At 52.8% G+C, this 144,179-nt stretch overlaps 1 protein-coding gene across 1 annotated transcript; it reads left to right on the top strand.

The window, feature by feature from the left end:
- Positions 1-33,693: 33,693 nt before the first annotated feature.
- SETBP1 (SET binding protein 1) lies at positions 33,694-116,694 on the top strand. Its single transcript, XM_078617140.1, has 6 exons — positions 33,694-34,401; positions 100,359-102,723; positions 102,761-103,239; positions 103,685-105,272; positions 113,150-113,653; positions 115,461-116,694. Exons 1-6 carry the CDS (start codon positions 34,027-34,029, stop codon positions 115,568-115,570), a joined length of 5,421 nt encoding a protein of 1,806 aa, XP_078473266.1. The 5' UTR covers positions 33,694-34,026; the 3' UTR covers positions 115,571-116,694.
- The last annotated feature ends 27,485 nt before the right edge of the window (positions 116,695-144,179 follow it).

The raw sequence follows: 144,179 nt of genomic DNA, 5'->3' as shown, positions 1-144,179 counted from the left end.
ACCCCATCTTCAGTCCATCCACACCCATCCCCCATCATTTCACCATGCACCACAGGATAACGAGACGCCGCCTGGTCAGTGGCCGGACTCAGCCACACAATGGAGGAAGCTGGCAAGGCGGGTGGTAGCGGCCACGTCAGGAACCTCGGTCCTGGTCGGTGAAATCGCGGGAGTGTCGGCACGTATCTTGGTCGATACGGGGGCATCAGCCACGATCATCTCGAGCACCATGCATGAGATGCTGCCGGATAAAATCCGACCTTTAGTCCCCGTCAAGACAACGTTCATTGCAGCAAATGGAGGCAGCATGGGCTTCCTGGGCCAGGTTGAAGCCCCGATACAGATTGGGCAGCTTTCGGTAGCAGGACCCATCCTTGTCTCCGCAACGTTGCCCGTACCCTGCCTGTTGGGGACGGACTTTCTGAGGCGGATGCCAATGAAAATCGATCTGGCCAATGGGCGGGTGGAAGTCCAGGGAACGCATCTCCATTTCCTAAAGGCGGAGGGGGCCAGCCGGGGTGTACCCTACGTGCAGGCTCTGGTCAGTAAGTCTGTCTCCATTCCCCCGGCAGCCCAGATGCTGGTTCCGCTGCAATATCGGTCCCCCCTCGTGACAGCCCGACCAGACTCACCCATCCTGGTGTCTCCGGCGTCAGCGGCCATGGATCGTCATGCGCTGGTGGGGGCCGAAACTATTGTACAGAGGAACCAGCATCTGTTCATTCAGGTGCTGAACACCTCCGATAGAACAGCGACGGTGCAGGAGGGAACAGTTCTGGCCCACGTTAGTCCCTTGTCACTAGGAGCCCCAGGGACAGAGCCCGAGCTTGTAGGCAGCATCAGCCAGTCCGAGGACAGAGGGGCCAAATCGTGGATGGACCAGCTGGCGGGGCCTGAGCCGGGATTGCCGCCCGACCAGAAACAGCAGCTGCACTCGTTATTGCAGGAGTTCTCGGACGTGTTCAGCCGGGGACCGTTCGACCTAGGGCGCACAAATCTGTCACAGCACCACATCAACACGGGAGATGCCGCACCCCTGCGCCAAAACACATATAGAATGAGCCCAATGGAAAAAGGGCACATTCAACAAGCGGTGCAGGAGATGCTGCGGGCCGACATAATTTCTCCATCCTCGAGTCCCTGGGGGGCACCGGTGGTCCTAGTCAAGAAGTCAGATGGGTCACTGAGATTCTGTGTGGACTTCCGACGCCTCAATGCCGTCACGCTGGCCGACGCATATCCCCTACCACGTATCGACGACTCATTGGATGCACTGGCGGGAGCAAAATTTTTCAGTACGCTGGATTTGTTGTCCGGGTTCTGGCAGGTCCCACTAGACGCGGACTCCCGGCCTAAAACAGCATTCCGGACACCACAGGGCCTGTTCGAGTTCAACTGCCTGCCTATGGGCCTCCAGACGGCGCCGGCAACGTTCCAACGCATAATGGAGTTGGCCTTGGCAGGCCTCCAATGGGAAACGTGCCTCATCTACCTGGACGACGTCATTGTTTTCAGCCGATCATTCGAGGAACACATTGACCGATTGCGTCAGGTGTTCCTGCGGTTCCGGAACGCGAACTTGAAGCTCAAGCCGTCGAAGTGCCACCTTATGCAGTCGTCGGTACGCTACTTGGGCCACGTCGTCAGTGAGTCGGGAGTGGCTACAGACCCGGAAAAGACGGCCTGCGTGAGGGCCTGGGCTGTTCCCACAACGGTTCCGGAGGTACGCCGGTTTGTGGGTTTCGTTTCTTACTACCGCCGGTTTGTGCCCAACTTCGCAACCATTGCCAAGCCCTTGCACGTGTTGACGGCGAAGAACCAGAGGTTTTATTGGGGCCCTCTGGAGGAAGAGGCATTCCAGCAGCTGCGCTCACGTCTGACAGATGCACCACCATTGGCCTTTCCGGATTTTGGCCTCCCCTTTATCCTGGACACGGACGCCAGCGATGTGGGCATCGGCAGTGTTTTGTCGCAAGTCCAGCAGGGTCGCGAGGTGGTTATCGCCTATGGTAGTCGCGTGCTTTCATCAGCGGAGCAGCGCTACTGCGTCACACGTAGGGAACTCCTGGCAGTCGTTCACTTTGTGCAGCAATTCCGACCCTACCTGTATGGTCGCAAATTTACGGTCCGCACTGACCACGCGGCCTTGCAGTATTCGCTCCGCATCGACCAGCCTTCGGGCCAGCTGGCCAGATGGATAGAACGCCTGCAGGAGTACAGGTACCAAGTAGTGCATCGCAAAGGGACCAGACATGCCAACGCAGACGCATTGTCCCGACTGGTGCCCCAGGGCCCTTGTGCATGCACCACAGGCGGGGCACGCTGCAAGGAGGCGAGGCCGGAGGGGACGGTCATCGCTCCCGTACGCACGGCGGAGGGCGCACAGGGTGAGGTCCAGCTGACCGACCACGACCTGGGGCTGACCTTGGACGATTGGAGACGGCTACAGCTGGAGGAAGCCCCACTGCGAACACTACGCGCCTCAGCAGAGGCAGGGGGGGAGGAGTACATCGTATGGGAGGATCTCCTCATGCGATGGGACCCGACAGGGCGCTGGCGATGCCTGGTAGTTCCGGAGTCGCTGCGTCAACAATTGGTTATGGACGTACACGGCCGCCAGCTGCTGCACCTGGCAGGGCGGAAGACACTGCACACATTACAGGGTCGGTACTTTTGGCCAGGTATGACCGCTGACGTGCATCGATGGGTCGCTACCTGCGTCGAATGTGCGCGGCGAAAGCCGCCACCCCGGGTAAGCCGGGCGCCCCTACAGCCCATCACGGTGACCAGGGTCAACGAATTGGTTGCGTTGGACATCTTGGGACCGCTGCCGGTCACGCCACGGGGAAATAAATACCTGTTGGTCGGAGTCGAGTACTGCACGAGGTGGCCGATGGCGTGGGCCCTCCCGGACCAAACGGCACAGACCATCGCCGATGCCTTCGTGGGAGGCTATGTCCTTGATAAGGGGGCACCGGAGCGGTTGCTCACGGATCAGGGCAGGAATTTCTCCTCACAGCTATTGAAGGACGTCTGCTCTATCCTGGGCACTAAAAAGGTCCGAACATCTCCATATCATCCCCAGACCGATGGGATGGTAGAGCGGCTTAACCGCACCATAGCGGCCATGCTGTCCCAAGTGGTGGACGAAAACCATTCCGACTGGGACCTCCACATTCCATCGGTCTTAGCGGCGTACAGGGTGGCCCCACACGCGGCGACGGGGTTCTCGCCGTTTTTCCTGATGTACGGACGGGATCCCGTTCCGCCTATTGAGGTGCAGCTGACGGACATTCCTGCAAGAGCCGACGCATGGCCGAAGGCACTAAAGACCTCCCTCATTTATTTGAGAGAGGCCCGCCAAGCAGCCGAGGCCGCATCGGCCGCGAGCCAAGAGAGTAATGTACGGATACGGGAGAGGACAGTGACAGCCAAGCCCTTTAAAGTCGGGGACCAGGCATGGCTACACTGTCCTCAGGTGCCGGTTGGCCTCTCACCAAAGCTGCACCGACCCTGGAAAGGGCCGGTCGAGGTCATCAAAGCACTCCGACCGCAGTGCGTCCAGGTCCAACTGGGTAAGCGACGATGGTTTGTACACCCCACCCGCCTTAAGCCATACATCTCTCCACCGTCATCTTCACCAACATCACCACCAACATCACTGCCAACATCATCATCATCCCTACCCAGGCCAAGGTCGCCGACCACCACGCGCCGACCGGCAGGGGGTTCGGTGCCCTGGGTTCCCTTGTCACCTACAGCACCCCATGTGAGGCCTGACGGAGCGGCGGCACGAGCGGGGGCCGGAGAGACAGCGGCGCCAGGCAAGGCGACACCGGCACCACCGAACCAGGGACCGCGACGAGAGGGCCTTCGAAGGAGGGGGCCGCCACGGTCATCTGCTGCCTGTGGATGTCCGGGCTGTTACGGGATGCTGGCTGGAGACCTGGGCAGGCCGCGCAATTGATTTGTTGTGTTATATTGCATTGTATGGTTGTGGGGGGGGGGGGTAAGGGCTGTCGTCACTGTCAGTGGTGGGAGGCATGGGGAGACTTAAATGGTCCATGGGGGAGGCAGAACCGAGGACGGTTATTTTTTCTCCGGGGGGGGGGGTGATGTAGGGGTGTCAGGGGAAGGATTCCCACCAATAGATGGGTTAGGGGGAGGGGTGATCGAGGTGATATAAGGAGAGAACGGGCGGGAAAGGGGGGCCTTTGGCGGGAACGGGATTGGGACGGCTGGCGACAGGTGTGAATGGAAGGAAAGGAATAAAGGACGAGACCCCTGCAATCTCGTGTCGGCTCCTCTCTACATAACCATGGAGTCAACATAGGGGGGACCAAATCTTCCAGGGGGTCTGGGGGTCCCCCCTCATAAAAAAAATCTAAATTTTCAAACGAACTTCCCGCCTAGAATATTTAAAAAAATCACTAACACATGGGATGGACTTTTTATTTATTTTTTACAATAATGTCTAATAGTGGAGTGTATTGTATTACATTGCTCAGTTTTTTCTTTTTTTACCTTTTCTTGTTTCATTGTATGTAATGGCAGAGATTAGGGATGTATAACGTACAACCATAACCACAATAATATAAACAAAAATCTATTTTATAGCAATATATTGGGGGGGGGGGGGGGGTGGCATTTTGAGCATATTTGAATATTAGGTGGGATGTGTGTCCCCCAGTATATATTATAATTACGGCCTTGTAATGATTGGATACATACTGTGAGAAACGTCCAGGGCGGGTCAATCTCTATCTCCTGTGCACTCGCCTTAGTCTGCCTCGTTGGGGGTAAGCGCTGCCTCTTCTTGAGTTTGATGGAACTCCAGCGAACGTTGCATCGTCATCCTTAGCAGAATCTTTCATGGTCTTTTTAATCCTGGAAACATGTGCGCAGTCCTCTCTCAGACAACTTAACACGTCCGTCAATAATACTGTGTGGCTTGGAAAGAACATATCATATACGACGTTTCAGGTAATGTCCCTTTTTCATAGCACAACAAAACAATCTGAAACGTATACACGACGTCTCGAGCGATGATCCTTCTTCAAAGCACAACACATCTGAAGGGGGGCCATTATCCGAAACGTCGCCTATTATTATATACATAAATATATGCTGTGAAGAAGGGCCATTGCTGGAAATGCCGCCTCTTACATATAAATATGTCAATCTTCGTTTAAAGTCACGGTGTTGTTGACGAATGTGTTCAGTTTCATTATATGTGCTTGTGGACCACTGCCAACACAGCAGCAGTATCACCACAGATGATATCATTATTTGTTGTAGAGACGGCGGAGCAGCGAACACGCGCACTGTAGACTGGGGGTATAGACCACACACAGAGATAGAGTGTGGTGAGAGAAATGTTGACAAATACTGCGGTGTAATAGGGTGAGAGAGGAGAGGTACAGGCTAGGTAGAGACGTCGCGAGATGAGACGGATGTCAACAGAACAGATCTGTCGCGAGATGAGACAGGCGGAGTGGAGTCAGAGAGATGTAGAAAGGAGACAGCGATGATGAGAGATGAGAGAAGAAAGCTGCAGAAGCGAGAGAAATGACAATGATTAAATATATATGTCGTTATATTCATTTACTTTTATTTCTATTAGCATCTGAATTTCATAAATCTAGGTCGCCTTCATCTGCTTCGGCCCCTCTAAGCGTTTGCTTAGTTTCCTTACACCGTATCAATACTGTACCCGAAGTAGACTTGCAATACTCGTTTTTCAACCATGTGGGTCACTGTTGGCCCTTTGAAATGTTCATTTCATGGCTTTAGGAGCGTTATGCCCTAAAGGACAAGATTAATCATGGTAAGGGGAAATAAAAAACGAAATGACAGTGGTGTCTTCCCGCTGATATATTTATGTGACAGCAACAGGAGTGCACATGAGTGCTTTTGGAATTGTGGTGCAGAGAAAAAAATATGTAATTGGCATGCCACTTAAATAAATAGTCCTTTTCGATTTAGGGCACTTAAAATGTGCCTTCTGCTGTGAGGGAGATGTTAAAGAGCTTGCAATACAAACGTCGGTAATTCTGTGGGAGTTTTCCAGTCCTAAAACTTAAATCTGAAAATTACCTGCAATCAGGTAACAGATAAAGGCATATTTTAGTATTGCTCTATTTCTTCACGTTCCAGGTGTTTCTTGCTCAGAGTGAAGTTACATTTCACTGGGCCCTCTCACTGTGATGTTTAATTTGACCAATTGGATCGGTGGCCAGTTGGCTCAGATGTCAGAGCGCTGAGCTGGCACCACTGGGCTGAAATCCAGGCAGCTTCTGGCTGTCGCCTGATGAAGCTGGTTGTAATTACTGGCGAAACGTCGTACTCGGATTGTAAATGTTGTGGCTTGGCTCTCCAACACACCGGTTAGTGCTGTACTAGTGACGAATTGGCCACGTTCTGTTTACGTGACAACCCTTACTAGTTGGCTGTGTCGGGTGGTGGCGGGTTTTAACAACACATGTATATATTTATGCGATCTAACCCAAACACCTCTATTATGAACTATATTAAAGGATGCCATTAAAGTTTAACCAATGGGGCGAACTTTTTAAAATGTAACACTTGGCTACTCTCACGTATCCCTCTCTTTATCCAATCAATACGAAGCACCTGTTTTAACACACACTGGCCGTCACTTAGCATTGCCTTTATGAAATGCAGGCTGTTGGTAAATGTTAGCAGGTGCCTACGCGAAAGCCTGCCAATACATTACTTTATTGGCAGGCGACGTTGGTCTGTACTCACTTCTATTGATTATTTATATATGACACGTTGAAAATGTAACGTCTCTTACTGTACTATGTTCCCGAGTGAAATGTGACACGGTATCAAAAGGAGATAAACATGTTCCATCTAAAACTGTTGTTGGCGTTCTGCCTTGTGTGTTTGAATTTTGTTGCCTTTTTTCAAATTAATTCCAACTTTGCTGTCGGCGCAACGTCGCGAGACGGAGTGTCCACGTGAGTTCTGCGTCGTGCCCCCCCACCCCGTGCGTCAGAGGATGGCTGCACAAGAGATTCTTGTTCACGATCCTCCTCTTTGGCTGAACCTCGATTGAGATGGAGGAGATCCTGGAGGCAGTGAGCTGCCCACACAACCGCCGGGGTCTTCGTGAACGCCATCACAACCTTCGCCGACGTCGGCGCCACGTCACGCCCGCGGTGGTGGTGGTGGCGGCCAACGCCAGCAAGCAAACGAATTCCATTGTAGCCTTTACACAGTAAGGGTCGCACTTCCCCATATACTCTGTTAGAAAATTGTCACATGGCAGTCAAACAGATATCTTGAATTTCTCATCGCTGGAATTTTGCCAAAGTGTTACATTTGGCTAAATTGGCGACTGGTCTAAGACCATTCAGCCGCTGCACTTGGGAACCTGGTGTAATCATTGGTGGCAGAACGAGATGGCAACCCAGAATCTCATCAGTGCTGGCTCAGTGCTCTGACCTCTGAGCTATCTGGCCACCTAGTCACTGGGCTATTCATTTATGCAAGTTTTGCTATATTTACAAATTGCATACAGGTACAATATGCATAGAACAGCATGGACGATGCTGTTCAATTTGTTCAACATACTCGGGAACAATTGTATAATTCTACTCTAATTTGTGAACATTAATACAGTATATATTATTACTATGTAGTCAGATAAGTGTGTGTGTGGCCATGGTGAACATACACTTTGTGTATCCTCATCATGCCGACCTGCCCATAGTGGACATCTGTGAAAAAGAGCTTCATAGCTCATCGGATTCCACCAGTCTAAATAAATATTCTGATTCTGATGATGGACATGGTATGAGTTTATCATGTTTCGGATTGACTAATACCTCCCCACGCCATGCTGCTTGACCATACTTCACAACGCTAGTCAGCGCGCATTGGTAAAGAGGGTGGTTGGTGCCCAGCACGGTTCAGGTATCACTCGCCACTGGTGTTAATCGTGGCCGAGAATCAAAGTCAGGCCGCTGGGTTCATGGTGCAGTGGGTGAATCTGGCCGTTCTTGTAAAAGAGCTGCTGAGCTCAGTCGGCCTTCCTAGCTGAAATAAAATCTGAGTCTGAGCCCATGCACTATGAACCCATGCACTATGAACCCATGCACTATGAACCCATGCACTATGAACCCATGCACTATGAACCCATGCACTATGAACCCATGCACTATGAGCCCATACACTATGAACCCATGCACTATGAACCCATGCACTATGAACCCATGCACTATGAACCCATGCACTATGAACCCATACACTATGAACCCATGCACTATGAACCCATACACTATGAACCCATGCACTATGAACCCATGCACTATGAACCCATGCACTATGAACCCATACACTATGAACCCATGCACTATGAACCCATGCACTATGAACCCATGCACTATGAACCCATGCACTATGAGCCCATACACTATGAACCCATGCACTATGAACCCATGCACTATGAACCCATGCACTATGAGCCCATACACTATGAATCCATGTAATATCTTGCAAATGAGACTCTCTCCAGGTCTCTGGAGTTCTCACCCGGATTAACAAAATCAACTCGAACCTAAACTATTATTAATTAGTGCCATATAAAATTTGCATCACATTTCTCACTGTGTAACTGCAGCACGCAGTCCTGTAAGTGACAAACAAGACATCATTGCGAAATGCATAGGAATTTATAATAGGTCCAATGGAGAACGTTGTACAATTTAATTCAAGAAAATGCTCTGTGTTTAGGAACACAACCTCAAGATGGTATTTTGCCAGAGAGAGCTTCTCACTGTGGCAATCAATTTCACCTGTGCATTTTTATCTTTCCTAAAAAAAAAATCAATTTGCGCCACGTGCGCGCGCAGCAGCGTATGGGCGACGTGACATTTCACTTGCGCCAAGTCAGCATCGTGCCTCTCGTTAGATTTCGCGTAACTCGTACGTCAGTGTCACAGGCGCGGCATTTGTGTGTTGCCTGCTCAGAATTCAAATGAAATGTTGGGAAAGAGGAAAATGTGGATGGGTGGGTGGATTGGAAGAAGGAGGAAAAGCATAAGAACGTGTGACATTTTTACTTTTTTACCACAACATTGACAGGAATATCCACCGGTGTAGATTGGTGCCAAGATGATGGATGCATGATCATGCTACTACTGTATATTCACTTGCATACAGATACTGCGCTCATGGAATTTTTTTTTGTATTTTTACTCAGCTTGTCTCGGATCGGCGCCCGCGCTCACGCGCTCTCTCTCTCTCTCTTCGCTGTGGCAAGCGTGGCTTAAATCTTTGCTCCTTTAAATCACGGTTGCTAAGCACAGGCCCAAAAGCCCAAGACACCAAACTGCCAGCAACAAACAGCACTGTTTGAGTAATCGTTCAGCAGACACGAGCGACGTCGTGCCTCTGAGCCGCTCCCTGGGAAACAAAAACGCAATCAATAAATCAATAAGCAAATGCGCTTTACGCTCAATTATTGACAGTAATTGGCATAGTGTTGCAACCCTGGGCATGAAAAACAAATAATGAGAATAAATGAGCTTGCATGTTTCCCCAGGCACGCGCTGTAGGTAGCTTGTGCGGGTGGGGCATTGTGTGAGCCGCAGTTCGAACATGCCCTGGTTGTTTTGTCAGCACCACAACGGTGGATGGTCACCAGCCCCCCTTGCATCGCTCTTGCATGTGCAGTGGCTCGCTCCTGATAAGGAAGCGGTGGCGTAGCTATTGGGTGTGCAGGCGGTGCAACTGCGCCGGAAGACTCACGCGCTGAAGGGGCCCCAGGAGCCGGGCTATGGGTAGAGGGGATTGGCCTAAGGAGAGGGCCCCAATTAATTCTCAGCACCAGCGTCCATGACCACCGTGCTCGACCACTAGGGTTGGGACCTCTTCCACAGTACGCCTAGATCTGTTGTCAACATGGTATAGTATCCCATCCTAAAGTCCCACACAATAACACGAGATTTTGGTACAAATCAAATCCTGGCATCAGGACACGCGTCAATAGGGTTGCTGGACAGATGGCAACCCTCTACATCACTGAGACCCATTGACTCGCCTCGTGACCCAGAGACTCAAATATAGTCTCACAGAGACGCATAGACTCACATGGACTCACATAGTAAACTCACATAGATATCCATAGACAAGCGTGGGTCCCATACAACGGCATGCAAGAGAGCCCATGGGCCAGAAGGGCCTCGGCACAAGGCTATGAAGAGGGTGGGGAGGGGGGTATTGGACAGGCGAGAGTGACGTTTCATCCCTTCACGTCAAGTGTATTTATATAAGCAGGTGAGAGATCAAGTGACCATAATACTCCTAATTTGCAAGAGTGACACGGGTCACTAAAATGGCGAGAGCACATGCCAACCATTGTTACTACTCTGCTGTAAATCGGCCACTGGGAATTAAAATTGTTGGTTAACTGGTCCTGCCCCCCTTCGAGGTCGACTCAGCCTTAACCGGCTACTTGGTGCCACGTGTAAACATTGCCAAGAGGGAGACAAAATGAGGCTCGGCGTGGTGCTGGCCACCCATCTCTTGGTGTGCTAACAGCACTTGCCCTAGCGGTCTGTTAAGGCTATATAGGGAATCTTTGTCTTTGAGTAAAGGTAGAGAAGCGTTGAGGAGGAGATGCTAAACAAAGTCATGAAGATCTAGTGTTGTGGTCAAACTGAAGCCCTATATTCCTGCTGTAATAATTTGCTCAACAAGAATGACAGCAAACAAAACATAACAATCAAAATACTGCGATAAATTAGAGATGTGTCAGGCAATGAAGCAGCCGAAGTGTTGGGCCCGCAATGCGGGGTTTTAAGGAACGGTAGGAAATCAAAACTCATAGATGTGTAAAACTGAAATTGCCATCTTAGTGATAGGAAAGCCGACTCGTCAGATCAAGTGCCGTGCCCGTGGAATCCATGGGCCCAGCATCTCGGTGCCATCTGAGGTGGCGCACATTTCGCGCTTCCATTTCCTTTACGTGACCACACACGGTGAACGATGCGATAGCGATAGCATACAACACGAGGGGGGTTATAACATAATTAACTCGTAGCAGCCGTCAAGATCAATCAGTACCACGAAAGTTGTGTGCTACATTAAGTGGGACCGATTTCTGCTCTGGCCCATGGAGTTCGTATTAATCTGAAAAAAATCCCTAAAAACTGGGCAGACGTACTTTTCCGAATTTTGTTTTAAGTATTGACCCAAACGAATGATATCACAGGAATTGACGTCACAATTTAATACACATTTTGATTGCTTTATTTAAATTATAATATTTAGTGCACAAACAATTTGTTTACATTCCATCAATTTGAATCCGAAAATACAAGCATACAGAATAAAAGCCAAAAATGGGTCGACAAATACAAAAATCTGATTTCCAAAAACATAACATCTGGAACTCATCATAAACGTCAAAACTCGTCAACACTTTACTTCCTTAAACGAATTCTGCTGGATAATATTGGTCTCGAATACCAATGTGCGATGGGCTTAAATGTTTATATATATGTATGGAGAACCGAACGGAGTTCTGCTTGCATATGCTATTATCTAGTCCAGCCATCCGCATCTCCACTCATCACGCCCACCCCCCCCACCAAAGCACATCTTTTTATGTAGGTCCATTCGTATGCAGGCCATGCATATCCTCATATGTCGCCCCGCTGATGCATTCGTTCATTCGCTCGTACAGTTCAACAATTCGGCGCGTTGCCGCTTTTTAATTGGCCGAGTAGCGGCGAGAAGAGAGGGCTCACGAGGGCCCGATGGCACGCGGCTGTGCTGACCCTTGACCTCACCCCGTGTTACAGGTGGGCGTGGCCATGCAGGGGCTCACGTCCCTTAAATGCTGGGTAGGCTCCTGGGCCACGCTTAATGGTGTTGCTTGGCTGTCTCTTAGCGGCACGAACTCCGCAGGGGGTGAACGTGGGGCGTGTGGCGCGGCGAGGCAAACGCATTCATCTCAAGCGCCGCACGTTCCCGCGGCAAACTGTGGGCGGCCAAAAAACATTGGCGGACCATAATAATAAGTATTAAATGTCGGTGCTGTCAAAGAGAGGGCTTCTGTTTCCCAAGGTACAAGTTTGCAATTAAAATACTTCATATTTCTATGAAATAAGAAGTGTTCACGGCCCTTTGTGAATCCACTGCTCAATGAGGGTCTCCCTTCGCCGTGTTGGTGATGGGATCTTGTTTTACCGCGGTGCCGTGATGTTCTTATCTTCCTCGCCTGGCATGCAGGAGGACGTGGGTTCGATCCCCAGCCTGTATATTTGGAGTTTGCGTGTCTCTCTCCCTGTGGCCACATGAAGTTTTCTACGGATCCTCCGGTTTTTCCCTCCACATTTAGAAACATGGGTTCAGAGTATTTGGCTGCGACAAATTTCCACGCGACAAGCCACTTCGTTGAGCGATCATTTGTGGCCAGGTCGCTTCTGAAAATGAGCTATATAGCTCAGTGGGCCTTACCTGGAAAAATAGATAGTTGAGCTTTAGACCATACCTCACCACGCTGGTCAGTGCGGGTTGCGATGGGGGACGGAACCCACGACCAGTTCAGATGTCACCCACTACTGACGTTAGCCGTGGCCAGGAATCGAACTCAGGTGGCTGGGTTCGTAGCGAAGTGCGCCCATCGGTAATGGAGGGCGCTATTACTCTCGCAAGGATGATCCAATATGAACAATGTTTTAGAATAAACTTGTGTTGCGCTCGGGGACTTACCCGGTAAAAAGCCGGCCAAAATGTATCAAATGGTTGCCCAAAAACTAGAAGACAAATTGGAGCAATAACAACGATTTGCAAGGATGCAAACGCATTATACTCTGACAAGTCACCCGTCGACTTCCATATTGCTAATTCAACACTTCTGAATACAAACGCATGCTGGAGAATGTTACATAACCCATACGTTGGCACAATTACCCCCCGACCTTTTTTTAAATCATACAAATTCTGAGGACTGAAGAAAAATAAAATAACCCAAAGTGTCGCCACAGAATTATTTCAAGGACCCGACTTGGCGTCGGTTATTTTATTTTTTTGGTGCAAACTACAGCGCCGTGCCAGCTCCCGCGACAAAGAACCGCCGTCCATTTTGAGCCAAGCGCGACTTATCCACAATGGCGAAGGCGCCGATATCATTTGCCTTTGTTTTATATGCACTTTTAACAATCGGGGCCAAGCGAATAGGTGAACAAAAAAAAGAATCCCCCCCCCCCACACACGAAATATTTAAATAATGTTGAATGTATGTGGCCTTAACAGAAACAAATGTAGTGCTTCTAACGGCAAGACTGAAAGGGATGACCTCTGACCTGTAGCCCCCTGACCCTGAATGCCAAAGTGACAGCTGGGGTGCAGTACCTTACTGCTGCAAGTCGCGAGGCCAGACAGATTCATGCTTCTCCATAAATCATCGGGGAAACGCCGCAATTGGCCAGATCCGGGGTGAAAACTGTTTAATTAACCCCAAAAAACTCCCGCACACTCAGTTGAACACACTTTCTCGATAGTGATAAATACAGATGTCCCGTTGCACTTTATGGAGGGATTAAATAGCACAAAGTCATCTGATCATCTGTCCCATCCATCAGCTCGTTAGCAAAGATGGGGCGGAACAAACGCTCACCATGGTTTTCGTTAGCCGCTGTCCCCGCTTCACTCTCTCTCTCAATCCCCTCTCTCTCTGAAATCTTTCCCTGCTGCCTCTGCCCACATGGCTGTCTGCTCTCCTCGTCATATTTCCTTCCCCCTTTCTTTCGCCAGGATTACAGGGTTTTTTTTCAATCTCAAACCTTTTTATCCTATATGTGGGTTGCAGGGTGTTCGCGCAGTGGTAACATTCGCACGTCGCAGAAAAAACGCCCTGGGTTCGATTCCCTGCTCGGACGCATTTCTGCTTGGAGTTTGTATGTTTCCCCGCTCTTGTGCAGCGTGTGTGAGTGAGTCTGTGTGATTGTGCGAGCGTTGGGAGACAAAGGCGGTCAGGCGTGGTGTTGGCCACCCACCACCACGTGTATCGTGCTGGTGTGCATAGGTGCTACTCGCTAAAAGCACTTTCCCTAATAGTCTCTAAAGGCTATACGGGGGATCTTTGTCTGTTTTGTTGTGTGTGTGTGTGTGTGAGTGGCGTTTGTATGTTCTCTCCCCCTGTTCTGCTTTGGATTTCTTCCCGGTTCTCCAGTTTCCCCCCATCGCTAAAATAAACACAATCCAAATTATCATGGCCAAACATCCCAATGCTGAAATATTAACTACAAACTACTCAATGGGATTTTATACACAGCAACATTGTCCCTACTGTGACAACTTGGCTAATTAAGTGGAATAATAATTATCATAATATTAATCTAAAAACATGGTTCTTTGTCCACCCTTACTCCTTTTCCTTCCACGTGTGTCTGTGGGATCCTGTGTGGGTTGATCCTCAACGTGTCTGAACCCCTGCAATTTCCCGTCCTTAACTTTGTCCGGTGAAGATGTTAACACTTAAAAGCATTTTCTTGTATCATTCAGTTTCGTGAATTAAAAGTCTTCTGAAGCAGACCTCTCCTTAGTGGGGGTGGCAAGGAGATGGAGAGTATTGCATCTATCCGTGCGGACCTCTGGGTGTTTGTCGTCCCTCGCGCGCGTGTGTGCTGGGTTTTCTCCGGGTACTCTAATTACCTCCCACACGAAGCCAAGCGCTTGTTCAAGGCGTTTTCCAAACATCGCATTGCAGAACCGTCCTTTAAAAACAGACGTCTTGACTCTCAGTGAAACGTTCATGGATATATAAAGACCATTATTATTATTTTTACGGGCTATTAGTTCACTAACCCACACTGACCAGCGTAGTAAATATCTCCCCTCCCTCCCCTCCCTCCCGCATGAAAATAAATCCATAGTTAGGATATTGCATCCAATGAGAAAAACGATCAACGTTTGGAATCAAAGATGTTTACGAGTGGTGTTGTTTTTTCTTGTCCCGTGATCACTAATTGTACCAATTATCGTTCGTGTGTTCCGAGGAAGGGTTATTTCCCGAAACGTCACCCGTTGTATATTTAACATTTTAAGGCCACACGGCGTTATTGACGAATGTGTTGACTTTTAGTTTTCTTCATTACTAATTGCGTGTGGCGATTTTGTCAGAAGTACAACAGCGCCACGCACACCGAATGCGTGAGCCGGCTTCATGTTTCACGTCAGCGCGATGCATGGACTCAGCACCGTGACACAGCCGACTTCGCCGCACTACTTCGAGGGTATTCGTTTTGATGTCTACAGCGACAGAAATTCCTGTGTGTGTTCATTAGGATCAGTGGCTCGGCTTAGGGGCGGGGGGGGGGGGCTTCACATGCTATGTTGATTAGTCTCAAACCGCCTAGGGGAGTGTGGGGGCCCAGCGGAGAGGCACTCTGTGGGATCTCCGCTTCTCTTGTCGCAGCGCTTTGGTCGGCCGGTCCGGAGGGAGGCAGGGGAGGCAGGGGAGGAGGAGGAGGAGGAGGGGGACTTTGCTCGAGGACCGTAGGGCAGAGAGCAACATCTGTGCCAATTGGCCCACTTCCTCGCTCGTTATCGAGTTGGGCAACGTCTCATTTGCTGTCGTGGTGCCACTGCGCTTCTGGGCACGGTCCCAGTTTGGTGGAGGAGGAGGTTTCCTCGGGATGATGATGATGATGATGCGTGCGTGCGCAAGGGGAACGCGCCGTTATTCAGCTTCCACCAGCCGGGTGCTACGAATTGGGGCATCGCAATCACCTTACCGCTTGTCTCCATCACGGTGGGGGAGGGGGGGTCACCGCAGGGAACGCGTCGCCCATCTTCGTCCACCCTCAGCCACGACCGCCCTCATCTAGATGTTGTCCACAGCTCTCCGATTCGTGTTTTCAGTGTGCGCCGCGTGCTGTTCGGCACTGCCGTCAGTTCACTGAGGAAGCTCCCAGTACGCGGAGCGAAAACGTCGGACATGAACCACGCGTGGGAGCTGTGCAGTAGAAACCGCGAACGCCAAAAGGCGGCAATGCTGCTGCTGCTGCTGCCCATTGTGCGCGGTGGTGTTTTCCAGAGACGTTGACATCTGCCAGGGCAGCTGAGGGGAAAGGATTGACATCTCCCATTAGGGAGGTGGGGGGGGGGTGCGTCGGCAACGATTTCTATCACGAGGACAGCTGTATCCCTAAGTTGGTTATTGCAGAGTTAACAACAACAACAACACAATAACTCACAGGGCAGAGCAGAAAGAGTGGAGGGTGACCGAGGGCGAGATGAGATATGAGCGGAGTGGACCACGCGAGGGAAGAGACGCAGAATGCAAGCACGTGGGCAGAGAACGTCTGCAATGGAACAAACAGTCGGTGATGCTGCTGCTGCTGAGTTGGCAATGGTGCACAAGCACAATCAACAACAACAAACTCAACACACTCGTCAACAACACTGTCTACACAGACAAAAACAAACAATCGAAGACGTTTCGGGTAATGGCCCTTCTTCATAGCACAAGTGCCATGTTGCTATCGACTTACGGTTTAGAAGCAGCAGCCGCTTTGCTAATTAACTGCTGGATGAAGGAATACCGCATGCCAGGTGGGTTCTGGAGGTTATATAACCATACTTCACCATGCTGGTCAACTCGGGTCGGTAGAAGTTGGTCTGGTTAGAATATCACTCGCCACTGCAGTGTAATCCACTGCGCCACCGCTCCCCCAAGCGTCTGCCTTGTGCTTTCTTAATTATATCATACGCACTCCTTCAATTCATTGTATGACAACAGACTATTTAATAACCTTTCAAAAAACCCTAATGGTCAGTCCATGCAAAGACAATACAATTGGAATGAAGATAATATAAATTTTAAGGCTAACACATATTTAGGTCTGTAAATATCACCCCCCCTCCACTCATATATATACAATTATACACGTAATGGCATTAATAACAAAGTGATGCATCCAAGAGGACGTCCAGCGTGGAGATAGAGCGACAAATTCAATTCCTGGTGCTGCGGTAAGATGGATGGGAGCAGCACTGTACTGTGGCGGGTGGCAACAGCGCGCTGTCCATGGCTGGTGATGATGCTGATGACGATGATATCAATAACATTGTGCACCACTTTTGGATTTGAACATAGATGTGGCTGTTCGATAAAAAAAATGTTTGGAATGAATGACATTAACTTTGCTGTCTCTCAGCAAACACATAATGCAGACAGCGTGAAGGACAGGCAGACAGACCAGGCCCTGTTGGTCTGATGCCCTTGGGTTGCCCGTAATTATAGCCCCGTGTCCTTGGCGCATGAAAAGTGGAGAAGCCACACGCGTGAGTCATCCCAGCGCCTGCAAGTGAGATACTTCACTGAGGTCACAGTCCACACACCCGAGCGATCGGTTGCTGAACTTGGTTGCATGCAACTGAATTGCTTACACGTGGACTTCTCTGCAACCGTTTGCGAGCAGTCGCGCAACCGGTTGATCGATTTGTTCGGCGATTTGCAGCGACGTATTTAATCACCGTGTGACATTTGCGCGACTGTGATTGGTTGTTGCAATCCTGAGTTATATGCGGTTTAATGTCTTTGTTGCGCAACTACTCGCTCAGATGTGTAAAAAGCAGCCGCAGGCGATAATTGAGCGTGCGCGATATCGAGAGCGATGTGACTGCACAACTGATCATTCGTTCAGGCGTGGCCGAACCCATAGCTCACGAGCTGCATGTGACTCTCCAGGACACTTTAATTGCGCTGAACACTTTCGTAAGTTACCATGTGGCCTTCAGACAATGGAATAGGCGACGTTTCAGCTACTCTTAGTTCTTTCGGTAAAGTATTTTTAATTTCATTTTTTTACCTACGTGACTTTACCGAAAGAACTAAGTGTATGAATCCTTGCAGTCACGAAAGCTTCAAATCTAGTTTCAGGCAATGGTCATTTTGTGCAGCACATAGAGTTCGAATGTGACTCTATTTTGACTCGACTGATTTGGCACTTTTTTTCGTGGATGTTGAAGGGATTGTGACCACTGCTGGCCTGCAGCCAAAGGTGGGATCACGAGGGAGGGTAGTAGGGTGGAGATGGAGCGATGAAGTCGGATCATGTGCAGGAGCCACATTCAATTGTTGCACCGCGGGACCGAGGAGGTGGCCACGGCTTGGGGGAGGTGGGGGCGGTGATCATTCATCCAGCAGTGGACAGATCAGGGCTCAACGATAGTGAACTGCCGGGGAATGAACCAGCGTCACTGCGATTCGGTGTGTTTACGGGTTCTGCCGCGCCTTGTTCGATATAATGTCCGACGTTTCGCTGCATGTGCTGGGAGGGGGGCAGCTCCTTCGGGAACTGAACGGCATCAACAGCGACAAGAAGTGGATCAACAACAAGAACAGAAAGGGAGACAGGTCGGGTTGTAGCTGCGTCACCACCACCACCACCACACGCGCGTCAGGTTAAGCGCCTTTTGCCGTCTCATCTCTCATGTTGGAGGCCTCTCAAGCGAACACAAATTAATTGATCACGCTCTGCGTGAGCCGTAATTATGGGTTCCGGCTGTGGGGCCCTATCTTCACCATCCGCTGCCCACACCTGCCCGCCGGGCATACGCGTTGTGAAGTCTTGTTAAATGAAGAACAGCGAGAAGACTTCTGCGAGCGAGCGAGCGATGCGGCATCTGCTATCAGTCAACAGCTCGCATCGGAGATTCCCTCCCTCCGTGGGGGGTTGGTGAGGATGTGTGGGGGCAGTGGGTGGGGGGGTGTCTGTGGTGGTAATGAGCATGCCCCTGGTACACACAACTCATTATGGACCGCGCTGCTGTCACCATCCTAGAATCTTCACCCAGATCCGGGAGAAGGCTGCCGCCGCCGCCGCCGCCGCCGCTGTCGCTGTGTGACGAGAGTGCAGAGTACAACTCTCATTGGGGACCCAACCTCCTCCTGGATTGTGTGTTTGTATGTTGAACTTCCTTCGCACCGTACGTAGTCGACCGTACCGCATCAGAACACCACCAACAGGCCGAATGGCAAGTGGAAGACGAAGCCACAGCGCTGCGATTGTGGCCATGCAACCCAAACTCCGGACCGCGTGGTGCACCGCTGTGTCCTGCGCTCTTTCGAGGAGAAGTGACAAACCTGCACGGACTCTCTCCTGAAACCCTCTCGTCGTGGCTAACACACCTCGACAGTGGGCGCCTGGCCCCTGAGCATACCGCACTGCCATACGCAAGTACAGAACAGGATGGATAATAAGAACAGGGCAGACTAAAGTGGTGCAAGGGCACCGCTCCGGAACATCTGTATTCGTTGTGTCTCCAGACACTTTGCAGGAGAGTCGAGCATTTCGGGACGTGTTTATCCAGTTCTATTTAAAACAACGTTGTGCCGAGTGGGATGCAGTCGGAGAAACCCCACTCAGAAAACAAAGAAAACAACACGTTCAGTGATCCGTACAGATGGGTTCAAGAACCCAATTGCTATGTAGCCCATCTCCTGGCCACAACCTCGCAGCAGCCTATGCAGCGAGGCTTGGTCGTTTCGAAAATCTCTACGTGATCCACCAACCCTTGAATCACAGCCACTCGCGCCACCACGGCCAGCTTTTCTTAAGGTAAAGGTGCAGCCCTGCAGTTACGCGCTCGCTCCACTGCTCGCGGAAGAAGCCTCCGCGAGAGGGGGCTCTCGGAAGCCCTAGAGAGCCCCCTCGAGATGGGATTTGGTCTTCCATCGCACGATGGCCAGTTCGTTCTGGAAGAGGTGTGAATACCCACACGTTACCCCACCACACGTGACCTGCTTGGTGGACGGGAGTGCTGGGGGTGAGGGGGAGGGGTGATGAGTCAACGTGGCCATTGCGACTTACAACTTTCGTGACTGCAGGATTTCATATTCTTTGGTTCTTTCGGTAAAGTCACGTTTCCTTTTTTTTTCCTCCTGATGACGATCGATTGTGTTGTGATCGAAACGTCGTAGTTGTTTTGTATTCGCTTTTATTTCTTCTATCTACGTGACTTCACCGAAAGAACCAACGACTACAAACTTGGCCACATTTTGTTTCAACCGGAGATAAGACCGAGCCGGTGACTTGCGGATTGCAAGGCCAGCGTGCTGTGATGACACACGCGCACAAAAACCCTCAACACATTCGTCAACAACAACACTGTGGCCTTAAAAAATGCGACGTTTCGGGCAATGACCCTTATTCATAGCACATAGAGAGGCCAGGGAGACACCAAATGCAGCATCCCTGAATAATAATATTATATCGGCAACTTCGAAACAATATCTGGTGGAGGGGGTGGGCGGGCAGAGGAAGCAGGCGAGGCAAGCCGAGTCTTGCACGGCGTGTATATATACCAGGGGATTATCTCTGTGCCACTCAATAGGTTCTGATCAGTGGAGTGCATCTGTGCCATGGCGTGGCGCCGGGAGGATGAATTAATGAGCGGCCGAGGCTGCTGCATTTTATTAGCGGCGCTTAATTAATGAATTGCAAAAATGAGTCGTGGCTCATGTCAGCTGAAGTGCCGCGTGTAACCGAGTCAGTGAGTGCCGTGGCGTGGGGGAGCGGTGGTGCAGCGGTTAGCGCTTTGCGTGCGCTACGAAATCCGGCGACCCGAGTTTGATTCCAGCTCACGGCCAACAAAACCAGTGACGATTGTCTGAAGCGGTCCTGGGCCCTCCCCTAGGTCTACTCAGCCTCAAACGAGTACCCCGTGTGGCGTGTAAACATCGCTACCAGGGAGACAAAGGCGGCCGGGCGTGGTTCTGGCCACTCAACCCCCTCGTGTGCCGCGACAACCTGCATAGGTGCTCCTCGCGAACGGCACTTGCCCCAACAGGCTGTTGGAGGCTATACGGGGACCCTTTGTCTGTTGAGTGCCGTGGTGGGTTTGGTCAATGCATGCAGATTCAGCAGCAGCAGCAGACGCAGCAGCAGCAGCAGTGCTCCCGGATAGAAGGCGCGTGGGTTCAAATTGCGGTCAGCAGCTGTCGTCACCGCTGCTGCCGTGGCTATTTATCAGCGCCAGTGTGTCATTGTCATGATTATAATCATCATCATTCAATGTTCACAATCATAACCATCGAATAGTTAATACATATATCATCATCATCCAGTTATCAGATTCAATTGCATCATCATTATAACCATGTGCCAGTCACAGTTGCATTCATAGGTTAGTCGTGCTCAAGTACAAAGACAAAGACGACGATCCCCGAGTATAACCTGCACAGAGTGTTGGGGTAAGTGCTGTTAGCAAGCACCTCTTAAGGCCGGAACGGCACACGAGGGGGTGGGTGGCCAGCATCACACCCGGCCGCCTTTGTCTCTCTAGTGACGATGTTTTTACACACCTCACCAGGTACTCAATTGAGGCCGAGTCGACCTAGTGGAGGCCCAGGACCGGTTCAGATAATCGACACTTGGTGTTGGCCGTGAGCGGGAATCGAAATGGGTTTGTCGGGTCCGTATGGGGCCATCCATGGAGGGGGGAGGGGGGGTAACCCAAATGCGTCGCTTGCGTATGGGGGGGGGGTCTACTGACAATGTACGCATAGGAAACGGGGGGGGGGGGGGGGGTGAAGCCTCGACAATAATTTGTCGACATTGGCCTTCAAATGAGTTAGATGGTCCGGCGGTGGACGATCTGTTTGCTTAAAAACGTTAATATTATTGATCCTTGATCGTTTCTGCGTGGATTAAATATCGGCCGTTCTATCGGATTTGGGGGGGGGGGTGCGTCAGGCGAACGTACGCAGGTGGGGGGGGGGGGGTGTAAACAGTCCGCGTGCCTACAGAGAGGGGGGGGTGGCTCAAGTGTTGACAGATCTTCGCGTCTCTACTCAATGGATGGCCCCGAGTGCAGCGTGCCTCTAACCGCTGCACTGACAGCACCACCGCCATCGTCGTGGTGCGTTCATCACCAATTAGGAGTCGCGCTCAATCAACATCGCCATCCGATAGTCACAATTCATTACAGTACATCATCATCCATCATCATCCATCATCATCATCATCGCGGTGCATTTCATAATCGTGAAATAAATTAATACATATCGCCTTCGAGTGGTTCATAGCATCAGCACCGTCCGCAGAAACTGCAACTCTTTGTCCAGCGAAGTTGTCAGTGTCGTTTTGAAGACGGACTCGTCCCTGTCATCAGGACGTGGAAAACCCACCACTGGCTTTGGGCAGTGATGGTAGACGGGGACCGCGGATCTGTTCGCGGTTTACTAGAAAATATCTTCGCCATCGGCCGATGGCCATTTCACCCGAAATGTGTCCGAGCTCGTCAGATCTTGTAAGCTAAGCATGCATTGAGGCTGGTTAGTACTTGGATGGGCGATCATCTTGCTTGAAACAAGGTACGTGTACTACGGCTGCTGGGATACGTGGTGTGCAGCAGAAAAGAAGGGGCAGTACAGAAACAAAACAATTGTTGTATTGTACTTCTATGCCACCACGTCTATGCGCCCCGTGCCTCGCAGTGACCATCGCGGTGAGGTCCAACAGTGCTCACTAATACGCACTTCGCGGAGAGGTCGTCATCCAGCAGTGGATTATTACCGTATACTTCGGATTATAAGACACATTATTTGTCTGTGCTGTCAAGCAAAAGTTGGGAGATGCGGCTTATGATCCGGTAGGGGTGTGTGCGTGAGTGTGTCTTACTTTCCGTAGCGTCTTATAATCCTAAGGATACGCTAGCAAGCGGCCCCTAAGCGTGTATGAGCACGCTTTGGATACAAATCTCAAACAACTCTCTCATGAAAGTTTACACAAAAGGTCCCCCAAATGTGTGCCGTAGGTTGACAAACTGAGATAACTGGCAGATGCACCACCTGCGCTCCCCACTGTGCCAACACTGACACTCCTCAGACACAAGCACGCTCGCATACACTCAAATAGCCCTCGTGTAGCCTGTAACAGACTGTAGGGGCAAGTGCTGTTAGCGAGACCCTGTGAAGGCCGGCACGGCACACGAGGGGTGGGTGGCCAACACCATGCCCGGCGGTCTTTGTCTCCCTAGTGGAATTGTTTTTACACAGAGCACTAAGTACTCAACTAAGACTGAGTCGACCTAGGGGAGGCCCAGGACCGGTTCAGATAATCTTCACTGGTGTTGGCCGTGAGCGGGAATCGAATTCGAGTTTGCGGGTTCGCAGTGCAGCGCGCTGACCGCTCCACCACCGCTCCCCCCACTCTCACCCACACAGCCACACTCAGACACAACCACACTCTCACCCACACAGCCACACTCAGACACAACCACACTCTCACCCACACAGCCACACTCAGACACAACCACACTCTCACCCACACAGCCACACTCAGACACAAACACACTCTCACCCACACAGCCACACTCAGACACAAACACACTCTCACCCACACAGCCACACTCAGACACAAACACACTCTCACCCACACAGCCACACTCAGACACAAACACACTCTCACCCACACAGCCACACTCAGACACAAACACACTCTCACCCACACAGCCACACTCAGACACAAACACACTCTCACCCACACAGCCACACTCAGACACAAACACACTCTCACCCACACAGCCACACTCAGACTCAAACACACTCTCACCCACACAGCCACACTCAGACACAACCACACTCTCACCCACACAGCCACACTCAGACACAAACACACTCTCACCCACACAGCCACACTCAGACACAAACACACTCTCACCCACACAGCCACACTCAGACACAAACACACTCTCACCCACACAGCCACACTCAGACACAAACACACTCTCACCCACACAGCCACACTCAGACACAAACACACTCTCACCCACACAGCCACACTCAGACACAAACACACTCTCACCCACACAGCCACACTCAGACACAAACACACTCTCACCCACACAGCCACACTCAGACTCAAACACACTCTCACCCACACAGCCACACTCAGACACAACCACACTCTCACCCACACAGCCACACTCAGACACAACCACACTCTCACCCACACAGCCACACTCAGACACAAACACACTCTCACCCACACAGCCACACTCAGACACAAACACACTCTCACCCACACAGCCACACTCAGACACAAACACACTCTCACCCACACAGCCACACTCAGACACAAGCACACTCTCACCCACACAGCCACACTCAGACACAAACACACTCTCACCCACACAGCCACACTCAGACACAAACACACTCTCACCCACAAAGCCACACTCAGACACAAACACACTCTCACCCACACAGCCACACTCAGACACAAACACACTCTCACCCACACAGCCACACTCAGACACAAACACACTCTCACCCACACAGCCACACTCAGACACAAACACACTCTCACCCACACAGCCACACTCAGACACAAACACACTCTCACCCACACAGCCACACTCAGACTCAAACACACTCTCACCCACACAGCCACACTCAGACACAACCACACTCTCACCCACACAGCCACACTCAGACACAAACACACTCTCACCCACACAGCCACACTCAGACACAAATACACTCTCACCCACACAGCCACACTCAGACACAAACACACTCTCACCCACACAGCCACACTCAGACACAAACACACTCTCACCCACACAGCCACACTCAGACACAAACACACTCTCACCCACACAGCCACACTCAGACACAAACACACTCTCACCCACACAGCCACACTCAGACACAAACACACTCTCACCCACACAGCCACACTCAGACTCAAACACACTCTCACCCACACAGCCACACTCAGACACAACCACACTCTCACCCACACAGCCACACTCAGACACAACCACACTCTCACCCACACAGCCACACTCAGACACAAACACACTCTCACCCACACAGCCACACTCAGACACAAACACACTCTCACCCACACAGCCACACTCAGACACAAACACACTCTCACCCACACAGCCACACTCAGACACAAACACACTCTCACCCACACAGCCACACTCAGACACAAACACACTCTCACCCACACAGCCACACTCAGACACAAACACACTCTCACCCACACAGCCACACTCAGACACAAACACACTCTCACCCACACAGCCACACTCAGACACAACCACACTCTCACCCACACAGCCACACTCAGACACAACCACACTCTCACCCACACAGCCACACTCAGACACAAACACACTCTCACCCACACAGCCACACTCAGACACAACCACACTCTCACCCACACAGCCACACTCAGACACAACCACACTCTCACCCACACAGCCACACTCAGACACAAACACACTCTCACCCACACAGCCACACTCAGACACAAACACACTCTCACCCACACAGCCACACTCAGACACAAACACACTCTCACCCACACAGCCACACTCAGACACAAACACACTCTCACCCACACAGCCACACTCAGACACAAACAGGCTCTCACCCACACAGCCACACTCAGACACAAACACTCTCACCCACACAGCCACACTCAGACACAAACACACTCTCACATTATACTTTGTCGTTCATCTCATTGGTTTTACAATTTCACAAAATGCTAATAGGTGTATAGCATATGTACTCGACGTGGTTATTTTAGTTTGACTGGAGTGGGATGGTTCTACTGATGGGCACACGTTGTCGTTTAGCACGAGAACTCAAAGCGAGAAGGGAACCGACGACGAGAATGAGACAATTCCATTTGCATAGAATGTGCGGCGCTCAACTGCTGGCAAATCGATGTAATTGGGCTGAGTTTAATTGGGTGAATATTTCTCAATGTTGAATCTCAGTTTATCCTCCCACCACCGACATCCACCGACACTTGCATTAATCATCATCATCATCCACCACGACCAGGACTTGCAGGCTACCACCACTACCACCCACCACCATTGTCACAACAACCACCACCACCACCACAGCTTACCACCACCATCGTTATCACTATCATCGACCACCAGCCGCCAACACCAAGATTATTACCCTCACACACCGCTACCACACTTAGCCCCATTACCATCACAGCTACCATCGCCTAATCCACCAACATGGAAATCAGCCACAACACGGACCACCACTCCATCACCCATTACCACCATCACCATCACTCACCAACAACAGCCGCCATTCGACACTCAGCGGCAGCCACGTCTCCAGGCGCTTGTGCCAGGCTAGGTGCACTATGAGGCCACAGGAAGTGTCGAAGGCTTGTTGATAGGAAAATACGGGACAGACCCAGGTGCTTATAGGTTGACTGTCAAAGATGACTGGCAGAGGCATCACCAATGCGTCCCACTGTGTCAACTTGCTTCGTGTTGGCCGCCCGGCACTCCGCTCGTTGTTGTGAGCGTCATTCCTCCTCCCCCCTCTGTGTTTGGAGGGTAACTTCCTCAAACGGCCCATTGTTGACCTTCACGAGCCTCCTCTACACAGGCCGATCTTGACACGAGTGATACCAGTCGCCGGCAAGCACACTTCGCTCCAAATCCCTTCTCTAGCCCGTGCCGCGCCCGTTCACCCCCCCCCCCTGTCTGGTCAACCAGAAGCTGCTTGGGCACTCAGTGGCTGGGCATGTGGGCTGCGTGGTCCAGCCAACGCAGCTTCGCCTGTCGGAGGAGCTCACCGACGGGACTGTGCCCTGGTCGGTCTTTCAAGGGTCTGCGCGAGTTCCTCACACGACCCAGTCTGGTTAATTCCAGGATGGATCGTAAGCGGGCCAGTCTGATTGTTTCAAACCGGCGCAGATGTTCCTTCAGAGGGGTCTATCATTCACAAACACCACTGTCACATTACTGGCACTACCACCCACCATCAAAACGCATCACCCCTGCACCACTACCATCACCCCCCATCACCCACCCCCATCACACCCCACTCGCCACACCCACCCCTCCATCACCCAACCCCATCACCCACCCCCATCACCCACTCCCCCATCACCCACCTTCCCATTACCCACCCCCCATCACCCACCCCCCCATCACCCACCCCCCATCACCCCCCCCCCATTACCCACCCTCCCATCACCCACTCCCCCATCACCCACCCCCCCATTACCCACCCCCCCATCACCCACTCCCCCATCACCCACCCCCCCATTACCCACCCCCCCATCACCCACCCCCCCATCACCCACCCCCATCACCCACCCCCATCACCCACCCTCCCATCACCCACCCCCCATCACCCCCCACCCACCACACCCACCCCACATCACCCACTCCCCCATCACCCCCCCATCACCCACCCCCCATCACCCCCCACCCGCCACACCCACCACACCCACCCCCATCACCCAACCCCATTAACCACCCCCCATAACTCCCCCCATCACCCAACCCCATTACCCACCCTCTCTCAGCCTCATCCCTCGCAAACAAAAAAAAATCCCGGAGCATCGAAAAATCCGTCGGTTGCTGGCAGTGCGCATGCGCAAAGCGCGGGTCTTGGGCTGTAGTGGGGGGGGGGTCCTCATCTGGCAGCGCGATGTCAGCGGCACCATCCTCACCACTCTCGCCACTCTCACCACACTCACCACTCTCGCCACACTCACCACTCTCACCACTCTCACCATCCTCACCACACTCACCACTCTCACCATCCTCACCACTCTCACCACTCTCACCATCCTCACCATCCTCACCACTCTCACCACTCTTGCCACTCTCACCATCCTCACCACTCTCTCCACTCTCGCCACTCTCGCCGTTCACATTCGCGGGTGACAGCGGCGCAGAGAGCGGGCAGCGCACAGCGAGCGTCGTGCAGGTTCGTGCGGACTGCACCACTACACACACACACGTGTACACACACACAGACACGTGTACACACACACACGTGTACACACACACGTGTACACACACACACGTATACACACACACACGTGTACACACACACGTGTACACACACACACACACGTGTACACACGTGTACACACACACACACGTGTACACACACACACGTGTACACACACACGTGTACACACGTGTACACACACACACACGTGTACACACACACACGTGTACACACACACGTGTACACACACACACGTGTACACACACACACACGTGTACACACACACGTGTACACACACACACGTGTACACACACACGTGTACACACGTGTACACACACACGCACGTGTACACACACACACACACGTGTACACACACACACACGTGTGTCACGCCGTGCGTACTGCAGTCAGTATCTACTGCACACACGTGTACACACACACACACGTTTACACAAAGTATATCGTGCACTCTTATACTACACACACGCGTACACACACACGTGTGTGTGTGTACGCGTGTCAGCGCAGTGTATGCTGTAGTGCGTAGATGCTGCACTTAACGTAGACTGCACACACGCGACTCTGTGTGTACGTACACGTTCGGAAATTGTATAACACGTCGCACATACACAACATATACTACACACACACACGTGTACACACACACGTGTACACACACACGTGTACACACACAAGTCTACAAAAAAATGTGCGTACATAACCACACGATAGGATGCACACACGGCACATGGGATGGATCCGCGACAGGGCAACTGCAGCAGCGCGCACGGCAGCAGCGCAGCTGCATGTGCCGCTCGCTCACAGCTCCGTAGCTTGTGTGTGTATGTGACATAGATCACATGTTACACACGTGTGAGATGGTGCATGCTAACTACATGTAATACACACGAATCGCCGTGTACAGGCATCGTATTGTCACATGGGCTTCAGCATGCACTTCGCTCGGCACACGTGTGCTTGACATGTCTCAAGATAATACAAAGATCACCCCTATAGCCTTCGCAGGCGGTTGGGGCAAGTGCTTACAGCGAGCTCCGACGGAGGCCACCACGGCGCCCTAGGGAGTGTGGCTGATTAGCACCACGACCGGCCGCCTTTGTCTTTCCAGTGCAGGTGTTTACACACACACACGGCACAGCAGCAGGGACTCGTTTTAAGGCCGAGTCGACGTAGGGGAAGCCCCAGGACCGGTCCCGATACTCTGCACAGATCATTGGTCACGAGCGGGACTCGAGAACGCTGGGGTCGTAGCGCAGTGCGCTAACCACTGCGCCACCGCTCCCGTCCGCAACGCACGCGCGCGCGTTACATACTTCGCGCACACATGTCACAACACATGTAAACAACTACACACGTGTAGCAACTACACCCTCGCACGCACGGCCGCGCTTGGTGGATACCAGGGAGATGTTTGTATCGTTCTGAAATAAGAAGCTTGTAGGTTTTTTGACGAACAAATTAAAAACAAAAGGCAAGAGAATGCATTTGCACAAGAATGTGAGAGATGTCGCTCCGCCGTCGCTTGCACGGCTGATGGTGCTGAGCGGCGTGCGGCCTCCCCGTCGCGTTGCTTGCGTGTCCTGGACACGTGGCGAGTGGATGATCGATGTCGTGCGGGGCGGTGGCGCAGCCGGTGGTGCGCTCGCTGGAATCGCTGGGCTCGCCGAGATCCCATCGGTCCCAGCGGTCCCAGCGGTCTCAGCGATCCCAGCGGTCTCAGCGGTCTCAACGATCCCAGCGATCCCAGCGGTCTCAGCGATCCCAGCGATCCCAGCGATCCCAGCGGTCCCAGCGATCCCAGCGATCCCAGCGGTCCCAGCGATCCCAGCGATCCAATCGGTCCCAGCGGTCCCAGCGGTCTCAGCGATCCCAGCGGTCTCAGCAGTCTCAACGATCCCAGCGATCCCAGCGGTCTCAGCGATCCCAGCGATCCCAGCGATTCCAGCGGTCCCAGCGATCCCAGCGATCCCAGCAGTCTCAGCAATCCCAGCGATCCCAGCGATCCCAGCGATCCCAGCGGTCCCAGCGATCCCAGCGATCCCAGTGATCACAGCGATCCCAGCGATCCCAGCGGTCCCAGCGATCCCAGCGGTCCCAGCGATCCCAGCGATCCCAGCGGTCACAGCGATCCCAGCGGTCCCAGCGATCCCAGCGATCCCAGCGGTCTCAGTGATCCCAGCGGTCCCAGCGATCCCAGCGGTCCCAGCGGTCACAGCAATCCCAGCGGTCCCAGCGATCCCAGCGATCCCAGCGGTCTCAGCAATCCCAGCGGTCCCAGCGGTCACAGCGATCCCAGCGGTCCCAGCGATCCCAGCGATCCCAGCGGTCCCAGCGATCCCAGCGATCCCAGCGGTCTCAGCGATCCCAGCGGTCCCAGCGGTCACAGCGATCCCAGCGGTCACAGCGATCCCAGCGGTCCCAGCGGTCCCAGCGATCCCAGCGGTCTCAGCGATCCCAGCGGTCCCAGCGATCCCAGCGGTCCCAGCGGTCCCAGCGGTCTCAGCGATCCCAGCGATCCCAGCGGTCCCAGAGATCCCAGCGATCCCAGCGGTCCCAGAGAACCCAGCGGTCCCAGAGATCCCAGCGATCCCAGAGATCCCAGCGATCCCAGCGATCCCAGCGATCCCAGCGATCCCAGTGATCACAGCGATCCCAGCGATCCCAGCGGTCCCAGCGATCCCAGCGGTCCCAGCGATCCCAGCTATCCCAGCGGTCACAGCGATCCCAGCGGTCCCAGCGATCCCAGCGATCCCAGCGGTCTCAGTGATCCCAGCGGTCCCAGCGATCCCAGCGGTCCCAGCGGTCACAGCAATCCCAGCGGTCCCAGCGATCCCAGCGATCCCAGCGGTCTCAGCGATCCCAGCGGTCCCAGCGGTCACAGCGATCCCAGCGGTCCCAGCGATCCCAGCGATCCCAGCGGTCCCAGCGGTCCCAGCGATCCCAGCGATCCCAGCGGTCTCAGCGATCCCAGCGGTCACAGCGATCCCAGCGGTCACAGCTATCCCAGCGGTCCCAGCGGTCCCAGCGATCCCAGCGGTCTCAGCGATCCCAGCGGTCCCAGCGATCCCAGCGGTCCCAGCGGTCCCAGCGGTCTCAGCGATCCCAGCGATCCCAGCGGTCCCAGAGATCCCAGCGATCCCAGCGGTCCCAGAGAACCCAGCGGTCCCAGAGATCCCAGCGATCCCAGCGGTCCCAGCGATCCCAGAGATCCCAGCGATCCCAGCGATCCCAGCGGTCCCAGCGGTCCCAGCGGTCCCACGTCAAGTGGCAGCAGCAGCGCACGGCCGACCTGCAGCGGGCCGCGTGGTGCCTGTGGTCCCAGCCCATCCTCCTAGGCCGACTCAGCCTTAAATGAGCACCTGGTGCCGTGTGTCAAAAACAAAACGGTAGCCTGGGGAGACAAAGGCGGACATGCCTGTGGTTTCTGGCCACAACCACCTCCCCATGGTGCGTCGTGCCAGCCTTAATAGGTGCTCGCTAACAACACTTGCACCAACAGTCTGTGTAGGCTATAGAGCGATATTTGTGTGTGTATATATCTAGCAATATAAATAGGTATGCATAGGCATATATAAGTAAATAATGATGTGAATGTATGTTGAATCTACACGGCTTATTGCTAAATTTGCATTGTTGCAATTGTTCATGTGTTAATGAGCTTACGACCAGCCGGAGTACGAATACGAACACGTGTAGCCAGAGCAGTGTGTGAGTTAAATGCAGCACAGTTCTGTGTAAATTCTCGACTGTATGCGGGATGTGGAAGTGCTGCATGGAGGAAGCAACCACGTGGATTAGAGAACACGCGCACGCAAGTTTAATGACATCATCCAAACTGTGGAGGGAAGTGGGAGCGTGGCGCTTTGTGCAGGACGCGCCACGGACAGAAGGGGACCGATGGTCGAGGAAAATAACGGAGTGGCAGCCAAGGGATGGAACGCGTCCGAGAGGTTGTCACCGTGGGAGATGGAGCGATGCAATCAGCTCAGCTCTAGTGCAGGTGCTAGGTGGATTATTATTGTGGCGAATGTAAATGCCTTCAGTAGCTAAACGTCGAGCTCTGCTAGCCGCGAGCAGAGGGCTTCCGTACAGAGTTCGTAGGGTTGCGATGGACGCCGGCGAATTATGGAAGATGTTCATCCAGCAGTGGATCGACCATGGCTGGTGATTATAGAAGGTGTTTCAGCTGGGGCTCGTGCTGTGTTCACGCGGGGGATGACTCGTGGTTGTATTTGAAAATGCTATCGGCTCGTGTTGGTGCTGGTGCGTGCCTTGGCTGTGGGAGGGGAGCACATTAGTAGTCAGTGGCAGTTCCACGTGGAGGGATATTAATGCAGAACCAAAACAATAAACACCAGAGGCACGGCACAAATAACACAAATAATCCTTGGTGATAACAATACGTCACTAAAACTGGGACCACCGCAGATGCTACATTCTTAAAGTGTTTTATAAAGATGTTCTCCGGTCACCATTCCGTAGTTTGTGCAACTGTAGTGGATGATAAAATTCGGATTTTTAATTGGAGATGGCCCACGCAAACACACGCTTAACAAGAATTCCATCATCATCATCTTAACAATAAGTGTCAGCTCATGGATTGAGGAAGGATTCGCATCGACTTTAGGAGGGTTCTGCTACATTTGGAATTTGGCCATTGATTCCATTCATCATGGGAGTTTGTCTTCTTCGTGTGGCACAGAAACTTCCGTAGCAGGAGAAATCCCAGCGCAGCACAGGTGCTCTGTACAACGAGGTAACACTCAGCGCTGTCGTCTACTGGCCACACCTACAACACCTGGCAAGCCCTGGTGGTCACTCATCCCAGCACTAGCCAGGCTCGTAAATACCTGCTTAGCTTCCGAGTTTCAACGAACTAGGGCAGATTTATGTTGACTTGATTGGAGGTGACTATGCATCATGAACAACGTGATTTATGATATACATGACATATATCTATATCATGAACCACGTGATGTGTGTTTTTACATATGTTCATGGCAGGGATTTATTTTCTTAGGACCTGATTGGTTATTTGAGAAGAATAAGCATACAATATTGCAGCTTGTGGAGGTTGTCATCCAGCAGTAGAGTGGTCAAGACTCTTGTTGTTGATGGTCATGATGAATCGATATGATTGCAAAGTAGAATGTCACATTCGTGCTATGCCCCAACGAAACTTTGGTGACGTGCATCTGTATCTAACAGCGCTGACCCATTGGTGGACATTCCACATTCCCATGGTAGGATACAATTTATCCAGAGATCAATAACTGACACATTACCGAGCGCTGGAGTCTCATGGTTGTGGTTCATGTTTAACCAACCTCAAAGGGATGATGATGATGTTAGGCCAAGTTGATGCCGGTTGGATATTGAACTCATGGTTTGAAGATTGGGAGCTCTGCGTCATCCCGCGAGCCATATGTGAGATGATTCCCCTTCTATGCTGCGGCTTTCTCCGGGATTCCTGATTTGGTCCCTCGTGTTAGACACTCGCGACCGGAACGGGTCAAACGTCCCAATTTCAGGGCACACCCTGAAAAAGAGTTTAGAGTATTGAGACTTTCCCGAGTAAATAAGTGACTTATTAGACACTCATTTTGGCACGGTTTCCTCCTGAAGTGGTGGAGCTATCAGGTGTGCAGGCGGTGCAACTGCACTGGAGACCAGGAACCCCGGGGCCTACACCAACTACGCTACAACACAACATTTTCAAGTATTTAAATGATATTGATACATGTGCACTGCATTTCCAGCACTCACAGGAGCGGTTGTGTTTGATGATCATGGCGCAGCGAAGGCCTGTACGCGGAGGCGCCCGTGTACGTTTCCCTGCGGATAACTATGACTCGCATTCTCGTGGTGCCTTCGCAGAGATGAACGGCGGTGTCTTCGCGGCCTGATCATCGGCTGCTTCCCGAGGCTTTCGATCTTGCTTCGTCTCGGCGTTCCGGGGAACATTTGAGGGACGGTGGATTTCCGTTGAAGAGGATTAACCAATTATATATTTATATATGAAAATGCAGGCGAGGGAGCTACAGTTATGAAGCTGCCGCGTTTCATCGATCGACCCGCCATCCCTTGAGCCACCACAATTGAGCTGCGGCGTTGATTCGTCCGAAGGAATCGTGGGCCGATGCGGCTCGGGAGGAGGTCGCTCCGTCGGTGAGCCAAGTTCCGCCGCTGCCGAGCCGCCAAAAACCTCCACGATGCGCAGGATGCTGCCGACGACGGACCCGGGCACCGTTCGGTCGCACGAGCAGCCGAGCAGCGCCGCGGTGAGGGCGCGAGCGCTCGGCGACGCCGCCGCCGCCGTCTCGTGCGACCACGACCGGGAGTTTTCCATCACCGAGACGAACTTTGCGGAGGGTGGGCTGAAGCTCAAGATACAGAGCATGCGGCGTGGTGCCAAGCGGCAGCAGCAGCAGCAGCAGACGGAATTGAATGGACTGCGCCCCACCGCCACCACCGACGACACTACCGCCGTCGCCGCCCAGCCGGCCATCAGGATAACCATAAGGCCTGGCGAGACGCACGGAAAATCTCAAGTGGCCCGGCAGAGTGAGAGGTTCTCCAAGAAGAAGGTGAGAGGGTGTGGGTGTGAGTCCGTGCGTGCGCGTGTCCGCCCGCGTGCACGTTGCCGGCGGGGCGTGCGTGAGTCCTGCTGTTCTCCCGTGCAGGAGGAGAGGCCACTCCTGGGATGAAGCCTCTGGGGTCTGTGGTCTGGGTCTCGCGTGCCCATGTCGTTTGGGTCGGTGTCTCGCGTGTTAAAGGAAGGAAGCCCCCTTGCCGTTTGGGGGCTTCCATTTGGGTCACGTTCGTTGTCTACGTTGTCACGTGGCCATGGATTGTGCAGGCAGTGCAGCTGCACCGAGGTCGACCGACCGGAGTGGTCCAAGCGCCGGGCTGCAAAGAGGGGGGGGGGATGGCAGTCAAGGGGGGGGGGGGGTTCCATTTCATTCCTTGCAGCAGGGTCAATGCCAACCATGCCACACCACGGTCATGTACAATGCTTTCGTATGATGGAGGATTTGTGGTAATGATGACGAAAGCTGAGCCTAAGATTGTTAAACCGTCAAGACCCATCATCTGTGCAGTCCTCTTTCTGTGTCTCGGTCATTCCCAACAAGCAACTCCCCATGCTTTGTGCACCATGAATACGGCATTCACAAATTCTCTCCTGACTCGACACCTCCAAGTGACAAATGCTCCTCTTGCTGAGGACGTGGACCTCATGGAGCAGCTCGTGGGATCTGTGTTGGCGCCACGGTGGCTAGGAGATGTTGACTACCTCGCCTGGTATACAGGAGGTTGTGGGTTCGATCCCGATCCCGACCCTGACACCTGTATGTTTAGAGTTTGCCATATCTCTCTCCTCGTGGTCACGTCGATTTTTCTCCTGGTCCTCTGGTTTTTCCCTTCACATTAAGAATCATGCGTTTAGAGTATTTGGCTGCAATACATTTCCACACGATAAGCCTCTTCGTTGAGCTGTCTCTTTGTGGCCAGGTCGCTTCTGAAAAAGAGCTACAAGGCTCAGTGGGCCTTACCTGGTTAATGAAAAGTATCGATTTAAAGCTTTCGTGACTGCAGGGATTCATCTTATTGGTTCTTTCGGTAAAGTCACGTAGAAGGGAAATAATAAAATAATAAAAATTAAACATAATAAAATAATTCTCACGACGTTTCGGCCACAACGCAAGCAGCCGTCCTCAGGTGAAGAACAGGTCTGTCGGAAAGACTTTACCGAAAGAACCAAGAAGACAATAAAACGTAGTTTGTAGTTGTATTAAACGCCCTTCTTTTGTCCTGGGAAGCTTCGCAGAGTCTCCACTTCTTTTTTAATGAGGGTCATGCATTGAGCTCTTTGACCAACTACGCTTTCAAGGAATGTTTTCTCTGTGGAAGGAAACTGGAAAAATCCAAAGAAAATCCATAGAGAATATCAGCACGTATGAGGGGGTGGTACTTAAAGGTCCTGCACAACCCAATTTCACGAACCTACTTTCTGTACTACACAGGGATTGAGTTCATCCACCTCTGTCCGCTTCGTCGACTGACATCATTGCCTCTCGCTATGGCTGCGGCGACTACTGGTCACGTGCCACCTCCTCCCTGTCGACCTGTGACCTGGCAAAAAAAATATATATTTTATGACAAACGAATCCCTTGGTATGTTAAACCATTTCCTGGCCACCTTGCAGTTTCACACGTCTGAACGATGATCCACCAACCTTGGGAGAAGGGTGGTAGGTGGAGAAGGGTGGTAGGTGGAGGATGGTACGTGGGAGGTGAAGGATGGTGCGTGGTAGGTGAAGGATGGTAGGTGATAGGTGGAGAAGGATGGTCAGTGGTAGGTGGTAGGTGAAAGGTGGTAGGTGGAGATGGATGGTAGGTGGAGAAAGATGGTTAGTGGAGAAGGGTGGAGAAGGATTTCCCTCGCAGTGGCAGTGGTGGCGATGTGTTTGGATTTAGTGGCGAAGATTTTTTTTTCGTGACCGAATCTCAAAACGGCCGCGTCGGCGTCGGCGCCCCCGCCACAGCTGGCAGGCGCCGGGCCGGGCCGGGCATCTGCCGCGTGCACGGGTCGCTGGGTGGGCGCCAGGCGTTGGGGCGGGCGGGGCAGGCGGCGCGCACGGACGGATCGACAAACGTGACGACGGCGAGAACGTCTCTGTCGCCCCTTAGAACCCGCGAGAGGCGCCCGCGGAGATGATAAATGGCCGCGCATTGTCACTGCATTCAGAGGTCACCGGCTCGGGGCACGAAGCTTGCACGCTGCTCCCGCCTGTATTGGCAGGTGTGCCAATTAAGGACACTGTCCCAGCACAGCCCGGTTTAGATCTCGCAGCCAAATGTGTTCCCCTTTGCGTGCGGAGCGCATCGAGGGCGGTGTTGTCGCTCCGCGCGGCGCACGTCGTGGAGACGCTCGGTGGTGCGCGCCGTCGCGGACCTCACGCCGCCAGTTTGGGTGGATTGACTTCGCCACGAACGCGAGGGGGAAGTTCTCTCGGCTATGGAGGAGTGGGTGTTCCGAGTGCAGATTCCTTCTAAATGTTACCGGGGGTTATAGGCTGCACTTGAGTAGGGATGGATCCAGTGTTTCTCATTGCGAGGCCTGTGGGCCGCGACTGGTCTCTAGTGCGGCCCAAAGTGAGAATAGCGCCCATCGTCATCGTGCTGCAGTCAAACGCCCAATGGTTTCAAATGTGTTGCGGCCCTCACGCTGGTGATGTCTTATCGGCGAAAGTTGCACCCCTATGAACATTAGTGAAGGGCGCTGCTGGATAATCCAACAAGGACTGTCCGGGTCAAATGACTGCCAAACACAAATCAACACCCGGCACACCACTTCCAGTATACGTCTCGGCACGTGCTGGAATGAGTCACGGGGAATGAGTCGCGGGGAATGAGTCACGGGGAATGAGTCATGTGCCTCATTCCAGTCTGAACAACAATCTGGAAAATATTCGGTGACCACTCAAACCCTGCACTTACCTTTATTTCAATTGTCTGTTTGACTTTACTCCGAAAAAACTTTCATTTCTAACAGACACCTAATACTTTTACCTCGATGCGCATTATAATGCAATGTTCCGTCTACGAAATGGAGTGGCGGTGCAGTGGTTAGCGCACTTTGCTATGAAGCCAGTGACCCACCACCATGGCTAAGATTGAACAAATTCAGTCCCCCCACCTTCTGCACCGATCTGCACTCACCAGTGTGGTGAAGTATGGTCGGTCAAACACTCCCCATGATCGATTGATCGTGGGGGAGACCTTCATCCAGCAGTGTAATAATCAATAATTATAATTATGATGATTATTATGATTGTTATATAAGCGCACCAATTTCAAATGTTTATTTTGATCTGAATCATGCATTTTTCTCACGGCCACTTAACGTCGGATCCGTTTGTAATTGCCCTGCACGTCTGCGATGATATGCCGAGAACAGATCAAGTGTTTCTGTAAGCAAGCTGGCGCTTATCCACCTCAAAAAACATCTCCTAAATGGATTATTTTCCAAAAGAGATGCGCTCAATTGTGCGGCCAATTTGGAATTTCAAAAGAGAGGTCATTATCATTTTATTTAAATGCGGCTAATGCGATGTAAATCGTATGCGCCGATGCAACATGACGCCAGATTTTGCCGGTGAGGCCGCCGCCGCGTCTGCGTCTCGAGATTTCCGCCTCGATTCACTCCCCTCGCTCGCTCCGCGGCGGGAATAAAATTGGGGACCCCCCCCCCACCAAACACCACCACCTCCCCCGGCCCTTTCGACGACCGCATACAAATATAGTAGACAGTCCTAGCGAGGTGCTAAGCGAGGAGAAGAGAAGACGCGCGAGAGATGCGGTGACACGAGAGATGCAGACGAACGCCAACAAGCTTTAGTTGGGCGACGAGAGAGATGAATTGGCTCTTCAGATTGAATATCTTATTACGTCCTCTGGGATTCGAATTCGAGCTGATATTTGACTTGTCACCCCCGTATGTTTCCACGACCATGGCGGGGGCTGGGGGCACTCTTGCTTGAGCTACTTGGGTCTCTGAGCTGTATCTTGGCTTGCGCATGCCCCCCCCCCTCACCGCCACTGCTGCCCGCTCATTGCCATGCGGGGTGGCACGAACATCGGCGTTGTCCGTTTCTTTGCGCCGTCGCTGATAATTGGGTGGCGAGTTTGGCCTCCGCCGCTTTCCAAAGCGCGTTCCGCTTGTCTCGGTGGGTTGCCCGAGATTGTGCGGCGGTGGTGGCCGTGGGAAGGGAGGGGGGGCTGGGTGGGGGGAGGGGTGCAGGGGGGTTGGGGGAACGCAAGTCGACATTCTCAGGCTGTGCCTCTTTGATATGCTAATGCGCCGAGTGGGCCGACGATGCGTGTGAGGACTGCGTGTTGTACATGCTTATCGGCGTGGCAGCTGTCGGCCTGCTCCCTCCCCCGATCCCCCCCCCCACGCCTCTTTAAAATGAATTGTCTTGAGCGAGCTCGGAATATCGTGGCCAGGCCACTTTGTGACACCGCCAGCAGGGCATTACTATTCGCTGTGATTGTGATCTGTGTTCGGTCGTCATCGTCAATGGCCATGGTCAATCCACTGCTGGATGAAGGCCTCCCCTCCCAAACCCCGCAATGATGTGATAATAATAACAATAGTCCACCGTGCCCCTCGATAGCTACGAAGATGATTCATCGCTCGGTCTCCGCGGGGGACGTACTCTGAGATCCGTTCCGTTAAGTTGTGGACACAGCACAACGTCGCATGTCTGACCGTGACATGTCCGCCCTGACCAGGTAACCGCCTGCGCCCAATTACGACACTACACCCACGTGCGCATGGGTGTCACTGTGATTTTCTATAAGTATTCACTCATCCGACGTTTTCACATATCCGCCTATACAATACCTGGGTTCCCAGCCGGTCGGATATGCGACGTTGTACTGGGTAGGTAAACCAATTGGTGTCGACGCTGCCTTCGTCAGGAAGGCAACACACGTGACCACATTGCAGAAATAAATATTTGAAATCGGATCTTGCAGCGAAATGTGCCTGAACAAGGATTCGTGTTTACAGAGCGCGGGCTTCAATGTCTCCAGAAGTCGTCGAGCCCAGGTGACCCTCAGTGGCAGCTGCCCCTATGCGGCACGAGGCGGCTCGGCAGCTGGCTTGCAAATGCCCATCAGTCTGCCGGTAGAGGGCGATGTTGCCGTGTAGTCTAGCCTAGGGGAACCCTGCTGGTAGTTATCCCTGTGCAGCACTAGGTGAATGCTGCTGCAGCAGCCGCAGCAGCAGAGGCCTGCAAGTGGGACGTTGGTCTGCCAGTCGGGTGCGATGTTGCCACGTGCTTTTACTAATCAAGTAATTTGCGAGCACTGCAATTTGTCAACTCAGTGAATTTGGGTGCGTGACATTGGCATGCATGCCCTGCTATTTTTCAAATAACGCCACGGGGTCTTGAACGTCCACTGTGATGCCCGTAATTGTATGTGACGTCTGTGAACTGCGCATATTTTGAGATGGTGATCAATATTATTAGACGTCCCCCCTGCTTTCACATCTGCACAAATATTTTGAAGTTCCAAAGCTTCAAAAATACACGACCGTATGCTTACATATCATGAGTCGAATATTTTCTTTATGTTATATTAATATTAGAATTGCTTACACTAATCATGAGCATAAACACAAAATAACCTGACATTGTTTCACCCCGAGGGACTGTATCCCACGGCTGTGTGCTGCTCTCCATGTATTTCCGTAGTGGAACCGCCGCGTTGTGTTTCCGGTTTGTCTCTTCTGAAACTAATAATCCGAATTCTGAAGACGCTCCTGGCACGTTTTATTTAAACTATTCAGCAATTATTTTTTTTATTTTACTGGGTAAGGCCCACTGAGCTATGTAGCTCTTTTTCAGAAGCGACCTTGCCACAGATGATAGCCCAACGAAGTAGCTTATCTCGTGGAAATTTATAGCATCCAAATACTCGAAACGCGCGGTGATTCTAAATGTGGAGGTAAAACTCGGAGGGCCCGGAGAAAAATCCACGTGACCACGGGGAGGACACGCAAACTCCAAATATACAGCAGCAGGTGTCAGGGTCGAGATCGAACCCACGACCTCCTGTGTACCAGGCGAGGGATTTCACATCCCATGGAGTGAAACGTCGGACATCGTGACGAGCGCACCGCGGCGGTTACAACACGAACGCGAGTCGCGGAGAGAATTATATCACGAGGCACGGAACTTGTGACGCATTTTAGAAGCCATATGCGCTTAATAATGTTCTTGTCGGCGTGTGCACCTGGCGGTGCTGGACGTAACCGCTCCTGACTGGCGCTGTCTTGTGGAATTAAGCGTGGCCCGAGCACCCTTTGGGGCGTCTTCGCACGTGCTCGCGTTCGCGTCGTCAACGCTCAGACGGGCTGCGCGTGCCCGCCATGGGTGCACCGCCTTCGTCCGCTCCCAGGTCATCGGCGGCCGCTCTCGATTCCTCCGCTTTGTGTCGCGCGGTTCGCGGTCGTAATCGAGGCTCATCCCCATCATCCCTTCTGAGGTCGGTTCAACAAAAACCACACCATGAGGCGACAGCGCTCGGCAATGTGTCGGTTATTTATTTTTGTATAAATTGGACCCTACCATGGGAATGTGGAATATCCACCAATGGGTCAGCACTGTTTGATAGCGATGCACGTCACCAGATTGGGTATTTTGAACCACTCTTCCATGCAGGCCATCATCTTTTGAAGAGGTGGGAATACCCACTCTTTACCCCACCACCGATCAATTGATTGGTGATGCTGTACACTGACACTGCCGTGTGGACAGAGCCGTTTGGGGGGGGGGGGGTTTAAGGAATCTTGCACCGTGGCAACAAACTGCCACGCCGCTCACCGTGACACCACCATGGGGAGCTCTCTCGTGTCAACTGCTCGACTCTGTGGGGTAATGCGGGGGAAGGGAATGGCCTCGGCAAGACAACAACACCGACGACGAAACTCGCAGCGTAAAATCCCAATTTTGCCCTTGCAGCGGAGTTTTCCTAATTTGTAACATGAGGCCGCCGCGCAGTGGCCCGCTCCTACGGATGACATCATCGCGTAATCAACGTCCACCGTGAAGCAGGCGACTGCGTATTTTACGGTTGGATACACCCGCAGCGTTAACCAGGGCGGCTTGCTGGATCCGAACCGCGAAGCTCTGCAACAAGCAACGACCACGCGCCACGGCTAAGCCGCGTCGCCGCTCGCCGAGCAACGAGTCGGGAGCAGCGGACACGAGAAGCCAGCGCGCGCACGAGTGCGCAGTGGCACACTTTCTCTGTTTATTAAAGACAAAATGTACCAGCACGTTTTATTCTGTAGCCTCAATAATCCGCGCACAGATAATATAATCAAGCGTTTACTCCATATCCGTACACACACACAAGAACTGTTTGCACCCCCTATGTAGCGCAGCGTTGGCTGGCTTTGTGGGACCTTTGAACCCACGGCAGCGAGTGTTACGCAACTGCCCCCTTCACACCCTCGAGTGCAAATAGACCACAGGACATCTCACAGCGGCACGGGCACGCGGGCAAGAGATTAAAAGAATGTGTTTAAAAATGCACGTGGGAGTCGTGTGTGTGCGTGCGCGCGTATACATAAATATATTATTATCAAGCTGTGTCGGCGCGTGGCAATTCTGTGTCCGATACACGAAAATTCTCATCGTGGGCCACATTTTGTCTACTGCTGGATGAAGGCCTCCTCATGCTGTCGCGAGCCCTGAGTCCTGCGATGCCGCACTCCATGCTGCACACACACTTGATCTCGTGGCTCAGGCTTTACAGTGGATGGCTTCTCAGTCATCTTCGTCTCCTGTAGTTGCCAAGCCGTCACCAGTCGTGTCCATTGGTGATCATCTCTTCGAGTATAAATGCTCTATTCAAATTTGTGAGATCTTCTTTGTAGATTTTATTTATTGGTACCTGTATGTTGAATAGAAAATGGTAGCAATAATATGACTGTATAAAAGTTTTAGCGAGGATGCTCGGCTGGGTCTCAAGGGTCCTGCTAAATTGGGATGTTCGGCCATCCGAGGAGGGCCTGATCAGCACTGCCATCTCCTGGCCACACCGTGCAGCTCCAGACCCACAACACCTGGCAAAACCTGGTGGTGATCACCCATCCAAGTGGCGAGATGTTAACTACCTCGCCTGATATACAGCAGGTCGTGAGTTTGATCCTGACACCTGTATATTTAGAGTTTGCGTGTTCTCCCCGTGGTGGTCACGTAGATTTTTCTCCTGCTTCTCTGGGTTTCCATTCCACATTTATAAACACGCGTTTAGAGTATTTTGCTCCTTTAAATTTCCACGTGATAAGCCACTTTGTTGAGCTATCATTTGTGGCCAGGTCGCTTCTGAAAAAGAGATATATAGCTTGGTGGGCCTTACCTGGTGAAATAAAAAATAGCTGAGTTTAGTTGAAGTATCAACCAGGCTCAACCCAGCTTAGTTGCTGAAATTCATTGAGATTGGGGGCATTTCGGGTGGTAAGGAAGTGAGCCAGATATAATAAAAAATAAAATACATTAGTGAAATGAGACCTTATAAAAAATGCATGCACGTAGATGTTATTCCACATTTGGACTTGTTTGCAAAATATTTTGATGGAAATTTAGCAGGGCACGAAGGAAAATGTGCGCGGGAGCAAAAACACGTCTGCAAGGAACAGAGCTTGTATTTAGTATTTAGTGAGGGCAACTCAAACTAAAGGTTTTATGAAATCAATGCTGGTAAAACTGAAAACCCCTACACTGTGGCATTGTTTTGCAATAATAATAATAATAATTTCCACTTGTAAAGGGCGCAGTATTTGCTCACTCCCAGCTAGAACGGCTCAGAAGCATGATGAGCCACAGACAAGTGGGAAGGCGGCAGCATCAGCCGGCCGGTGAGACGGCGCTACCAACAATTTCCCAAGTTCTGTGGTCCTCTAGTAACCCTTTCCCGTTCCGAGACATCTGCAAGTTGCAGGGTGGGTCCTTTTCGCCGCTGAATCTCGGAACGCGCAAGCGGTTAGCGTTAATTTGATTTAGAAAGGCGTAGTGCTGCTGTTTTCAAAGACGTTATGCTCACCGCAGAGAACTGTAGCGACGCTACCGCACTCTACGTTAGCTGGCGCAAAAGTGTGCCACACACCCTCCTCCTGCATGGCCTTGTGGGAGCCTCGATACATCTTCTGACCTGAAGACGTACCGATAGTTATTATTTTCTTCTGATTCCGTTCCGATGACACACACGTATGATGATGTACACGTACGCCATCGGGATGGGCAAAGGTTTAGATGCTTTCAGTCAATTAATGAGCATTTATACGCGCAGGAGGAAACCAGAGCGCCTGCATAAGTACCCCGTGTGTGATGGGGCGACACTCGATCCCCGTGCAGAGAGGCTCGTTCTCTTACAACGGTCTCTCGTCCAGTTGAAAATGTGAGATGCGCTCAGACTGCCAAGTTTCCTTGAGCATTTTGACTTTGTTCCACTTCAGAGTGTTACGATTGTACACAGCTCGTAGTTGTGCACAGCTCTTTTGTCAGTCCACGCGCTTGACCGGTCGGGATGTCACCCGCCGCTGATGCTGGCCAGTGAGGCGTTGCGGCGGTAGAGCGAGTGGCTTGCAATGGGAGGGTCGGGTGGTAAGGCGCACTGAGCGTGTAGGGCTCTCTTTCAGAAGCGAGCTGGCTATCGCAGACGATAGCTCAACGACGTGGCTTACCGTGTGGACATGAATAAGCAGCCAAATACTCGAAACGCGTGATGTTGATTCTAATTGTGGAGGAGAAACTGGAGATAAAAATCTACGCGACCACGGGGAGAGAGAAACGCAAGCTCCGAATATACAGGCGTCAGGGTCGGGATGGGACCCACGACCTCGCGCATCCTAGGTGAGGTAGTTAACATCTTGCCACTGGTTGGGGTTTGACTCGCCCATCATCCCTCCGGGGATCTATAAAATGAGCACCACTTTCAGTGAAAGTCCACGGTGGTTGTCCTATAGAGAGACTCGCCACCGCCATAGGAATGTGGAGTTTTCACGGCTGGCTCTGCAGGGCTGTAAATGGATAAGAGATGAGCACCGATGCGTCACTGCTGAGCAGCCGGCGATGCCCGCGGGTGGCTGTTGATGTTGCCTGTGGCGGGGATTGGAGCTCGCCGAGGTTGGCAGATTCACAGCGCCAGCGCCAGCCAACCGCTGCACCACCACCACCACCCGCCCACCCGCCCACCCACCACCACCACCCGCCCACCCACCACCACCACCACCACCACCCACCCACCCGCCCACCCACCACCACCACCACCCACCCACCCGCCCACCCGCCCACCACGATATCCTTTTGGGTGGGAGCGGCCTCGTATTTGGATCGTATCACTTTGCAACATGTGTGGACCACGCGCGCCGTTGGACCCACCACTCCAAATGCTGCACCTACTGTGCGTGTGCACATGGATATGCACGGTCCTGTTTGCCACTCCCCTGCGCACCAACGCCGGTCGAAGGGAATATCTGACCGTACTTCAGTGCGGGTTGGTAAAGGTGGGGAGCATAGACGGTATTCCATAGTGCAATACAACAATGGAGTTTGCTGTGCTGCCCTCTCCTGCTGCAGCAGCAGCAGCAGCCTGTTTTATGCCTGGACCTTGCAACACTCTCCAGTGATAGAACAACAACAACACAAATCATCCAAAGTCACCAGTATTGTCCAAACATCCCAATGCTGAGAAGTGGCCTGCAAGCAACGCGATTGGGATGACGCGCACAGCAGCATCGGCTCCTGCTGCGGAAACTCAGCAGGACCTTCCTGGAAAAGCGTGTTGATGAAACGAGCTTCACAATCATCGTGGCAATCCTGCTTGGCTTCTGAGATACGAGGCAGTTTGGTGCATGCCCAGTGGGTTTTGTAGAGGTGTGTCTGTGTATACACACACACACAACCTATCGTGTTAATGCTGATATCGTGGTTTTCTCTGTTTTGCATCCTTGGGCTTTTGGTGTCGCTGATCCAAAGCTTTGTGCTGCTCATAGACAGGTGGTTATATCATTTGCACATTCCCAAATCTCTCTTTAAAACGCTGGCGCAAGGGTAATCCATAAATCTAAACGTAGGCTGGCAATGAGTAGCCTCATGTTGGCTCTATTTGTTCCAGCATTTTCTCTCCCTCGCCCCGCGACCGCATTCCGGGCGTAGACGTTGTTACATAAACCTCGCGCCGCGTGTTCGCACCTCAGAGCATTGAGCCCCTCTGTGTCAAAAAAAAAACGATGAAAGGAAAAGACGCGCCGCTCGCGATTTACACGCAGGCTTTTAAGCGGTTAATCCGAATTGCCAGCAGTAGGCCGTAGTTTATGTTTCAGCTAAAAAAAATGATTTAGTGGCCCACAGTGATGTGTGTCCTTTGAGTTTGTGACTCGCCTGACGGCACGGCGGGGCCACATGTCCCGAAGCTGCGGGGGACACAGACGCCTCTCAAGATCACTGACTTAGAACTCTGGGGGGGGGGGGGGAGAAGAGAGACCAGACGGCCAAGTTTAGGAGGCCCCTTAAATTTCGATTTAAAGCTTTCGTGACTGCAGGGATTCATCTTCTTGGTTCTTTCGGTAAAGTCACGTAGAAGGGAAGTAATAAAATAATAAAAATAAAACATAATAAAATAAAATAATATAATAAAATAAAATAATATAATAAAATTTATGTTTTATTTTTATTATTTTATTACTTCCCTTCTACGTGACTTTACCGAAAGAACCAAGAAGATTTAGGAGGCCCCTTCGACGGGTCGAAATGAGTTTGAGTCATTTATTTTTCCTTTCATCCCGTGGCATCCACAAGAGACCTGGCGGGCTCGGCCAACGGTGGTCTGAGATTGACTCACGTGGCTGAAGGAGAGGGCTGAGGCTGGCGAATACGGAGAGATTCTACGCTGCTTATGAACAACGCAACTTGAATGCGCCTGCTCTGATTCGGATATTGAAGCTTCAGGCATTCAACAGCGGTGCAGTGATGTTCACACTGCCCTATGAACCCGCAACCTGAGTTTGATTGATTAATCACCACTGATAACTGACATCAGTGGTGATTCGATCTGAACTAGTCCTGGCCCACTGACCAGCCTGGTGAAGTATGGTCAAACACTCCCCATGTCGAGCGTGGTGTGGGGAGGCCTTGGTCGAACAGTGTATTGACAAATGGATGTATTTCAATCTTGAAGGTAAGCAGTTCTAAGCCTGCTTAGTATTTGGGACAGGAGAGTTCCTGGGAACACCAGGCATTGTAGCCATGAGCTATGCACTGCCCGATAGTTGGCAAGTCAGCAATGGATTGAATGCATCTGTGCGGAGTTTTGAGCTATTTCATGGAATGCATGGTTTGTTTTCTTTAAAAAAAAATTCCAGAACATGCCAAACGCACACCCCAACATGCCAATGACAAAATGCGGCTTGCAGGGTGCTAACAGTTACATGCTTGATGGATCACATCACAGAACTGTGCTCCTGTCCCTTCACCGGCTCCCTGTTTGTACCCGTATTGATTTTAAGTTTCTCTTGCTGGTATTCAAGACCTTACATGGACTTGCTCCTCCCTACATTCATGACCTCCTTCAGCCACGTATATTCCATGAAAAAGATCATGAAGATCCTCAGGTTGTGCATTACTCGCTATCCCACGGTCTCGGGGCTTCACACTTGAGGTGGTGAAGGTGCCTTTGCAATTGCGGCACCTAAACTCAGGAAGTCACGTAGAAGGGAAGTAATAAAATAATACTTCCCTTCTACGTGACTTTACCGAAAGAACCAAGAAGATGAATCCCTGCAGTCACGAAAGCTTTAAATCGAAAAATAAACTCAGAAACTAATTTCCCTCCGAGGTCCGGACTTCCGAGACTCTACAGATCTTCAAATCTCGACGAAAAACGTCTCTGTTTAAAATAACTTTCTCTCTCTTTACTTATTTTCAAACGTCTTTCTCACTTCTTCATTCCCTGGTTGATGTTAAACTATTTCTGCCTTTTCATGCATAGCGCCCCGAGAACGATTGTTTAAGGGCGCTTTATACATTTAAATTATTATTATTACCCCAAAATGACATACGAATACTGGACCATCCCATTGTGGCCAGACCCTCTGGAGCCTTGAGTTTTGGTGAGGCCTTCCCAGATAAGTAAATATGATGGGCGAGCAGTGGTTATTGCACCGCGCTATGAATCCGGTTGTCTGAATTCGATTCCATGCCATGGTCTGACAATCGTGGTGAGTGCTATCTGAACCGCTGCAGGGCGACTCTCCGCCAGCCGGCACTGACCAGCGTGGTGAAGTAGAGTTAAACACCTCCCCATGACCTGCAGAGCATGGGGAGGCCTTCATCCAGTGGTGGATGGACACATCTCCGCACGTCCCAGTAAACATGCCACCATTGGCCCAACGTTGGCATGCGGTTGAACCAAGTTGGCCCGACGTTCCACGCCTGCTGGGATGTGGCATTTTACAGACGGTGGGGGCCCAACACATTTGTACTTTATTCAGTTGAACGCGAGCACGTAGGCCAATGTATTTTTAGGATTTCCCATGAAATCGACACGCGTTGGTGAGGGGTTATTTGGCCGCTATAAATTCCCACCATGTCCAGCCACTTCGTTGAGCTATCATTTGTGGGCAGGTCGCTTCTGAAAAAGAAAGAATAGCTCGGTGAGCCTTGCCTGGTAAAATAAGGTAAGAGTGATTTTCTTACCTTTCCTATACTTTGCACTCCTATAGTTTTTTGGGATTGTTTGTTGTTGTAACTTTCTGACCCGCACCTACTGGCCATCTATAAAAGAGATTCACAGCTCCTCGGATCTCTGCGGGATGAATAAAGATGATGACTGATTCTGAGTGTGTGCGTTGCACCGCATGTCAAAGGCTCCGAGCGAGGCGATGCTGTGCCCTGTAACCTGCGAACCTTGGGGACGTTAATTAAAACGCGACGCCGCCTCGTTTACGCGTGGCCGGGACGCGACATCCGACGCTCTCCCCCCACCCGGCCCGCACCGCGGCTTGGGAATCGTGGCTTGAAATCGCCTACCCCCCCCCCCCCCCCGAGACTTCGCACGCCTCTGTATGCACGGCAAGCGAGCAGCGTGGTGCGCAAGGTGGGGGAGTGATAGAGACGTCAAGGTCACGCAGAGGCGTGGGGGATTCCTGTCGGTGCTGCCTCGCCACTTCAAATATCCATGTTTGCATTGACACAGCTGAGCCAGCGCGCAGGGCCCTCGTGCTACGGGTGGTTTTCCACTGGCTCACCCGAGCCGTGCCAGCACGCAGGGCCCTCGTGGTACGGGTGGTTTTCCACTGGCTCACCCGAGCCGTGCCAGTGCGCAGGGCCCTCGTGGTATGGGTGGTTTTCCACCGGCCATATGCCGAGACGTGACAAAAGCTTGATACGCTGGCCTCATACGACACTTGAATCTACTTTGGGGGCCTAACAGGGTCAGGGCTTATGATGCGTCCGTTGCCTCTGCCCTGAGCCGGTACACGTGTGAGAACACGGTGCACTCACGGCGTCAGCTACTCGCCTAGCAACTCGCTCGCCGCCCGCGATGCCGGTTGGTGCATCTCATCCTCGCGAATCTCGATATCGGCGGCACGGCTCGACACGGCGCGGATTTTTTCAGCGGTGAAAAAACAAACGGTGCTGTCTCGTGACCTGGCAAATGTGCCTGCGGAAACGGGGCCGGTCGAGTTGACGCGGCAGCGAGAGCGCCACACATTGCGGTTGACGCGCCGCTTGGCGGAGGGACCCCGGGTCACCCCGCTGGGTGCACCGGGGTCACGCCGCTCGCCTTGGCCGGGTCGCTGCTGCTCAAGGGCTTCTGAGCTCGCTGGGCATCACCTGGAATAAACTAACTGAACTGAATTGTGGGTACTTCCACCTCTTCCGAGACGTCTGCCCAGCGTGGAAGAGTCGACTAAAATACCCTCGAGAGAGCGGCTGTCGAGAGCTCCTTCCAGTGGAGACCCTTCCACCAGCAGTGGCTTAAGCGAGCGATTGCAGGGCTGCACCTTTACCCTTCATTGGTGATTTTTATTTTATTTTAATAATAGCCACGCCAATGTTTTCATCGCTAACGACTGCAACCCACCCCGCACGCGTGGAGGAGCACGCGGTGGGCTTGCACCCAGCATCGCCAGCCCGGCGCCAGGAATGTTGGGAACGTGGCGATGTTGTTCTAAGTCGGAGGCCCCTGGGCTGTGCGTCACCGCCGCGTGCTGGATCGCTATTTATTTACTTTGTCCCGGCGTGAGGAAGTCGTCACTGGCTTCTCTTCTCCCGACGGCTGACGATGTCCCTGCCGACACAAAGTGGCGAGACGCGTGGCCGCTACGCCGCTCTTGGGGAGGACCGAGAGGACCTCTTGAAGGCCCCGACGCAGACCAACGTCTGTCCCTTACGGGGGGGGGGGCTTTTGCCGACACGTGGCGAGATGTTAACTACCTCGCCTGGTATACAGGAGGTCGTGGGTTTGATCCCATGTTCTCCCCGTGGTTGAGTGGATTTTCTCCGGGTCCTCCGGTTTTCCCCTCCACATTTAGAAACACGCGTTTAGAGTGTTTGGCTGCTATAAATGTTCACGTGAATAGCCGCTCCGTTGAGCTATCATTTGTGATAGCCACTTTGCTTAGCTCAGTGGGCCTTACTTGGTAAAATAAAATATATGTTGGTTACAGTTTATTCTCCGTCTAGTGAGTGGTAGGGTGAGTGGTAGGGTGAGTGATGGGGTGAGTGATGGGGTGAGTGATGGGGTGAGTGAGTGTGTTGTCGTAACAGGGGGAGCGGTAGTGTCGCGGTTAGCGCGCCGCGCTATGAACCTGGCGACGATTATCTGAACTGGTCCTCGGCCTCCACTAGGTCGACTCAGCCTGATGTGTAAACATCGCCCATGGGAAGACAAAGGTGACCGGGCGTGGTGCTTGCCACCCTACCCCTCGTGTGCCATGATGGCCATGAAAGTTGCTCGCTAACAGCACTTGCCCCGACAGTCTGTTAAGGCTTTACGGGGGATCTTTGTCTTTGCTGTGGCTTGCAGTGTTGTGGTTGAACACATTGTGCATGAGGCTAAACGGCCAGTCTGCTAGACCGAGTGCTCGACGTCAGTGGAGGAATCAACGAGTGAAGTTCACGTGAACGGTAATCATGGTAGCAGCGACAGAAGAGCGATTTTAGGCCGTGAAAGTAACACAGCACTGGTGCTGGTGCTGGCCCATTTGGGGCTGAGGAGTGGCGCGTTCACTGTTTGTTGCAGAGGTTCGCGGTTTTAATCCGAAAGGCCACCCTGGTTAATACTGCGCCCTGTGGGTACCTGGTTTTGGTCAAACAACGGGACAAGTGGCAACGCTAACACCCACAGTGTAGAGAAGCAGACAGTACGTCTACTTCTGACCGCCGGTGAGTGAACGATTGAATGGAGTGAATCGATGAGTTCCAGATCATCGGTCAACCCCGATTGCTATTGGCGCGTACGACGACATCATGGGATCTGTGCGCCCGGCTCCAGATAAGACGACAGCGTTCGCAGCTGTGGCCGAATTTGAAGAGTGAGGGGAAATAGAGCGCACGCTGGCAGGATCTCGAGTACAAATATTCCTCACGGCCATGGACGGAGATTGCCTCGGAAAATGCGAGCGAAATTCAGGGGCCGCGCAGGAAAGCCATGTTTACGATCTGGGAGGGATGGTTTTCAGCAATTACAGCCGAATGATGTCATTGGCTACATGGCAGCGTTACCAAAGCACGTGGCTTTAATTTAACGCTCGGCACATGTGGCCATTCCATCCACGCGCAGTCCATAAAGACACGTGATTTACGTGTCTGCGCGCTCGGAGCTTTGCCATGTGTATCGATTAGATTTTTTTGAAGGCTCCTCTGCCCGAGCGCGCGGGGGCCGCAGCCCGTCTCCGTGCCGCTTGGTCGCCGTCGTTCGCGCGTTGCCTGCGGCTGCTTTGGGCCTCGCGTTGACGCAAAGCCCCCCCCCCCGCCCTTTGAAAGCAAAACTCATCGACGCGGAGTCTCTACGGAATCATCGGCGGCCGCCTTTCCCGGTATTGGCTCGTCCCCCCCTCCCCAACCCCTCCGCCTGCCTCGGCGAGTCCATTCTGTTCCGACGAGCAACGGAAAATGCCGAGCGACGCTAATGGGTTGTAGTTTTTATGAAACGCAAGTGCGTGCGTGAGTTCGCCTGTTGTCCGCGGGGGTCGTTTTGTGAAAAATTTGCCGGAGCGGTGACGCGGTGGCGCGGTGGCTCGCGGCGCTTCGCTCGCCGTGCGGCCACCCCCACAGTTTGATGTCCCTGACAACGGCTGCAGTCGGTGCCGAGTGATTGTGAGAACCGGCCCTACCCCCCCCACCCGCCCGCCCCGCACACTGACCGTCGTGGTGAAGTATGCTCCAACAAACTGCCATGATTGACACGACATGAGAGGCCTTCAGGTAACAGTCAAAAAGAGTTGTAAGCTATAAAAATAAAAATAATAATTTTAATTTATAGTCGTTATGGGTTAACGCTATAGCCACGTTCATCCGTATGGTGTCATAATTGATTTTATGGTTGGGCAGCATAATGATCATTTTGGCTTTCTGAATGTTTTAATTTGTTTGGCTGTGTTGGGTGATGGATAGTTCTTAGCGACACAACTTTGACCACATCATTATAGGGCCTAACCCAGCCATTTATTTCAAGTCGATTCGAACAACTTTGTTTTTGTTGAAGCATGATTAAGGAAGAATTAGATTTGCGGAGAACATAAAATTCTTTCCTAAACAAAGTTGTGCAGAAGGTCACGAGACAAACTCCGCTCCCAACACGTCCCATCGCTCGCATTCAATGTCCTGTGCATTTGGCATTTACCTACATATTGGCAACGTGATGGAATCTTTGAATGGTTTCCCCAAAAGCTTTGAAAACCTCCCGAGTCCACCCCGCTCCATGATGAGGCCCTCCATCGTCACACACGGCGCGTGTGTGTGCGCACGCGCCGTGTGTGTGGTGTTTAATCCCTGGCGACACGAAGCAAGCCATTGCTGAGACCGACAGCCGAATGCCAAATGTAGCGAACGGGCATCGTGTGTCGTCAAACAGCGCAGGCAAAAGGGTGTATGGAGTGCTCTTGCCAATGACATCTGGTAATCCATTCGGCGGTATTTGTTTGGCAAGCCAAACTCTGCTGATGAGACCCAGAATGTTGAAACCGGTGCAGAGCTAACTTGCTTAAACAAATGCTGCTGCTGTTGCTGCTGCTAGATAATGTGGGTCGGGAAATGCCGATAGGCCGGAGGGAGTAAAATGCATATTCGTCTCCATCGCATGCGGGGAGACACGGGCGTAGTTCTTCTCACGTTAGGAATTTACGAGGATTTCTTTTCGCAATGTTTGTACGTTTGAAAATGTTGACCCGAGGTTGCTGTCCGTGAGTCATGAGCTGTGGCCAGTGGTCCGACCGCCGCTGATGCTATCTTGGGGCCCCAGCAGAGCCCAGCCTCGCGGCACCACTTTGTTTGGTTTAGTACGAGCGGTCTTTCAGGGGGAAACTTAAACAAGAGTTCTGCTTGAGCTGCCCGGGTGGCTCCTGGGGTTAATGCCAATGTCATGGTACTAAGCCAACAACGCCGCTGATACTGGGTCAAAACCTCGGGGGCAGACAGGCGAAAAATTGCCTCCAATTCTCGGCTTCATCACCAGCAACTCAGACGGGTGGGTGGGGGGCGTTTGTCCTTGGATCATGTGCACGTGGTCTACCGTACTCTGCTACAAAATAGCCACGCGCTTTTGTTGCAGAGCGGGAGAGCTTCTCGCAGCCGATGCTGTGGAGGGCGCTGCGCGGATGTGGCGTCTGAATGTCGCCAAGCAGTAGATTGTGGGAGGCCATCTCCCTGCGACTCAGAATTAAAATCCGAATTACATTTTCTCTGCACTGCCCTCTGATTAGCGCGATGCTGAATCAAAATCTTTGCTTATTCTGGAGAAATCCGATGAGCTTTGGCAGCTTTCAGCGTGGGGCACGAACGCGTCTCCCCTCTCCTCATTTTGCCGCTTCCCCACACGGGAGTGTTCTCTTCAGCACGCTGTGCCGAGTAGTTGGTGCTGGCGCGGGAAGTTTCTCTTCCCTGCGGCTGTCCTCGAAAGGCGACCGATGCGCCACCACTCCCCTTCGGCGGCGGTGCCGCCTCATGTAAATCTTTGCCTGGCAACGGGCGGCATGAATATACAACTACCCCGTTTGTGCCACCCGAATGCGTGTGCCATGAGAATCCACGGTGGGGTTTGTTTTAGAGGCTTTCCAGGGCGGCGGCGGAGCCAGGAGTTCAGCGGTAGCCGCTCTGATAAAAATGTATGCGTGTAATTGGTCGATCGACTGCCAGATACGGACCTTCCCCCCCCCTCCACCACAGCCTGTCGTTATGGGTTGTGGGAGTTGTTGGACCATACTTGGCTTGCGAGATTTGATGAAATGGGGCCCCTTCCATTTGACTTTGGTTTTAAATAATAATCGTGCAATTGCGATGGAAAATGATGGAAATCGCGGTGTGGTTTTAACAAGAAACGTCCAAGCATTTTCAAAGAACCGCAGTTTGTTAACCACAAATTTGGCGTGAATTTTTGCATAACTTTTAAAATTCATCAGTTGACGAGAAACATCTTGAGATATAGGGGACCGCAGAGCTTGTTGGTAGTGCCGGCTTCTGACCGCGTGGCTGCTGCTCTCTTCCCCACTCGTCTGTGCTTCCTCCTCGTGCCTCCGAGCCATCCTCTTCAAGAGCGAACGAACATTGTGCAGTGACGGCAGCGGCGCACAGTTACGCGTTGACATTATTATTTTATTATATTTACAATACATGCTTCTGGAGCTGGAGATCTCTTACTTATGATCTGGGTGACAGCACACCAAGAGGCCCGAGTCTCTATTGAGGAAACATGGGTTTTGATAGAAAAAAAAAAATCTGTGTATGGCGATTGAAGGTGGAGCAAAATAAAAGTTTGGAAATAAAAAGGCAAACGAGAGAGAGTTGGAGTCATTTTGTAAAAGTGGAACTTCATAATGAAAAGTAGCAATGCGCATCCGGAAGGAGAGAGCTTTCATATCAGTGAGCGTGTGCACTACTTGCTGTGAAACATGGTTCAAAATCACCGATGCCACTCAGGAAAACTAAAACTATTTGTACTATCTAACTGTTTTGTTTTACGAGGTTAGGCCCACTCAACTCAATAGCTCTTTTCAAAAGCGACCTGGCCAAAAACGATAGCTCAACGAAGTGGCTTATCACGTGGAAATGTATATCAGCCAAATACTTTAAACACGTGCTTATAAATGTGAAGGGAGAAACTGGAGGACTTGGAGAAAAATCCACGTGACCACGGAGAGAGACATGCAAACTCCAAATTTACAGGCGTCACGGTCGGGATCGAACCCACGACCACCTGCATACCAGGCGAGGTAGTGAACATCTCACCGCTGTGCGCAAATAAGCATGGCAGGGAGAAGCATGGGAGGGAGGGGAATGCTTGGAATTACGTCGAGAGACAGAGGAACACGTGGGTGAGATAACACTGGCAAGTTCATGCCATCATTCACACGGCTACGAGAAGCGAGTGGCCAGGGTGCGTCATGGCGAGAGGGGACGGTGACCGGCGGTCAGGAATAACAACGGAGTGGCAGACGAGGAAATGGAGAGGACGTCCTCCAAGGAGATGGATGGATTGCTGCTTCGCAGCATTGCGAGAGGTGTTGGCCATTTGAGGAGGCTTTCATCCAGCAGTGGATAGATCATTGCTGATGATGTCCCGTGTTACCTCGAAGGTGCTTGCCTTTGTCGTTGTGCATTGCGGGGAGTGGTAGCGTTGCAGTTGGCGGGCTACATTATGAACTCGGCTACGCGATTTCGATTCCTGCTCACGACCAACACGAGTTACGATCATCTGAAGCGGTCCTGGGCCTCCCCTAGGTCGATTCGGCCTCAAATTAGTACCTGCTGCGGTGTGTAAACATCGCCACTGGGGAGACAAATGTTGCAGGACCTCATGCCGGCTGCCTGCTCCCTCATTGGCCGTGCCGGCCTTCATAGGCGCTGCCCGCTAACAGCACTGGCCCCAGCAGTCCGTTACAGGCGATACACAGGCGACATTTGTGCATTGCAGAAAATGGCTAGCAAACTGTGATACCAACTTGGCAACTTGCATTTCATTTCCGACGATGGCTAACGTTGGTGACTTGTGTTGTCTGAACCTCTGTGGGGCCTCCTCCTTGTGGTTGACTGGCCCCGTGCATTCGTTGCTGGTGTGGTGAATAAACGACTAAAACAAGTAAAGCAACATAAACAACATAAACAACATAAACAACTAAAACAACCAAAACAACATAAACAACATAAACAACATAAACAACTAAAACAACATAAACAACTAAAACAACATAAACAACTAAAACAACATAAACAACATAAACAACTAAAACAACATAAACAACTAAAACAACATAAACAACTAAAACAACATAAACAACTAAAACAACATAAACAACTAAAACAACATAAACAAGTAAAACAAGTAAAACAACATAAACAACATAAACAACTAAAACAACTAAAACAACATAAACAACTACAACAACATAAACAACTAAAACAACATAAACAACTAAAACAACATAAACAACATAAACAACTAAAACAACATAAACAACTAAAACAACATAAACAACTAAAACAACATAAACAACTAAAACAACATAAACAACTAAAACAACATAAACAAGTAAAACAAGTAAAACAACATAAACAACATAAACAACTAAAACAACTAAAACAACATAAACAACTACAACAACATAAACAACTAAAACAACATAAACAACTAAAACAACATAAACAACATAAACAACTAAAACAACATAAACAACTAAAACAACATAAACAACTAAAACAACATAAACAACTAAAACAACATAAACAACATAAACAACTAAAACAACATAAACAACTAAAACAACATAAACAACTAAAACAACATAAACAAGTAAAACAAGTAAAACAACATAAACAACATAAACAACTAAAACAACCAAAACAACATAAACAACTCAATCTCCGCAGTGGGGGAGACGCAGCCAGGCGGACATGGATCTGTCAGACCCCCCCCCCCATCTCGTGGCCTGTGTTCGTTCTTTATGGGTCAATCCTGGCACTGTCTGTGAATGATGAGAAACCAATCGGACAGGGCAGCGTGTGCAGGCTGCCAACCACTCGGGGTGAGAGTCCGTGCAAGTGTGGCTTGTGGACACACCGCTCGCCACAATTGAACCACACTTCCTCGCTGATCTCGCCAAGGAGCATAAACCACCATCACGTGGACCCCGCTCATCCCCGCGAGCAGCAGCTTCTGGCTCGCCGTCGAACAAAGACGGTCACTGTTGCATCGCGCGCTTTCAGATGCGCTTCTGCGGCCGTCTGGAATGCTCTTCCTCCCGATATTAGGACGCCACTGAAGCTACGCTCTTTTAAATCTAGATTCAAAACTCATTTATGTAGAACAGTTTTTTGTGTTGAGTTTGTCGTCCTTGATTGCACCTCCGACGGTTCAACAGACATGAAGTTGTCCCAACAAGTCTTATACAGCTTATCGCCACGTGTCATTGTGCAATGAACATGTAGAGATCCCTTTATTATCATCCCCAGACCTAGTGGACATCGAATGTTGGGCTGCCAACGTTGGGTCAACGTTGGTGTCCCAACGATTCCAACCACAGGCCAACATTGAGATCTTTACTGGGGAGTGACGTGTTTGCAATGGCAGTTCTTCCGAGACATCTGGCCATCTACCAGCAGTGGGCCTGAGCAGGTACATTGCAGGGCTGCACCTCTACGTTGTATTACTCGAAGGTGCGTGCCAACAAGGACGTTTGTCCGGAAAAAGTTCGTGAAGGCGCTGTGGGTGATTTTTCCGCGTCTCTCTACGGAGTGCTGCACGCATCGCCGGAGCTGCCCTCCTTCATCTCGCCAGGGCTGCCCTCCTTCATCTCGTTGGCTCGATTGCCACCGTTGTTTGCTTTCAAAAGTCAGCTCGGTCACGCCTGTGCACCAAATGACTGTAATTGTGGTTGGCGGGTACAGTGCCCGGCCGCTTTGCGGGGTGGAAGCTGCTCGCAACAGGAAGCGGTGACTCCACGTGGAGCCCCTGGGAGAGAGAGCGAGCGAGAGAGAGAGCGTGGCCCAACACCACAGGGAGCTGGCATGGCAACGTGGCACACAAGCCACTGCTCGCACGGCCCGGTCGCCCACACGTCCACCCCGGTCACTCGCTCGCCCGCTCACTCGCTCGCCCGCCCACACGCATCCCAGCGGCCACTCGCCACTCGATGCTGGAGGTAGGTACCCAGGTGACTCGTTGGCTCTTCTGGGCACCTAATTTGTGCTTTGTTTTTGTTTTTGTAATTCAACACGAGCCCCCCGTACAGAACATTGAACCGTAACAAGGGGAGGGGCACAGAAACTCCACGGACAAGAGTCCTCAACTCATTTCCCATTATTGTTGTGATGTTATTATTGCCGTTGTGCGTGCGGTATTGCGGGTTCGTGGTTTCGTGGTTGAGCTGCACAGCTGGGCGGCTGCTACGCCGCGTGTGGCAGCGCCACGGAGGTGCGGGCGATGGTTGGTGGATCACCGCACAAATGTTTGAGAAACTCCCTTCTCCCGTGGGCATCGCGGATGTGCCGCACCCTGGCTCGCCACTAGGAGGCCGTGGGGCAAATGTGGACTAATCGCCATCTGTTCCATCTGCCTCCCAGGGGCCCTGCATGCGTGGGTTTTCATTTAGGTGCTCCGGTTTCCTCCCACATGTAAACACTCATTAATTGCCAAAACATATCTTAGTATCTAGAGGACTGAAGAGCTTGGGCAATTGTCTGGCTGTTGCTGTCTTCCTGCTTGTCTGTGGCTCCCCCTCACCCGTTGTGTCTTTCTGTCTACCGTGCGGTGGCAGCTCAGAGTTACAAGTTGCAATTATTGCAGCTCTCCGATGCGCTTTCAGGGTGCACCGCGTCTTAGTCAACGCAATGCGTTGATGTTTTGCTCCAGTGTGCTGGGAGCTTCTTGAGACGACTCCAGGCTCTCACCTGTCCAGGCTCTCACCTGTCCAGGCTCTCACCTGTCCAGGCTCTCACCTGTCCAGGCTCTCACCTGTCCAGGCTCTCACCTGTTCCGGTCGGTATGTGATGGACTTTGAGCTCTGCCTCCACGCCTTCAAGTTCTCGATTGAACATTGCGTCCGATTCGCGAAATATGTGCGTGTTGTATATTTGCGAATGACTAACCGAGAGCAAATTGCAATTGGTCGTGTGGCTGCAGCGTTTGTGTCAACGGTTGCGTGCAGATTCCATCTCTCACGTGTGTCGAGGGATTTTACGGTTGCAGTCAGTGTCTCGTTTCGGTGACGGTGTTCTGCAAGACGCTTGCCACATTGAAGGGCACGGCACTACAAGACAGTTGCATCTATCCCCATCCTCTGTAAGCTCAAGGATTAGATCACACAGCCCTGTCGCTTAACCCCCCCCCCCCGGCGAGACGTGATTACCTCCACGCAGGATTTTATCTGTGCAGATCATTACAGGGATGTGAGTGTTCTCTCCGCACCGCTGATGATGTTCCAGACGCTGTTGAACTTATCTCCAATCTCCGCATTTCGATTTCGCGCCGCCGCTCTCATGCGGCACAGCGAAGCGCAGGTTTTTTTTGCCTAATTTTAAAGAAACGTCACATGGCGCTCACACCACATTTTTTATTATTATTTTAATGATCGCATGCGGCCTGCCGCTTGGAACAGAGCCAACTCCGCTGTCAAGTCTCCTGCGGGAGGAAACAAATCCGTTTATTTCCATCGTCACGTGAAGATGTTGACGTGCAAACGATTTGAAGAGACGTCTCATTTCGCTATTTAATGTCGGCTCAGCTGATAAGTCGCGCGCTTCTTGACTATCTCGGGAGCGCTCAGCACGTTCGTGCCGTTTATATAAACAAAAATTGATTTTCTTTCTGACCCAAGCCCGATTTAGTACTACTGGGGGATCAACGCGACGGGCGTAATCAGGGCAAGGGAAGTTCGGCTCGCATCGTTGCGAATCGTGAAGGAAGCTGAACGAACACGGGGGGGCGGGGGGGGGCCTTCGCCGCTTGTTGCAGAGGTTCGCGGTTCGAATCCGACAGGCCGCCCCTGATTCGTACTGCGGGTGAATGAACCCGACTAGATACGCGAGGACGTTAAAGCCCCCCCCCCCCGCCCACCAACGCCGTGAGAAACGAGCCAGCCGTTGTGTGCCGACCTCACGGTCCACATTTGCCAAATTTGAAAAATGAAATTGGGATTACACGTCACAACATCGCCCCGATGCTGACAGACCGTATCAGTCTGCGACACGCAGAGTACCGTGTTGTAGGAATGGTACAAATACCACCGCAATGCAGGCAGGCGGAGTGAAGGTTTAGCGAGAACAGTCGTTTACAAAACAGAAGGGGCGGATCTTCACCTCGAATTAAACAATGGGGGGATATCTGAAGTGGCAACGTTGCGCTGAATATTATTCTAGACAGCGGAAGCAGCAGAGGAGCAAGAGCAACGCCTACGTCTGTACACGCGCTGCTGCCCCAGTGCAGCACATTCGTTGAAGTTTGCCTGATGGCTGTTGTGTAAGAAGAATGCCCATTCTAGTTGTACGACCCGCAGCGGCTCAATCCACTGCTGGACAGTGGCCTGCACACACCGTGTGGGTCGCGGGGTTATTGAGGGTCGCCGCGGTAACAAGTTGTTAACCACCTCGCCTGGTATACGCACAGGAGGCCATGGGTTCGATCCCGACCGTGCCGCCTGTATATTTGGAGTTTGCGTGTCTCTCTCCCCGTGGTCTCATGGATTTTTCTCCAGTTTTCCCCTCCACATTTTGAATCAAAGTGCATTTATTTGGCTCGAATAAATGTCCACGTGACAAGCCACTTTGTTGAGCTATCATTTGTGGCCAGGTTGCTTCTGAAAACGAGCTATACAGCTTAGTGGGTCTTACCTGGTAAAATAAAAATACTTTAGTTTTAATTGACCATACTTCACCACCCTGACCAGCGCAGAGTGAAGATACGATACGCCAACTCGTGGTTTACGTGCCGCGTGAGAAGAAGCTCGCTCGGTGATTTCCCAGCAGCTTCAACTTTAAAGGGCCGCCAGTCTCCGCCGTGCCTTTAACATCACGAGATGCAGTTGATGAATTATGGACATGAAAACCGACGAGGTGGCGCCTTTGATATCTCGCCGTTTAAGTGGAACACAGGCGCAGTGTTAAACGACAGCGGCGTGTGGCGCCGCACTCGCCTTGTGATGAATAAACACAAAGCGTTGTCGGCCTCGCGGTGCGTTTGATAAGCACTTAATATTGCATGCGGAGTCTGGAGCCGGGATCCTTTCAACAGTTGTAACGGTCGACGACCGCGAGTCCCCCGCTGATCAATGCACGCGCTCCATGGGGCCGATGCGCGGTTGGCACTTCTGTGGCTGAGCGCGTGCGACGCGCGGGCGAGAGGTTGGCCAACGAGGTGGATCAGCCGATGCGTCAATCCACCGCTGGATGAGGGTTCCCCCATCCCCCCCCACCCCTGGCCCATTGGGTGCGCCTCTGCAGCAAACATGGAACTTTGGGGCAACTTTGATCCGATGTTAGTACATTGGTTGCAACCACATGCATGAATGTTGAACTTCTTTCGCACCGTACGTAGCCAACCGTGCTCATCGGAGGTACGGGGCAAAATATACCAACATTGACATGTTCACTGAGTCCGAGTGTCGGCGGTGGTGCCCTCGCCCCGACGGCAGATCGCGCTCGCGCAGAGTCACGGGCGCCGCCCTGCGCCCCGAGGCGTCCCCAGCCTCGCTCCTGCGGCGCGGAATTCCGAGCGTTCCCGTAAATCGCGCGGAGGGCACAGAGGTCCTGTGAGGACCGCGTTGGATTGGGCGATTCAGGAAGTGGCTGCCCCTAGCTGCCCTGCTGTTTCCTCAACAAGCCGTGGTTTCCTGTTATGATTCGCTCGCTCGTCCGACTGCAGGCGCCGGATAAAGAAGAAGGAGAAGCGGAGAGGCTCGCTCGCTCGCGCCGGCATGCCGATGGGGGCGTCTGGCCGGCGCTTGGAGCCACCAGGGTTTTGGGTTGGCACCAGTGCTAATTTAGTCGACGAATTTTATTTCAGTCGTCGTCTTAGGCGCCCCCCCCCGCCCCATCCTTAGTTACGGCACGTCCCTGGCTTGGCCTCTAACCGCTCAAGCTCAGCTGGGGCGTTGAGCCGCTCCGCTGCTTCCTGATGAGCGCCGGCTCAGCCCATCGCTCAGCTCAGCTCGGGCTCACCGAGGAACGGACGTTCGCAGAGTGCGACGCGCCGACTTCAACCAGAATGTGTACCTGAGTGGTGATGGGACGGGGGCGGTGAAACTTCACGTGGCCCTCGTCTCCTCTTGTAAGGCGCATCGACAGAGGAATAATGATCCCTCAACCTCGTGGCATCGACGTCCCTTCACACACCACGTGTTCCTTCGCTGTCGCTGTTACTTCCGTTTTCCATGGTGTGATTTAAGCTTTTGGGAGGCCAAATTTTCTCCATTGGAGGATCACATCAGCGCCATCAGAAGTCGAGGGCCGGCCTTTGGATGTTGACTTCTTCCACGTGTAGAACATTTTTTTTAATGGAAAGTGTCACAGTGCGTTGATCTGGATCATCCGGATGTCAATCTCTTCCAGTGAGATAACATCCCAAATCTGCAGGCCCTCGCACAACACGACCAACCCCAGGCTCCTCTGGTTGAAGAATTTCGTCGACTATGTACGTGTTGATTGAACTTCTTTCGCACTGTACGTAGCGAACCGTGCTAATCGGTGCAGGGGAAGGACAACAAACCAAACACAAAAAGCAGTTCGAGCGAAATGAGTTTTCAATCTCGAGTAGTACGAGTGGTCCAAAGCAGGATACGTGGATCACCGTCACGAGTAACATGTCGCACCGGTGTTCAGTATTGTTTTGGAATGGATATCTTCAAGCAAAATTGTTAGGAAGTTGTGAAGGAGGGCATGTGAATGGTGAGGCCATATTCATCATCAGATGCGCTGCCGCCGCTGCTGCTGCCCATTGGGAGCTGCGCCTGCGTCGTTCACTCTTATATTACCTTGCACGGTTGTTACCGCACGATTTAGACATTTGTATGAATCAGTGTGCAATCTGGGGTTGAAGTCGGAGCGTGGCGCTCCGCGAATGTTCCTTGTCAGGAAGTCCTGGTCGTGGCTGGCACCCTGCTCTGGCTCATTGGAATCGGAGTCGAGCCGGGAACTTCAGAAAATGGGCTTCCATTCCGATTGGTGACATCCTGCGGAGGTTTATCCGAGTCTGTGGCGTGCAGGTAGCTGTTCGCTTAGCCTCGTCGACTAAAGCAGCAGTCCAAGATGCAGTCCACTTTTGAGTGATTCGGTGGTGGTGGTGGGGGTGAGTGGCACGCAGCTTGCTGACTCAACTCGACATGATCAGCTCAGCCAGTCGGTGAACTTGGTGACTCTTGCTCTACGGCACACAGACACCGGATAGTCAGTGACCACGTTTGGTCTTCCTCGGTGTGCTGCGATTTATTGTCACATTTATAACATCTTCTTAGGTTTTTTTCGGTAAAGTCACGTAGAAAGTAAAATAAAATAAAAACAAAAATCACGACGTTTCGGAGGCAATACAAGTCTCCGTCATCAGGTGGGACCGTCACAGCCAGATTAGCTGTATCAATTGTCCCAGTCTGTGTCTTTGTCCCGACTCATGAATCTCTTCTTGTCAGTTGGTGGCACTTTGGTGGGTAGCCAGAGTCATCGTCGCGCTCGTTGATTTAGATCGACTGCAGGCGAATGTTGACTAAAATGAGCGCGGTAGGCTACGTACACTGCGAAACAAGTTCGACATATACAATACAAAATATCAAACGCGCCTTGCAAAGATGTTTACAAAATGAACGCTGGCTGGCACGCGATTAGAATGGCACCGATGGCGCGGCCACGTGGCTTGTAATGAACCCCCCCCCCACTACGCATCTTCTCACTGCTTGGCTACAGCGTGTGGGGCACATGGTCGCACAAGGATGTGGCTGCCCCGTTGACCTATCAGTGTGGAATTGCTTTGTAACGTTGTGTGTGTGCCTTCAACTTCGTTCCCACCGCACGTAGCCATCTGTGCTCATCGTATACACGGCTTTTCTTCGGCCACACTGGTCACCATCGACTCATGCGGGCCACCCGAGTGCTATTCAGTATAGACAACTTGCTGGCCCTTCAAGATTAGAGAGGAGAATTGGGTGCCCTCTGTGGGGGTGCCGTGAGTGACGGGACGAGAGTTCGGAGTGGCGGGGTCACGCCGCGTGACCCACGGGCCCCTCGCTAAGCGGCGTCACGCGAAGCCGGGGGGGGGGTGGCCGCTGCGTTCGAGGGGGGGGGGGACGCGCACGGCGAACGTGGAACGCGTCTGGAGCGCACCTCGGGACGTCGGCGTCTTGTCAGTCGGTATTTTTACGAGGCCGCTTTGCCGTGATGCCAGCAGCCTGAAGCGCCCACGTAATGTTGTATTATCAGGACGAATTGAAGTAAGCTAATGGTAAATATATAACCCCACTCGGGCTTTCATCTGGAGCGCACACCGCTTGCCTCGATGTTTGAAGTGCGGGTAAATACAAAAACGCCGTTTTTTTAAAAAAAGAAGACCGCTTTGATTGATTCTGCTCTGAGTGCCGGGCCCTGTAAGCTGAGACTGCTGCGGCTGCGTGCGTATTATCGCTAATTGTTTGCCGGAATGTCAGAAGGGATGTGTGTGTATGTTGGCGCGCGACCATCCGTCACAATGCAGGGGCCTTGTCTTAATTAGTCCGAACGCCGAGTGCGATTACGCTGAACGTGTTTGCTTATTTTCGAGAGCGCTTGTTCGGTGCCACTTTAGAGGAGCTGGGAATTGTACCCCGGGAGCTGAGACCCGGGGGATGAACACGGGACACGCGAAACGGCTGGGACGCGGTCACTATTCAATGAGTTGCCATGGGTCAGAGTAACGACGCGGTTCGAGAATTTATTTTATTTTGCGGCGAATGATTCATCGTTGATTATTTTGTTTAGGCCGCGTAGCGAGTTGGCCAAATATGTGTCGTGAGAGGCCTCCACTGACCGACATGGCCAAGTAAGTTCAGTTGTCACGTGGGGTACGAGCGTTTTGTGTCGAGCTGTTGAAGTTGGCTGTCATAATTTCTGAAACTAAAAATCGGTGCGATGTGGAATGCTTTGTTAACGCGACCATTTAATTAGTTTGGGCTGTTTTTGGTGGTGGAGGTTCTTACGATAGAAATTTGGCCACATTTCTCGTGGCCTGACCAACACAATCAATGGCGAATCGTAATATTGGCTGTGAAAACCTCGACTACGCATCAAACTGCAGTGAAGTCGGCATCCCCTATGGCGAGCGGGGATCACACAACCCCAGGGGTCGGCGACCTGCGGCTCCCGAGCCGCATGCGGCTCTTGCAGTGGCCGCTTCGTGATCTTTGTTGATCAGGGGCCGTCGTCTCGTATTCGCCACGCGCAGTGCGGCTCATGGAATATTTAGTTTTTTTGACCGAATTTCGAAATAAATGGCTCCTCTTGTTACGTTGGTTGCCGACCCCTGTCCGTCCCCATTGCGTACGACACACACACACACTGATGACACAGACAGGCTGATGACACACACACAGACTGATGACACACACACTCAGACTGGTTACACACACACAGACTGATGACACAGACACACACTGATGACACACACACACACATACTGATGACACACACACACACTGATGACACAAACGCAGACTGGTGACACACACAGACTGATGACACACATACACACTGATGACACACACACACACTGATGGCACACACACACTGATGACACACACACAGACTGGTGACACACACACAGACTGATGACACACACACTGATGACACACACACACACTGATGACACACACACTGATGACACACACACACACTGATGACACACACACAGACTGATGACACACACACAGACTGAGGACACACACACTGATGACACACACACACTGATGACACACACACAGACTGGTGACAGACACACACTGATGACACACACACAGACTGATGACACACACACAGACTGAGGACACACACACTGATGACACACACACACACTGATGACACACACACTGATGACACACACACACTGATGACACACACACAGACTGGTGACAGACACACACTGATGACACACACACTGATGACACACACACAGACTGATGAGACACACACACTGATGACACAGACTGATGAGACACACACAGACTGATGACACACACACACACACTGATGACACACACACACTGATGACACAGACTGATGAGACACACACAGACTGACGACACACACACACTGATGACACAGACTGATGACACACACACAGACTGATGACACACACACAGACTGATGACACACACACAGACTGATGACACACACACAGACTGATGACACACACACAGACTGACGACACACAAAGAGACTGGTGACACACACACACTGATGACACAGACACACACAGACTGTATGCACCACGTGTGTCCCTGTCGCCATGGCTGCCATTCCGTCCTCCCGTGTGCGTGGGGGAGCTGCATCTGCCGTGCAAGGGGGCGGGTGGGAGGGAGGAGGCACCAGGGGTAACTGTCACCCCCAGAGGTAACTGTTACCCCCAGAGGTAACTGTCACCCCCAGAGGTAACTGAGGGGTCACGCTGCAGGGTGGCTGAACGAGCTCACGGGAATGGGTAACGGCGAGGTCGCCATCAGCCGGTTTCCGAAATGCGTCTCAACCTCGCGTTGTCAAGGACTTCTTTTGGTGATCTGCCAGTTATTTTACATCGCTATACAATAAAATACCATTCTTTGTGTTCCTGCGGGGGAGGGGGGGGGGGCATTTCCCCCATTGCCCCCACCCCTGGGAACCGCCTCTGACCCCTCAGAGTCTGAGTGTGAGTCCGGGTTTGATTCGTGTGCGGTGTACACTGCTTGCAAGGTGATTGCAATGGTGAGCCTTTTAAAATATTGAACTAATTCAATCATTCTGTCGTACAACTGGCGTGGCTTCTACTACACCGACCGTGATAGATCTTCGTTTCGTGACATGGGCACTGAAGGGATACTTTGAATAAAATGTGTAAACGGAACAAAAATATTCCACGTTTTTTTGTAAGTCGTTTTTTGTTGTTGCGTGGGCTCTTTCTGGCCATTTGTCTTCCCACAGAACACTCCAAACAAAAAGCAATTGTCCAATCACTCCAAATCGTGCTCTTATGAAGAAGAAAAAAACATTCTTTAGACTTACCGAGGATTCATTGGGTAAACACACATAGTATTCCACACACGGTGTTACAACCCGCCCTCCTCCTCCTCCTCCCCGCCATAGGAATGTGGAAATTCCACCAGGAGCTCAGGGTTGTAAACAGGAGGATGAGTCGTGTCACCCATTATCGTTTAACAAGCCAACAACGTCGATTTGTTTTGAAATGTTACATTGCGTGTGTGTGCGTGTGTGTGCGTGTGTGTGCGCGTGCGTGTGTGTGCGTGTGTGTGTGCACGTGTGTGTGTGTGCACGTGTGCGTGTGTGTGTGCGTGTGTGTGTGCACGTGTGTGTGCGTGTGTGCGTGTGTGTGCGTGTGTGTGTGTGTGCGTGCGTGTGTGTGCGTGTGTGTGCGCGTGTGTGTGCGCGTGCGTGTGTGTGCGTGTGTGTGTGTGTGCACGTGTGTGTGTGTGTGTTTTCATTGTAGCCTCGATGTACACACGCGGGTTCTGTTGCTACCGCATCTGGCGCTCGGTGCTTTGCCCAGGCAAGGTCTGGCCTTTCCGTGGTATTAAATGTCGAGTGCATGTGTAGGGATTGGCATGCACAACTTTGGCCCTAAACATTACGCAGCCGGGAAGGTCAGTGGGTGTTCATTGTGCAGCGGTAACACAACCCCCGACACCGACACGGCGGCCACGCTGCCACGCTGGTGTCACGGTGAGCAGTGCCACCACGTGACTTGCAATCGAGAGGGTCGCCGGTTCGATTCCATCCTCTGGCGCCGCAGTTGAAACAATGGGGGCCAAGTTTCTTCAATCCGCTACGTAGCGGTGGCGCGTTCGCCGCTCGTTGCAGAGTTTCACGGTTCAAATCGAGCGGCCACCCTGATTAATAGCGCGGGAGCTTTGACCGTAGTGATACCACGTGCCGTCTGCGTCACTCGCAGGGCGCGTTACAGATCACCGGATGTTGCTCGCAAGAGGAGGCCATTGTGTGTTAGTGTCAGGCTGCAAATTTGTCAAATTCTAAAAAATGCTCGCAAATGACTCGGTAGGAATTATCCGTAGCATTCTTCTCCTTCCTACTGGTAGCAGACTAATGCCCCAGGTCGGTCACTCTTGCAAATGCGACTCACCCTGAACCCTTGGGTTCTCAGGCTGGCTGAACAAAAAACTGTCAGCTCGAGTAAAGTTTAAGATGGAGGCTTTCGCGACCAATATTATTCATAATCAACGTTTTTGGGTTAGATCGCGTTGTTTATAAATGTGTCGTAACCCTCCACCACCCGACACGGCCAATCAGCAAAAAAGTGTCACGTTGACAAAAGACAAATAGTTCACTACTTTAGCCCACCGGTGTGTTGAAGCGTGAAACCACAACATTTACAATTTTTGAGTACGACGTTTCGCTGGTAATTGCATCCAGCATCATCGTCTACACACCGGTGGGCTAAAGAAGTGACCTATTTGTCTTTTGTCAACGTGACACTTTTTTGCTGATTGGCCGTGTCGGGTGGTGGAGGGTTACGACACATTTATAAATAACGCGATCTAACCCAAAAACGTTGATTATGAACTCGAGTATAGTTGGGTACAGACACACCAGTTATTCGATTGGCAGGTAATGTATGATGGGGTAAAGTGTGGGAACCGCTACACCTTCCATGATGTATGGCCAACGTGGAAGAGTAGGCCAAACACCCTCGGGAGGGTACCTCTAGAACTGTATCTATAGTGGAGGCCCTTCCGCCAGCAGTGACGTGAGCAAGCAAGTGCAGGGCTGCACCTTTGCTTTTTACCCTCGCGCATCCACTGCAACCTTTACATGCGCACGCAATTCTTTCTTTGGGGTCAACGTTCAACTCCCCCGTCGCCCTCGGCCACGGCTGTTCCACTGCTGGACGAGGGCGTCTCCCCAAGTGGAGAGGCAGCCCTCGCCACTCTGCCACTCGGCAATCCGCCCTCGAGCTCCAGAGCCGATCTCGGCGCTCCGTCTCCCTCGGTGGGACGACCCCTAGGACGCCTTCCGTTCCTCCATCGCCACTCCGTCGTCCCTTCGAGCCGTGGCCGTGTGTCCTGCCCCGCTTTAACGTTCAGCTAATCCAACACTTCAGGTGCGTTCAAGTCAGAGGAATAATAATGATGATGATTTATGGGCCTTGACCCGACAAAGCCGCGATCGGGTAGAGCGACGTCTCTGGGCCGATGTTTCGCATTAAAAGGCGGGCTTCGGTTTACAGAAGGATAACACAATGAAAGCGGCAAGACGCTTTGTTGTGAGCCAAGCCACACGGGGCACGGCATTCTCAGGGGTTGACCTGCATTAAGATGGGACGCAGCTTTGAAGGTAAAATGTGTAGATAATTGACTCAAGTCCACTTATCAATGGAAAGAATTCCACCGAGTGATGTGGGAAAATGGTCCCGCGGTTGTTTTTGTCCCGCGGTCTGCGAGCCTCGTCATTGTCTCGTCCTTCTGTGACCTGCTGACGAGAGAGATGCGCGTTCTTTCAGCTCTTCTGGCTGCCGCGCGTGCTGGTTGTCGGCCTTCGTAGGTGCTCGCTCACAGCACTTGGTATTGTTTGTGTGTGAGTGAGTGTGAGTGAACACTCGTGTATCATTCCGTTGCTTCCATTCTAGGTTCCTTTATCTTTGTCTTCGCGAGTGGGGGGGGGGGTCGGAATGCGGTCGGTGGAGATGGCAACTCGTGAAACGTGACCCCCCCCCCGCCTCCTCTGCTTGTTGGGTTCTCGTCGCTCGAGCCGCTGCTGCCCCCCCCCCCCGTCTCGATCGTTGTCCCGGGAAGCGTCGTCCGCTCGTAATTAGCCATCAACGCCTGCCGGAGGTCGCTTCTGTAATGCCGTCGCTTCGCTTTGATTGATGGCTGGGCCACTATCAGGTGATTGAAGGAGGTAACTATGCCAAGAACAGAGAGCATTATTATTACTACTGGGGTGGGGGGCGGTGGCTGGAGGGGCCTGAGCCCCCCTTTCTGAAGGCTTGGCCCCCCTTTTATTTGAAAAAATCCATTAAAATTATCATACATTTTTTGTTCAAGAGCCCAACAAACAAGCAACGGGAGGGGGGTACTGGTCACGAGCGTGTAACACCTTGTGGCGACACCCCTCGGAAAGGAGACCGGCTGGAAGCACTTGGGCTCATGTCCCCCCCATCGCAGGGGCGACGGTGGGGAGTCGCAGATTTGGAGGGGGGGGGGGGGTGCGGGGTGGGGGGGTCCGGGAGGGTAACCAAACCAAAGTAAAAAGTAAGATCCCAGTTTGCCACCCCATGTTATATTCTCACGCGCAGGGGTCGCGAGCTCGAGCGGGATGTGCGGTGACGGACGCGAGCAGATCGCATCGCTGCTCGTTGAGTCCAGCGCTTGACACCCATCCGGTTTGTTTACCACCGCCCGTGCCCCCCCCCCCAACTAAAACAAGGTCACGCTCCCAGTTAATACGTGGGACCTTAGTTTTGTGCCCGCGTCTAATCGCGCCCACGCGCATCGTGGGCACTCAAGTGGGGCGCCTGCCCTGTGAACCCGGGGTCATTGCCCCCCCCCCCATTTGGGCTTTGTTAAGGAGGAGGCCGGAGCGCCGACGATGATCAAGGGGGGCCGGGCCGAGCGCAGCCCTCGCGGGCGTCCTATTCACGTCCTATTCAAGTCCCATGCAAGTCCTTTTCAAGTCCTATTCAAGTCCTGTTCAAGCCATATTCGAGTCCTATTCAAGTTCTATTCAAGTCATATTCATGTCCTATTCAAGTCCTATTCACGTCCTATTCAAGACCTATTCGAGTCGGCGTCGCTGCCGTCAGACCGCGACGCCCAAGTGGAGCGAAAGCAGCCCCCGAGCTGCCGCGGAGGGCGGCCGCCACGCGGCACGGCGAGTTGGCGCCCGCGAGACGCGGCCCGGCCGAGATGATGTGGCCGTGGTCACGGTCCGTGGCGAGCTGACGCCGGAGGAGGCGATGAGGGTTCGTTGCCCAGGGAGTGCGAGATAAAAACAGAAGTTCAACACGTTCGTCGGTAGCACGGTGGCCTGAAGAAGGTAAAGTAGAAAACAGGTGGCGATTAGGGCGATGGGGAACCCTTCTTTGTGTGATATGGAGGAGGGCCACGGTGTTATTGACGATATGTTGAGTTGGGTTTATTGTGTGTGCTTGTGCACCAATGCAAACGCAGCAGCCTCGGAGTCCTAGCGGTGCAAATGAGACACGATAGGTGTTGGAGCGATTCATTCATCCAGCAGTGGATCGACTAAGCTATTCGTCGATCCACCCGAGGGTGCGAGATGCCCTTTCTGACAGTCAAAGGGGGAGCACGCTGCAGGGAAGGTTAAGAACCGCGCGTTCGGATGCCCGACGTTTTCCCCTACGTCCCGAGAGCTTCTTCAAGAGCTTTGTTCAGTCGCCATTCATCCACGCCCACGTGAAGACACCGCCACAATGGAGCCCCGGATGGACAACAACAGCAGCCTGAATTTGTCATGAAGTGTCGTCGGTGCCTCCACCAGAGCGCCCATGCCGGGGTAGGTGCCCCTTTGAGGCCACGTGAGGCCACCGTGGGAACGCGCACACGCACGCACGCACGCACGTACACACACATGCACGTACACACACATGCACGTACACACATGCACGTACACACTCATTCGCATGCACGCAGATGCAGGCTCGCGTGAGCGGCGTTTCCCCACAGATTTACTTCAGGGCCACCGCGGTCAGAGGTCACGGGGAGGGGGGAGGTCACAATCGTCTATAAACCCGCTGATACATTTTATCGACGTGTGCAGTGAAATCTGACGATCAGCTGTTAACACCTCGAGGCCCCCACACCTTTAGAGAGGAAGTGGGATGGGGGGGGGGTAGGCGCTGGGGGACGGTGGCCGGCCCCGAGTGGATGGATCCCGGTGGTTATCGGAGCCCGTTCACCGGTTTGCTCTCCGCGTATCGACGCGAGACCACGAACGTCGATGATTGTAGCGGAAAAAAACCTCCGGGAGGAGTTAATTTAATTTGCAACTGGTTTTAGTGCCCGGAGCAGCGGCATCCCGAGGAAAGTCGGAGCTCTCCGATGCGATATCCGGGTTGCCGCCGCATGTTGCTCGGCACGATGTCCGACGTTTCGCTCCCATGTGCTCGCGAGCTTCTTCAGGAACTCCCCCGGCACGTGGAGCAAAGCGTCGGGCTTCCTGCCAAAACGGCACGCTGTGCAAACCCAACCAAGAGCTCCGGTACTCATCGCCAATCCCGCAGAGGGGATGATCCAGCCAGGGCCGGATGAACGCTCGGCCCCCGTTTGAACCCCCGCGCCCTTCGGACCGTCAGCCGGGCCTCGCGGGCCTCGCGGGCCTCGCGGGCCTGGCGGGCCTCGCGGGCCATCCCGGGGCGGCTGCGCGCACGGCCCGCGGCTCCGCCGTTGCACGCGCACCCTGCCTGGGGGGTGGGGGTGGGGGGGCTCAGCCGTTTGTTTGCATTTTTGCGTGGAGCGCCCTGTCAGCCTCTGCCTCAGCTAACAACGTCGTGCCACCAACTCGCGGCTGCACACCGCGGTGATTGATGCGCCTGTAGGCCTGCCAGGCGAGCCGGCGTTACGGTTCCTCGAGGCGATGTCCGACAAATGAAATTGACATCCCGATCCCGCGGGGCTGGCGGGGGGGGGGCACGTCCGTGAAGGTGTGGATGGACAAGGGAATGAAACGGCGTCTCGCGAGAACGAGGAAGGGAAAAAATGTGCGCGTGCGCTGGATCCTGTTGACGCCTTGCGACGTGCGCTTGTCCTCGGAAGAGGTTGGTCCACCGCTGTCTGGTGCTGCGACATGAGTTGCCGTGTGGCAGTCAGCATCTCACCACGGTGGCGAGGAGATGTTGACTACCTCGCCTGGTATACAGGAGGTTGTGGGTTCGATCCCGACCCTGACACCACATTTAAACTCAACGTGCGTTTACACGATTTGGCTGCGATCCATTTCCACACGATAAGCCACTTTACTTTGGGCTATCAATTGTGGTCAGGTCGCTTCTAAAAAAGAACTACATAGCGCAGTGGACCTAACCTGGTGAAATAAAAATAATTTAGTTGAGTTTATCTGCAGAGCGTCCCATTTGCGCCGGTCCTTTCAGGCAAACCCCACGATCAATTCGGCCGATTTCCAATGGGTAAATCCCCAGTTAACAACAGAACTTTGCAGCACCAACATTTTGTTCATATTGGTTCATAAATCAAGAGGAGAGCGACGGTGCCGACTGCCCCGTCGCGGACCGACAAAGATAACAGAGTCGGGAACGCGTCAAAAATGGGGAGAGAATGTGTCCTCGTTGCTCGTCGCGTTACCAGCGCCTGGGGCTTCTTTGCCCCTGGCAAGAAGCTCGCAAGTCGGGCGGCTCTTTCTCAAAGGCGCCGATGAGGCACGAGGAGCGGCGAGGCTTTCAGGCGGGAGAGGCGTCTCCCGCCGACCCATCCAAACCTTTACTCAGCCGTCCGAGCACAGCCGCTTGAGCTATCGCCTCGAGGTGCAGAGCCCTTGGCTCGTGCTCCCTGCTGACGAGACCCGCGCGGCCTTTGCGCGGCTCATGAAGTCAGCGGGCCGACTGCCGTGGCGAGGCGGCACAGTTTGGGGGGCCGTGTGAGACCGGGGCGGAAGTGGCACCGGGTGGAGGCACCCACCCCAGTCTGGTAGAACGAGCTCCCTTCATCAACACGGTGCTGACCGGCGTGGCGGAAACAATGGTCATGCTTGTCTCACGTTTCTCACAAGCACTGGTAAAGCAGTAGAGCAGCAGGGACAGGCGGATGGGTGAGTGTGCGTCTGGCGCGGTTGAGGCCTCCTTCATCCAGCAGTGGCCACACGGTGGCTGGCTGGTGATGGTGGCTCACGATGGCAGCCGTGCGTTTCGTTCCGGCAAGGCGATAACGCCGACGATGAAAGGGGTGGTGGGGGGTGGTGTGATGGGTGGGGGCTGCGGTGGGGTTGTGGTAGGGAGGGGTGTGGTGGGGGGCTGTGGTGGGGAGGGGTGTGGTGGGGGGCTGTGGTGGTGGGGGGGGGGGATTATTGGTTTAGTGAGGCGGCTGCGTCGCGCGGCTATAAGCTTCCTTAACGGTGAGGAACAAACACTCATTCCGCTTTACCGCTCGGGGCTAGAGCACTAACGACCCGCGCTGACGGGATGGTGGGTGACCCGCACGCGAGGGTGGCTCTTGCCGCGGCTGTTCGCCGTGTTTGTCGGGGCTCTTAATGGACATCCAACGCGGGGTGCTCAGGTGCAGCCTCGCCCCTTGCCTGCCCGTGGCGCTGCCGGAGAGTGACCCACTGACACTCCACTCCCCACGGTGATGCTGCTGCTGCTGTCTGCGTTGTGTTTGCATTGAACAAAACAAAAATTCACACGTTCATTAGTAACACCGTGGTCTTAAAGTGACAAATATGTAATAGGTGACGTTTCCGGCAATGGCCCTTGCTCACAGCACATGCCATGCTCGACCCGTGTGGCTGCCACGTGGACCGTGGTGATGTGACCTCGCCGATGGGAACACGTTACACGTGGGGATGTGTAACGTTTCATCCTGAGAGGACGCGGTCAGATTAAAAAATAATCAATTGTTTAGATTCCTAATTGATGACTGTTGGCGGGGATCGGCCACGTGCGTAATTATTTGGCCAAATTTGTGTCGTCAAGACCCTCCACCACCCGACACAGCCAACAAGTCCACCCAGGTTAAGGAGTACATTTTCACAACTGAATTGAGCAATGTCAAGGTGATAATTGTACTCCAACCTACCAGTGAGCATTTTGGCCCAGATCACTACCATGGCCTCGGCCAACAATGTCGCACTATTTGAGTCGCACTATTTGCAGCAAAGAGCAGCGTGTATTTATCACTGCGATGGCCAAGCCTCGAGTGGCTGCAGAGGCGACGTAAAACACTTTGCGTGCAGTGTGTAGGATATGAAATGTGGTGTTCATGGGATTTTCACCATACTTCACCATACTTCACCATGCTAGCCAGTGTGGATTGGTGAAGAATTGGGGGGGGGGGGGTGGGCAGCCAGGGACGGTGCAGATATTGCTCGTCACTGGTGGTGGTGTTAGTGGTTATGATCGTGACTAGTAGTGTGGTAGCGGTGGTGGTGGTGGTGGTGGTGGTGTTCGTGGTTATGCTAGCGACTGTAGGCCGTGGTGATGGAGAATCTCTGGAGTTTGTGGGGCAGCGTGAGGACCGCTGCGCTCCATGTGCTGGGAGCGTCTTGAGGAGCTGAACCAGCCCAGCAACACGCGGCGCGTCCCACAAGCCCATGGGAGAGATCGCCAAACGATTAATCATGGAATCAGCAAAAATTGCAATCACCGGGACCCTCCTGGAAAAAAATCCTCGAAGCTTTCCTGGTTTCGAGTTTTACGTTTCAGGTTTTTATTTTGTAATTACCTCGGGAGTGTCATCCCGGCTCTGAGTCGGTAGAATTTTGTTCAACCAGCTGAGAACTCGGAGACCAGGATAAGTCTAATTTGCATCAGTGACCCGGGGCATTAGTCTGCCAGTAAGGGACAATAATTGCTGTGTATAATCTCAACTGAGCAATTATTAATTCGCATATTTGAATTTAATTCTAAAGCTCGCTGTGTTTTCTGTTTTTTTATGTTTTAATGGGATCATGTGAACCCTGCAGCCACTGGAAGTGCTACCACTCACCACAAGTAGGGGGGAAAACTACCCCAAAACTATCCTTGAGTTGAATCACGATCCTAAATCACGATAGCTCATGTCAAGTCTCCCATTCACTGCACTGTCTCATCTGTACTGCACTGTCTCATCTGTAAATCACTGCACTGTCTCATCTGCACCGTCTCATTCATCTCTACATCGACATCAGCTCAAACCTCACGTAGATCACGTGACTTCTGAGTGGCCACGCCCACTCTGAACTCCACCCCTCTCCCCGTCTCCGCCCTCTGTGAGAACAGACTCCGCTTCTCCGTGCAGCAGCAGCAGCAGCAGTGTCGAGGCCCTCCTGCTCCTCCTGCTCCTCCTCCTCTCTCCTATCTCCTGCCCCCTTTGCTTGTGGTTCTTCGTTGCCTTTCCATTCTTTCCCTCTTGTTTCCCCATGTTTGTATCTCATCCTTCCCTCTCCCCTTCCTTTCTCTTTGACCAAGCATTGCCATCCTTGACTCCACTCGCCTCCCCGCGGTGTGCCGAAGGTAATGAGTTGCTCGTGTAGAACAAAGATGAAAATAACAATGAGACAGAATGAGGAACACGTTGATTCGAGCACGGCTGTCTTTTTACGTAGGTTAGTGACATCATCCAACTACATCATGGGACCTCCTTTGCCAGTACCAAAATATACTAATAGGGGTTTTCCCCTTTTTTCTGGCAACAAAACTGACACCTTTTTGCAAGGAATCATGTTTACATTAACCACAATACTTGCAGTCAAATGCAAAAAAAAACAATACTCTGATAATTTATGCATTGTCCTTGAAACTGATTGGTCCACAACAGAGGCCTTTTGGCGTAATCTGGTCGAACACCATATGAGACTAGGCTTCAAAGAAAGCTCTCTCTTTGGTGTGGACCAATCAGTTTCAAGGACAATGCATACATTATCAGAGTATTGTTTTTTGTTTGCATTTGACTGCAAGTATTGTGGTCAATGTTAACATGATTCCTTGCAAAAGGTGTCAGTTTTGTTGCCAGAAAAAAGGGGGAAAACCCTATTAGTATCATCCAAACTATTGAGAAATGTCAGTGGCCCTTGGTAGGATGCGTCACGACCAGAAGTGCCGATGGCCGATGGTCAAGAAAGATAACGAAGTGGCAGCCAAGGAATGAAACGCGTCCGGATGTACGCACACCAAGGAGATGGAGCGATGAGCGGAGCTTTTCTGCTGGTGCCGCGTGGATTGTTGCATCGCGGGAGGAGGGTGGCATTGGCTTGGGGTGGGCGGTGGCCTTCATCCAGCAGTGGATAATACAAGTATTCACACTTCCCTGCGTTAAATACTTTAATTATTTTCATCATAGTTACCATATTAACACCGCATCGTTAAATATGACTGTTATAACCCAAATATACTATTTCAACTTACGCCTAATTATATTGTTAGGCTCGGAGGGCTTTTAATGTCATACTTGAGTGTGCCTTGTTCTCACGTGAACACATCTTCCCACAATGCAATGGGTCAGCAACATTTTATTATATTACCTCTAATATAAATTTATTTACGAGTAAATAATGTAGGTTATTGAAGGGTTTATTGTAACTCAATCGTTGCTTTCAGTGTAACTCTTTTCATGCCCAATTTAATAATTGGTCATCAGAAAATATAGAAAGAAATATCGATTCTGATCAGGCCCCACGGGGTAAACAAGTGCAGTCTCCAACTCTTACCATCCACTCTGTCTCTCTTACAGCCTCTCTGAACAAGGGCCATGACCTGAAACATTGCCTATTATGTCAGACATTTTTATTTGAAGGCCACACAGTGTTATTGATTAATGTGTTGCATTTTAAAAAATCTAATAGCTATGCTTCTGTCTCAAAAAGAGAATGCTTCTCAAACGCTGTACATGCAAACACAGATGGATGCAATGCGACTGTAAGAATCCCAGCATGCATTTTAATGTTACATACGACCGCAACCTCTAAGCAAATGCAATATTTTATTTCATTCCTGCCCACCTGGTTCGTGCTGATAAGTGCTGTAAAAAGCACCGACCTTATTTCTTTGCAGATTTGGGTGATATCACGCTTACCTAGGCATGATGCAGCACCATGCTCGTAATGACAACAGTTGTGTGTGGGTATCTCGGGGATATAAAACAGACACAGATCCCCCGTATAGCTCCAACAGACTTTTGGGGCAAGTGCTGTTAGCACGCACCTACGGAGGCCAGCACGGCACACGAAGGGAGTGGGTTGCCAGCTGTACTAATCGGAGGTGCGGGAGCAGGAGATTGGAGGTGTGGGGGAAGGATGCAATATGCATATAGGAGATCTCCTCTTACTCCGACCCTATTGCCCATAAAGCCTATACTCCACAGGAGCTGTAGGATCAGCGGAAACTCCGATTATCCGTTTGTCTGCCTATTATCTGCGATCCCCAATTTCTCCCATGCATCGGTTTCGTTCAGTCGCGGATAACCCCACGGATTAAAAGAAGATCTGTGATGTTTGTCCCTCACATCACCGCGGATAAGAGACGTTCTGCTGCGAAACTTAAATAATCTATTGGAGCTCGCTTACGCCTTGTCGTGTCTATCGTGAACATCGCCGTGACACTCCGGGTCCGTCATTGCGGACACATCGATGACCGTGACTTTACCAGACACACAATTATAATCATAGAGGACATTTGGTATTCGCGCCACTCTTGTAGCGTGAGGCTATCGCCAATCTGCTGTGTTTCACAGTCCACAGCAGATCTACAGACGGAATTTCTTCAAATTTGGCAGATTTTGACCATAACGCCGGTGAAAGAAAAAAAGTATCTTCTTTTCAAATGTCATAGCGTGATCTTTTACTTCCGCTGTGAGTGAAGCCGACGGCGCGTGTTTCCCGGTTCATAGACCGCAGCATTAACCAGGGCGGCCTGCCGGATGGAATTGCCTCCGCAGCTGGCGGCGAAGCGGGCTTCTTCTGCGTGGCTGCGCCACGGCGCCGAAGTCGCCCTCTCGTCATTTACAGCGGACTTTGAAACGGGAAGCGAGTGAATGGTGCCTCTCGCGGATTCCACCATCCCGTCGGTAGCTCCGGATTCTGCCGCGTTCTCCTCGGCGTTGGGATTCCGAATAAGTCATTGGTGGGGGGGCGGGGTGTGGGGAGGGTGTTTCCCACTAACTTAATCTTTGCGACGTGCGCGTGCGATACGTGTCACGGATCAAGGTTGCAGCATCATCAGTTCCTCCGGTCCGCTCGTCTTCGACGTGCTCGATCTCGTCGTGTTGCGGAAGCTAAGCAGGGTCGAGGTTGGAATTTACCTGGATGGGTAACCACCACCGAGGGGGAGTGCCAGGTGGAGTCATGGGGTGGGGGGTGGGGGGCTGAGTGTCTCCCTACCTCGAGTGTGCTTTGGGTTTTTTCCGGACCCTTTAGTTTCTTCCCACTCGCGTATCCACGGCGTTGACCAAACATCCCAACGCAGCAAACTCCTCGTGAAGAAAGAGCCTCGAGACTCAGTGAAGCTCTCGCCAACAAACAGAAGCCGGCGTTGCCCTGCAGCGTGTCTCCTGGGCCATTCGCGATGTTGTCGACGCGTCTCGGAGTTTGTCATTAAGACCAGAAGAGGCCGCACCTGCGCCTTGGTCACTTCCTGGAGTCGGCCTCATTATTTTCTCCGGAGTTGCTCCTATAGATTCTGTCCGGTGGATAATTTACAACGACCGTGCGGAATGAATCAATGCGTGGACGTCTCCGTGATTGACAGTGCCAGTGACTGACAATTTTAATGGGCCGATTGATCAGTAACCTGGCCCAGGACGATTTATTTTTGGTGACTGGAGGCCTCCTCTTAATTTAGTTTTTATGGGGCAGGTATCAGGCACTGTTCCAAATGTCCAGGGAGCCGCTGCTGTTGCTGCTGCTGCTGCTGCTGCGAGATAGGCTGGGTTCTCTGGTTGGACGTCTATTAGAGGAGCTCCTTCATTCTCGAACCCAGGCCCGCTGAGCCCAGAGTGGTGAAAAGTAAAGTTCAAATGGGCATCTCGACGGCATTGGAAGCAGCGGTATCTAGACCGGGACTTCCCCCCCCTCACCCTACCCCTCTCCAATTCGTCACCAACCCATACAGCTGCCGAGCAGAGGCCTAAAAGCCCCAAACCTCAAGTACCCAGCAACAAACAGCACTGGCGAAGTTGAAGGTGTAATAGATAAGTCAGCACATTTCTTGAATGAGCAAGGTTATTGAGAGCTTGTGGAAACGAGACGACGGGAGGGATACACTTCCAAGGTGGAGCAGTGAGAGGGAAGTAAGCAGAAAGAGAAGTGTCATGACCTGCAGTGTGGTGAGTGGGAGAGCGAGTGGATGAGTGGGAAGGGGAGTTAAGGATGTCGTGTATGGGGCAAGAATAAGGAGCGGGAGAAGAGGAAACGACTGGTAAATTGGAAGAGGAGAGGATGGGAAAGGAGCAAAGGGTACCAGGAGAGATGAGGGCCTGGAGAGGAAGGCTGCATCAGGGCCGCGACGTTGCTGCTGCACGTGGCGGCGTCTGTTTTCAGAGGGGGCGGGGAGAGAGCGGAGCGACTTGGAGTAGGCGTAGACACACAGAAGTCACGTGATTTACGGGAGGCTCGAGATGATTACAGTCATAGATGAATGAGATGGTACAGATGAGATGACACAAACAAGACTGGCAGTGACCATCAAGACCGTGCAATCGATAAGTTACAAACGAGACAGGACTAAAGAGAGAGAGAGATGGTACAAAATAATAACAACCATACAAGCGAGACAGACAATAACTAATGACTTTTAATATTCATAAATCATTGAATAAAGTGAGAGGTAAATCATCACTTGCCGATTGAAAACCGGTTAACGCTCCTACTTTGCAGCATACAATTATTGGAAACATTGGGAATCGAACACTCGGGAATTGTGTTTTAAGTTTCGTGTGAAAATACTGTGTCGACTAGGACAGGACACCTTCAGAATGTTACGGGGCAGGAAGCGGACGACCTGGGGAAGCCATCATCTAGCAGTGGAGAGATCGTGGCTGATGCCGGGCTTGACTGTGACGGCACATGTGAGCCGGACGAGAATGAAAAAAATTGGTCCTGCCGATGTATATGCCGTCGATGCTCATTGCCGATGAACTCTGCAGCCTCGGCCTGGAATTGTGTTCGTGGCTGTTGGCAGCTGTGATGTCAGACGAGGTGTCGTTGTTAATGCGTCTCGCCGAGTGGGCTCGCCTGCACGCGGCTCACTGCTCCATGTGCGCCCACGCCGCTCCGCGCGCCGCCTGCATCTCATCGTGCACCAAGGTCCCCCGCCCCCCCCTGCCCCCCCTGCCCCCGCCCCCTAACAATTTAATTGGTTATTTCGCACCGGCGGACCGAACCGATGTTGCGCGCACCAGGTCGCGCTTTCGTCGCCTCTACGGAAACCGTTCGAGAAGCCCATTGGCGGTGGAGGCTTGCGGAGGCATTCATCCAGCGGTGGATTTGGCATTGCTGATGGCGACGACGACGATGGTGGATGATGATAGCCCGATGTGTCTCACTAATACTCCTATTCCCACCACTGGCACATGGGAGCTGGGCCAGCGCTGGGTCCTAACGGTACGGGCGGAACCACAAAAAATGTAAACCCGCCAAGAAAGCGTGACCATACGCAGAGTCCACTAACATAATAATAACAACAACAACGACGAGAGGCAGCGCTGCCGGATTGAAGACTCCACAAGGGGGAGACGCCAGCTCGCGCGAGAACGCCGCCGATTGTGGCGAGAATCCTTCTGGCACCGCTTCGGAGGGAGAGGGCTCTGGGCGGCGAGGGACTCGAGTCGCTGAGCGGCACGGAGAGGAAGACGGCCTTTGGGGGTGTTTTGTTTGTCGCCACCCCATTGCAGGTGGGCAGAGCTCACAGGGGTTGACGTGGGCCCGGCGGGCACGGTTGGAGGCGAGAGGGGGGCCAGGGCTGGTCGCTTGGGAGAGGTCGCGATCAGAAAGCAGCGTGCACAGTCCCTGGTTTCTTGCTGTGGTTGTGTAATGTCAACAGTAGCCCCAGACTAAGATAGACGAAGTAATATTGTGAATGTAACCAGGAGCACCGCTAAACCGAACGTTGTGTCTTTGCATAGCCCCGATTCACAGAGTGTTAAGTGACTTCATCATCGATTTAACAAATGCTCCTTTCCGCATAGAATGCCAAAGAGGGATAATGATTGTGAATATAAAAAACAACATGTATGTTGTAACCGAGTGTTACGATGACGCAAATTCAATACACAATTACATCTTTAATTGTTTTTGAACTTCGTTTGGCGGAATATTGGTCTTTTTTTAACGAATGTAACTGATTGCTGCCGTGCCGAGATAAAAATCTTCTTTTCTAGCTAAGTAATGTTTTGTTGTTGTTAGCGGGTTCTATATATGGTGTCGCGTTGCAAAGCAAAAAAAAACGTAAAAAGCCGTCGAGGTCCTCTCCCTCCCTCCCTCTCCCCCACCTCTTGCCGTGGCTTTGCCTCGGCCCGCGTCTGGCTGCAATTGTGGCGGTGGCGGGGAGAGGTTGCAGCAAACCTCCCCCCGGGTGTTCTTGGCCTGAGTAGCGACACAACCCCACTTTGCGTGCCTCCTTCCTACGCCAACCCACCACCACCACTTTCCCGCCCCCTCAACCCCCCCCCACAAGCCCGGCGCACCCCGCCCCGCGTTTGCTCAGAGCGGTTATCCCCCTCTCGCTCGCCCCTCTTTTTTTAATTCCTGCCATGGTCAGAACAGATATTCTGTCATGCGCAAACTCCGCGGCTCAACTTTAATGCTCAGAAAGATGGCAAGCGCAATGTGCGTGGTTTCGAATCTCCAATTATTCCTGTCGTGATCCGTGCTCGGCTAGAAGAGACCGTCTGAATCACCGCGAGGTAAGTGTGTTCACCGCGGGGTAAGTGTGTTCACCAGAGCCGTGTAGGGGGGGCAGGGGGGGGCAGTAAGGCGGGGGCTGTGGGGGGAGAAACGGCGCCGCGGTGCTTGGGCGAGGGAGCTCTGTGCCGCGCTCCGGGTTGATGTCGGTGTAATGCGTCCGGTGTTTCGCGTGCCGAGGGCGGCTGCCGCTGCGCGCACCGTTTTTCCGCCTGACCTTCCCGCCGCCGACGATGTGAACCGTGCGCGTGCGTTGAGACATCGCCCCCACCGCCCCCTCCGTGTCTCCACGGCGTCTAAATTGAGCCCTCTGCTGCGGCTGCCGCCACCACCAGCACGCCGGCGGTGGCGCCTGGCGGACGAGGAGGCCACCTCGAGCGTTTCCACCGCCGTCGCTCCGCGCTCGTTCGCGATTGTTGGCGGTGACATTCTCGGCTTTGTCCGTTGTTAGTTTAGAGGGTCGTTCGTTGCGTCTGTGTGCGCGTTTGTGTTATTCCGTTAACTGCTTCAACACGCACGGATGATATTGTTATGGCAGCCACGTTGACCGATGCTTGCTCTCGCCAACAATCAGGAGGTCTCTGACTATAAGAGTTCCTGCTATTCCAAAATTACAGAGCTGTTGTGTGTTCACTGGGGGTGGGGGGCGTGCGTCATTGTAAATAAAAACAAATATAGCTCCTATCAGATCGAAGGTCACGTGTGTGTGTGTGCACGTGTGGGGAGCAGTAGTGTATCAGTTGGCGCGCTGCGCTACAAACCCGGTGACCCAAGTTCGATTCCCGCTCACGGCCAACACCAATGACAAATGAATATCTGGTGCGGTCTGGAAACATCGCCACTGGGGAGACGAAGGTGGCCGGGCGTGGTGCTGGCCACCCATCCCCTCTTATGCTGTGTTGGCCTTCATATGTGCTCGCGAACAGAATTTGCCCCAACAGCCTTTTCAGACCATACGGGTGATCTTTGTCTTTGTTTTTGTGTGTGCTCGCTTACAGCACTTGCCCCCACAGTCTATAAGGCTATTTGGAGGATCTTTGTCTTTGCGTTTTGATTGCTTTTGGTACGCAATATCGCAAATTAAGGGATCGTGCAAATATCCATACGAACGCTGGGCACGAATGAAAGCCATCGCGTGTGGCAGTGCCGGTGCGTCTGCGAGGGGGGGGGGGTTATCGGCCGCGCCACGTATTCACGTCTCGCGTGTTACTCCGCAAGGATGGTGCAATGTCAAGAGATTTTGAATGCGAGCCAACATTGCCATGGAAATGAATCGCCTCCGTGTCATCTGCGAGGCAGCTTTCCAATTACTGCCCTCGCGTAGTGCATGGCTTCTGAATTTAAAACAGGCCCCTTTTCTCACGCCGAAACATTCGTGCCAAATTGTCTGTGTCCGCGTCCCTGCGCCGTGCACGAGTGGCACTCGCGAGTTCATTACTACGGCGGTGGGGGCGGCGCACGTGCGAAAGAAGAGTGCGCTGCGTAAACATGTTTTATATATATGAATAACTTGGCCAAACGTTTGTTGTTTCAGTTCGTTATCCTTCCCCGCACCTCCCATTAGCAGGGTTGGTGATGTACGGTGCGAAAGAAGTTCAACATACAGACAAATAGCAATGTTTACAGTGGCGTTATGCATTCATCATAGCGGGCGATGCTGGATCCCACGGTTTTTGTTTTACATTGCTGCATGAAAGTGAATGTACTTGGTCGTCTGTTGTCGTTGGGTGGTGCATAGCCGCCTGAGGGTGGGGATGCTTTGTGGGAACCCTTTGAGTTCTGACAGCTGTCCCTGTAGTATGGTGGCCCTCTCCGAATTATGTCAGAAATGCGTCTCGTAAACTAAATGTTAGTTCAAGTTGCTGGCTGTTGCTCCGCGTGTGTTTGGATTGGACACAATAACACAATCTCTGGCCAAATTGTGCGGCAAAAAAAACCCTCAAAAGTGAAAGCGGTGGCCAGGCGATCTGCAGTGCCTCTTTCCCTCGCAGTCGTTAAGCTGAAAGGAACAACAAAACCCCCCTTCAGAAAAGTGGGAAGTGCTAAAACAAATTGCCGTTAAACGATTTGTTACCACAGACGATCAATAATGTAAAGGGGGGGGGGAGGGGGGAAAGTTCACCGTGCTGACGGCTATAAGGAAACAGGAGTCCCAAAGTACAACATTTTCTTAAATGATTAAAAGGCATTTTGTCAAAGGGTGTCCCTTGCGCTGTGTGCGTGTTTCATTCCACGGCAACGCGGCTCGATCGGCGGCAGCCCGCGACACAGCCCGCTGGCACTGAGCCGTGCCCAGGCTGCTCCGAGTGTGGGCGAGCGCCGTCGGACAACGCGTGGCGGCCCGGCGCACCGCGCCCGGCCTGAACGATTCATTTGCGGGAGCGCCGCAGTTCCAGCCCGCAAAGCTCCCCTCAAGAGCTCTCGCCCATTTAACCTCCGCTTGCCCGGAGTCAATTAGCGGCGTGACCCGCGGCAGGTCTGCAAGGCAGCGCGCGGGAATCCGATGCCGGCGCGAGACCCGTGTTGTCGTGCGCGTCTCTCTCTCTCCGCCGTCCATTTGGCGGTATTAAAAACCCGCCCCACGATGACATTACCGGCTGCGTGGTCCCTGCCGGACCAGGTGTCGTTAAGCCTCCTATGAAATATTCACCGGCGCGGCACGTGTCCACGTCTGTTCACCTCGTCGTGCCGTTATCTCGTCGCCGCGCGTGCGTTGTGCGCTCGCGCTGCGGTAGCGGCGGTGCGGTGGTCCGCCGGAGCTGACCTTTGACCCCCAGTGACCCCCGGTTTGATTCCTGATCGATGCATGGCATTGAGCAGCGGTGCGTGGTGCCGTAGCTGGCCCGGTGCCGCCACTAGGTTGACTCGGCATAGAATGCGTAGCTGTTGCGGGTGGCGTGTTCACCTCTGCGTCGGGCAGGATGAGAGTGGCGGGGTGTCGTCCAGCTCGTGTCGCCTGCTCTGGCCTTAATAGGCGCTCGCAAACGCTGCTCGCGCTGACGATTTGCAAGTGCTTAATGTGGATCGCTCTGCTCGTGCCGTTTCAATCTGGCCGTGCTCACACAATGGATGTGTTGTCAGCTATGGCGAAGGAGAAGGAGATTGTGGGAGGTGTTCCCTAGTTTGGAGAATTATCTCAATTTGTTCCCCATTCATTCGCCGTGCGCCGCAATTGCCGTGCGCAAATTAGTGGCAGCAGCTGCTTATTAATTGTTATATCACAGGATCGTCTGAGATGGCGACGGTTTGGGGAGGGGGGCAGGGCAGGGAGGCCTCATCCAGCAGTGGATCGAGCATGGATGGTGATTCTGATGATGCTGACAGTGACATTTATGTAATTCAAAGTGGGGTTTGGGAAATCCCTGCTTGGATATTTGGGGAAGTTTAATTTCCACTTTCTGATGTAGCCCCACAGCATCCTATACAGGGTGGCCCAAAAGTCAGGACACATGGTTATTTTATTTATTTGAACAAATCACAGCGGGTTATTTGATTTATTTTTACATCAAACTTACTTCCTTTCACGTTCATGCATGAATTCTATTTTGAAATAAATTTGACTTTTTTTTAATTACAGGTGTAATATTTTAACATTCACCAATCATTGTTTCGTCTCATTTTATTCGGGGCTCTTCATCGAGTTTGGTAAATGATGGATTTGAGGCGAACCACAGGAAGATGAAAAATAATATAAATTAATAAAGATAACAGATACAAAAAATAAATGAAATAACCCGATGTGTCCTGACTTGCGGGGAACCCTTTATGAGCACTTGGGTTTTGCGCGGCGGTCACCCATCCATAGTGCTGCTCAGGCTCAATTATACAGACAGAAACATGCTGGTCACCACCACCAACATCACCACCACCGGCACCACGACCACCGGCACCACCACCACAGGCACCACCGCCACCACCGCCACCACCACCACCGACACCACCACCACCGACACCACCACCACCGACACCACCACCACCGACACCACCACCACCACCGGCACCACCGACACCACCACCACCACCACCACCACCGCCACCACCGCCACCACCACCACCGACACCACCACCACCGACACCACCACCACCGACACCACCGACACCACCACCACCGACACCACCGACACCACCACCACCGACACCACCACCACCACCGGCACCACCGACACCACCACCACAGGCACCACCGACACCACCACCACCGACACCACCACCACCACCGGCACCACCGACACCACCACCACAGGCACCACCGCCACCACCGCCACCACCGCCACCACCACCACCGACACCACCACCACCGACACCACCACCACCGACACCACCACCACCACCGACACCACCACCACCACCAGCACCACCGACACCACCACCACCACCACCACCGGCACGGACACCACCACCACCGGCACCACCACCGCCACCACCGACACCGGCACGGACACCACCACCCCCACCGGCACCACCACCACCGCCACCACCGACATCACCACCACCGACACCACCACCGCCACCACCACCGACACCACGGCTACCACCACCACCACCGCCACCACCACCACCACCACTACCGCCACCACCACCACCGACACCACGCCACCGGCACCCCCACCGTGTCATAACGGATTCTTGTGTCGGGCAAAGCAATCTGGGTTGAGTGGGGCTTGCAATCTTGCATCATCGCCCAAGCTGGAGACACTGATGTCATTCTCGCCTGGCTGCCATGGAAACCAATCGTCGTTTTAAGATTCTAATGAGGTCTGTAAAGCCTGCCCAGAATCACGGTGGCGAGATGTTAACTATCTCGCCTGGTATGCAGGAGGTCGTGGGTTCGATCCCGACCCCGACGCCTGCTGTATATTTGGAGTTTGCATGTTCTCCCCGTGGTCGTGTGGATTTTTCTCCTCCGGTTTTGGCTGCTTTAAGTTTCCACACGATGAGCCACTTTGTTGAGCTATCTTGTGTTGCCAGGTCGCCTCTTAACAAGAGCTGTATAGCTCAGTGGGCCTCATCTGGTCAAATAAAATCATTGTCTAGTTTAGAAAATGTTGGGCTACGTGAGAGGTCACGTGGCTGGGTAAACTCGAGCAGGCTGGTCCCGTGTCCCGCTCACCGGAGGAGCCCGGAGTGCGAGATTTGACTGCTAAATGCTCAGGTTGTCACGTCTTGGGTTACACACAAACTGGGACGTATGATGGGACGAGAAAGAAGAACATCTCATGAATGCATGAATTCACTATCTTGAGTGGTGCAGTAGTATTATTATTGTTGTGGAACTGAAAAAAACCTGCACCTTTAACATCCAGGGAAGACTTACAGCTTTCCAAGGAGAGAATTAGCCTCCTCGCTTAACAACAGCATGATCTCCAACAAACCAGGACAGGTGGGGCAAACCCGGCAGAGCGCTCATTTCGCCAGTAGATTGTCTCGTTTTGAAGTTGCCTTTGCTCGGGTCGCATCTGGACTCCGTGCATCTGCTCCATCACTTTGAGTGCTGCACTCTGGAGTGGCTCAATGTGCCCTTGGTGCTCAACAGCTTTCTCTGATGTGTTGCTCTCGCCGTGCTCGGCTCCTGCAGCAGCTCGCAGCCTCTAACCCAGCACTGCACAGGCGAGGGTTGGTGGATCACCGCGCCGTTGTGAAACCCGCACACCGTGGGCGTAGAGCAGGTGCCATGCCCTCACTCACCACGACAGCGCAGCAGAATGCAGTCTTATCTCGTCTGTCCTTTCTGTACGGGATAGAGCGTTGCCCCGTCGCATGTGTCGGTTTTCTCCGGTTGCACTAGTTTCCTCCCACACGTTTGAACATTCATTAATAATTAGCCAATAACACCTGAAGAAATGGAGGACTGCAGAGTTTGGGGAATTGTTGTGAGTGCCGGGTCACTGCTTGGCTGCCTTCAAGCTTGTCTGTGGTTCCTGAGTGATTGTGAGATATAATGGGCGCAATGACGACGCTATATTAATTAAAAAAGAGAGTAATACAGTAGGCATTGGATCGAATCAAATTCTATGGGAGCAAGGCTATGTGTGCTTATATCAGGAAGTCGTGTGCTTGTATTAACATTTGTAATGTTAGCATGACTTGCTTCGATATGGAAGCTGTGGTTGCATTAGGTCTGCTTATATCTAGATTCTACTGTTTAGTTCGCGTATGAACGTGTTGATAACAATGTACAGTCCCTGCGTCTATCCACTGCTAAATGAAGGCATCCCTGCTGACTGGAGTTGAGTCATAATTAGAGCGATCAGTATGCTTGGCAACAGAATCAGCCACATCATCAGATGTTTGCTGTGTTGAACTTCTTTTGCACTGCGCGTAGCCAACCGTGCTCATCGGAGGTGCGGGGAACGAGCCTCGGAATCAATGCGAGTCCACGAATCAGCAGAACTCCGGGTTGTGTCGGACCGGTGAAGGGCACAGCTTGAATTCATTGTGGAAACGTTTCTATTGAATTCATCGTTGAGCGCAGCAGCTGCATGCGGTTTTTGTCTCATGGCAGAATGTTGTAAACCAATTAGGGCGCGTGCAAGTTTGTCTCGAGACGGAATTCTAACCAACGCCCTTAACATTCTCAAATCGGTCGCGGACAATGCAGTCGCGTGAGGCAATGGGAGACGTGGGGGCGCCGCCGAAATGTGACGTCGGCCTTGGTGACAAGCGTCTGCGGTGAGACCTGTGGGCCCCGTGCCCCCTAACGTGCCCTCCATTCTGGCGCTGCCCTCGTCACGTTGGGCTTTGCTGAGAATGATCGTCAACTCTCTCACCATCATCACCCTCGCCACCACCATCACCACCCCCACTATCACCACTACAACCACCACCACCACCAACTGCCGTTCGCCACGAAGTGGTAGTGATGGCACCACGGCGATTGTGTCCGTCTAGGTGAACTTTGAGGCCACGTGAAGTGACGAAGGCTCGCTGGTAGGAGGTCACGGGACTGACCCAGGTGTTATGGGTTGACTGAGATGACTGGCAGATGAACCACCTGTGCTCCCCACTGTGCCAACCATCACCCTCTAATATTATTACCACCATCATTACTACCACCACAATTACCATCAGCGCAATTCCGACCACCATCACCACTAACTTCTCCCACAACCACCAGCAAAGACAAAGACCCCCTGTATAGCCTCCCACAGATTGTTGGGGCAAGTTCTGTTAGCGTGCAGTACCTATGAAAGGCATGGCACACTGGAGCGTGGGTGGCCGGCACCACGCCCGGCCGCCTTTGTCTCCCCAGTGGCGATGTTCACACGCCGCACGAGGTACACACGTGAGGCTGAGTCGACCTAGGGGTTTGTAGCGCAGTGCGCTACCCGTTACGCCAACACTCCCCGCTACCACCATCATTGCCTGAGTTCAGACCGCTTGCGAGGAAAGCCCTTTCACGTTCTCTGAGCAACGAGGAATTTGGAATTCCCTCCGATGTAACTAAACTATGAAAAAAACTAGTTTTGCTTTACCATGTCAGGCCCACTGAGCTATATTGTTCTTTATCAGAAGTGACCTGGCCACATTTGATAGCTCAACTTAGTGGCATATCACGTGGAAATCTATTGCAGCCAAATACTCTAAACACTTGTTTCTAAATATGGAGGGAAAAACTGGAGGATCTGGAGAAAAAAATCCACGCGACCACGGGAAGAACACGCAAACTCCAAATATTCAGGCATCAGGGTTGGGATCGAACCCACGACCTCTTGTATTCCAGGCGAGGTAGTTAACATCTCACCATTTTAGGTTGTACCGCATGTGGATTGGCTCCACGTGCTAAGGGGAGCTTCTGCAGGAACTGAATTTGAACTGCGTCGGTGGCAGCGGTGTTGTTGTTGTTTGGCATTACGTTTCCAGCACGTGAAGCTCCCAGAAGGCGGAGTGAAACGTCGGACATCATCGTGCCGAACAACACAAAGCGGTTTTATTCTTTGGTGTGGCTGATGTAGACGCAGAGCAAGAACTACAATTCCACATTCAGGTGGTCAAGCCAGACAACCCCGTCAGGAGCAGCGCAGTGGATCATCGCTGTGACGTCTCCTTCATTTGTGTGGATCGGACATTGAGTCATGAAACGTTGTACGGCCTGTTCTGGATGACCACAGGCGCACACTCCGACTGGAGAGTTTTTATTGTTCCATGTGTGCATCAGGTACCCGCACCTACTGCCATGGTGTGTGCAGTGGATTCGGTTTAGGGTGCACCATGAGCTTCGTGGAAGGTCAAACCCAGGGATGTTCTGCGTTGGGTCTTTCACAACAAGGTGGTGTTTTTGAGTTCTGTTGACCTCCATTCAGCTCTGCAAGTGTCAAGGGGGTTGAACTCGCGCTGTTCAAGGTGCAGTGCATGGGTCCAAATGGGCTCGGCGGGACTTCAAGCGATGACGAGGGACGTTCTTGGGTCCTGGTGATTTAGAAGGCGACTGATTTCCTTGATTCGCAGGACATCCCGGAGGGGGAGAGATGAGTGACAACACGGGCAGCCAGGGCGTTGTGGCTACTTGTGGGTTCCAGTGACACATCGCGTTGCAGTGTTCAGTGGGACATCCACCAGTCGAGTGGCGACTGCCTCTGGCCCATACCGGTGGTGCACGCGGCTCGGCTCCCCCGCCGCCGGTGCTCGGCAGTTTGTGGACCAGGTCGACCCTTGTCGTTGTGGTCTTCGCGGCGACCTTTTTCAGGTGGTCGTGGAAGGTGAGCGGACGGTCCAGCTTCACTCACTCAGGTTGGAGTGGGGTCGTGTCGCACAGTGTTGCCGCAGAAGGTCACTCTCAGAGTGTGCTTGGCAACATGCAGCGGTGCAGCCCGGAAGCTTGTCGGAGAGAGCAGCTGTGCGACACAAAACCGCGAGCGCTTATGCAGCAGAAATGTCGAACTTGGGAGGGATAATGTTTTGTTCTGGCAGATGTCGATTTAGACATTGGCAGCGCACGACAATGACGACGATTATGAATCTCGCACAGAATTTTCACGGCGCTCCTTATCTCATCTAGATTTATACAGCAGCGCCTTATTGCAAGGCGCTTTACAGCAATTATAAATTGTACATAAGATGAGAGTGGTTGAAATAAAGAGTGGGGTTGTTATTAAAAGTGGCGGTGTCGTTGTGGTGATAGGAGAACAGGCGGGAGAGGTTATGGAGGGGTTGGGGAAGTGATCGTGGTAGTGCTGGGGGCTGGGGTAGGCCTCGTCGTCACGTGTGTGCGTGCTGAACTTCTTGTGCACCGTACGTAGCCAACCACGCTAATCGGAGGTGCGGAGGAAGGGCAACAACCTAAACACAAACGGCCGTTCTACCGAGTTCAGTCTTCAGTCTAGAGTCGTTAAACGTAGCTGGGGGGGGGCAGTCGTAGGATGGGCGAGGGAGAAGAAACAGCTTGTAAGCGAGGGGCGGGAGCGAGTGGGTGTGAAGGTGATTGTTTCACGGCGCGCTCTGCGTGCCTCTCCGGGGAACAATGAGTTTACTGCCAGGGGCACGGCCGTCGTGGAGTCGTGGGAGTCCCACGAGGGGAGGGTTCCCCGTGGTTGTCGGTCACATTGCAGGATGCTTGGTGACCCCGGCATTTGCCGAATACTTTTTGTTCATTCGGCGGGTTCGTAATGGGAGAGCCGCGCTGTCGCGCCCACGACGGCGCAACGCGAAACAGCACGAGACAGCTGCCTGCCAAGTAGCGTCTACAGTACCCAAATATTGTTGTCCCACTAAAGACCTAATAGCCGCGTGTACGAGTGAATTGAAACGGCGTAATATTGTGAATTGCGTGTCGAAATAGGTTAGCAGAACATAAGCGAAGTTTCACAAACCGAACCGGCATAAAGTGAGGAACGCTCGTGCTAGGAAGGTTTTACTGGCTGGATTCCTGGCGGGCGGGCGAATGGACGTGTGCGGTGCTGACGCCACCGCGGGCATCTGGGACGGATGGACGGTCACGTCCGACGGACGTGCCGGCTGCTCGCTGCGCTAAGTCTACGGAACTGCCGGCTCCTGTGCGGCACGGAGCCTGCAGGTCGTGCCCTGCTGAGTATTCAAACACAACACGTGTGTGACACCGCCACTGGCAGTGGTGCTCAAGCATGAGTCAAACACGTCCGTCAGTAACGCCGTGGCCCTCAAGAGGACTTCTCTAATAGGCGACGTTTCGGGTGGCGGCCCTTGTTTCCCTGCTACAAACCTGGGACTTTGCCTGAATCGTCGTCGCCTGTTATTTAATTATTCCTCTTTAGGGCCACAGTGTTATTGACGGAGATTTGGAGTTTCTGTGAATTTGAAAGTTCCATCATCAGCGTTATCACCATTTATGACATCACATTGGTCAAGAGAATAAACTTAAACTAAAAAATCCCCGCGATGTTAAACCCGTGATGTCAAGGGTGTCTCTGAGCCTCGGCAAGTCGTGGGGGTGTCTAGACAACCCACGGCACCCACCGTGGCGGCTCTGCGCCTGGTCCCCGTGCAGCTTCATGGAGCGTCACGCGAGGAAGTCGTAACGCCGCTGGAGGGCTAAGGGCGGGGGGGGGGGGACCACCTGGAGCTCTGCCCCCCCACCACAACGTGTTGTTGTTGTTGTCGTCTGCGCCCCCACTCGCCACGGCGAGCGCATTGGGGGCTTTGTTGAGCCGCTCGGACCAGCGAGCAGCAGCTGTCGGGAGGACGAACGCGTTTCCAGCGCAAACTTCGCTCATGCCAAAGCGACCTACCGCAACGCGTGTGTTCTTGGTCTTGTAACCCCCCCCCCCCCAAATACATAGTAAACTCGGCTCGTGTGTATGCGTGTGTGTGTGTTTGTGACCGTGCGTGTGTGTGTGTGCGTGTGTGTGTGTGCGTGTGTGTGTGTGCGTGTGTGTAGTGGGGAGCGGGAGTGTAGCGGTTAGCGGGCTGCGCTGTGAACCCATCGACCCGAGTTCAATTCCCGCTGACGGCCAACGATTATCTGAACCGGTCATGGGCCTCCCCTAGGTCGACTCAGCCTCAAATAAGTACCTAGAGCGGTGTGTAAATTTCGTCACTAGGAAGACACAGGCGGTCAGGCGTGGCGCTGGCCACGCACCCCCTCGTGTGCTGCGCTGGTCTTCATTGCTGTTCGCTAACAGCACTTGCCCCCACAGTCTGTTAAAGGCGAAACGGGAGATCGTTGTCTTCGTGGGGAGCGGGAGTGCAGCGGTTAGCATGCAGCGCTTTGAACCCGGTGACCCGAGGTCCATTCTCACTCACGACCAATAACAGAGGCGAACATATGAACTGGGCCTGGGCTTCTCCTATGTCGACTCAGCTTCAAATGATTACACGGTGCGGTGTGTGAACATCGCCATTTGGTAAACAAAGGTGGTCGGGCGTGGTGCTTGCCACCCACCCACCCCCTTGTGAACGTGCCGGCCTTCACAGGTGCTCGCCATAGCAGCACTTGACCCCAACTGTCTGGCAAGGCTACACGGGGGATCATTGTCTTTGTGTGTTTGGGAGCAAGTGGCATGGTGGTCGGTGGACTGCATCATAACTTTGGCGGACCTGGGTTCAGCTCCTGCCCATGAACATCACCAGTGAGCAGGGTAGCACGTGAACCTGTTTTGGGACACATCTCTAAGTTGATTTAACCTCAAATAAACAAAAGTCAATTGGCTTGCACACATCGCCAGCTGGATGATTACATGGCAGCGGTGTGAGAGTCGGCGGCGGCGGATTGAGGAGAGACGCCTTCATCCAGCAGTGGATGGACCATGGCTGGCGATGAGACACATGTAGCCTGGTGCAGAGACGATGCCACCCCTGATGTCCTCAAATGACCTCAATCGATGCTCGCCAGCGGCACTTTCCCCAACATTCCCGAGCCGTGTGCAGAGCGGATGCTTTTAATGAGAGCGACAGAATGGTTATTAAATGGTCACGTTCAGCTTGTTTTCTACAATAACACTGCGAGGATGATTGTTCGTGTCTCCCGTTGCAGTGGCAATGCCCTCTGCTTGCCTGGGAAAGCCTCGGCAACGTCTCAAGACTCTCTTTCAGGAGGGCCCTTCTCTTTCGTCAATTTCATTCGCGCGCGTTTCACTTCGTGTGGGAGGCGACCAGGGTGCGCGGAGACAATTCCAGATGCGTGAGCGGGTAGCAGTCGAAGCTCCGTACAGATAAATTTAATAATCCCATTGCCGAACTGCAATGCCATCTCCTGGCCACCTCTCAGCAGAAAACTCCTGGTGTTCCCAGGTGGTCTCTCGTCCAGTAATTATCGCGGGTGCTGCACCGCTCATGACGAGGCCTCGTCCGCAATAATGAATCCTGCACAGGTCGTCGCAGTTTAATAGTTTAAAGAAGAATTAGTTTTCAACTTCAAAAACAGCGAGCGTTTATTTACCACGTGTGCATCAAGTTTGTGTGAGTGCGCGTGCGTCAGAAACATGCTATGAGCCTGGCAGCCCGGGATTGATTCGCAGCCACGGCTAGCATCAGCGGCGAGCGATATATCGGAACCGATCTTGGGCCTTTCCTTTGTCATTGGCTCTCCGTGGGGCAGTGTGTAGACAGCATCAGCACTGGGGAGGCTAAAGGCGGCCTGGGGCAGTGCTAGCCACACCACGTGCCGGCCTTCCACGGTGCTCGCTTCATGGCCTCAATGATCTGAGAATGCCGGGACAGGGAAGGTCTTCGTCTTTGTCCGAAACGCCCGGTGGCATTTCCAGTATCGTCGTCCATTTCGCACTACCAAGTTGATGCCACGCCATCGATTTAGCGCGAACCCGCGCCCTGCAAGCCCATGGCACGGCCGACTTGGGCCGCCGGTGAAACCGATGCGGCCTTGTTAATGAAAGCGCGACGCAAACGCCTCTTTGCCATCGTTGGCTTCGTAGTTTTCAAAACGGAGCGCCGCCATTGACCGGGTAAAACGATGCCGACTTTGCCTCCCGCCCCACACCCAGCGGTGTTCGAGGGATGCTAATTAAATTAGCGATGAAATCAGCCGATGATTAAAATTGGCCTTTTGAAGTTAAATGTCAGCGTTTTTCCTTCGGTTTACAGTCCCGAGTTTAACCAAGACGAATGATGTCACAGCTCACAGCTCGGTGTCAACAGAGAGAGAGAGAGAGTCTTGGAAGGGAGCAGCAGTCGGGCACAAGCAAGGCGCCAACATTCCCAGCCCGGTCTCGATTCTGCAGGGGCCATGCCTGACGCAGACCACACCTCGTACGAGGACGTCGTCATGTAAACAAGCCGTCACATTCTTCTCATTCCTTCATATTTATTTAGTCGCCCATAAAAAGCCTTGCGGAGTCTCAAGGCTGTCTCTCAGGAGGGTCCTGTCGAGTGTTGACAGTCCAGGTCGGTGTTCCGAGCTTGCGGTTCTACCTGATGTAGTAACGGCGCAGCGTTACATTCATTTTTTATTTATCACATTTGAACTACGGGACACCGGCACGAGCGGCCTTCTTCTCTTTCTTGAATAACGTCGTCACGGGTCGTTGACGTTCACTGTGAGGCGGGCGGCACACTTTTCTGAAATCGATACGCCTTTCGGTGTTAACCAGGGCGGCCGTGGGGCTCGAACCGTGACCCTCGGCATTCGCTAGCGCCTCTCTCCCCCAGCTTCTAACCATGGTCGCCACTGCGCCGCCAGTGGCAAATAATGAAATGTGGGAGGTTCAACTTTGAATTGACCTGGGATCTGTCGTTAAATCGGAGTGGTTCCCTCTCTCTCTCTCTCGCTCTCCCTCTTGCATTGCAATGTCTTTAGTAATTTTATTCTGGAACATGGTGTCCGTGGCGAAAAGGTCGGGCGACGTTGGCTGCGCGGCTTAATTGAAATATCCCCGCTCCACGACCTATCCCACCCCCCCCTCCACCCGGTAACTCAAGACGCGCACAATCACACGCGGCCACTTGTGTAACCAGCACCCACCACGGCCACGGCGGCGTCAGCAACTTCGCTCGGGCAAGAATATTCTAAAAGGGCGCAGTGGCGTGTTTGCTTAGAGCATTGCTTAATATCTGCGGAGTGGAACAAAACAGGGCGGGGTGGGGGGGGTGCGCCGCGCACAAACAGCAGCTGCTCGAGTCGTGTTACCTGCCCCGCACCTGCGGGAGCAGCAGATGTGCCTCCCCCAACCCCGCATCGGTAAAGTTCGGTGTCCCACCAGGTCACCCATCGTCGCCAGCAGCAGCACAGCAGCAGCAGCAGCAGCAGCTACTGTTGCTGCTGTTGGTGAGAGCAATCGAATAGCGGCACTCGGAGATGAGCAAGGGCTCTCGCGGTTTCCGAGTTTGTGATGGACTTGTCCGTTGGAATGAGTTTCTCAGTGACTATGGTAATTGTAAAATAGTGAGAGGTGATGCCGGCACTTGCGTAGTACCAACACATAAAATATCGGGTCTAGGCTCGATGGTTCTAAAATCGTCACTTACCGTAAATGCCATGATGACAGTAGTCATCAGTAACGTCATTATAGTCAATAACATCATCAACAGGATCATTGTCATCATGATCATTGACCCCATACTAAATGTAATCATCATCAAAATCTTCGCCACCACTGGCATATTTGTCGTCTGCAGAGTCATCATTGTTCTACCCATCACGGTGGCGAGATGTTAACTACTTCGCCTGGTACACAGGAGGTCCTGGGTTCGATCCCGACCCTGACGCCTGCTGTATATTTGGAGTTTGCGTGTCTCTCTCCCCGTGGTCGCGTGGATTTTCTCAGTTTTTAAGTCGCTTCTGAAAAAGAGCTACGTAGCTCAGTGGGCCTCACCTGGCGAGATACAGATAGATACATTGACGTCGTCATCATCATCGTCATCAATGTTTCACGCACCCCACAAGTGCCAAGTCGGCTGACCGTGAAGGTGCCCCCCCCCCGTGCAACGACTTGACGACTTGAGTGGATTCCGCCTGAGGAGGAGGAGGAGGAGAGGCCACAGAGCCACAGGTCGAGCGAGGCGCGGTGGACACGCAAAGATCCCCCGTATAGCCTGAGCAGACTGTAGGGGCAAGTGCTTGCTCGCGAGCACCTGTGAAGGCCGCCACCGCACACGAGGGGGTGGGTGGCCAACACCGCGCCTGGCCGCCTTTGTCTCCCCAGTGGTGATGATTACGCACCACCCCAGGTACTCATTTGAGGCTGAGTCGACCTAGGGGAGCCCCGTGACCAGTTCATATCATCGTCACTGCTGTTGGCCGCTAGCGGTAATCAAAGTCGGGTCACCGCAGCGCAGCGCTAACTACACACACGTGTGTAGCTACACTACACACACACGTGTGTGTAGTGTAGCTCTAACCGGCACACTACACACACACACGTGTGTAGCTACACTGCACACATACACGTGTGTGTGTGTAGTGTAGCTCTAACCGTTACACTACACACACGTGTGTGTGTATGTGTGTACATGTTATGTTGGCATAGTGCACATGCACAGGTAAGTGTGTGTTCAGCGAGGGGTTTTTTAATCCGCCCGCATTCGTAATGCCCTCCCGCCTGCCAATATTTAACGCCATTTCACTTTTACGAGTTATTTACTTTTCCGCGGGCGGGGGAGTGGCGGCGCTCGGGGACACGGAGAGGCCGTCGAGTCGCTTCATGAAGGGGGCCCGTGAGCGCGCTTGGCCTGGACCCCCCGGCTCGTGGCGGACAGACGGCCCCTCGTCAGCTGCTGTGGTGGTGGCAGGGCGGGACGGGGCAGACTCCAGCATAGCGCACGCGGCACGCGGCTTCGATGTGTAAGAACGAACGCGAGGCCTTTGGGTTTAACAAAACGCATCTTCGCCTCTCCTCCTGACCCAACACTCGTGCGATGTTTCGTCACAACAGCCTGTCCCGGGCCAGAGGGGGGGGGGATTTTCGTGCGTAACGCAATGCTCCGTGTCGGGTGGCGGTCTCTGACTGCGTGGACGCGTCTCAGCTTTCTCCACCGACAGCGCCACGCTACGTCTAGAGGGCCTCCTCGTCTCCCCCCCCCCGTGTCTCTCTCCCTGTGTTTCCCCCTGTGTCTCGTCTCCCCTGTGTCTCTCACCCTGTGTCTCTCACCCTGTGTCTCCCCCTGTGTCTCGTCTCCCCTGTGTCTCACCCTGTGTCTCGTCTCCCCCCTGTGTCTCCCCTGTGTCTCTCTCCCTGTGTCTCCCCCTGTGTCTCGTCTCCCCTGTGTCTCACCCTGTGTCTCTTTCCCTGTGTCTCACCCTGTGTCTCGTCTCCCCCCCGTGTCTCGTCTCCCCCCGTGTCTCGTCTGCGATGCGACGGGACCCCCCCCTCACCTTCCCCGGCTACCCCCCGGCCGTGACCCACACACAAACTCAACACGGCCGTGACCCACACACGTCTACTACACACGCGTGCTGGTAGCACGTCTACACACGCGTGTACACACCAGCACGTCTACACACACACACGCGTGTACACACACGTGTACACACACACGCGCGTATACACACGTGTACACACACACGCGTGTACACACGGGCGCAAGGGCGCAGAACGCCCAATTCCGCCAATCGCAACTGTGTGAGTGTGTGGCGCACACGCGCACACACATGCGGCATGCACGTGCTATGGTGTGTGTGTGCACGCGCGCGCGTGTGTGTGCGACTGTGCTTGTGTGTGTGGGGAGCGGTGGTGTAGCGGTTAGCGCGCCGCGCAACGAACCCGGCGACCCGAGTTCGATTCCCGTTCACATCGGTGACGATTATCTGAACCGGTCCTGAGCGTCCTCTAGGTCGACTCAACCTCAAATGAATACCTGGCACGACGTGTTAACATCGCGTGCCGTGCCGGCCTTCATAGGTGCTCGCTTAACAACACTTGCCCCAACAGTCTGTTAAGGCTAAACGGGGGGACCTTTGTTTTTGTGTGTGTGTGTTTGTGTGTGTGTTTGTGTGTTTGTGTGTGTGTTTGTGTGTGCGTGCGTGCGTGTGCGTGCGTGCGTGCGTGTTCGTTTGTGCGTGTGCGTTTGTGCGTGTGCGTTTGTGCGTGTGCGTTTGTGCGTGTTTGTGTGTGTGTGTGTTTGTGTGTGTGTGTTTGTGTGTGTGTGTTTGTGTGTGTGTTTGTGTGTGTTTGTGTGTGTGTGTGTTTGTGTGTGTATGTTTGTGTGTTCGCACGTGCGCGAGTGTGCCACTGTCTTCTTGCGCGGCTCTGCACGACCTGAATCTGGGCGACTGCCAAAACCCTTTCATGCTTTGCCAGGCCAGGCCAGCCTCGTCTGAATGTTAATGATGACCGTTCTGCAGCATTTCGGGAAGAGGGGGGTGGGGGGCAGAGGACAAACTGCTTTGTTTAGGCCGCTATTCAGTGCTTTCTGTGCTGTGTTTTTTCTTAAGCGATGTAAACCCCCCCCCTCTTGATGCGTGGTCTAATCACCGTTGAACATGGCCTATAGGTTTATTACCGTGTGCGAGTGGGTATCTATTTAAATTAACCCGCATAATTGTATCGTGTGCAACAATGTGATAGGAGGCGTGGAAGAGCCCTGACTCAGTCTATCTCGCGGCCGTGCTCGTGCACAGATAACGGACCCAGGGCAATATCATTTCCGTAAAAATGTTAATAATGAAAATCGCACTGTACGTTTAACTCATGGCGTTTACGAACGGCGCTGCGTGTGTGTGTGGTTGGTGCTTACTAACAGCACTTGCTAACAACACTTGCCCCAACGGTCTGTTAAGGCTATATGGGGGATCTTTGCCTGTTGTGGTCGGCAAATAACGTTTCCGGATTAATTTCCTGAATTGTTTTCTGTAAATTCCAGATTCTCACGGATGTAACATGAACACGCTCTTGTGATGAATGAGATTTTTACTTCGTAAACCTTCGTAGTTTTGCGACAGTTAAAGGAATTCTACGATGAGGAGTGGGACGCGTCCGAGAGGGCGTCCACGGCTCCACGGGGGAGATGCAGCAGCGGTGGAAACGGCTCGTGTTGCAGGTGCCGCATCGTTCGTGGTGGGAGGCCTTCATCCAGCAGTGGATTGCCCGTGGCTGAGGATGATGACGCACATTAAACTTTACATTTTGTTGTTGTCTCTTCTTCAACAGAGCGATCACCAGTTTCACAATAACCACAACAACCACCACAACATCATCATCAAGCAGCAGGCCGAGGAGACCAGGCTGCAGTGCCTCCACATCTCACGACAACAGCAGCAGGAGGAGGTGGAGGACATCTGCAGAGAGCAGCAGGGGCCAGGCGTGGGAGGTGTCGCTGCGGAAGAGCCGCTGAGCCGGGCGGTGGACAAACCGCAAGGGAGCTTCTCCCCGGCGGTGAGAGGGGGCGCCCCGGGGAGCGAGGCGGTCGCAGATGACGACTCGGCGGCATTTGGCGCCGTGAGGGCGGCATCGGCGACCGCCACCTTCCGGCCGAGCACCGGCGGCGAGAGGAGCAGAACTGCGAGGCCCAGAAGAGCGAGCGGCGCGGCGCCGGGTGATGGTGGCAGGCAGCGGGCGATGGACGAATACTTTCAGCAAGAGTTTGGCTGCGTGCCGTCCGTGTCGCCCGCCGACCTGGGCGCGGCGGCGGCCGACCGCTGCTCGGCGTTCGCCGGCGAGGACGGCGGCGCCGACGAGGAGGAGGAGGAGGGCGCCGCCTCCGAGGACAAGCTGGGCTCCATCGAGCTGAGTGCCGACATCATCAACAATGGCTTCCACAGCAAGGCCTATGGCGCCGTGGCCTCCGAGTCGACGGACGACTGCAGCACGCTCGACCCGTCCGAGCTGCGCCTGGACGAGGACATCGGCGAGATGGAGGAGTTCGCCAGCCACTTCCGGCCCACCACCCGGCGGCAAGGCAACAACAACAACGACGACGACGACGACGACGAGGAGGGGGAGGGGCTCGGGGGCTTCCTGGAGAACGACGAGGAGGAGTCGGGTTGCGTTCCGGCCGATGTGGCCGCCCTGGGAGTCGGGGACGATGTGGGGGACGTGGGGCTGGTGGAGCGGGGCGTCGTATACGCTCCGGAGGATTTCTGCGTCTCCCCGTGCGCCTCCACGTTCTCGGGCTCCGTGTCGGCGGCGAGCCCGCTCTCCTCGCCGCTCTACCTGAGCCCTCGTTGCCCTGTCGGCTCGCTGGAGGACAACGCCTCGGTCGCGGACCAATCCGCGGATTCGTTTCTGTACGAGGACCGGCGCCCGGCGCGCGACTGCGGCTACGAGGAGTTCGAACGCAGCCTGGAGAACGTCCTGGAGGGCAAGCCACTGGCGGGAGTCGGAGGGGACGCCGCTTCTCCGCGCCCCGAAGCGGAGATTCTCGCGTGCGGCCCGACGGTGATGGTGGAAGCCGTAGAGAACGCGACGGCGGCGTTGCCGTCAGAGACGAGTTGCCCGGAGGAAGGGGAGACCCCGGCCCAGTTGACCCCTCAAAGCACGAACCCCTTGGCTGCGCTCGTGGAGTCGACCTTTGACCCCGTGGGGGCGGAGTCTCCCGAGCCGGGAGACCCGCGCGTGGTGGCCAAGAAGAAGAAGCGGCGGCAGCCGAGGGGCAAGAAAAGTAAGAAGCTCGCGGGGGCGAGCCGCCGCGTCTCGCCGTCTGCGGAAGCGGTCGAGTGCGAGGGAAGCGGCTCGCCCGTCGCCATCGATGCCAGGGGCTCGCCGAGAAGTTCACCAGTGGACGGAGTCGCCGCCGCCACTGTCGCCGCCGCTGCTGCCGCCGCCGCCACGCCGGACGCAGCGGAAAGCAATGACGACGAGGAGTCGGCGCCCGCCGTCGTTTCCAACGCCGCGTCGCCGAGCGACGGCACGACGGGAGAGCCGCGACAAGCGGCGTTCGCGAAGGAGGAGTGCTCGGTTTCTATTCCGCCCGTGTTGCCTGGCGGTCCCCAAAAGCCTGCGGACAAAATCAAGAAGAGCTCAAAATCCAGACTGAGAAGTCTCAATGAGCGCAGGATTAAGCTCGGCCGCTTGAACCGCGAAAGCAAAATGCTCCGCGTGGAAGCGATGAAGCAGCTGCAGGTGGAGAGTGCTCTACCCGGGGCAAAGGATGCGGACGAAGCATCATGCGGCTCTTCTCCACGCCAGCCCAGCGCGCTGTACTCCCCGCTCTACACAAACGTGTCCAGTTTGACCGTGCAGGTGCCCGAAAAGAAGAGACGGGGGCGACCTAGGAAGGAGCTCTCATTCGGCGGCGGCGGCGGCGCATTGAAGTGTCGCGCTCGCGCCGAAGATGACGATGCCTTCGGCTGCACGGATGGGTTCGGCCGAGGTTGCGTTCATATTTTCTCCGCGTCAGAAATCGCAACCGAGAGCGACGAACTTCTCCCGGCCGACGGGACTTGGGGGCCTGGCGCCGTCCCCGGCGACGAGCCCCGACCGAGCGCCAAGAGGCCGACCGATCGCAAGTTCCTCAAGAAGATCAACAAAATGAAAGGACTCAAGAGGGAGAGGATTCTCAGCCAGATCTTCTCCGGCTCGAAGGGCGGCCCGCACGGCGCTACCGACGTCAGCCGCGAGGCCGACCGACCGACGATCATCGCCGCCGCCGCCCCCCCCCAAGGTCAAGAAGAGGCAGCAGATCCATGTGAGCAAGAAGGGCACCATTTACGTCGGCAAGAAGAGGGGCAGGAAACCGAAGGCGCCGTCGGAGGCCCCGGGCACGGCCGCCGCCGCGCCGCAACCCAGGCCACTGCCGCCGCAGTCGTCGTCCTCGTCGCATCCTCAGTCGTCGCCGTCGAGTTTCCACGCGTCGGCGTCGCCGTTCTCGCTCCCGTCGCCCGCGACGACGCAAGCGCCGGGCTTCAGCGGCGGCCTGGAGAGCCCGGCGAGCGACGCGGGGGGCTACCCGGCCGTGTCGCTCCTGCCTGGGCCCCGTCCGAGCCGCATCCTGCCGACCAAGGCCATGCTCAAGTTCTCCGGCGAGAGGCCCAATTTCTCGCCGCCGCTCCCCACGTCTCCGTCGCACTGCTCCGAGATCTCCCTGCTCAAGGTAGCGCTCCTCATCCCCGGCAAACGGAACCCTCAGGGTTATGCGCAGGCCCCACTGGGTGTTAAGAACCGGCCGTTGTTATTTGACTTTAGGTAGGTTGTCAATAGATAATGTGTAATGTGACAAATTGGCCAGAGCCATTTTCTCTCCGTCACTTTGTTAGCACGTTACGTGAAACCAATGTAGTGGATCGACTTTGTTGAGTAATTGCGAACAGAATCGGTGGTGGTGTTTTTTTTGTCTCGCAATTCGCACGTTAAATTCCCACTGTAGACGAAAGTGTTCATCACCGACGCAATTCGATGACCTTTCCCCATTTGGAGTCACAATTTGCTTAGTTTTTTTTTGCACGAATCGATGACGCTCTTGACCCGACCAAGTGTGAGGAGCGCAGTGCCCCACCGACCGCCTGTTGCTGCCGCTCCCACCCCCCCCCCCCTACCAGGAGGCGACGCCGTCTCCCATCAGCGAGTCGCACAGCGAGGAAACCATCCCCAGCGACAGCGGCATTGGCACAGACAACAACAGCGTGTCGGGGCGCGCCGACAAGCGGGATGGCCTCCGCACGGCGTCGGCCGCTGTCGTCGCGGCCGCCGTGACTGCGGCGGCCGCTCGCAGCGCCGCCCGACGACCGGGCTCCTTCGTTTCTTCCGCATCGCCCTCGGACGCCGTCGCCGGCCCAGCCCGTCCGTCGCCGCCGCCGCTCGGGGAGAGTCTGCGACGCCGGCGCAGGAGCGGCGCTTTCCGGCAGGACAAGCCGAAGAGGCCGAGGCAGCACAAGCGGCGCAAGAAAGGGCAGGACCCCGGCTTCCTGGCCGAGCTGGAGGAGCTGACGCGGCTGCTGGCGCGGTGCCGCGTCGGCGGGGGGCGCTCGCGCCGCCGTGACGCCGAGCCGCGCCACCGCCGCCTGCCCAGCATCTTCTGCGTGAACTTCCCGACGCCGCGTGCGCCGCCGCCGCCGCCATCCCCGTGCTACTACGGTTCGGCGCCGGCGTTCCGCGTGGATGACGAGGCGAGGTCCAGGAAGCGGCGGCGCGGGAGGCCTCCCAAGGCGCCCGACGATGTCCCCGTGACGACGCACGGCGCCGGGGGCTACGGTTCCGTGCCCGGCGGCGTTTACTACGGCCCCTACGGCCTGCCGTACGGCTCCCTGGCCGTTCCGGCGGCAGCGGCCGGCGGGGTGAACCTGAGCTGCTGCTACGGTTCGTTCGGAACGTCGGCGTACCCCGCGGCTCAGCCCCACGGCGCCGGCCGGGCGGCGCCACCGCTGCCGCCGCTCCCGCCGCTCCTGCCGGCCGCACGCGACTCCGGGACCTCCCCCTTGCCGTCCAGAGCGGAGAAGCATTGGTGCCGCGAGTGGAAGCCGCACCACCAGCAGCAGCGGCAGCGGCAGCACAGGGCGGGGCACGCGCTGGCGCCCGATGGATGGCGCGCGCCGTTCCACTCGGCGGGGAGAACTCACGCGATTCACCGTCGGGGCGATGACGTCGACACGAAGTTTAAGTGCGAGTGCGGCCGTAAGCATCGCGAGCGCGGGAAGGCCAAGCGGCGGCAGCGGCGGCAGCGGCGGCAACACTCGCTCGGTGCCCGCGCGCCGTCGGCCGAGCCGACGCTCCCGGGCAGGAGCCCGGCGCCTGTGGGGGGCGAGCCCGGGCCAGCGGCCGCGGGCGTCGGGTGGGAACGGAGCGAGAAACGTCCGCCGTGGAGCCGTGCGGACGCCGGGGCGTGCCGATCGGCAAGCGCGTCGGCACGGGTGAACCGGGCGGCCTCCTGCGACGGGGCCGGCGACGCCTCCGACCCGCGGCGCCGCTCGGAGAAGAGGAGGAAGTCCTCCGCCTCGTCCTCCTCCGCCTCGTCCTCCTCCCGCTCCTCGTCGTTGCGGGAGCGGACCTTCGCGCCGTCGGAAAGGACGGCGGCCGCGGCGGCGGCCGGGCTCTTGGGGGACGCCAGGAGAGACCGGTCGCTCGCCGCCGCCGCGGTCGCGTTCCGGCAGGGAGAGCAGCCGAGGACGGCGGACGCGTCGCCCCGAGCAGGTTGGTGCGGGGCCCGGCGACGAGCCGGCCGGCCGGACGGCGCAGCGGCTTAGATCCTGGCTTGGGTTGGGGGGGGGGGGCGGTTGACTCGGCCCCTCATCTCCCCCCGGGGTCGATCAAAGGAAGTCGAGGGCGGACGCCCCATGGTTAGATTCCGCCTCGCCACCCCCCTCGCCTCGGGGCTGTGAAGGGCTGGATAAGCACCGATACCCTCAATGCTCATTTGTGGAGGAAATCATCTCGATTCTCTAAATTGATTCAAAGAAGGCACTCAGATCTGCCTCATGTTTCTTTTTTATGGTGGTTTTCTCTTCTTCTGTATTTTTCTCCATCGAATGCTGGTTGGATGTCATTCCTTCTACGCTGATTTGAGAGGTGATTGCGTTCCACACATTATCCGCTGAAGTTCTATGTTTGTATGTCGAACTTCTTTCGCATCGTACGTAGACAAACGTGCTCATCGGAGGTGCGGGGGTAGGATGCAGTGTGCACGAAGCAGACCTCCTCTTACTCACGACCCTATTGCCCGTGAACGTTATAATCCACAGGAGCTGCTATTATTCATCGTATTATTCTGCCTATTTGCAATTATTCTCCGAATTTTCCCACGCATACCTTTAGTTAAGTCGAGGATAACCCCACGGAAAAAAATAAGATCTGCAATGTCTGGCCCGGCGGAAGCGCGTTTGCCGATTGTCGCGTAGGATCATGGTTCAAATCCGGCGGGCCGCCCCGGTTTGGGTGCAGCGACCGGCAAACACCGTGCACTCGCCTGCTTCACGGTCCCGTGGCGCCATTCGCCACGGCGGGGCCCGTCGCGTTGTTCAAGAGTGGCTCCGGCAAGTTGGCTCATTGGGGATCGCACATACACGGCAAGATTGCTCACTGTGATAGCGCCGCGCTATAAGACTGGCACGGGATACCAACCGTACTCGCTGACTGTTGTTGTTGTTTGTGGGAAGCAGCACGGTGATTAGCACGCCGTGTGGGCAAGACATTTCTAGGAACTCGCGTAGAGAAGCGCGGGAGACTTTTCTGCGCACGCCACCTCCTTGTATTTTTTGGCGACTTGAGCAAGGTCCTCTCTCCGGTTCCCCTCCTCATTTTGAAGCTGAAGCCTCAGTGAGGCTTCCCCGGGTACAGAAACAGAAAGAATGTTTTTATTTTTTGTACGGGGAGTGATGGCGCCGTGGTTAGTGCGCGACGCACTGAACCCCACCCCCCCCCCCCCCCCGGTCAGCTCGAGGTAAATTCCTGGTTAGAGAGAATACAAATCGCTGGCGAGTGTTCATCTCGCGTTTGAACTGGCCATGTCACTTCACCGACCCTCACTGACCAGCGTGGTGAAGTATAGCCAACCGGTAACCGGCAGGGGGTGTGGCGGTCTTCGTCTCGCAGAGAATTGGCAAAGGATCCGTAAATGCGATGATGATGATAATAATCTACTACACAGATTATTTAATTAACTTTCATCATCGCGTAACCATTACCCCCCCCAGCCCCACATTATCACCAAACAACCGACACGACACACACACAACTTTACTCGGCAGCGTGGGGTGTATTTGGAGGCTCAATTTGATGATGAGAAACAGAAGACCCATCGGGACTGATGGGAGATGTGTCCGTAGCTGCCAACTGCGACACCCGTACGGATCAGAGGCGCGGGGGGGGGGGGGTAACACTGGCAAAGGAAACAAAAGCTGAAGAGTGCGCAAAGAAGCGTGGAGAGAATTGAACGCTTGGGGAGAGAAGCACGCGGAGCGGAGGCCAAACACAAATCGGAGGCATTGCGGTGACCGTGGGCAGCGAGTAAAGCCCGGGCACAGACCGGCGGCGGAAGGGCACGCGTGTGTTTTACGTTTATGTTGAACTTCTGTCGCACCCGACGGAGTCACACCGCGCTAATCGGAGGTGCGGGGACACGGCGGCCAAAGGAGAAAGCGCGTCGGAGAGGCAGGCCACCGCGGAGATGGAGCGGTGAAACAGATCTGATGCGCGTCGTCGTGACGGGGTTGCCACTAGAGGCTGTGACAGTCACGACGGGGCTAATACGGTAATCATCGAATCCTGAATCGAATCGCCGCCGCTCGGCCTCCCCATCTCCCAGTGTACGCCGACCATCAGACCTCAGAAGCTAAGCAGAGTTGAGCCCTGAGAGTGCTTGGATGGGTGACCGGCAGGCACGCCCGGTTGGCGTGGGTTCTGTTTACACGGGGGTCAGCAGAGGGCAGCGAGTTACAAACCCCCCAATTGTTGCACCTCACGGCCAGGTACGGTCAGACGACCCCCTCCCCACGCTCGACTCGCCCGGCACCTCATCCAGCAGTGGATCGAGCATATGCACGTACCGCTTTCCCCTGTTCCCCACCCTACCTCTCAATTCCTCCCCCCCCCCATTGTCCCCCCCACTCTCACCCATGACCCTGGGGCTATACCACAAAGCGTACGTCATGCGCCCTGTGTCACGCATGATGGATTGGCCCGCCGAGTTATGGGCAGGTAATTCGGGGTTTAATGTTTAACAGAGCCCGTGCTGGGGCGATTGATGAATGCTTTAACCGCGCTGCCCGGCGGAATCCGGGCTCGCGGCGTCCGGCCGAGTGTGGGTGCCCGGCAGCCCCCCACCCCCTCCTCTGGTGGCCGTGATTCGAGCGCTGGGAAAGAGCCGCGTGCGTCATGACGCGGCCAACGTCTCGAGCGTGCGCGGAGTTGTCGATGGTGGCCGCAGTGCCCCCCCCCCACCACCGACGCCGATCGTCGGCGGCATCGGCACGCGTCGCGAGCGGCTCGCGTTGCCGAGCGCCGGGGAAAGTGCGGAGTGTGTGCGGCCTGTGCGCAGGAAGGCCAAGAGACAAACAACACGGTGCACTGCACAGCCCATTTAAGGAAAACACACTTGCAGCTCAGACACACAAAGATCCCGCCCCCCCGTAGCCTTAACAGGCTGTTGGGGCAAATGTTGTTAGCGAGCACCTGTGAAGGCCGGGAACGGCACACGGGGGTGAGTTGCCAGCACCACGTTCTGCCGCCTTTGTCTCCCCATTGGAGATGTTTACACATCGCACCAGGTAGACATTTGAGGCTGAGCCGACCTAGTTGAAGCCCAAGACCGGTTCAGACAATCTTTGCTGGTGTTGGCCATGAGCTGGAATTTAACTCGGGTCGCCGGGTTTGTAATCACTACACTACCGCTCTGCACGCACACACACACACGCAGACGCATATCCACACACACACACGCAGACGCACGTGCACACAGACGCACGCACACACAGACGCATGCAGACGCATACACATTGAGACCTCCTATTTGATGCGGCCCCCGTGTTTATCACGTATTTATTTTCTCTCAGCCACACCCTACCCTAGGTAGCCCGAGATATGAGCATCCTCCTCCCTGCACACCTCACGACAGATGTAGGCGTAGGTCTGTTCATTGGAAGAAGTAAATAAATACATCTGAAGCAAGCTCGGGGGTTTTTCCTGTGCAGGGTCTCCCCGTTGTATTATAAATATTAAGCGTTTCCACTCCCGAGGTTATGAGGCTCCCACCCACGTGGCTTTCAACATCACTGAGGCAGGACGTGGCGGTCTCAGAAGGCCCCCCCCCCACCCTGTGTCTATATTAAGCTCGGTAAGCTCGTGATTCCAAAGGTATTCCTCTGATCTACACTCGAGCTACCGCGTTCACTTGCACTCCGACACTCTCCGGGCGAGATTCCAACCGCGGCAGGGGGACAAGGGATGGACAGTATCACGACGGGCCCCCAAAGCGTCGTATTAAACTCTGAACTATTACCGACCTCGCCTGGTGTGTACAGGAAGTCGTGCGCTTGATCCCAACCTTGACGCCTGCTGTATATTTGGAGTGTACATGTTCTCTCCGTGGTCGCGTGGATTTTTCTCCGGGTCCTCTGGTTTTTCCCTCCACGTTGAGAATCGACGTGCGTCTGGGAAGTATTTGGCTGCTCTCAGTTTCCACGGGATGTTAATCCACTTCGTTGAGCTCTCATTTGTGGCCATGTCGCTTCGGAAAAAGAGCTACATAGCTGAGTGGGCCTTACCTGGTGAAATAAAATTAGTAAAATAAATAAGAGGGCCACCCCCCCACAATGCCATTCGCCAGGGAGTCTGACACAGTGATGGTGAAGCGACGATAAAATGTCCCAAGTTCTGGACTCGGAGTGGAACCAGGAGGTGTTGGCTCTCCCAGCACCACGCTGGCAGCTGCTGCTGCTCCTGTTCTCAGCGGTGGAGGTCACAGGTCGGGGAGGTGCGGTATCTCAACGGGTCCCCCCTCGCCACCCTCTCCACCGCATGAGCCTGCCATGAGCGGCGTGGCGGGGGCCATGGAAGCCCCACCACCAACAGAGCTCGGCAAGGAGCGGGGAGAGCGGCTCTGATCCGTCAGCGGGTTGACAACGGCCGTGCGCAATTATTAGCGTGAATAGAAATAATTAAATAATTAGCACAAAGACAACATCGTCTCCGCCACCCGCGGGATGTCGACGTCGCCGTGTCGTGGACCCGGAGGCGCCGCCCCTCGCGGCACGACGCCCGGTCCGGTCGGCCGGCGCGGCGCAGCGCGGGCGACGGCCGCCGCCGCCGCTTCGATCCGCGCCGGGACAATCGGCCACTGGGCTGGCAGCGCCGATCGTCTCTGTCATGGGCGGGGTGGGGGGGGCGGAGGGGATGGAGTCGTCGTCATCGCACGCAGCCGGCAATGATGGGAAGCGAGGGTGATGAAGGCTGCGCGGCGCCGTCACGCAAATTGGCTGAATGAGCGGGGAGTGTAGGTCGCGGAGTGGGAGGGGGTGGTCGCTAAACAAAGATAAAGATGCCCCGTGTAGCCTTAACAGGCTGTGGGCGCAAGCGCTGTTAGCGAGAGGCACCTACGGAGGCCGGCACGGCGCACGAGGAGGGGGCGGATGGCTAAAACCACAATGGGTCACCTTTGTCTCCAGAGTGGCAATGTTTATACACCGGGTACTCATTTGAGGCTGAGTCGACCTAGGTCGATGTACAGACACGCTCCCACACAGAGCAGTGGTGGCAGATAGGGGTGGGGGGGGGTGAAGCGTTTTGGGCAAGCGTCCCCCTGTTGGAACCCCAAACATCGGTATTTTATGGATGTTTTAGCAAACAATACATGGAATGTTTGTGTGTGTGTTTTTTGTAATTGTAGGGCCCTTTTAAAAAGCATGATATTTAGAGACTGAAAATGTCTGGATCTGGATCTGCCTCTGACAACACACACGGATACTCTCCGTAAACGCAGAATCACAATATTCATTCATCCTGGAGAAATCCGATGCGCTCAGCGCGGGTCTTGGAGGCCGCGTTTGGGAGCTGTGCTCGCCGCTCGTTTCAGACGTTCACGGTTCGAATCCAGCGGCCGCCCTGGTTATTGCTGCGGGTGCAGTAACAACAGTAAAACCCCTGGACATATGCGAATAAGAGCTTCATAGCTTATCGGATTCCTCCAGTGTGAATAAAGATTCTGATTCTGAACGAGACTGCACATCCTCTGCTGCTTCACACAGCGGCCGTGAAAGATCCCCTCAAGATTCAAATTGGCTACATTTTGAATATTACCAAGTAAATTACTCCTTTGGGATTATATCTCATTGGTAATCATCGCCACCTACTGGCAGACTAATGCCCCAGGTCACCTTTGCGAAAGACACGACATCCTGTTCTCACCCGGTTCAATGAAATCAACTAGATACCGCTCGATGTGGAAGATGGTAGAAAGCGTTGTTGTGGCTGCAGCATCGGCGGCTTTTTCCACAATGCCGCCTTGACTGTGACCGCCGACATCGACTGCTGTGTCAAGCGATGTTAGCGAGCGCCTATTAAGGCGGGCACGGCACCCGAGGGGTGAGGTCACCGACAGCACCGCGCCCGCCCACCTTTGCTACGGCAGTGCTGATGGTTCCAGGCCTCACGAGCTATTTCTATTCGCGGAGTCGAGCCGCTGGTCTGTCCGTGTTTGATGAAGGCAGGGAATGTACACGTACAGTACAACGAAGGATGTCCCTGCACTGTCCTCCGCACAGCTCTGCAGAAAGCCAATAACGCCTGTTATGCAGGACGGTCGCGGATCCGAAGCGACGTTTCCAGGCTCGGCCCTGCTTGGCTTCCGAGCTCTGACGAGACCGGCCGTTTTGCAGCCGGCACTTGCCCATCACGTTTAAGGTTCTTTGAATACAGTGCGTGAAAAATACTTCTCCATTTGGTCGTGAAGCGGTGATAAAAGTGCTTCCTGAATTGGGCCCTGTTTTGCGATGCAATATCTCTTGCGGGAGGGGAGTTTTGGGAAACGCGATAAGAAAAGTGCCGGTCGTGACGGAGAGGGGAGGGACTGAAAGCCTTGCTCCCTTTCTCCCGAGGCTCTCGTCACATGGAGAGCGCCGCGATTTTTTATTTTCAATCGCACGTCCGCAAATATTTATTTCCATGAATAAATCGCTAACGAAGTAGACCGCTCGCATGCTTGAGTTCACGACAATAATACAATGAAACCAAACGGCTCGACCTTGCTTTTCTGAGGCCGCAGCGAACCTTTCCGAGATGACTTCTTAATACTTTGCGGGCACCCGCTTAGCAGCCGAAAGCAAGCGTGTTGCATCACCTCGCACACGCTCGCCTCCTTTCGCCACACAGTTGCACAAACCGTGGCAAGTTGCCTGCTTTTACCGAGCTGCCTCCGCCCGTTATAGACTTTGGCTGCAACGTGACCTCAGGAAAAAGTGGCACCTGAGCCCAATGATTATCTTGCGTCGAGCCTCGGTTCCCCGCTGCTTCTTTAAAGGTCACGTGTGACCTTCTAAGCGGTTCAAGTCCAGCTGAAGGTCCAGCTCGGCGACAGGGCTCCAAGTCACAGGGTTTTGAGTTTGGAACCGCCCCTCCCCAGCCAAGGTAATTGTGGCAAATTCATTCTTTTCTCTGAGGAGGTTTTTTGCTCTTGTACCTGCTGTGCAGCTCTCTACCGATGTGGCTTTTCCGGTTGTGTTGCTAGGAATGGTGTCCCGATTTTTCCCTCCACGTGCTGCAAGCTTCTTTGGGAAATTAACTGAATTTTTCAACCCTGAAACGCACCGGCGATTTCATTTTGAAGTTGATCAAATAAGTACCTCTTTGCAAAAAGCCACTATAACCTGACCGTCTCCTGACATAGGAATGTGGATTTTTGTTTTCTTTTTTTACCACTGGTTCAGGACCACTGACAGAGATAGTTGCTGCACCCACGCTTTGCTAGAGCAGAGAAGTACCCTGAGTGTTTGAATAGTTGAATACAAGCTGGTATCGGTCCATCCTGTGAATGTTTCGAAGTTAAGAATTTAGCAAAACTGTCCTTGCATGAGTGATCTGAAACCTCGTCAAGGCTTCGCCTTCCACCACCAATTTTGGTCACGGTTTTTTATTTATTTACGTGGGTCAAAGGTCGTATGTCATACATCTACACATACAACCGTTTCGTCAACCCACTGCAAAATTATAGCCTCCCCATGCTGTGTGGGTCGTCATAATTATGGTTATTTAATCACACCTCACCAACCTCGTCAGTGCTGGTTGCTAGAAGAGGAGCATAGATGTACAGTACAACAATAGATTTTTCTGCACCGCCCTCTGCTGCCCGCAACCTGCCTATGACAAGCTGGCGTGCATGGTCGTCACTCATCCGTGCATTTTGCAGGCTCAATCCTTCTTATCTTATCAGATCTGATGGGATTGGGTGCATTCTGGGTGACTTTCTCGCAGGCGAAGTTTCTCAGCGTCGATGATTGTGCACGCCCCGGGAGGGTGAGTGTGCTGCAAGTCCCGCGTCGCTCAGTGCCATCGCGTTCTCTCCTCTCCCTCTGCGCCGGCAGATGACCGCGCGAGACCGGAGGCAGCGCACCGGGCAAAGTGGAGCGACGACGCGAGCGGCCAAACCTGGCGACCCGGCAAATTCGACCGCCCGGCCCTAACCCTGACCCGACCGCACGGCCTCGGTCACGTCGGCCAGACCCAGCTCCCGATCCACGGGGCGCACCGGCGAGGCCACAGGGGCCGCGGGCGGCCGCCCAAGGCCCACGAAGACGTCTCCCCGGTGGCCACGGCGGCCACGGCGGCCACGGCGGCCACGGCGGTGGCAGCGCCCAGGGACGAAGATCCGACGTCCGTGGCCTCCGCCTCGAGGGGACGTCTCCCCCCTGTAGGGGACACGGACGACTCTGAAGGGACGAGCGGCATTTCGGACTCGATCGAGCGCGTGGTGCGGAGGGCGGTGCTGCAGTGCTGCTCCCTGCCGCCCCACCGAGGGGAGCCTGCGCCCGATAACGAGCGGGCCGGGAGGAAGCGAAAAGTCGCGGCCGCGGTCCACAGCCACCAAGGTGGGTGGCGCCGATACAGCTCCGCAATTGTGCAGACTCACGAAGATGTTGGCTGGTGTTAAAGTGCATTGAGTCATTCCCTAGGAATACTTGTTTTTTATTCTGCAATGCAGATTTGTTTTAATTATGGCAGTTTAAATATTGCGCAGTAGGGAAACACTTTTACAGTGTGTGTGCATTTTTTTCCTTTGAGAGGAAACTATGATTTTGATTAATGTACGTTTTATGATAAGGATGTTCTCCCCATTTCAAAATGATTTTGAAAAAATCTTAAAATCAGGCCCAGATTATGAAATGTTTTTGTTAAGTGTCTTCTTAATTCTTATCCCCGGATCTGCCCGTCGACGTTTATCTGCGCAATGCGGAGTGAGCGGCCTATTGTGGCCATCGTTTGGGCCCTGCACATGGGGGGGCGTTTGTGCCGTAGTCGCCTCCCCACTGCTTTTGTGAGCGCGAGTTCGATGCCGGGATCTCGGCCGCCGAGGTCACGGCGTTGGTTGCGCTTGTGCTCGTGACCGAAGGCCGCGTGAGACGTCGTCATCGCCATGGCATTGTCGCAGAGAGTGACGTCAGATTAGCTCGGTTGTATGTGTGTATATTATAATCGGAGGTGCGGGGGAAGGACAACAACCTAAACACAAAAAGCAGTTCTGAAGAAATTAGTTTTCAATCTAGATGATTTAAAAGTGCATTGCTCCAGTAGCTTCGTAATATTGGAAGGAAGAGCGTTCCAGACGGCCACAAAAGCACATCTGAAAGCGCGTGATGCAGTGACCATCTTTGTTTGATGGCTACATACAGTACGTACAGTACGAAAGAAGTTCAATACTTTCTCTACGTCACGTTGTCACTTCCTGCCAACAGTGGAAAACGACCTGACGTTAAATTGCTTCTCTTACATGTGTAACTTCACGTTTATAATTGCTAAAATGATCAAATATAGTGCATAAACAATGAAAGTTTTTGAAATATAATACATATTGAAATACGAAATAATATCCAATATTGGTCATAAATATCTGAAAATCCAATGAAGGATTTCCCTCGCTTTAGGAGGTCGATGCATTCCAATCAAGGTGCACAAAGTGAAACCCCACAAGACAGCTGCTTGCCGAGTAGCGCACACAGCACACACACACGCAATGTTGTCCCACGTCTGACCACATAGCTGCATATGAGTGAATTCATACCGCATGAAGTTAATTTGGGGTATTAATGGGTTAGCGACATGTACGTGAAATCGCACAAAACGACCTCGCGTAGAGCGAAGGAAACCTGTATCTGGAAAAATGTCAATCAAAACTATTTTTGTGTATGAGGAGCGGTGGTGCGGTGGTGAGCACACTTTGCTCTGGACACCGCGGCTTGAGTTCTATTCCAATCCAGGGCCAACATCAGTGGCGATTGATCGCTGAACTGGCCATGGGCCAACTCCATCTTCACCAGCCTGCGCTGGTCACGTATGGTCATAGATTAGCACGGCTGGCCACGTATCTATTGTGCGAACAAGTTCAACATAATAATTGTTTTTTTACCCTTCTATCTGGCCAATTATCATATTTTTACTGGCAAATGAGGTTCCCATGGTGTAAGTTCAACATACATAAATATAAAGATCCCCCATGGCCAAAGGGTGTTCTAAGGGGTGGGGGGGGGGGACTTCCTGGTAAACATGGGCAAACGTTGGTTCAACCGTTCCAACCCCATGCTGACTGATGGCAGAGCGTTGCCTGTTTATTGGGTTCATCCAGCCGTGGGAGGACAAAGGGCTAATAATGTGTGGCGCGTGTTTTTGTTTCCATTTCAGGAAGAACTGTGATTCTGCATCCTCATCCGTGTGAGAGAACGGACCCAAAGTCGCACTTACCGTTCAAACGGAGGGAGGACAAACTTAGACTGGTCACGCAGGAGCACTGACCGGGGGATGGTTTCGAGGCCTGCTCGCCTTGCGCGGTGGATGTTGTGAGAAGTGAAACGGAAACGAGCACTTGATGACGTGGGAGCGACTCCTGCCCAGGATTTGCGCGGATCCCATTCCCCGTTGTCCTCGGGCGCGTCGCCACCGTCCCTGCGGAACTACAAATGCAGCGGCTTGCATCGTGGCCCTCTGTTCGGTCTGCGCAGATGGTGAAGGGTGCGGGGGGGTCACGACCACGCAAACAGAAACCACGACGACGACGACCACAGCGTCGGCACTGTGGGTGCCGGTGCCACTCGCTCACCGTTTGCTGATCAATGCACTTGGAGGATTTAGGAAGAGCAGCCGAGCACGGGGGAGTTTTAAACGCGTGAAGAAGGCTGCAGAGCGAGCGACGGCTCCCAGCTGTTGGACTGGAAAACACACGCTGATAGCCAACTTACGGCACCATTACAAAGGCAGCATCATCATCATCATCATCAATCGCCATCAGTGCCAGCAAGACGCTCATTTAAGTGTTTTGCACCCGTACCCAGTGGAAGTAGCGATGTGAAGACGGACTGAGCGACGGACCGCGAGCGGACAGTGGCGTCTGCCGCCCTCCACTCGCTATGGAGGTTTGTCGGAGGATGGGGGCATACATGGTCCTGTCTTGCCTTAGTGAAGCGTATTTTATAATTGTTCATAATTGCTCAATTGTTTATTATTGTTTAACGCTGTCCACGAAGATATTGGTGGAGAGAGCGAACGTCAACGGACGCAACGCGAGATTTAAAACGGCAGCGGGTTTTTTTTTAAACGAACGTTGGCAGCTTTTTACGTATTACATAAAAATAAAGAATATATTTTGAATCTGATTTTAACGAATTGCGTGGAAACCATGGACAAGTGAGTAACTTATACTGTGGTCGTGCATCTGTAGCATTTGTCACGAGTAAGGTCCTGAGTTCCGTAAGGGTGCGCGTGGTTTTTTTGTTCGATACATTTTTGTAAGCGACATTTTTCGCCGGCCAAGAAAAATCGAGCGGTTCCAAACTCGGCTGATCATCGCTCTACTTGCACTGAATTTTGTTCACTCTGTTTTTTTTTTATTTTGCATTAATAAAATGTTGACCTTTTTAAACTCGCCAAATGTATTTCTAATTTGCCGAGTTTAAGCCGAAACCAAAAACAGTCCAATCGCTACATCTGTGGCTTCATATCGGAGTGCAGGGCGTTATGATTCATTGCTAACTACCGCGGTAGAGAATGTAGCAACGTCATCTTTTCTACTCACTCTTCATTGTGAATCTGTGACGAGCAGTAAGTAAGCCATTGGTGTTCATCATAAAAGTACTTGATCTCTTCTCCAGATTCTATAAGAAGCTGTTTGAATCCCAGTATTATCCTGGACACGAGATGTTCCATCTCAGCGCATTTTTCCAGTGAAATATTTCGATGAATCGAATAACTTGCTGGTACTTTAAGTTATGTGCAAGCAAGTAAACAGTGGCTGCTCTGCGGGAAGACTCAAGCCACCCATAGGAATGTGGAATTTCCAGCATTGCCTTGGGGGCTGTAAACAGGAGCTGAGCACAAATGCCTCGATTATGATTTCAGCAGGAAAATGGAAAGTGGGTTTTGAGAAGAGAGCCATCAATCAAGTCGGGTTTGAGATGCATACAAAATGAATAAAATTAGTTTTTAATCATTTAAATGTCAACTAATGAAACGTGTAATTCCACTGAGAAGCAATGTGACAAACTGCATTTAAGCATCTTCAAGCATTAGGAATGTTTGTGTAAATCAAACCACTTGGATTCAGCCAGTTATGTTGATCTTGCCGCGATGGCGTTCACGGGGAGCAGCACTAACACGACCGACGGGCAAGGTATCGCGACAGACGCGTTGCGTCGCCTCATTGTGCCACTGCGGTTGCCACCTCTACGGTACAAAAGCCGGGACCGGGTCGTGGGAAGAGCGGAAACGCTGCCCGCTTGTCACGAGTGGCGTGGTAGCATCATCATCATGATCATCATTACTCTTGCTCGGAAGGACTCGCAGATTTCCCAGGACAGCCGCTACCTCCGCAAAAAGTGGGATGTCTCGGAAAAGCCAAGGACGATGTGAGAACGCGCAACGCAAGAGCTCTCAGAGTTGCGTCGGCGAACCCGGAGAACGTCCGACAGTCGCGCTCGCAGACCGCCGTGATGGCGCGAAGCGGAACGTTGCAGCGATTGTGGGGTCGGTCGCGAGGCTCCGTGCGGTCACCATCGGCGGCACGAGACTCGCCGCGCTCCGTTGCCGGGCCCCGCGCCCCGCTCCGTCTCCCCTTGCCGCTGCCAGTTGTTCGCCCTTGTTGAGGCCCTTTCCAATCCGCTAATGCGCAAGTCTGTGCCAAGACAGATATTGTTTCATTCGAATAGTCTCAGGACCCGTGAGTAGTGTCTTGAGCACCGCTAAGGCACCTACGATTAGCACGGTTGGCTACGTTCGGTGCAAAAGAAGTTCAACATCCAAGCTGCCATTCTGGCAAGCGATGTCCCTGCTCTAGGTGCCACTGTACAATAAATGGTATTGAAGGAAATAAACAAAAACTAAAGCGGAACGTCCGTATGGCTCACAGGTCCCGCCGCTGACTGAGAGCCTGCATCACGGCGAGTGGTGAACCGGGTTCGCAGGCGTGGCGAGTGAGACATGGCCTCGGTTTCAATCGCCAAATGATGGCACGAAAAACCCCCCACCTTAGTGTTAGTATTATGTAGTGAAGACTATCACTGCACAAGGTAGCAGCAGACACCCAGCACTACAATAACAAGTGCAAAGTGAAAACTGAAGACGCTTGAAAACAGTGAAATAAACACAAAGCCAGAATTAGTTACACGTTGAATGCACAAAAATGTATAAATTAGTTTTGAAGACGAGCTCTAAACATGTCGACAGACCAAGTAGCACTTAACTAGACTCAATTCCGGCTCTGAGAATGAAAAATATCGGTTTCGCTCTCATCATTCATCAACAAATCTTGTCGCGGTGTGGGAAGGTGCGGGAAGGCGTAGGAAGGCGCGGAAGCACGTGGGAAGGTGCCACCGCTACTGTGTGGATGATGTAAAGGCCACTTGGAAGGATATTTCGGAAGTCCTGTGAATAATTCTCTTCTCTGTAGCCTCTCGCGCGCACGCACAAACGAGGTGTGCGCTGCTCTCTGAGATGTCCGTCTGGTTTTATCGTCTGGATTCGCCCGCCTCGAACAGAGAGACCTTCCCTGCTAATCCGTCAAAGCACTCGGGTTCCCTAGAACCGCCTGACGTTTATCTTGCCGTGAAATTGTAGTTCATTTGAAAAAAATCGACCGAAGGCAAACAACAACAAATAACAGCGGCGATTAAAATCTTCAAGGGAAATAAAGGCGCGGTCATCACTTGCCCTCTGCTGGGGCAGGAGTGTTGCGCTGTGTGGTGGGAGTGTTGCGCTGTGTGGTGGGAGTGTTGCGCTGTGTGGTGGGAGTGTTGTGCTGTGTGGTGGGAGTGTTGTGGTGTCCGGTGGGAGTGTTGTGTTGTTCGGAGCGAGTGTTGTGCTGTGGCAGTCGCTCCAAGGAATCGTTTGACGGCCGTGAAATTTGCCAACTCCAAGACGTGATGGAGGGCTCAGGAGCTTTAACGAAGCCGCCAACCATGCCCCGACCCAGTCCGCTGGATCGCCGCTCTCCTCCACCCCCTCCCCGATTCCCCCTTGCCCACTTTAGCCAGACCAACCCCCCCTCCCCAGACACCCACCACGCACACAGCCCCCCCTCTCTCGCTTGCAGCAGACGCGCGCCTCTCTTCGTCTGTGGGACCCTTGGGACAAAAACACGGCAGCAGCCACCGGTGCACGCAGTCGCGTCTCTAGCCCCACGTCCACCCAACCACCATCCAAGTCGTAGCGATGTATTCGGTTTACCCTCGAGACGGGCTCACGAGAGCTCCCTCTCGTCGAGGCACGTCTGCCAGCCGTGGCGTGAATTCGATATTGGGGGGCTGCACAATTTCACCGTTACTTGTCCGTCAAATTCACTTCCGTTCGTTGTTTGTACGGCAACACGACTGAGCTCGCCTGAACGCCGAGTCCGTGGCACGCGCAGCGGGCGGCCCTCGCCGTTTTGTGTTCATCAATCGCAAGGGCGCTGCTGGGTGGTGGTGGCGCTGTGTGGTGGTGGCGCTGTGCGTGGTGGCACTGTGCGTGGTGATGTTGCTGTGTGGTGGTGGCGCTGTGCGTGGTGGCACTGTGCGTGGTGATGTTGCTGTGTGGTGGTGGCGCTGTGCGTGGTGGTGGCGCTGTGCGTGGTGATGCTGCTGGGTGGTGGTGGCGCTGTGCGTGGTGGCGCTGTGTGGTGGTGGCACTGTGCGTGGTGATGCTGCTGGGTGGTGGTGGCGCTGTGCGTGGTGATGTTGCTGTGTGGTGGTGGCGCTGTGTGCGTGGTGGCGCTGTGCGTGGTGGTGGCGCTGTGCGTGGTGATGCTGCTGGGTGGTGGTGGCGCTGTGCGTGGTGGCGCTGTGCGTGGTGGTGGCGCTGTGTGGTGGTGGAGCTGTGTGCGTGGTGGCGCTGTGCGTGGTGGTGGCGCTGTGTGGTGGTGGCGCTGCTGGGTGGTGGTGGCGCTGTGCGTGATGCTGCTGGGTGGTGATGCTGCTGTGTGGTGCTGGCGCTGCTGGGTGGTGGTGGCGCTGTGCGTGCTGGCGCTGCTGCTGCTTCGTGGTGGCGCGTCTCCCCTGATCCCCTCCGGACGGGCGGCGGCGGGGCCGTTGACGGCGGCGGCTCCGCCCCCCGGCCCGCGTGAGACTCCCGCGGCGGCCCCAAGTGTCGGCGAGCCGGGCTGCTCCGGCGTCGCGACAAGCGCTTGCGGTCGCCCTGCAAACGAAGTGAATCTCGCAGCGCTCGCGACGGCGTGCGAGGCAACCCCACGGTTCTAATGGCGGTGGAAGGTTCACCACACGCGGGGCGAAGGCGTTCTGGAGGGATTCGTTTCTGGAGGATGTCGCTGTGCTCGCGATCCCTGAAGCGTGCTCGCGATCCCACGCGGTGTCCAGTCGCTGCAGAAGGGAGGGCTGCGTCGGTCGTGGCGCGATGCCTCTCACACGACCCGAGTCAATGTTCGTAATCAAGGGGTTGGGTCAGGTGAGTGTAAATGTGTCGTAACCCTCCACCACCCGACACAGCCAGTAAGGTTTGTCACGTAAACTAAACGCGCCAATTAGTTTACTACTTCAGCCCAATATTATCGGGTGATTTGCCTAGAATTGGTAATTTCGCTCGATGATGCTGGTTGATGTAATTACCAGCGAAACGTCGCGGTACTCAAATGATGAAGTTGTGGATTTGCTCTCCAACACAGCGGTGGGCTGGAGTAGTCACTAATTGGCGCGTTTAGTTTACGTGACAAACCTTCCTGTCTGTGTCGGCTGGTGGAGAGTTGCGACACATTTATACTCACGCGATCTAACCCCAGAACCTTTATTATAAATAAAGCCGACTACGTGTTAAATAATCAATATATATAGTTTTAAAACTACGTGGTGAAAGTCGCGGCACCTCGTGTCTGTAGGGGTCACGCCGACCCATGATGCATTAGGCGCGAGACACTCCGCGACTTTGCAGGTCGTGCGAGCGGCGTGCTCTCGTGCTGGACATCGCACACGGAGCAGGGGAGGGCCCGGGTTGTTTTAAAACGGAGCTGTCGGGGGCTGAGCTCCAGAAGATGTAATTCTACGGGGCGGAGAGGGGATGAGGGGACGGATGTTTGGAACTTTTGGCGGCTGCTGGGGTTGCTTGGCGGTGGCGGTGGTTGGGTGGGTGGAGAGAATCTTAAACAAATATTCCAGGACAAATTGAGCCCCCAGTGCAGGTCATATAAAGCGGCTCTTGTCACGGAATTACAATGGGAAGGTGTCGCGCCAGTGTCTTGTCGTGGGCTCGGCAGCGGCAGCAGCGGCAGAACTTCTGTGCGATCTGGCGCCACCGAGGGCGTCGCTTTCACTCGCGTCGCTTTGTCGTGGCGGCCACTTTACTGTCAGAAGGTGGCGCGTGAGTTTTCCCGGCGAGCGGCAATCGGTAGGAAGGGCTCCGACGAGAGGATGGGGAAACACGAAGCTGAATGTCGCTCCCCGCGTCAGTCCTGCGCGTGGTGGCCCTGAGTAGCACACGAGCCGAGAGCCTCAGCCCCTCGTGGTCAAGCGCGAAGTGACCCGCGCCGTGCAGCGTGCACGACGTGGGCGCAGCGAGACTCGCGCATGCCACGTGTGTGTGTGTGTGGGGGTGTGTGTGTGTGGGGTGTGTGTGTGTGGGTGTGGGGGTGTGTGTGTGTGGGGTGTGTGTGTGTGTGGTGTGTGTGTGGGGTGTGTGTGTGTGGGGTGTGTGTGTGTGTGGTGTGTGTGTGGGGTGTGTGTGTGTGGGGGTGTGTGTGTGGGGTGTGTGTGTGTGGGGGTGTGTGTGGGGTGTGTGTGTGTGGGGTGTGTGTGTGGGGTGTGTGTGTGGGGTGTGTGTGTGTGTGGGGTGTGTGTGTGGGGGTGTGTGTGTGGGGTGTGTGTGTGTGGGGGTGTGTGTGGGGTGTGTGTGTGTGGGGTGTGTGTGTGGGGTGTGTGTGTGGGGTGTGTGTGTGTGTGGGGTGTGTGTGGGGTGTGTGTGTGTGTGTGTGTGGGGTGTGTGTGTGTGTGGGGTGTGTGTGTGTGTGGGTGTGTGTGTGGGGTGTGTGTGTGTGGGGTGTGTGTGTGTGGGGTGTGTGTGTGTGGGGGGTGTGTGTGTGGGGTGTGTGTGTGTGGGGTGTGTGTGGGGTGTGTGTGTGTGTGGGGTGTGTGTGTGTGTGTGGGGTGTGTGTGTGTGGGGTGTGTGTGTGTGTGTGGGTGTGTGTGTGTGTGGGGTGTGTGTGTGTGGGGTGTGTGTGTGGGGTGTGTGTGTGGGGTGTGTGTGGGTGTGTGTGGGTGTGTGTGTGTGTGTGGGGTGTGTGTGTGTGGGTGTGTGTGTGGGGTGTGTGTGTGGGGTGTGTGTGTGTGTGCGGCGCAGGCAGCGGTGGCAGCACGGGCCACGGTCGATCGTCGTGTTTACAGAAGAAGAAGGAGAAGGCTGTTGACTAAACTTTACACTTCTTTGTACGCGATCCCGTCCTGCTATTTCCGTGGTTTGTATATAAACAAATACAATAAAGAATTGACGTGCGCGTGGGAACTGCTGCGCTCTCGTGCTGGGTGAAGGTCACCCACCGGCGTGTTGCCAACGTGGACCGACTCACTCCGGTGAACTCGCTCACCGGAGTGGGCGGTCGTCTCCTTATCGCCCCTCGCTCGCCACTCGCTCGCTGCCTGCGCCCGTGGGCTTCACTCCGCGCGTGTTGAGGACCCGGTCTCGTCTCATCATCCTTGCACACTGTGGTCATCATCAACCACCACCACACTGCAAGTCACAACAACACACACCCAATCAACTTACCCACTCACCCATCCATTCATTCACCCACCCAACCACACAAAACACAACTACAAAGACCCCCCGTATAGCCTGAACAGACTGTTGGGGCGAGTGCTGTTAGAGAACACCTATGATACATACGGCACACGAGGGGGTGGGTGGCTATCACCACGCCCGGCCGCCTTTGTCTCCCCAGTGGCGATGTTTATACACCGCACCATGTATTAATTTGAGAGTGAGGCGAACAAGGTGAGGCCAAGAACCGGTTCATACAATTGTCACTGGTGTTGGCCGTGAGCGAGAATCGAACTTAGTTTGCCGGGTTCGTAGCGCAGCGCGCTAACCGCTACACTACCGCTCCTCAACCACACACCGACCCACTCACACACACTCACTCACACACTCACTCACTCACACTCACCTACTCAGTCACTCAATCACTCACTCACTCACGCACTCACTCACTCATACTCACTCACTCAGTCACTCACACACTCACTCACACACCCACTCAGTCACTCACTCACTCACACACTCACTCACTCACACACTCACTCACACACTCACTCACTCAGTCACCCACTCAGTCACTCACACACCCACTCACTCAGTCACTCACTCAGTCACTCACTCACACACCCACTCACTCACACACCCACTCAGTCATTCACCGAACCCACTCACTCGCCCACTCACTCACCACACTGCCGGACACAAGGCTCCTCTTTCGCCTTCTTCGCTTGCACCGCTCAACTTTGTAATTCCCTCCGACCATCGTCTCTTCTCCCGAGTTCGGACAACCTCGCTCGCCTGAAGGCGCGCGGTGCATCCTGGGTTTGTCGCACCTTGAGGCGGGGCTCGCAGGGCCAGCTCAGACGTCGCCCTCCGCTCATGATGATGATGATGGCCACGGCCACGAGTGGAACTCGGATCGCCGTCGTCATGTCGCGGTGCACGAAACCACTGCGCCACCGCTCCCCCATGGCGAATGCACGCGACCCTGAACCCCGAATCAATGTTGCAATTCATAACTCTGACAACAACACTCTCTAGAAAGGAAACGTATATAACAAGGCAACGTTTCGGGCAATGGTCCTTCTTCATAGCGCGTAAATAGACGAAAGAGGTGAAGTTCGTTTTCCGAAACGTTGCCTATTGTTTACGTTTCCTTTAAAGTGTTATTGACGATTGCGTGGAATGGTTATTCGCTGGTGTTTGCGCGCCACTGCCAACGCAGCAGCAGCAGCAGCACACTCCGTGCCATCGTCGTGAAGCTGGCATACCTCGCTGCTCCTTGTTGGCACGCGACTGCAGCATGCAATTATGTTACAATAATTTGATCTCTTGCAGTACAAATACATGTCTACAAATAAATAGACGAAGAAATATGCCCGTAATTTCAGTGGCGCTTGTTTTAATGCCAGCCCTTCAAAAGTGAAGTCTGCGTTCACGTCTGGCTGGGTGTTTCCCCCCTTCCAGGGGAAATGGTAATTAACGTCTCTGCTGCCATTATTGTTTCAATATTTGCGTGTTTTTTTTGGGACTAAATTACTAAACGCGCCCCAATGTTGTCTCCTCAGCAGCAACGCGGCCCCGCGTGAGGCCGCGTGAGGCCCCGCGTGAGGGGAGCTCGGCCGCTCTTGGCTCCGACCCTCAGCGGACGCACCGACAACCTTCACACCAAGACGAGTGATGATGGCCTCTTTGTGGCGTTGCTTAATCGCCGTGGCACCTTGCATCGCATCTCTCTAAACATTCGCACTGCCCCTGTGCACCTTGCCTGTGAGTGGGCACGAGTCTTGCCAGTCGGTGGCGAGATGGCCACTTCCTCGCCTGGTCGGCGTCCGTGCATTCTCGTTGGTCTCGAGGGATGCTGCGGTGGTGTCGCGGTCAGCGCGCTGAACTTGCAATTCAGATGTCGCCCGATCGATGCCATCTCGCGGCACGGCATTTGAAGCGACGGTGCAGATGTCTTGAATCCACTCCACCAGCGCCTCTGCGCACCCCCCGCGGTGTGAGATATTTGACCATCGTGGTCGAGTGATCACCAACCAAGTCAGGTAAAACAACCGCCCCCCACCCTCCCCCCCGTGACTGACACGATGTGGGGAAGCCTTCCCCCGTTCACTGGGCCGACATCGGGCTGCGCATTCAGCAAGAAGGGCCTGGGTCTGACTCCTGCCTCTGGCGCTTCTCTGCGTGCAGTTTGTCCATTATATATCTCTCTCTCTCCCCCTCTGCTCTGCACGGCGTTCCTCTGGGTCACCCTGTTTCCTCCCATAGGAAACAACAAACGATACAATGACGCTGGTGTTGGCCAAACATCCGAAACCTGAAATTACTTCATTGTGATTACACCCAGCAGCAACATGACCCTCGATTGCAAAACTTGGCAGGACCCTCCTGAAACTAGTCTCGAGACTCGGCGAGGATTCCCTGCCGAAGCGGAATAATGAAACAATGTTGGGTGGGTGGTGGGGGCGCACATCACAGACACAATACATCGTTTGTATTGTTTCTGTGATTCTGTGCGATTGTTGCAATACACGTATGTTGAACTTCTTTCGCACCGTATGTAGCCAACCGTGTTAGTCGGAGGTGCGGGGTGAAGGACCACAAACTAAACACAGAAAGCAATTTTAAACAAATTTGTTTATAATCTAGATTATAAATTACAAATGCGTAGCTCCAGTGGCTTCCTAATATCGAAAGGAAGAGCGTTCCAGACGGCCGCGGGAGCGCACCTGAAAGCGCACGATGCGGCGACCGTCTTTGTTCGATGGCCAGCAGCCCAATATGAATATCCTTGCACCCAGTGTCCCAGCGCTGGTATCCTCCCACACGGCCGCTTCACCGATTGCCTGCCGAAGCACGTGGTAGCACATGCATCACGTGGTAACACACGAATCACGTGGTAGCACACGAGGCACACGCATCACGTGGTAACACACGAGGCACATGCATCACGTGGTAGCACACGAGGCACACGCATCACGTGGTAGCACACGAGGCATACGCATCACGTGGTAGCACACGAGGCACACGAATCACGTGGTAACACACGAATCACATGGTAACACACGAGGCACACGCATCACGTGGTAGCACACGAGGCACACGAATCACGTGGTAACACACGAATCACGTGGTAACACACGAGGCACACGCATCACGTGGTAGCACACGAGGCGCACGCATCACGTGGTAGCACACGAGGCACACGCATCACGTGGTAGCACACGAGGCACATGCATCACGTGGTAGCACACGAGGCACATGCATCACGTGGTAGCACACGAGGCACATGCATCACGTGGTAACACACGAGGCACACGCATCACGTGGTAGCACACGAGGCACATGCATCACGTGGTAGCACACGAGGCACATGAATCACGTGGTAATACACGAGGCACACGCATCACGTGGTAGCACACGAGGCACATGCATCACGTGGTAGCACACGAGGCACATGAATCACGTGGTAATACACGAGGCACACGCATCACGTGGTAGCACACGAGGCACATGCATCACGTGGTAGCACACGAGGCACACGCATCACGTGGTAGCACACGAGGCACACGAATCACGTGCTAGCGCTTTGGTTATGGCGTCAAACATAATTGGTGTAGATTTGGGGTGAAGAGGGGAAATAGCGCATTAAATAAACTGCCATGAACGCAATGTTTAACTTTGCTCCGTGTAGCCGATGTCAGCGTTTACATTCCGCCCTCCGTCTTATTCACGCACCAGGATGTACGTAGCCGTGGAGGTGCAAGCCCCGTGGCACCTTCTGCGCAGCACCAACGCTCTCCGTTCCCAGCAAGGAGAGGAGGGGCAGAATGAATGATTGGGTCAACATGTTGCGGATGAGAGGATGATGATCATGATGAGAGGGTAGGGGGACGTAAGAGAAGGAGAAAGCAGGTAGGAGCGATCAGAAGTGAGCTGCACGGAGAGGCATCTGTTTTCACACGGGGCTGGGAGAGGGGAGCGATTCAGAGTGAGGGTGGCCACACATGTGATTTAACAATGCAATTTACGGGAGGCTTGAGCTGATTTAGATTTATAGTTTATGATCTTAGATGTATAGTTATAATGATCCGTTCCCGTGTAGAAGTGAGATGGATGGCGATGGCGCGGGGAGACATTCATCCAGCAGTGGATAGACATTGGCTGATGATGATGTTTATGACAACGCGTATATTATTCGCTTCTGAGATCTGACCAGATCGGGTAATTTTGGTTTTCCATTCGTGCGAATGATGGCACCAATACGGTCAGGAGCTAAGTGCCCAAGTCGAGATCTACTCGACCCGAGGAGGCCTCAGGAGAGAGGACATTCGCTGTTCCTCCTCCTTCTCTGCTGGAGGAGCCCAGACTGCGGTGGTTCACTTTCCGGTCCACAGTTTGGGTTGCTTGGCCACAATCCCACTGTGGCTTGTCAATTCTCTGTTATTTAATCATAGGCCCTGGATACATAAATGCCTGGAAAAATAAATGGCATTATAATTAATGTAGCGACATATATGTTTTGCCTTTAGAACATAAATGTGTGTGTGTGGACGAAGTCCAACCCGCGCTTCCTAACCCAGTTCCCAAACGGCGCTGAGCTCTACACAGCGCCCTTTGGTGCATCACCCGGAACATTAATCTAGTTCGTCTTATTCCTCATTTGAGATGTCTCGTTGCATTAATAGATTTGTTAATCGCGGGGCATTGAGTGTTGGCTGTTGATGCAATTAACTGGGAGTCGAGTAATTCACAAACAGTGCCGGGGAGGGCAACGCGCACCCATATGGTCGCGGTCGCGCATTCACGTCGCGCGTAAAACGGATTAACATAAAAAAAGAGTAAATTAAAAACTTGACTTATTTTGACTGGAAAGTAATTGGTTAAGAGTCGCTCTGGTTTTTGCCAGAAAATTCGTAGGCGAAGCTGTCAAAGGTTCCATTATATGGCGTCTCGCGCATTCTGAATCCTTGACTGTTGCCTTTGGACTTGAAGAAGAAAAAACCCCCCCAGCAAAACGAGACGAGGGAATTTATGATTTGGCAGTCTTTTGAGGGCCCCGTGAGGCCTGCTTGAAAATATCGGCCACAAATTCTGGTTCCACGTGCCATATAAATGATGTACATATATACACACACAATACATATACACAATATATACACATCATACATATAGTCTTTCTGATTTGTGCTGCTTGACCCCGTTTCGGGGTGGCGTCGGAATGCTGTGGAATAAGGCGGCAGTAATCGCCTTGGCTGCTTCTCTGACGTGGGCTGCGCCTTTACGGGATCGCGAGTTCGCATCGCCGTCTGACTTCTTGGCGGTGCTGGGGAGAGAAGGGTTGGCCAGAGATGGCCTGACAAGCCACGCGATGGACTGTCACCATATGATGATGTGTGTGGAACTCAATGCTCTTCATCGTGGAGGAAATTGTAAATGTACAGCCAGTTTGTCAAGCCACTGCTGGATGAGGGCCTCAGCTCCCACACATGCCAAAAAACCCAATAATGATGTCATCCCGTCGGAGGCATTCAACAGAGAGTGCACAGCAAGGCGGAGAGAAACCCAGGCGGTTGGCAACTCCACCTACATTTATGAGGCCAAGATTGTCTTGTCTAGGCGAGGCCTGCATTAGGCCTGTGAGTTAAACGGTGGTATGTGTTGAGATGTTGTTACCCTTATTATTGTTTACAAAACTGGTTAATAGAAAAGCAAGTTAAGTGCCAAAGAAAGCACAGTATTGCAACTCGTGTGGCAAGATAGACAGACAGTGGGTACTAGAATGTCCTACCAAGTGAGCCCATAAATTGCACCTCTTTTTTAAACACATGTAAAATTTAAAATTAAATTTCATTTTGCATGCCTCAATTTTGTACAAATGTTTGTGCGGAAACTTGGATTTCATCCAGAAGCAATATGTTTTTTTAATACTTAAAAAAATGTCATCCCAGCCCTTGCAAAGTATGGTTGTTTGGGGAAAGAGATTCTGGAGGGAGTCGGAGGCCTTTGCTGCGTGTGTGGGAAAAATTTGAGGATTTAAACTGCCCTGCAGTTCACCGAGCTACTCTGTGATCTGAGACTGGCCAGGTTTTGTAACTCCAGCTCTGTTTTATTTAATCAAAAGAATAGAGCGTCGGAAAACATTATGTTACGGTAATTTCAAGGCTGCTTTGTTTCCGGTTTGATCATTTGAACCCAAACTGGTGTCCTTTGGAGCCTGGCTGTAACCAGCGGCTTTTTTTATTCTCCGGCTTCTCAGTTTGTCTGTCATTTTTTAACGTGACGGAAATTCGGACTGCCAAGATCCGAATGGCCTTTGCCAAGAGTTTAAATTCCGGTGCTTACTCCTGACAGCGTTACATACATTTCCACCCTAGGGCAATCTTATTACACTTATTAATTGGCTTCACATGTGCTGGTAATTTAACCTAGATAAAGCGCACTGCCTTGCACGAATCCCCGTTGTCACCGTGTTAATCAGCTGATCTGCTGCAGCCCCAGCAAGTCAAAGTAATTACCTGACTCGTGATCAATGGAGCGGTGCCCATCTCCTCTGTAGAGTCCTGAGTCAGTTTTTATTGTAAATTACACATTCCTGTGGCAAGGCTGAGTCCATATTCGTCTTTCACCGCTGTTGATTTTCCGACAAAGTGGTACTATTTTAAACACCCACCCCGCAGTTATGATGGGCTGAGTTTGACCCGCAACCAGGTTTTAAAGTAACGACTAATACTGGATGTACTCATTTATACTGCTGGGGTGGCAAATTCTCGATTCCAAGTCCAGCGTGCGAACCATTGCACCATCGAGGCATCAACAACAACAACAACATCTTGGAGTCCTTCATAACTCGGGTTGTGTTTTCATCGTCGATGGCGAATTTAAATCGCGCGTACAATTCCGAACAACCGTGTTGCGCGGCGTGCATTAAAATAATTAGCGATTCTATTTTTTTCTGCTGATCGTTCATTTTCTTAATTATTTATGAAGCCGGGGGGGGGGCTGCTGCGATGGAGCACGCCCACAGCGAGTTGGCAACCCGCCACTTTTCGCATCGAAGACAGAATGTCAACATTGTGAAGGGCACCGCCACACACAACATGCTGCTTAGGGCTGGGATTAAGTTTGATGGGGGGTCGGGCTGGTATAGGTTTTGCCCCCCCCCCCTTCACACTCTTTGTACATTTAAATTCCTCCCCCTTGACTGTTCCACCACCACGCGTGCCCGATGCCAAGCGCGCTCCGTCGTTCCCCATTTTGGTTTCGAAATGCGATGCACAAATTGTAAAGCTGGACGAATGAAACTATTTTAATTCCATCGCGAGTAGTCTTCTTATTTACTCGTGTGTACTGCTACCAGTAGTCGTAGTACATTACTATCGCTAGTCGTACACATGCAGTACACATGCTACTACCCATAGTAGTAGTACACATGCAGCAGTACACATGCTACTACCCATAGTAGTAGTACACATGTAGTCGTGCACATGGAGTGATGCTATGGATTTATCTACCAAATTATACGGCTGGATTGATCACAGTGCCAATATATTCACTGCTTTTGCCCAATATACACACGGCACGCGTTTTGTTGTGATACTGCAATTGCCAGTGGTGCACAAGCACCCAAGTAAATACTAAATCACAACATTTGTCAAGAACATTGCGCTCAAATTCAATATATATATAGATATGGCGACGTATCGGGCGATGCTTCTAATCCTTCCTGCCACGAAGTAGGCACACACAGGGATATCTAGAAACTTCCCAAAATGTCACATTTAAAATTCGACCTCCTACATTAATAACACACATACACACACGCACACACATGTAGTGTACCTTCTCTGCTGAATACACTGTGTAACAATTTTTTTGTTTGTTCCTGGGTATTAAGCGTTATTTCCTAATTGCTTATGCCTTAAGAGTACAGAAATGGCGATTATTCCCCACAAACTTTGCTTTTATGACCAGGACAGTGATATTTTGAAATGTACCTATTTTCTAGAACATTCCAGATACATTCAGTTCTGAGTAAACTTGGAGTAACTTCTAGAACATTCTAGAACTTTCCAGTAATATCAATAGTAGTATGAATACAGGGCCTTAAGCCCACCAGTTCAGTTTAGTTCCAGCTGCCTAAGTGGATACATTTCTGCATTTTTCTGAGATCGAATCAAGAGGCTGCAAACATCCGGCAGACGCATTTTGCTATGTCTGCAGCCAATTTATCAAGACAAGAGCGAAAGAGTACTCCGTGGAAGCATCTGCTAAGATGTGTGAGGCCTACAAGGCATATTTCTGGAATCAAGCAGTGGAACTTGTTGGATGAAAGTGTGCAAGTCGCAGATAAAAGGAAGCGTCTCCAAACGTTTTGCAGCTTCTTCACCCGTCAAGATGGGCTCTGCTTCTGCCATAATGTGACCAGTCTGTTCGAGGCAATCGGAATCGCCTGTAACCAGAATGAGTGGCGCCTCTTCATTGACAGCTCATCCAGGAGCCTTAAAGCCGTGCTGCTCCATAATGGTAACAAGTACCCGTCTCTTCCCCTGGCTCACTCGGTGCACCTCAAAGAGGATTACAACAGCATCAAGACCTTGCTGGACGCCTTGAAGTATGATGAGTATGGCTGGGAGGTCATCGGAGACTTCAAAATGGTGGCTTTCCTGATGGGTCTCCAACGCGGTTTTACCAAGTTTCCCTGTTATATTTGCCTTTGGCGCAGCAGGGACACCAAGACGCACTACTACAGACAGGACTGGACACAGCGGACCGAGTTCTCTGTGGAGAGGAACAACGTCAAGTGGGAGCCACTGGCGGACCCCCGGAAGGTGCTGATGCCACCACTGCATATAAAATTGGGCCTTGTGAAACAATTTGTCAGAGCTGTAGATAAGGAGTCGGCAGCCCTCAAGTACCTTCAAGACTTCTTCCCTAAGCTCTCTGAGGCAAAGGTCAAAGCCGATGTCTTCATCGGACCACAGATAAATAAGATCCTGGAGTGCAATCAATTCTCCAGGAAGCTCACTAGTAAGGAGAAAGCGGCGTGGAACAGCTTTGTCGCAATGGTTCGTGGCTTCCTGGGCAATCACAAGGTCAAAAACTATGTGGAGCTAGTTGAGACTCTGGTGAAGAACTACGGCACAATGGGCTGTAGGATGTTCCTCATATCCTTGATGCTCAACTTGATAAATTCAAGGAGGACATGGGAGCGTACTCGGAGGAGCAAGGCGAGCGCTTCCACCAGGATATACTGGACTTGGAACGCCGCTACCAAGGACAGTATAACGAGAACATGATGGGAGACTTCATTTGGGGGTTGATTTGTGAAAGTTATTTACAATATAATCGTAAATTTAGAAAAACTGCTCACTTCTAAATCTTTAGTAGTATTTTTTTTATTACTTTAGTATAAATACATGTTAATTTTGATTCATGTTTTTTTTTTTACTTTATGTGACCGAAAAGACAAATTCGTCCGTTCTCTCATTGAAAATAGGTACATTTAAAAATATCACTGTCCTGGTCACATTTAAAAATATCACTGTCCTAGTCATTTTCTATACGTTTTAGGCAATAACAATTAGGAAATAACACTTACTACCCAGGAACACAAATTGTGTTACATAGTGAGATCCATAAAACTGCTATTTTCGGGGGCTTCAAGGGGTGGGTGGCAATCACTTCCATCGTCTCCCCTCCGGATCTGTCACTGAAGGGCCATTTGACTGAACGTCGCCAGTAATATATGTGTGTGTACGTCTCATTTTAAGGCAGCGTTTACTGATGAATGCGTTGAGTTTTTGATATATTTCGATGTTTGGGGGGGGGGTCAAAATCGTCGGCCCTGGGCTGCAGCCTCTAAAGCTGTCTTGCTTGCGTTAATCCCACTGCTGGTGCACCTACGCCTGAGAGAGCGAGTGAGAGTGGGAAAGTGCGAGAGAGGGAGAACGAGCGAGAGAGATAGCCAGAGGAGAGAGAGAGCGAGAGGGAGGGAGGGAGAGACTTTTGCCTTTTAAACAACTTTTATTGCCGCCAGCAGCAACACCACTGGAGGCGATTCCGATACGAAATACAAAAAAGTCACCAGCAACAAATGACCCGAACACGATACATCCACGCGCTGTGGCGCTAGATGCGCCGCGCACAACACGAAATAAAAGTGGTCATCGTGCACGCCACGGTGACGAGCGAGCACTTCAGAAGGTGAACACGAGGGTGCCGTCCACGCTGGTACAGAGAGGGGCTTGTCCGGCCACCCAGCGTTCGAAGAAGACGCGCTGCACATCACCGGCATGTGTGTGGTACATGGCGTGCTCCAGCCGGAGCCGCGCGTCGAGCAGGCCCCTGAACACTGGAAGCACAGAGCAGCCGTCATTGTCACCTTGCAGCATATTTTTTTCTCGTCTTGTACACCGAGAGGGAGAGAGAGCGAGGGAGAGCGAGAGAGAGGGAGAGCGAGCTATAGAAAGAGACCGGCGCACTCCTTAAACAATAATAATTAGTGTTGATTTGTGTAGCGCACTTCGGGTCCCGGGAACCGCCGTTCTCGCCCCCCAGAACAACCAGGATCTCCAATCCCCCTCCATGGCGAAGTTACAAAAACCATCATTCCAGCGAACACAATGACTCATTGTGCTGCCTGCGTGGAATTTACGGAAGAAGACTCCTCAGAGAGGTGGTCTCATGACCAGTAATTGCATTCATATTGCCGCTTCTGGATCTGTGCCAGTTTGGCAAATGACTCCGCTCTCCAGAAGAGAGAGAGAGAGAGCGCGCGAGAGAAAAACATTTCCCTTGTTACGATGGCTATACATAAGCCATGCTTGCAGTCGTACCTTTCCGAAGCCATCAATCTTTCGAAAAACCAGTGGTAATTAATTGTCTCAAGAGTTAACAGCTGGAGGAAAGTGATTTTTTTTGGTTAAAAGTCAAACATTTTGGTGAAAAAAGAAATGTAATCTTAAATTATTCCGAAAAGAAATTAGAAAACAGCTTCGTAGTCGCCCAAAACTCTGTAACGGATCCCGAAATGTCGACGGCCTTGTTACATCCGTTGGATAAATACTGTGCCTCGTTCTGACCCCGCTGGCTCCGTCATCAAACGTATCCCGAGCACGCTCGGCAGCCGGGGCGCTCGCTCTCATCGCTCTCATCGCTCCCATCTCCCGCGGCTTCAAGAAGCTCGCGACGACCATTGCAGGGCTTGGGAGGTCGGAGCAGCGGAGCTTGATAACCAAACCCGTCTATTACAACATGGAATTGCCAATATCACCAAAAGCATAAACCTAAATTTCGATTTAAAGCTTTCGTGACTGCAGGGATTCATCTTCTTGGTTGGTTCTTTCGGTAAAGTCACGTAGAATGGAAATAATAAAATAACAAAAATAAAACATAATAAAATAATTCTCTCGACAGACCTGTTCTCCACCTGAGGACGGCTGCTTTCGTTGTGGCCGAAACGTCGTGAGAATTATTTTATTATGTTTTATTTTTATTATTTTATTATTTCCATTCTACGTGACTTTACCGAAAGAACCAAGAAGAGTATAAACCTATTTTAGTGAAAAAGGTAAGAGTTTAGATTCTACGGGGAGTTATTATCTTTTTGCCGCGAAGCAAGAGAGCACGATTCTTTCTCGGTGAGAGAACGAACAGTGACCTCTGAATTCTGTCTCGAGATTTGGAGGTGGCAATGCGTTTGAAGCCCGCACCGCCTGGAGGCGCTGAGCAGGTCGCAGACGACGATGGGATGAATCGCAATCCCCTCCTGGGAGACCGCGAGCTGAATCGTAATCAACCTAATAAGATACATCTCAGCCTAATAAAAGTTCACAGGGTTTCTACCCTCCATTGTTCACAACTCGTAGATTATAGCAAATTTGTCTTGAAATGTTTATGCAGTTATACATGGATTATTTTCTAATGTCAAATAATGTATTTTGGTATTGTACCGAGTGTTGTTCGGCGCGATCATCGACCTTTCACCCTCCCACGTGCTTGTAGCTCCAATTCGTACCCTGACGAAGCTCCCCGGCATTTGTAGCGAAACGTCGTACAGACGCTGAGTCAACGAGCGCGCGGTGCCACCCGGAGCCCCGCGTCGCTCCTCGCCAGCTGCGCAGAAACCCGCGCGGCAGTGGCAGCCGTCACGATGTCACTGTTTGCAAACATTATACACCAGATCGTTGCCTGCAATAAAGAAATATACTGGGGAAATTGTATGCGCGGTGTTATTAAAACACAAACGAAATTTTTCGAGGAAAATATGTAAGAAAATAATGTTTTAGCAAAATGTTTTTTTTTCATTGGACTTGAGCGCCACGAGAATTGACAATTTTTTTTTATTTAATTGGCAGCGTTTGTTAAGAATGGAATCGACGCTTTTCTTTGGAACGGAATCTATTCCTGTCTTAGCGCGCTATGGGGAGGCCCAACTCCTCAGCGACGATTTGGAGAACCTCGCAGGGGAATGTCGGCAGCCCAAGGGATTGTAAGTGTCGGCAGCCCAAGGGATTGTAAGTGTCGGCAGCCCAAGGGATTCTAAATGTTGGCAGCCCAAGGGATTGTAAGTGTTGGCAGCCCAAGGGATTGTAAGTGTCGGCAGCCCAAGGGATTGTAAGTGTTGGCAACCCAAGGGATTGTAAGTGTTGGCAACCCAAGGGATTGTAAGTGTCGGCAGCCCAAGGGATTCTAAATGTTGGCAGCCCAAGGGATTGTAAGTGTTGGCAACCCAAGAGATTGTAAGTGTTGGCAGCCCAAGGGATTGTAAGTGTTGGCAACCCAAGGGATTGTAAGGGTCGGCAGCCCAAGGGATTGTAAATGTTGGCAGCCCAAGGGATTGTAAGTGTTAGCAACCCAAGGGATTGTAAGTGTCGGCAGCCCAAGGGATTGTAAGTTTTGGCAACCCAAGGGATTGTAAGTGTCGGCAACCCAAGGGATTGTAAGTGTTGGCAACCCAAGGGATTGTAAGTGTTGGCAACCCAATGGATTGTAAGTGTCGGCAGCCCAAGGGATTCTAAATGTTGGCAGCCCAAGGGATTGTAAGTGTCGGCAGCCCAAGGGATTGTAAGTATTGGCAGCCCAAGGGATTGTAAGTGTTGGCAGCCAAAGGGATTGTAAGTATTGGCAGCCAAAGGGATTGTAAGTATCGGCAACCCAAGGGATTGTAAGTGTTGGCAACTCAAGGGATTGTAAATGTTGGCAACCCAAGGGATTGTAAGTGTCGGCAACCCAAGGGATTGTAAGTGTCGGCAACCCAAGGGATTGTAAGTGTCGGCAGCACAAGGGAGTGTAAGTGTTTCCAGCCCAAGGGATTGTAAGTGTCGGCAACCCAAGGGATTGTAAGTGTTGGCAGCCCAAGGGATTGTAAGTGTTAGCAACCCAAGGGATTGTAAGTGTCGGCAGCCCAAGGGATTGTAAGTTTTGGCAACCCAAGGGATTGTAAGTGTCGGCAACCCAAGGGATTGTAAGTGTTGGCAACCCAAGGGATTGTAAGTGTTGGCAACCCAATGGATTGTAAGTGTCGGCAGCCCAAGGGATTCTAAATGTTGGCAGCCCAAGGGATTGTAAGTGTCGGCAGCCCAAGGGATTGTAAGTATTGGCAGCCCAAGGGATTGTAAGTGTTGGCAGCCAAAGGGATTGTAAGTATTGGCAGCCAAAGGGATTGTAAGTATCGGCAACTCAAGGGATTGTAAATGTTGGCAACCCAAGGGATTGTAAGTGTCGGCAACCCAAGGGATTGTAAGTGTCGGCAACCCAAGGGATTGTAAGTGTCGGCAGCACAAGGGAGTGTAAGTGTTTCCAGCCCAAGGGATTGTAAGTGTCGGCAACCCAAGGGATTGTAAGTGTTGGCAGCCCAAGGGATTGTAAGTGTTTCCAGCCCAAGGGATTGTAAGTGTCGGCAACCCAAGGGAGTGTAAGTATTGCCAGCCCAAGGGATTGTAAGTGTTATATTATCTGGGGACATCCAGCAACGAGCAGGTCGAGGCGGAGCGGGGGGGGGGGCTGCATGCCGAGTCCACGCTGTGCGGCGCAGAGAGTCGAGATTGGACTTTCTCAATGTTGTTTTCATTACGCAGCCGGAACGTGCATGGAATAATCTATTGCATGCGAGTACGTGTTAAGAAAGTGAATAATAAAGAAACATACGCTTGTGTGTGTTGTTTTATTTGGTATTTGTATGTATATAGTCGATATTTCCTGTGTGTATTTTTGTAAAACTGAATTGGATCATGGAAGAGCAGCACGCCGCTGTGCCTGAAGGTGGGGAGCCAGGAACGCCATCAGCTATCACTCGCCACTGATGTTGGCCGTTGCTCCACGTTGGCAGGATGTTAACTACTACTACGCCTGGTATGCAGGAGGTCGTGGGTTCAATCCCAACCCTGACGCCTGTATATTTGGAGTTTGCATGTTCTCCCCATGGTCGCGTGGATTTTTCTCCGGTTCTTTCCTCAACATTTAGAATCAACATCACGCGTGTCGAGTATTTGGCTATTTTACTTCTCTAAATCTCCACGTGATGATGATGAGTCACTTCATGGTGCCTTGCGGGGTTTGCTTTGCAATGGACCACTAAGATCCCGTGATGTAATTGGCAAGTCGCGTGCCGACGTCACGGACCAAATCTGACAAATTTTCAAAGGCGACAGCCCGCATGAGTTCGAGTCAACATCGCAGGCATCGCAGCCCCCTTTGTTTGACAACTTGGCAGGGACCTGCTGAAGTCACGAGACTCAGTGAGGATTCCCCGGGTCAACAAGTCTAACAACAACAACAACTAATATATAAATACTGATGGAATGTTCACCTGATAAATCACAACACTATTTGAAATGTCTGAAACACAGTTAATTATAACACGACTACTTGCCTGCTTCTAATCCGTCACAAGCACTCCGTATATCTGTGTGCACTTTGAGAGCTCCTGCCGACCTATCCATCCATCACCACATGCCAGTGACAAGTGCCATTCTGTTCTCAGAGTTGATGCCCATGATAATTTCTTCTCGTCTCTCGTAATCTGCAGCGTCTCTCATGGAGAGTCCCGTCCAGTCTTGTATTGTCCTCACTATAGACTAACACAGAGACATCTAGACTCATCTAGAGGCCCACAGACTCGCATAGAGGCCCGGATGCTCACATAGAAGCTCTGAGACTCAGTGTGCGTTTATAGGTATCTGTGCGAGTCTGTGTCCCCGTGTGAATCTCTGTGTGAGTCGATGGGTCTCTAATATCCACGTTGCCAGGCTTGTGAGGCCAGCAGGGAAACAAAACATCGTCTGGATCAACAGCGCCTGGGGTGGAGGAGTTTCCCTCCATCACTCAGAGAGGCCGCTCCACGCCTCGATGTGCTTGCTGCTGTCTGCCAGCCCGTCGCAAGCCAACTCTTTTGGCCATTGGAGATGTTTTCCCGGCAGCCTCCACGCTGCCACGACGTGAACCGCAGCCGGTGCACGGCTCCTGTCCCGAGTCTGGGGCGCCCCGTAACGCTAAACCCGGGCCCAGGTTTCCGCGTGTTTATGTCTGCGTCGTGGCACTGGGGAGGTGGGGTGCAGCGGTGGGGGACTGGGGGGGGGGAAGTTTTGATTGGCAAACGCTTCTGACAGTTCATTCGTGGCCTTGCCAATCGTTCAGTCGAATTTTTTTTTTTTGCGCGGACTATATAAAAGTCTAGCGTGTGCATTTTAATCACAGAGCATCCGGAGTGCGGAGCCCCCACTCACAAATCCACAGAGGAACCTCGCAGCCCCCCACATTCTCTCCCGGCCCTCTGCTCTTTAGAGGGAACAGCTGGAGGAGTTGGCCTGCCGCACTTTTGTTTAGTGGCTTTTTTCCCCTTTCCTCCCACCCCCAACCTCTCTCCTCTATTTAGACTGCAATATTAAAGCAGGGGGGGATGAGGATGAAATGTCATTGTGTGCACACACCAAGCGATGCCGACTTGCTTCAGCATCAAGCGGTTCGCTGCATTTGGTTTGCTCCCTTTGCCAGCAGTTGTTGAAGTCAATTTGGATCCTTCCTCTTTGCACTGCTTATTGAACATTCCAGCCTCCTGCATCTGCACGTGATACATTATATGACTATTATTACATTGCAAAGGTTATGTATGTATTTATTTAATACATTATGTATTTGGTGATACTGCTGTTGCTGCTGCGTTGGCAGTAGTGGTACGAGCACAATTAACAACAAAAATGTTACTCAACGGGTTTGTCAGTAACAGTGTGTGGCCTTAAAAGAATGAAACAAAGTAGGCAACTCATATTATTTGGTTCTTTCGGTAAAGTCACGTAGATTGAAGAAAAATCATAATAAAAAGAAAGTTCATAAAAAAATAAAAAACTCTAATGTAGACTGTAGCCTGGTTCTTAATCGGAGTGAGTGTACTGGCAGTCTAACACATTCCTGCGGAGGGAGCTGCTAGGAACGTTGGGTTGCTCGGTGAATGGCCAGGGTCAACGGCGGCGTGGTGTATTTCGCAAATATGGCCGACTGTGGGGGCGGGCACAAGCCGGCGTGAGTAGGTTAAACGTTGAGTTTTATAAGGGCACCACGGGGTGACCAACCCTTCCCCACCCAGCCCCACCCCTCCCACCCCCCACCCAGCCCCACCCTCCCCTCCCCACCCAGCCCCTCCCCACCCTCCCCACCCAGCCCCTCCCCACCCTCCCCTCTCCACCCAGCCCCACCCCTCCCATTTTTGCATGCACGACGGACGGACGGACACAATAATCCCCTTTGGGCTGGTGTAACCAGGAGGTTCCTACCAGTATAATATAGACTGTAGCCTGGTTATTAAGTTTGGTGAGTGTACTGGCAGTCTGTATTGTATAATGTAGCAATGGTTATTAAGCTGGGTGAGTGTACTGGCAGTCTATAATGTAGACTGTAGCCTGGTTCTTAACCTCGGCGAGTGTATTGGCTGTCTATAATGTAGACTGTAGCCTGGTTATTAAGCTGGGTGAGTGTACTGGCAGTCTATAATGTAGACTGTAGCCTGGTTCTTAACCTGAGTGAGCGTACTGACAGTTTATAATGTAGACTTATTCTTGTTTTTTTCGGTAATAAAAATAAAAAAACACAAACCACGACGTTTCGATCACAACACAAGCGATCGTCTTCATGAGGGAAGATGGGGAAACGATAACCGAAGGCAATCGTTTTTAAGGTTTCAAAAATGGGCATGGAACAAAAGCGCTCCGGCGGCGCAACGAAGTGGGCGGGGCATACGTGGCCCGGGGTCAGAGAGCAACAATGTAAAGCACGGAACATGCAGTGCCACAAAACGTCTCGGTGTCAGAACGAAGTGGGCGGGTCACGTGTGCCCTGGGGTAAGACAACAAGAAAACGACACTAATCAAGTCATGACCCAAAGTGGTTGATGACATCTTTACAATGATTGCTGAGTTTATAACCATCCTCCCGGTGGAAATTATGTCTGTGTCTGTATATATGGATGGGTTTATGAACGAATGTTTGTTGATAGCCACTGGGCTTGCAAAGTACCATCGTCTTAGATAAATCAATTTCGCGTGAGCCAACTGCATTCAAACAATGATCAGCCACTGCCGAGGTATTGGTCCTACCGTGTTTCAAATTTTCCTTATGCTCACGGACACGGTCCGAGACATGTCGCTTAGTTTCCCCAATATAACTGCGGCCACAGATACAGCTTAGTTTGTAGACGTCGGGATATTGCATGTCAGGAATCTTGTCCTTCACAAATGGGATCAGTTCACAAATATTAAGTACTGTGTTAAATCGGACCTGGTTATTGTGTTCGTTCATGATTTTGGAAATATTTTTGGTTACCCCTGCTATGTATGGCAAGGTGATGGTTTTGATTGGATCCTCAGATGGCTCCTTCCTCACGGTTGGGATGATGGCCTTGCGGATTGTGTAGTCAGAATATCCATTCGCCTTGAGAGCCTGGTGTACGTGTTTGAGTTCACTAGTTAAGGTGTTCATGGTTGGAGGTACATTGAGCTCTATGGTGTAGCGTTTTGATGAGGGAATTCTTCTGGGATGGATGGTGGTGGGAATCAGGTTTTAGGTAGGCGTCAGTATGAGTTACTTTGCTGTAGACAGAATGGCTCATTGAGCCATCTGGTCTCTTTTTGATTAAGACATCCAAGAAAGGTAGCATGCCATCCTTTTCTACCTCCATGGTGAATTTTATTGCTGGGTGTATGGAATTGATGTGGTTGAGGAATTGGTTTAGAGCCGGTCGGCCATGTGGCCAGATGACGAACGTGTCATCCACGTACCTCTTCCACAAGGACGGGCGTAGAGTGGATGCCTTGATGGCGTCCGTCTCAAAATTTTCCATGAAAATATTGGCTACAACCGGAGATAAGGGATAACCTATTGGGGTGCCTTCAGTTTGTTTGTAGAAGTATGTATTGGTGAGGCAGTGTCTCACCAGGGCCGGTACATCAGCATTCAATCCTTGTTGGACCAAATCTTCAATGATTGCAATGGTATCGGGTACAGGAACTTTGGTGAACAAAGAAACTACATCGAAACTAACAAGCAAATCACCTGGGGACAGTGAGATGTCCTTCAATGACGATACCAGGTGAGTTGAGTTAAGTAGAGAAGAGGTGGTCTTACCAGTGAATGGCTGCAAGGTCTCCGACAGCTATGGAGCCAGTTTGTAGGTGGGTGAGCCAGTGGTGGAGACGATGGGACGAAGGGGTGTACCTTCTTTATAGATTTTTGGTAAGCCATATAATCTTGGTGGTCTAGCAGCAGAAGGTTTTAAGGAAACCCGTTTGGTCTGTTCAATTAATGAAGCTGAATCAGCGATGATACTGTTCGTTTTTGTGACGAGGCTGTTGTTGGGATCTCTTTAATTTTTTTAGTTTTGTGTAGCTACCATCATTAAGTAGGTCCTGAATTTATGTTATTGTACACGGGTTTGTCCATGATGACCGTGGCATTGCCCTTGTCGGCTGAGAGGATGACGATATCCCTCTTTTTCAATTGAGATAACTCAAAACGCTCATCCTTACTGATGTTGCTGACTGGTATCTTCGCACTTTTGAGGGTTGCAGCTATTTCAGATCTTGTCACGTCTGCAGCGATGTGTCCCAAACCCTTAAGAGTACCTGGTGTAGTCTGTAAACATCGCCACTGGGGAGACAAAGGTGGTCGGGTCACCCACCCCCTCGTGTGCCATGCCGACCTTCATCGGTGCTACTTGCTAACAGCACTTGCCGCTACAGTCTATAAAGGCTATATGGGGGATCTTTGTCTGTGTATATTCTTCTCCGGCCCGTCCACCCCATCCTCCACCCCTCGTCTCTCCCTGTCGCACACCAGATGCTGCTAACGCGACGCGATGCGTTGCCCGTGTTTACCGTGGCACGGCTGAGTCTCGTGGCTGCCACAATGGATGTAGGGCGGCATTACCTCTGTTCGCGGCAAACTAAATGATACAAGCGGAACATTGTGAAATTACATTAGTTGGCGGGGACTTAAGGCAATGTTTGCGGATGGTTTGAGAGTGGAAATGTGTGCTGAGTGCCGTTAGGATGGTTGGAGGATGGAGGTGGGGGTAATGATGTGTAATACGCACAGCCCAGCTGACCCTCTCCCTCTTCCCACGTCTAAAATGGAATTTCTTTGTTTCTTGGGAAATTCCCTCGGGGTGGGGTGGGGGGATTGTTTATGAACCAAACTGGATTGAACTGCAGAAAAAACACTGTTGTTCCAAGGCGAAGACGAGAACGATGCTTATGAAACACAATGAAGAATTGTATGTGAGAGGAGACGTTGATGAGACTAAAATTAATCAAGTGGAAATCATGCTGGGGCAGGTCGATTCGTGAGAACAGCTGACGAGAGACGGAGGGTCAATGACGGAGCGGAGGCCGAGAGAGATTTGGGAAGAGACGCAGTGGGAGACGGTGCAAGAAACGACTTCACAGAGTTCGGAGGTCACGGCTGGAGCGACTGGGGAATGGGGATGTCGTTGCCCAGCAGTGGGACATTACCGGCCGTCAACAACAGCAACAGCTAAAGATGATGAAAGGAAAGAGGTGATGCAGTGGCAGAGTGTTTGGCCGCTATAAATTTCCGCATGATAAGCCACTTTGTTGAGCTATCATTTATGGCCTGGTCGCTCCTGAAAGAGAGCTACATAGCTTAGTGGCCCTCACCTGGTCGCGAAAGACCACGTGTTCAACTGCATGCAGTGCTTAGCGCCTTGCTCTATAAACCTGGCAGCCTGAGTTAGATTCCCAGCCACGGCTAACACCAGTGGCGAGTCATGTGTTACTTGGTCCTGGGGCCTTCCTTTTGCCAACCTACACAGTCTAAGTATGGGGAAGCCATTGACCCCTACCGCCAAAACTTGGCAGGACCTTCGTGAAAAAGAGTCACGGGACTCGGTGAGGCTTTTCTCGGGTAAAACGAGCGAAATGAGTGATGCAAACATCGTTATAACAATGATTGTCAAACAATGATGGTCAAACAACCACCATAACCGACACGAGGTGGGAAGGCCTTCATCCAGAAGTGGATTCACAAATGGCTGCAAATGTATTCTTGAAAATAAAAACCGTTATAATGACCGGGACTGGTAGAACAGTCATTCATAATCGTGGCTGCTTAAACAAAAAATAAAAAACACTGCACATTTTTGTTCTTGAGCCCAATGAGAATTGTGTATGTGCTCTGACCAGTGCTCTGCATCTGCTGATGCTTATTGTCTTAAATAAAATGTTTAACCACTTTGCCAAATTATCTACTCATGGCTTATTATTGTTTTTAATCATTTACATTAGCTCATATATACAAACATTTAGACGATCCTTTCTGCGCAGTTTAAAGACTAAAGGCGCGCACAGATTCGCCTTCCTCGCAATTCGATTCAATTGTCAGGATTCTTGCTCACGATTCACGCTCACGATTCCATCAAAAACAATCCATGACTTTTGGTTCACGATTATGGTGCAAAGTAGCAGCCTTTAGTGGCTGTAGGGTTTACATGAACCTGATTAACAATAATCAACCATGCTCTCTCTGCTGCTGGATGAAGACCTCCCGACTAGGTATTCAAGGTCTCTATGAATACATCTAGTGTGGCGTGTAAGCATGTTTTTTCATACTTTCATGTACATTTGTAATGACAAGGTGTCACCTGTCGGCCTGAAGGGGTAATCGCAG

This window comes from Lampetra planeri, chromosome 53 (genome assembly GCF_965212315.1).
Source record: "Lampetra planeri chromosome 53, kcLamPlan1.2.h2, whole genome shotgun sequence".
Lineage (NCBI taxonomy): Eukaryota > Metazoa > Chordata > Hyperoartia > Petromyzontiformes > Petromyzontidae > Lampetra > Lampetra planeri.
Note: the sequence above shows the minus strand (reverse complement) of the source record. Positions and strands in the feature narration are given on the sequence as shown.

What these genes read in the sequence shown, in the direction of transcription:
- SETBP1 (XM_078617140.1), top strand. Translation starts at nt 34,027, where the DNA reads ATGCGCAGGATGCTGCCGACGACGGACCCGGGCACCGTTCGGTCGCAC. An exon ending in GGACGCGTCGCCCCGAGCAG is followed by an intron (nt 105,273 to 113,149) that starts GTTGGTGCGGGG and finishes CTGCGCCGGCAG; the next exon opens with ATGACCGCGCGAGACCGGAG. An exon ending in CGCGGTCCACAGCCACCAAG is followed by an intron (nt 113,654 to 115,460) that starts GTGGGTGGCGCC and finishes TTTCCATTTCAG; the next exon opens with GAAGAACTGTGATTCTGCAT.